The 127,500-nt window shown below is 43.9% G+C and overlaps 2 protein-coding genes and 1 long non-coding RNA gene across 3 annotated transcripts; 2 read left to right on the top strand and 1 right to left on the bottom strand.

Annotated features, from left to right (window-relative positions):
• The first annotated feature begins 13,408 nt into the window (after nt 1-13,408).
• Nucleotides 13,409-93,853, top strand: LOC311223481 (proline-serine-threonine phosphatase-interacting protein 1-like). Its single transcript, XM_084308267.1, has 15 exons — nt 13,409-13,454; nt 15,419-15,519; nt 16,192-16,266; nt 19,918-19,952; nt 20,048-20,154; nt 22,664-22,726; nt 43,954-44,049; nt 55,070-55,115; nt 56,607-56,686; nt 59,339-59,437; nt 59,992-60,088; nt 61,454-61,547; nt 69,921-70,132; nt 83,984-84,105; nt 93,631-93,853. The coding sequence occupies exons 1-15, from the start codon at nt 13,422-13,424 to the stop codon at nt 93,790-93,792; spliced, it is 1,422 nt and encodes a 473-aa protein (XP_084164393.1). The 5' UTR covers nt 13,409-13,421; the 3' UTR covers nt 93,793-93,853.
• On the top strand, nt 41,172-42,217 carry LOC311224243. The gene is made up of 4 exons (XR_014619425.1): nt 41,172-41,313; nt 41,429-41,547; nt 41,667-41,879; nt 41,985-42,217. It is a non-coding gene; the product is annotated as an uncharacterized lncRNA (long non-coding RNA).
• Nucleotides 93,854-97,369: 3,516 nt separating the features above from the next.
• Nucleotides 97,370-108,471, bottom strand: LOC311222690 (tetraspanin-3-like). The gene is made up of 7 exons (XM_084307295.1): nt 108,347-108,471; nt 107,079-107,270; nt 102,316-102,390; nt 101,706-101,807; nt 100,362-100,514; nt 98,248-98,331; nt 97,370-97,608 (listed from the first exon to the last, which is right to left on the bottom strand). Exons 1-7 carry the CDS (start codon nt 108,407-108,409, stop codon nt 97,516-97,518), a joined length of 762 nt encoding a protein of 253 aa, XP_084163421.1. The 5' UTR covers nt 108,410-108,471; the 3' UTR covers nt 97,370-97,515.
• Between the last annotated feature and the right edge of the window lie 19,029 nt (nt 108,472-127,500).

Genomic DNA, 127,500 nt, shown 5'->3' with positions numbered 1-127,500 from the left:
TTGTACCTTGCGCCAGTGGTCTATTGGAGGGGGCAGGGGGAGCATTGAGCTAATAAAATTTATCCTAGGCAGGATGTTGATTTTGATTATGGAAGCCCGGGCTTGTAAGGAGTTAGGAAGGGACGACCACCTGTCTAGATCCTGGCGTATTCTATCATAAGTACCCGTGAAGTTGTACTTAGTAGTTTGGTTCAGCGTGGGGAATATCTCTATGCCCAAGTATTTAAAATGTTCTACTATGGGGATATCAGCTGGTAGTCGTACCGCCTTGGCCAGATCATTAAGAGGTAGGCAGGCTGATTTGTTCCAGTTAATCTTAAAACCTGACAATTTACCAAAGTCGTCGATTATCCTCAATAATTTTGTGGCCGACCGGGAGGGGTCGTCCATGAAAATCAGCAGGTCATCCGCATAGAGAGCAATTTTGTGTGGAGTATTGTTGACCATTATGGGGACGATGTCCTCCGATTGCCTAATAAATTGGGCCAAAGGTTCGAGGGAAAGCGCGAACAGTCCCGGGCTCAGAGGGCAACCCTGTCTAGAAGATCTGGAGACTGGAAAGAGTGTGGAACAGTTTTTGCCTGTCAGTATCATCGCAGACGGCGAGGCATACAGGACTTTAATCATATGAATAAAACTCTTTCCAAGACCCATGACCTCAAGTACCTTCCACAGGTATGACCACTCAAGTCTGTCAAACGCCTTCATGGCATCCAAAGACAGAACTGTGGATGGAATTGTATTGTCTTTACTGTTATCGATTACATGCAACAGCCTCCTAAGATTATCTGCAGCCAGACGCCCCGGGATAAAACCAGTTTGATCGCAGTGTACCAATACAGACATAAATCTCTGCAGGCGACGGGCCAGCACCTTGGCAAACACCTTTAAATCGGCCCCGAGAAGACTCAAGGGTCTATAGCTACCACAATCACCGGGATCCCCGTCCCTCTTGAGAAGTAAAGAAACCAACGCCATATTGACATCTCTTGAGAACTCCCCTTGTTCGATAGCGTAATTGATCATATCGAGCATCAATGGACCCAGTTGGTCCCAGAAAGCTAAATACACTTCGGGTGGAATACCATCCCAGCCTGGTGCCTTACCCCTCTGCATTTCAACAATCGTCTCCCTCAATTCTACGAGAGTAATCGGTCTCCCCAGTTCCTTGGCCTCTTCCTCAGAAATGTGGGGTATCTCAAGCCCGCCAATGAACGATTCAAATTTAGAGTCATCAAGATTACCCTCTGAGCTATATAACTGTGAGTAAAACTCTTTAAAAGTGTCATTGATCTTTTTCGAATCAGTAGTGACTGCACCCTGGCTCGTCCTAATCGAGGGGATATCCGAGAAATGATCATTTGAGCGTATTTTCATTGCCAATAGATGGCTAGGTCTGGAGCCGTGAAAATAGTAATTTTGTCTTGTCCTATGTATCAAGAACTCAGACTGTTGTTTAAGTATGGAGTTTATTTCTTTTTTGACTATCTTACGTTGTGTGTTTAGTCGTTCATTATAGTTAGTTTGCAAGGATGCGTATAGGTCCGCATATAATGATTACAGTCCTTCTAGCTTTTTTGACCGGGATTTTCGCAAATTGGAGGCAAATAGTGTGACATGACCCCTGATAAATCCTTTCAATGCGTTCCACAGGACCCTAGGGTCTTCTACTGTGCCAACGTTGATCTGCAAAAATTCAGCTAGTTTACTCCTGAACTCAGAACAGAAGTCATCGTTCTTTAGCAAGGTCGAATTAAAACGCCATCTGGGAGCTCTTGCGGAGAGCCTGCCAAAGGTTGCCGTAAGGAAAATCCCCTTGTGGTCTGAGAGAGCCAAGGGAACCAATGAGACATCGAAACTATCAAACATATTAGGGGACGCGAATGCATAGTCAATTCGAGAGAAGCTTTTGTGTCTGGCTGACAGGTGAGAGTAATCTTTGAGGGTGGGGTTGCATAAGCGCCAAAGGTCTGTGAGCCCCGTGTCTTTGGCCCAAATCCTAAGGGCCTTAGAGGCCCGTTTTTGGTCGCTCGTTTCAGAGGGCCCGGACCTATCCATCTCCGCATCCCAGCACGCATTAAAATCGCCACCCACAATGAGAGCGTATCCACCTATCCATCTCCGCATCCCAGCACGCATTAAAATCGCCACCCACAATGAGAGCGTATCCATTAAGTTCCAACATATTCTTCGTGATTGTATTATAGAACGCTGAATCAAATGTGTTAGGAGCATACAATGCTATTATAGCCATCTTCCTATGCAAGAATTCAACTTTTGCTATAGTAATCCTTCCCTCCATGTCCGACCATACATCCAAGATTTTGATATCAAGGTTACGTCTTGTAACTATGACTACTCCTTTCGTCTTATCATCGGCTGAGGATGAGGAGATAACGTGATATTGCCGATTTGCCAGTCTTGACACGTCACCTACCAATAAATGCGTCTCACTAAGGAGAGCAAGGTCAATATTTCTCCTCTTCAATAGCTCAGAGGAGGAACAATTACACACATATAAGACAACAGTACATAAAACACATAAAAATACCACCCCAGCTACAACCCCCCCTCCTTCTACTCTAAACCCTACCCCCCCCCCGTCCTATTATAAGGCCCCCTATACCCACTCTCCAATCCCCACCCTATGCCCCATCCACTGAGGATGGTCATCTTCCTATCACTTCCCACTAGAGACATGGATCAATAAGACGCTCCCCACTCCAACCCCCCTCTAGATAAACCCCTGAGTAAACCCCCACTAGTCCAATAAACACAAATAATAATAAAAATAAAATTCAATAAAGATATCGGTCGAAACCCACCTGAGCCCTGGCCCCAACATGAGACAACCATAATGGTAAAAATAGCCATTATTAAATAATAACTCCACATCAACCTGTAGCCAACTATTTCCGACTCTGCGCTTCAACGTCGCATTGTTATAGCCTAAAAGGGTATAGGAAAATTCAAAACAAAATTAAATTAAAGCATCCCAGCCGATAGTCTAAGGCAGGATCGGGTCACAGGTTAATTGTGCAAAATTGTGTGAACAATGTCAATTAAACAATGACAAAAAAAGGAAGGGAAAAAAAAGGGTTATGGTCAAAGTGCACCCCTTTAGCTGTCCCTCTGATCAGGCACAACGGCTGAAATGACATAACCTATGTAAGAATAGAATTAAACACATTCATTAATTAATCCGGGGATGGTAATAAGCAACACCTGACACCACCTGTTATCATACATTGTTTCAATAAAGATATCGGTCGGAGCAGTTAGTCCAAGGTGGGATCGAATCACAGTTAAATTGCTCATTCAAATGCCATTAAAACAGCGACAATAATTATTATATAATTACTCAGCATCAACCCTGTAACCATCTACCTTGGAGTCTGCATATTAATGTCGCAACGTTATAGCATAAATGGATCACGGAAAATTCAAAACAAAATTGAGGCAAATCAGCAGTTAGTCCAAGGTAGAATCGGATCACATTTAAATCGCGCATACAGATGACATAAAAACAGCGACAATAAGAAAGAAAAAAGAAAGGAAAAGAGGGTAATGGCTAAAGTGCAGGCCATATAACCATATAGCCATGAAGTGCAAGCCATACCCGACCCAACCTGTTATCATATATTGTATATGCATATTCAACCGACCTTGGCTTCTACTATGGATCCCAAAGCCCAAAACAACCTGGATATAAAAATAAAAGCATACCAGAAGTTAGTTAGGGATTCGATCGCTCTTGAATTGTGCAAACCAATGTCCCTTTGAACAGCAACAGCAAACCAAAATACGTAACCATTAACGGGTCTCGAATGTCTCAGCGCAGACTATAGACGAAGCCCGCTGGCTAGCCCGAGGTTAGCGCGTAAGCTAGTGATGAATCCGGATAGCACGTTAGCCTATTATGTACATTGTTCAGCTAGCTTGTTAGCTTCCAACGAGGCGATACACAAGTATGACCATGAGGTCAGCTTTAGCAAGTAACAGAAGTCATTGGGAAGCCCCGCTAGTTGGATGGGCATTGGGCAGTTAGCATGTCTGGGCATGACAGCAAGTATTTGTGAATAGTCGGCCTAATCAATGTATATAGGCCCGAACCGCCCAGTCACTCACCCGCCATAGATATCAAGCAACAGACTCGGGTATCTCCGCGAGATATTCCTTCGCTTTAGCCAACGACCAAAACAAACGCTGACCACCGACCTTCTCCAACACAGATAATTTCGCTGGAGCGAATAACGTGGGCCTCAGGCCTAGTTTCCATAGCTTAGTCAGGACCACCTTGTATTCGCCTCTCTGTGCTTGAACCTCCGGTGTAAAGTCTTCGAAAATGGCCACTTTGTGATCGCCAAGCCTCAGATTACCCCTTCTGGTACGAGCCGACCGCATGATGAGTTCTCTCTGCTGGAGTCTGTTCAGCTTGACTATGATGGGCCTCGGCTCTTTGTTCACGCCGGGAGAAAACCTGCCCGCTCTGTAGGCCGATTCACAGATAGGAGGCGAAGGGAGGACGTCCGTCCCTAGTATTTTCTGCAGCAGTTCGGGTACGGTCTCAGAGAGACGGCCTTCACCGCTGGTCTCCGGTACTCCAACAATCCTGACGTTGTGGCGTCTATCCCGGGACTGCATCTCCTCCATTGCCGACTGTAGTTTGTTGACTTCAGCCTGCCTAGCCAGCAGGGCGGATTCGAGACCCGCCATCTTCTCGCACTGTAATGATACCTCCGTCGTTAGCATGGCTAGTTCGTTAGCATTAGCCGAGGAGACAGCGTGCATCGTCTCCATCTTGTCTGTCAGCGGTACTACCGCCAGCCGTATTTCTTCTGATATCTCACGACGGAGGCTGACACAAAAATCCGCCAACACTTTCTTCTGTGCTTCAGCGATGCGTGTCTCAGAGTCTGCGTGTAGCTTGGTCATGACCAAGAGCACAGCTTCGCTTAACTCCCCGACAACGGGCGACGGTGCGGCCAGGCCCGGCGGTGATGGTTTGCTGGTTGGGGCAGTCATGGCTCTGGTTTCCACCCCCGTCATCGTAGAAAGTCGAAAAAAGTCGATGAATGTATACTAAACACGACGACCTAGCAAACAGATAAAAAACAAATAAAAATAAAATAAAGACTAATGGGGAGAAACGTATATTCAGCACGGTAGAAGGGAGCTCATGTGAAACACGTCTACTCCATGATCGCTCAGCTCCGCCCCCCGAGTGATACGTATAGTCTATTGTCTATTGTTTCATGTACATTGTACTAATGTGAGTGATACGTATAGTCTATTGTCTATTGTTTGTATTTCCGGTCCCCGGCTATATACTGTACTGTATGTGACACTATGCTAGGCTAGCTACATATCACAGCCAGACAAATTAACATAGAGTGAAATTAACTTAAGATTCTTTGGTCGATGATATGTCATGAAATTGTACTTTTTCAGAACCACCCTATATTACCTACTGTAAAATCAAGGCTAAGAATTATTTGCTAAATACTATTTGACCCAAGTCTGTCATGAAGCTCCAGGTGGTCCGGAACAGGGCAGCACGGTTGGTACTGGGCTGCTCACTAAGGTCTAATGTGAGCCGTATGCATGCCCGCCTCTCTTGGCTTAACGTTGAAAATAGAGTGTCTTTTAATATACTTGTGCTGTTCAAGTTGGTCATGAGCAGTAAAACTCCTGTTTTTATACATAATCAGATTGCTTTTAGTAATACTGTGCACGAGCATTACACTAGAGGTTCCAGTTGTGGGCAGCTTGAATTGCCAGGTCCTAAAACCAACGCTTTAAGGAGATATTTTATTTTTAGAGCATTAACTCTTTGGAATAACCTGCCTCAAAACCTCTGCTGCATTTACAGTAGATTCACTTTTAAAAAGAATCTTAAATTGTTTTAAAATTGTTTTTAACACTGTAAATGCATTGTGTGTACTGACTTTTAATCATTTTCTTTTTGCAATAATAATTGTTTTTGTATGTTTTTTTGTGTGTGGACTCCAGGAAGACTAGCTGGTTGCTATGGCACCAGCTAATGGGGATCCCTAATAAAATCAAATCAAAATCAAATATGATTTATGTAGATAGTGAGTTGGTGCTTGAGGGGAACAAACATTTTAACCATCAGAATACTATAGACCTCCTTTATTTCTGATTACTACACACTGAGGCTATAGTAAGATATTGTGTCGGTCTCAGAGAAGAAGCAAGCATAAGAAATACATGAGGTATAGCCTATAATACCACACCCCATGTTCTTATGAGTTAGTCAATAATACCACAGTGAAGATTGATCTCATGTGTATACTGCCACCTAGAGGCTCTGATTTATTCTGTAAGGAGGTTACTGATCCCCATCACTCGTTCCACTAAGTGGCAGTAATGTAAAGTGTTTCAACCACCACTGAATCTCAGGTGGAGTTTTATGAATTTGGATCTGGAAGTATGTATCAAACACAGATGAATAATAGCACTTAAATCTGCCTAAAATATATACCCACTCCACCCCATATATACACACACACACGCACGCACGCACGCGCACACACACACACACACACACACACACACACACACACACACACACACACACACACACACACACACACACACACACACACACACACACACACACACACACACACACACACACACACACACACACACACACACACACACACACACACACACACACACACACACACACACACACACACCAGACAAAGCCCCATACGTCTCAGAGGAATGTATTGATTTGCAGTGGACCTCCCTTCAACCTGTCTTTAGGTGCGTAATGGAAAAGATCCGCTCCGGTTTGAGTGAGAAAGCCTTCAGATTTTCACATTATTGACCGATTGGTGTGAGAGACACTCATAATGCTCTGAAAATCCATATGCTTTCATGTGTTCATTCATGTGTCTTTCCCTGAGAGATGCCTTAGGCAGTCATAGAGACAATTGTGATCTGGATTTAGAGATTTGGCAGTTATTATTTTTTTTGTCAGAAAGTAAAATGTTTTATTCTTAAGTATATTTTCCGAAGGTTTATTATACTTTTTATGAATTCGGGAAGCATACTAAAGTTGTGTTTAAAGAGATATTTCACTGTTTAGTGCATGTATCTACTAGTCCCTGTCGTTCACTGTCAACAACACTGTTCCTCCCAGGTGTCCTCATTCACTTCCATTTATTTTAGGGATTGAGCAATATGATACTTCTGAAGTATAAACAGTATACAGACAAGTCTGTTGTGTGCTTTGAATTAGTACATGAAAAGTACCGACATCACATTACAAGATACACTCTCAGAGAAGTACATTTGGGTAGGAGTATACATTTAACACACGTAAAACTAAAAATATAATTTCAGTAAGGAAAAATATACAACTTTTTTACTTGGGAGTGGGACCACATAGAGACTTGGAGACAGGGGAGTTGTTGTAATAAGGCCTGTGTCTCCCTCTACTGGTCAACATGTTAAAGCTCTAATCTAAAATGTATTTGATCATGTTGTACACATAGGCTATAGGGTTAGGGTATAGTTAAAGATTTAGGGTTAGGTTATAGTTAAAGGATTAGGCTATAAAGGGTTAGGGTATAGTTAAAGGATTAGGCTATAGATAAAGGATTAGGACCTAGGTTATACTGTAGTTCAAAGGTTAGGGTATAGTTAAAGGATTAGGGATTAGGATTAGATTAATTCCAACATTTAAAAATGGAGATAAACATCAAATGGACAATTATAGACCAGTGTCTCTACTTCCTTAATTTTCAAAAATATTAGAGAAATTATTTGTGAAACAACTGGATCTTAAAATAGAACTACTACATATGCAGTGATGGAGATGGTAGAAGAAATAACAAAAGCAGTTGAAAATGACGAGTGGTCTATTGGTATTTATATTGACCTACAGAAGGCTTTTGATAGTATGGGATACGAGGTATAGCTAACTCTTGGCTGAAGAGCTACTTGGAAAACAGACAGCAATGTGTGCAAATTAATGACACTGTGTCGATCAGGATTTAGGAAGGTCACCTGTGGAGTACCCAGGATCTGTGATCGGTCCAAAACTGTTTATACTTTATATTAATGATATGTGCAATGTTGCTGAACTGTTAAAGTTTGTTATTTTTGCAGACAATACAAATTTATATTGCTCAGGAAGTCATTTAAAGGAACGTTTGTTTGATATTGAAAGAGAGCTTGAACTTCTCAAAACTTGGTTTGATGTTAATAAATTGTCTCTCAATATTAAGAAAACTAAATGTATGGTTTTTGCTGGTAATCGAAAAGAAATAGAGGGGGATATCGAGTAAAAAATATCTGATGTAAAAATAGAAAGAGTTTCTGAGATACAATTTCTAGGGGTAGTTATTGACCAGAAATTAACATGGAAACAACATGTTAACTATATTCAAGGGAACATCTAAGTCAGTAGCAATATTGTATAAATGTAAGGATATATTAAACTACAAAGCCTTGTACATAATTGACTGCTCACTTGTACTTCCTTACATATCTTACTGTGTGAAAGTATGGGGGTCGACATTTAAAAAGACAGTAAATCCGGGCGGCCGGGTAGCACAGCGGACTAAGCGTCTGTCTACCACCGTAGAGGGGTTTGGGTAGGCGGGGTGGGTGGCGGTTAACTGTACATTGGATTATCGACGAAACCTTACTTGGTCCCAAGAAGAGGGTCTTGTGTATTATTGGGTTAGGACATTTACTGTACATTGGAGGGGGTTGGGTTAGGACATTTACCGGGGCCAGTTTCGACTTGCCGCCACCCGTAGGTGCTCTTTGAGAGCAGTTTTGAAGGAGGGTAGGGATTCACATTCCTTCACGGTTTTGGGTAGGGCGTTCCACATTGTTGTTGCATAATTACGAAATGTGTTTAGTCCCTTGTTTGAGCCGAATCTGGGTTGAACATGATTTGTGGAACTCCCTCTGGTGTTGTGGTCGTGGAATTCACTGACCTTTGGGAAGTATTTCGACATGTACATGGGTATCTTAGTGGTGTAGTGTATCTTATAGACCAGGCCCATTGCATGTTGCTGTCCTCTGTCAAGCAGTAGTCTGACCGCAGTTTGTTTTGTGATGTGTGTAGTCTTGTTTTTAGGGCCTTTGATTTTCTGTTCTGAAATATAATCAAGATGTGTTTGAATCTGAAAAATAACCATTGTACTGAATTCCTTGGGTCAAACTAATTTGGCTATGTTGTTTTATTTGTCTATGTTGTTAACTTCAAAAGTTGTGTTTTTTTTCCTTTCTTCTTTTTCAGGTTCTGGTTCAGGATAGGTGTAATAAAGGGTTAAAAATAAACCTGTTACCTGGCAGAATCTTAAAATACACACTTCAAGGATTAAGAAAAACTGGTGGTGAACAAAAATCCACCCTATGCTGGTGGTCCTATGTTTCCATCTGGACTAATTAGCATAGTTACTCAGTATTACTCATTTATACTCAGTCCAGTTTAATCACTTGTACATTTTATATTGCTATTGCACTTTAATGTTATATTTGCACTCTGGTTAGATGCCAATTTATTTTCGTTGTACTGTACATGTGCTGTATGATGACGATACATTTTAATCTAATCTAATCTAATGAGGCTTCATGGCCTTTCCGATGTAGAGGAGCGTATGCAGCCACGAGGACAAAATGGCATCCAATGTAATAAAAAAAGTCAACCAACAAACTAGATTCTTGTACCGGATCTCCTCTCTGGTAAACAAGAATACCCTGAAGACTCTGGCAGGAGCACTCATTCAAGGGTACTACGACTATGCTTGCACCTCATGGTACCAAAGCACCTCAAAGGCACTAAAAACAAGATTACAAACATCACAAAACAAACTGGTCAGACTACTACTTGACCTTACCCCTAGAACCCACCTCACCCCTGCCCACTTTGACAACCTAGGATGGCTTAGAGTAGACGACAGAGTACAGCAACTTGCAATGGGCCTGGTCTACAAGATACACTATACGACTAAGGTACCCATGTACATGTCAAAATACTTCCCAAAGGTCAGTGAATACCACGACCACAACACCAGAGGAAGCTCAACAAATCATGTTAAACCCAGATTCGGCTCAAACAAGGGACTAAACACGTTTCGCAATTATGCCACATCAATGTGGAACGCCCTACCCAAAGCTGTAAAGGAATGTGAATCCCTACCCACATTCAAAACCGCTCTTAAAGAGCACCTACGGGAGGCTGCAATTCGAAACTGGCCCCCGTAAATGTCCAAACCCCCCACTCCCTCCTAATAGACAGTATCCTCCCCACCGCATGTATATATTCTCTCCCCGCCGTATGTATATTTCTCTCCCACCCACCCACCCCCTCCAAAATCCAAATGTACAGTCTCCTCCCCACCGTATGTATATTTCTCTCCCGCCCACCCACCCCCACCTAGTGTACAGTCCCCTCCCCATCATATACTCTGTCAGGATCTATGGGTAACAGTACTGTATATTTGAATACCGTTTATGTCACAAGTGTATCAGTACTAAATACCTGTATGTCCCTATGCCATAAATGTCATGTATGTTGTGTATGTCATAAATGTCAATATGAATTGAAAATGGGGGACCCTGATGTAAACAAGACAAACGTCTTTCTCTGGTCTGCATCCCCTTAACAATTGTGTGTATTGACTCCGTACTGTATTGTACCCATTCTGCAATCTGTTAAATAAAGTTTGCATTCATTCATTCATTCATTCATTCATTCATTCATTCATTCATTCATTCATTCATTCAGGTACTTGATTGATTGATTGATTGATTGATTGATTGATTGATTGATTGATTGATTGATTGATTGATTGATTGATTGATTGAAAAGTGTATTAACAGATTGCAGAATGGGTACAGTACAGTACAGCTCAATACATACAACTGTTAAGGGGATGCAGACCAGAGAAAGACTTTCGTCTTGTTTACATCAGGGTCCCCCATTTTCAATTCATCATAACATATATGACACACACGACATACAGATAGACAGTACTGCTACATCTATACATTTATGACATACCAGATTTGCAAATACAGTACTGTTTGTGATACAAAAAGTGTCCAGAAAAAGAGTGTATATACATTTGACGTAGACACTGTACATTGGAGGAGGTTGGGTAGGTGGGGTGGGGTTGGGGGGGGGGGGGGGGGGGGGGGGGGGCTGTACATTGGAGGTGGGGGGGGGGGTTGGGTAGGGGGGGGGACACTGGAATACTGACGAAGCCATACTTGGTCATTTACTGTACAACTGGGTTAGGACATTTGTAGGGGCCAGTTTTGAAATGCAGTCTCCCGTAGGTGTTCTTTGAGAGTGTTTTTGAAAGTGGGTAGTGATTCAAATTCCTTTACAGCTTTGGGTAGGGTGTTCCACATTGATGTGGCATAATTGCGAAACGTGTTTAGTCCCTTGTTTGAGCCGAATCTGGGTTTAACATGATTTGTGGAGCTCCCTCTGGTGTTGTGATCGTGGTATTCACTGACCTTTGGGAAGTATTTTGACATGTACATGGGTACCTTGGTCGTGTAGTGTATCTTGTAGACCAGGCCCATTGCAAGTTGCTGTACTCTGTCGTCTACTCTATGCCATCCTAGGTTGTCAAAGTGGGCAGGGGTGAGGTGGGTTCTAGGAGTCAGGTCAAGCAGTAGTCTGACTAGTTTGTTTTGAGATGTTTGTAATTTGGTTTTTAGTGCCTTTGAGGTGCTTTGGTACCATGAGGTGCAAGCATAGTCGTAGTACCCTTGAATGAGTGCTCCTGCATACGCTACTCTATTTTGGAAATGAATTTAATGCAGCCGTGCTACTAGATTTGACGGAAAGGGGCCATAGAAGTTATATCCGGACATTCAATAAAATATTGTAATTACAAACTCAACCACAAGATGGGAGCCATGCTCCAGTGGTGTCCTCATTGATATTTTTGTGAGGACTGAAAAGTAACTGAGTGGGGGAAACGTTTGAATCCATTAGAGTCTATGGATTCAAACGTTTCCCCCACTCAGTTACTTTAGACACATTAGTTTACAACAGGAGTATACCGTAATCTGGAATAACTAAAGGTGCAATATGTAATCCAAATGTCGTCTTGTTTACATCGGGGTCCCCCATTTTCAATTCATCATGACATTTATGACATACAGGACAAACAGATATACAGAACTGTGTAGTAAAAAGAGATCATAAAAAATATATACATCCGAAGGGGAAGAAACTGTACATTGGTGGGGGGGGGGGGGGATTTGGACATTTACAGGGGCCAGTTTCGAATTGCAGCCACCCGTAGGTGCGGTTTTGAAGGAGGGTAGGGATTCACGTTCCTTCACGGTTGTGGGTAGGGCGTTCCACATTATTGTTGCATAATTGCGAAACGTGTTTAGTCCCTTGTTTGAGCCGAATCTGGGTTGAACATGATGTGTGGAACTCCCTCTGGTGTTGTGTGCGTGGAATCTACTGACCTTTGGGAAGTATTTCGACAGGTACATGGGTATCCTTGTGGTGTAGTGTATCTTGTAGACCAGGCCCATTGCAAGTTGCTGTACTTTGTCGTCTACTCTAAGCCATCCTAGGTTGTCAAAATGTGTATGAGTAATGTGGGTTTTGTGAGTCAGGTCAAGCAGTAGTCTGACCAGTTTGTTTTGTGATGTTTGTAGCCTTGTTTTAAGGGCCTTTGAGGTGCTTTGAATGAGTGTTCCTGTTAGAGTCTTCAAGGTATGGTTGCCATTTTGTCACATGAAATATTTGCCTCTAGGATGGAACCCAGGTAGGTAATTTCATCGTAAACCAATGGTGTCATTCATCCGTGGCGTTTTGGGGGTGGGAGTGTGGAGTTTGCTGGTTTCCTCGTGGTGGCGAGGTCCCCGGGACCGCGGGAGATGGGGTGGCCCGCAGGGGTGTCACTCCCATCGCTGTTTTCCTTCGGTCGTGTCATGCTTTATCAGGGGGTAGGTGTGATTGATATAATCATTACATCCTTTCAGAGCGCTTTTAGACCAGTCCTTCAGGCTTATCTGTCATTCAAATTATAGAATAGGTAGACAAACCTCTGTTTATAATTTGAATGACAGATAAGCCTGAAGGTCTGGTCTAAAAGCGCTCTGAAATGATTTAATGATTATATCACCCCCTCCCTGATAAACTCTAGACTCTACATCAATAAGGAGGGCTGAACTGATTGTGGTCAGTGACATCATGGACTAAACAGTTCTTCCTTATCCTCAACATGAGTCTATTTGACAGTTGAGGAGTAGCCTACTACTCACAGTATTCAACTAGAAGTTAACTTGGCTAGTCATCTCTGAACTTCACTCCTTTCCTATTGTTGACAGGAATGTGGTTGAAGACAGAAGAAGCAAATTGTGTGACATTCTAAGGAAGTAACCAGCAAAACATGTCACCCTTGTTGTTCAAAGATGCTTTTTGGGTAAGTCTTATTTTTCTCAACTTTTTTCGTTTCTTTTCTTTTTCCTTTGATGTTATTTATGTAAGCCTGGGGGGTGTAATGGAATTGAGGACCAGGGGTGATGGGTGGTTGGTACTTACTGGAGTGTAGCAATATGATTTTATGTTATAATTTCTTGTGACATTTTTATGAAATGAAGAAATTATTATTTGATGAAATGCATCTACTGTATCTGCACCCCTTTTTTAAAAGACCTTTTTTAAATAAACGTTTTTTTTTAAGTCTTATTTTTTTGCCTGCTGCTTTCATGATCCATTGTTTTGGTTGGAAAGTGAAAAGTAGGCCTACAGATATCATGATCAGTAGCTCGCAGTCAATCGAACACACGCTATTACAGAGGATGTGGATATGAAAAGTATTGGTCAAATTGACTGGTAAGACACAACGAGGTATATCACACATACCTGACACATATGAGCTGTTTGATTGCACTGGGATGTTTACATTGAAATGTTTAGATGATCTATTCACTCCAGCAGATAAAGATAATTTCTTTAGGTTGTGTTGTGGGTCCTCCCTTCTACACCGCTTTTACTTATATCTGGCTGACCGTCTTTGCATCTCCGGCATTGTTTACGCTCTTCTTCACACATGAGAATGAGAATGAGAATGAGGATATGAAGGGTTTCAAAATACTATATATCAAGTGAAGAAAATTTGAGTATGTCAATATTACCACGTGTTTTGGATTTCTTTTCTCAGAATTCTATCTTGAGAATTCTATATATGCTTTCAAAGTGACAGTAACATTCTAAAAGGATCCAATTTAACTTCCTGTTGCAATGTTTCTTAATGCAACAGTTGACAGGAAATACACTTGGGTCCAAACTGTTCCCTAGCAACAGAATTCCAGTGAAACCGTCTACAACTTTCAATGGACAGTAGCCATTGTAACATTTTCATTCAAATTTCTATTTATCATTTGTGTCAATTCTTGGATAGACCTTGTTTGAAAATGTCTACATATGAGAGTGTACACCTGAAGTACACAGGGCTATGCCAGTATGTCAGTTTTGAAAAAGGTATTTAAAAAAAAAATATTTAACCTTTATTTAACCAGGAAGTCCCATTGAGATACAAGATCTCTTTTGCAAGGGAGACCTGGTCAAGATAACAGCAATAAAATGTGCAATACATCACACAGCAATAAAATGTGCAATACATCACACAAGAACACAATAAAGGTGCATTTATACAATATACAATAAATCACATAAAACACAAAAACAGAAAACACAAAAGTAATTTTGCAGTGGGGACCCGGTATACAGAAAGCAGTGACATTCTTCTCGTAAGAAGTTATGTAACAGAGATTTAAATTCACCAAGAGAGACCAGGGTATCTAAGTGGATATTGTCTTGTAGCCCATTCCATGCCCAAGGTGTGAAGTGAGTCTTTCCTATAGTTCAGATTCTGGGAGTTTTTAAAAGTTGCCATCTTGTGGACCTGTTATGGTAGCTGCTAGAGGCAAAGCAAATGAGACTAGAAATTCTCATTACATACATACATTGCTTAAAATGTATTTAAAGCTATTACTTTATTCATAGTGTTTGATTATAACACCCTACTAGCAGACATCTTGGTAAGCAAACAACAGGTGATTGTAATCAAAACAAGTGATCATCATTAAAATTATAACTGTGGCCAATGAGCTGCATTACTGGTATTGTGCCATATTGGTCGGAAATGCGTCACTTATCCTGAGAATACTAGGGTTATGTTGCCATATCATGTCGTGCCCACGTTACTATGGCAACATCCAGAAAGCAAGTTCTGCATTTTGACTCTTGATTGTATGTGTTATGGAATGTGAAAACTAGTATGTTTTAGACTAGAATCAATCACATGTTGTAATAGTTATTTTGGGCAATGTTGTTGGTTACAATCTTTCTCTACAGGGTGTTGTTTTCTTCTCTCTTTCACAGGGAACTGCTTTCACTAATCATGCAGGATACAAGGCTTTGGTACAAAGACTACATGATGGAAGGCACATGTGCAAATATGTGGAGGAACTGCTAAAGATGAGGCATGTTGGTTAAAAGAGATATGAAGGGATTCATTCCAAAAAGCTATAGGCCTATGTGACCTGGTCTATCAGTATATAAGTGACACTGATCCGGGGATATATTTTGTGTGTTGGAACTGCTGGAATGAGAAGAATGACAGTTCTCTAACTAATTATCTAATCTAACCTTTGTGATTCATCTACCCCTAATATCAATCCAGCCATTATGCTCTGCTGAAAACATGTTTTTGACTAAATCAGCTTGTTACACAGGTGCATACGCTGAAATACAACCACAGTAAAGTAACATTTTACCAATTCATATTCTGGGTTTTTCAATAAGACACATAGATTATGAAAAGCCAGACATTGTTTCATCGAAATATGGCAACAGACAACAGACCAACAAACCCGCTCGACGTAACGTCTCTACGATGCAACATTCCAGTATAAGTATCTCTGACATAATCCTCTCCAGGCTGCCTTCGTAAATATGAAATATGACCATGATGTAACAATGTTCTATCCAAAATGGATATAGACTGTATAGCTTTTTGGAAATCCCAGTGTGCCTTTATTTCATGATTTATTTACATGAAAGTTCATAATGCCTTCCAATGTGAGCGAGGGAATATCTGAAACTACTAATGTCTGACTCTGAATCTTTGTTGTTTCTGTCCATGATGTACCCAGAGCCCTGGCAGAGGAAAGGTATGGGAGGGACCTGGTGGCTATAGCTCAAAAAGTCAGCGGACTCACAGAGATCAGGTAAACACATGACTTTTATTTCGATTATATACTGTATTTATCTGAATATAGAAACATGTTGCCTATTCGGGACAATGTTTAGGATGCCAATGATGTCCGCCTTGTTTTAATATCATACATACATTGCCGGACAGGATTATGATAACTGCCGGCTGTGTCGTTGCCCTTGAGGTTAGAAAGAAATTCTAATTGACTTTATTGATGACCATTTCCCAGCAAGTTATTTGTTTATTTCTCAATGTGCCTGTGGCTTCCCAATTTGACCGGCTGCCCAATATGATCAATATGACCAATTTCAGTTGTCAATTTCTGTACGTCATCACGCTGTACGTCATCACGCTGTACGTCATCACGCTGTACGTGGTTTCACGGCGATCGCATCAATTATGTACAATGTGTACGTATTACAAATAGGTACATATATTACATATTCAAACAATGTAAACTAATTACGTTTTCAGCTCATGCAGAACATGTAATATCTCATGACAGCCCAAGTCTTATGTACAATGACCAGCATGTTCAGCGCCATGGACAGCAGCCCTCCAACAGAGTTCAACTGTTCGCCCCTCCTCACCTGCTCCATTCTTCTCCTGTAATGCCACACCCTTCATAGTTGGAGAAATTAATAGATTGGTGCCTGACTATTTAACCCTCAGGTTCTTCCCACTAATATGACATGTCATGGTATTAGTAATAATAACATGAGGTTGACTGTAGCTAAGGGATTTCTTTGTCACCCATCACAATTGTACACATTGTACATAAGACTTGGGCTGTCATGATGTATACAATGTTCTGCATGAGCTGAAAACATAAATAGTTTACATTGTTTGAATATGTAATATGTACCTATTTGTAATATGTACACATTGTACATAATTGATGCTATCGACGCGAAGCCATGTACAGCATGATGACGTACAACGTGAACGAGCCAACTAAAAAAAGGACCCTGGTCATATCGGGCAGCCGGTCAAATTGGGTGTCCACTTTTCAGAGCGAATGGAGAGCTAGCTTGCGTACGTTCCATGGGTGTGACGTGTCAGGCTAGGCCTGTATCAGAGGTTATCTATGAATGTGATTAATTTAGATTAAATGATCAGAAAGCATATAATTCATTTGATTTATTTTGTATCGCTTGACAGCCCTAGTTTATGTTCACTATTCATTAGAAGTTAGACCCCAATGAGAAAATGTATTAGAAGGACTATTCTGACCATAGGTTTCTCTCTCCCCACCTACAAGTTCAAGTTCAAGTTTCTTTATTATTTGTCATACAGAAATACAGAATACTTTGCATGAAATGTTTCTGTTTCGCTCCTGAGAGTGTGCTAGATAATAATAAGATAGTATAAATAAGTATAATAAGTAAAAAAAAAAAAAAAAATTAAAAAATCAAGAAGTCAAGTAAACACAAGTGTAAACAACAATTGTTCAGTATACCTCTATATACAGTATGTACATCTGGTACAAAAATTGTGAGGTATAGCTTAGCTTGTGGTGCCACCTTGTGGTGGTGAGGTGCAATATCCTAAGGAAGAGATGTGCAATTCTCTTACCAATAATATAAATATAAAGTGTAAAGTGTAAAAGTGTAAAGTGTGGTAAAGTGGGTGCTACAGTGTGTTGTTTATTTAAAGTGAGTGTGTGTGTGCTGTGGGTGTGTTGATGGTCTGTTATTGTTCATTGTTCATTGAGCATCCTGATGGCCTGGGGATAGAAGCTCCTTCTGAGTCTCTCTGTGCTTGCCATGAGACTCCGGTATCGCTTGCCTGACCGTAGCAGTTCAAAGAGGCAGTTGTTTGGGTGGCTGGAGTCTTTGATTATTCACTTAGCCTTGCCCATGCTTGTTGTAAATGCCTTGGAGAGTGGGAAGCCCCCCTCCAATTGTGTGTTCGGCAGAACGGGCCACTCTCTGTAGTCTGCTGCGGTCTTGTGCAGTGCTATTCCCAAACCAGGAGGTGATATTTCCAGTCAGGATGCTCTCTATTGTGCATGAGTAGAAGTTCTTAAGGATCTTCTGACTCACGTTGAACTTCCTTAAGCGCCTAAGGAAGTAGAGGCGTTGTCGTGCCTTCTTGATAACACTGTCAATGTGTGTGGTCCATGTCAAGTCCTCGGATATGTGGACTCCGACGTACTTAAAACTGTTCACTCTCTCAACCGGTGCCCCGTCGATGCTGAGGGGGCTGTAGTCCCTGACCCCCGACCTCCTAAAGTCCACAATCATCTCCTTTGTTTTGCTGACGTTCACCATCCCGCTAGAACCTTAACCTCCTCCAGGTAGGCCCTCTCGTCGTTTGCAGAGATCAGGCCCACCACTACTGTGTCGTCAGCAAATTTGATGATTGTGTTGTTGTTCCGCTGTGCCACACAGTCATGTGTGTACAGGGAGTAGAGGAGGGACTCAGGACACAGCCCTGGGGGACCCCTATGTTGAGAGTGATGGATGAGGAGGTGCAGTTGCCTGCTCTCACCACCTGGGGTCTGCCTGTCAGGAAGTCCAAGACCCACTGACAGAGGTCATAGTTCAAGCCCAGGTCCCTGAGCTTGGCTATGAGTTTGGGGGGGACTATGGTATTGAATGCTGAGCTGTAGTCGATGAATAGCATTCTCACATAGTTCCCCTGCCTGTGATGCTGCTGTGTGCAGCACATGGGCTATGGTGTCCTCCGTGGACCTGTTGGGGCGATATGCAAATTGCAGGGGGTCCATGTTGATGGGGAGGGAGGAGCAGATGTAGCCCTTCACTAACTTCTCAAAGCACTTCACGGCTATGGAGGTGAGAGCTACAGGGCGGTAGTCGTTGAGGCAAGCGTGCTTGGATTTTTTGGGTACAGGGATAATGGTGGACTTCTTCAGACAGGTGGGGATGACAGTAGACCTATAGATTGTTACAGAATTCTGGACTAAATCACATCTAACAAATCTGCTTAATGAGGGTGCCCTTGTGAAATGGGTGTCCACAAAGTTACATTTGGGGGCTTCTTAACCCTGAAAAAAGGTGGAGGACCACTCAAGTTCAAGTTCAAGTTTCTTTATTAGTTGACATGCAAAGATACAGAATACCTTCACATGGAATGCTTTTTTCTGTTATGCTCCTATGAGGATCATAGGACGCTTGGATCATACACATACAGCTCATTACAGTAATATTCCACAATTATTACATTTTAGATAGTAATAATGGTACAGAGCCTTGAGACAAACATATGCATATTCACCACCGCAAACAGACTGGCAGCCGTCATAGGCAGCGCCATTTACGGAAGGAGGGGGGAGTGGGTTGGGGTTGTTACAGGGCTGTAGGGGGGGGGGGGGGGGGGGGGGAGTGGGAGGGGGGGGGAGGTGGGGGGGAGTGCACAAGCCAAGTCCTGGGTGGGGGAGGTCTCCCTCACACGAGGCAGCCGACAGTGCAGCGCCAATGCAGAGGAAGGGGGGGGGGGGGGGACTAGGGATTGGGGTTGTGGGACGCCGCTCGCCACTCTTATCTCCCAGAGAGCCTTCGACTCCAGAGCTCTCGGTGAATGAATGTTTTGTTTTTTATTTTAGAATGTTTTAGTCCTTGGCCCATGGCTTCATGTCATTCACACAAAGATAAGTCAACAATATTTCCCATTTTGATCATATGTAATATCTCCTCATCAGCACCTTGAGAGCGTCGTTTGATCAACTAAAAGCACGTAAGTTCATTCAGTTTATCGCATGGATCTAACCTTTGCACTTAAGTTCACCTCACCTCAGCCACTCCACTATAGCTGCTGCTTCTCTGCCACAGAAATGGAAAACATTGGGAATCTTCATGTGCAGCTGTCTGGAGTGCTGAGCGAGGAGGTGATGAGGATGGAGACATTCAGTGAGCGGCAGAAAGTTCAGAGGAAAAAGGTACTGCTGTTTTACTACATGGACCAGGTTGGATATGTATTAAGTTAAGGGTAAACATAGGAAAACATGGACAATTCCCGGGAAATGTGGACATTTGAATAAAGCAGAAGGCTATGGTACAATCATTACATGGACAATAATACCTACATGTGTGTTTTCCTATTAATATCCAGATTTGAAGTCAATGGTGGTCCTTGACTGGGGTGTTACATTATGATAGCCTACATTGTATCTTTTAACCTGTTAACAGGCACCCAGAAAAAAGTGGCAATTTATTTTACTTGAACTTGACGACTGCATTTTCTTTTGCAAAGCTTAGCTTTATACTTTATACTTATACCACATGCATGAGCCTGGTCTATTTTGAAAGATAACATTCTGAAGTTACTAATGCAAAAAAGGAAAATCACTTTTAGTGCTAATTAAATAGAGTAACAGAGGTCGGAACTTGAGTTGAACTTGAACTTGTGTACTCACATTTTTCTGTAGCGGTTGCAAGATTCCATATGCCAATATTCCAGCATAGATGTATAAGCTGTAAAACACTGTGGTTCAATAGCCTGAAGTCTTATGTAGTAGGATACAGGTCCAAATTTGATTGAAATCCGGTAAGGGAGAACGGGGGACGTTGTCACACGGGTAGGTTGTCACATTCATTATATTTCACCACCAGAGGATCCAGTCTCCCATACTTTGGTATTTAAATGTCCAGAATTGGGTTCACCTACATTGTCATATTTGGAGTGAAACAACTGAATTTGAGGTGAGAGGACTTTTTGTGTTTTTCATGTCCATTTGTAAATATTCCGCTCCTCAGTATTTTTCTTCTAGGCTTTTACACAATTGGTTTATAATGAAACAATTATTACCCTTAAAAAGTGTGAAGGGATAGCTATAGTTTAGATTGTTGTTAGCTAGCTAACTAGTTGTTAGATGGCTGTTAGCCTTGATGCTATCAAGACATTCCAGTTGGGGTTGGTCGTCACATTTGTTTTGGGGTTGGTTGTCACATGTTGTGTAGGCTATTATTGTTAGGCCGATTTATTGTGTTCTTATTTTGTTATATAGGATGGCATAAAGATGTGTTTTCTGTTTATGTTCATTAAGATGCACTAAGTTATGTATTTGTCAACTTGTCAACGCAATTAAACATTCAAATTGAGTTCTGCCTTCTTGTCTATTCTCAGTCCTTGCCCCACAATGGTGGAATGAACTACCCACCCCAGTTAGGACAGCCGAAACCCGTCCAATCTTTCGCCGTCGACTAAAGACGCACTTCTTCAATCATTATCTGAAATCTAAATCTTGTCTTTTTTTTAAGATTTTCCCATTAAATGTTTTAAAACACATGGTGACAACCAACCCCATAGTGTGTGACAACCATCCCCATGATGGGGTTGGTTGTCACAATGTGTCAGAGTGTCTTTGATAGGTGATTAACTCTTTGTTACAATACGTTGGAAAATGAGAGGGATACACATTTCAAGCCAACATCTTAAGCTATTGAAAGATGTTTTGATTATGAGCAATTCACACTAGAGTAAAAAGTGTGACAACGTCCCCCGTTCTCCCCTATTTGAGAGACTTACGTCCGAGTAAAACCGACACAAAAGAAAAGCTCTCGAAAATCCATTTCCTCATCCACCGCTGTTCATTTTGAAGTGTGATTCACTTCTCGTTTTCGCTCGTCAACTTTCACCTACCAAGTGGGGTATCGTTGGAAACCTACACTCGTTGGCTACAACACTGACCAATAACTTTTGCCATCAGCGGATGATTGGCAGTTCTGGAGTGTCTGGAGTCCGGGGTGGTCATCTGACGCGTGGCACGTAAAAAGACGCTTGTGTGACATATCGTCATGTAACTTGAGAACCGAGGCACGGGTTTGGTTGAGTGAGGTGGCGTTCGAACGGCAACAAATAGATCTTTCGAACAGTATATTATATGTTTGGCGTGCACGGTACCCCACCTGTATTACTGTGTATTTATGATATACCCTATGTATGATATGATGCTGCTTCCACTAATGGTATCTCATAACTCGGTGGTCCAGAACCAATAAATATTAGAGATGCTCGATATTGGCTTTTTTACCGATATACCGATATTGTCCAACTCTTAATTTCCGATACCGATATCAACCGATACCGATATATGCAGGGTTTCCCCCCCCAAAAAACGGAATAATTTCAGGTAATTAACATTACATATCTCTTGTTGTGGAATTAACATTATGCATACTTTTGACAATAAATAAAATCAGAATTTGTTCTTACTTGCTTTCCTGGGTAAATAAAGGTTATAGAAATGTAAAGAAAATAAATAAATAAAAATATTGAAAACCGATACTGATATTTTCCGATATCATATTTTAATGCCAATATCGGCCGATAATATCGGACATCCCTAATAAATATAGAGATAGAGATAGAGATAGAGATAGAAATAGATAGATATTGTACGGAGTGACTCATGAACATGTCTTTACTCTCAACTCTTTCTCCTGCAGTTCGAGGGGATTATGGAGAAGGTCCAGAAGACAAAGGTGTCTCTCTTCAAAAAAACTATGGCGGTAAGCAAACAACTATACAATCTCCTGGTTGGACTGAAATGAGACTTTAACTATTATTCTTGTTTAGAACATGATGTGTTCATACAATTTGGGGAGATACAGAGATATGTGGGATTCATTTAACTACCAGTACATTATCGTTGGTCGCTAGAAGTAGCTACATGATCTGTGCATACGCACTACTAAAACGTCCCTACTAAAATGTCCAGACTAAAACATCCCTACTAAAACATCCCTACTAAAACATCACTACTAAAACGTCTGGACTAAAACATTGCTACTAAAACATCCCTACTAAAACGTCCAGACTAAAACATCCCTACTAAAACATCCCTACTAAAACGTCCAGACTAAAACATTGCTACTAAAACATCCAGACTAAAACATCCCTACTAAAACATCCATACTAAAACGTCCAGACTAAAACATCCCTACTAAAACATCCATACTAAAACGTCCAGACTAAAACATCCCTACTAAAACATCCATACTAAAACGTCCAGACTAAAACATTGCTACTAAAACATCCCTACTAAAACGTCCAGACTAAAACATCCCTACTAAAACATTGCTACTAAAACGTCCAGACTAAAACATCCCTACTAAAACATCCATACTAAAACGTCCAGACTAAAACATCCCTACTAAAACATCCATACTAAAACGTCCAGACTAAAACATCCCTACTAAAACATCCATACTAAAACGACCAGACTAAAAAACATCCCTACTAAAACATCCATACTAAAACGTCCAGACTAAAACATTGCTACTAAAACATCCCTACTAAAACTTCCAGACTAAAACATTGCTACTAAAACATCCCTACTAAAACATCCCTACTAAAACATTGCTACTAAAACATCCCTACTAAAACGTCCAGACTAAAACATCCCTACTAAAACATCCCTACTAAAACATCCCTACTAAAACATTGCTACTAAAACATCCCTACTAAAACATTGCTACTAAAACATCCCTACTAAAACGTCCAGACTAAAACATTGCTACTAAAACATCCCTACTAAAACATCCCTACTAAAACATCCCTACTAAAACATCCCTACTAAAACATTGCTACTAAAACATCCCTACTAAAACATTGCTACTAAAACATCCCTACTAAAACGTCCAGACTAAAACATTGCTACTAAAACATCCCTACTAAAACGTCCAGACTAAAACATCCCTACTAAAACATCCCTACTAAAACGTCCAGACTAAAACATTGCTACTAAAACATCCATACTAAAACGTCCAGACTAAAACATCCCTACTAAAACATCCATACTAAAACGTCCAGACTAAAACATCCCTACTAAAACATCCCTACTAAAACATCCAGACTAAAACATCCCTACTAAAACATCCATACTAAAACGTCCAGACTAAAACATCCCTACTAAAACATCCATACTAAAACGTCCAGACTAAAACATCCCTACTAAAACATCCATACTAAAACGTCCAGACTAAAACATTGCTACTAAAACATCCCTACTAAAACGTCCAGACTAAAACATCCCTACTAAAACATTGCTACTAAACGTCCAGACTAAAACATCCCTACTAAAACATCCATACTAAAACGTCCAGACTAAAACATCCCAACTAAAACATCCATACTAAAACGTCCAGACTAAAACATCCCTACTAAAACATCCATACTAAAACGTCCAGACTAAAACATTGCTACTAAAACATCCCTACTAAAACTTCCAGACTAAAACATTGCTACTAAAACATCCCTACTAAAACATCCCTACTAAAACATTGCTACTAAAACATCCCTACTAAAACGTCCAGACTAAAACATCCCTACTAAAACATCCCTACTGTTGTGAAGGATCAGATTAAACCGAATATATATATTTATTTATGGATATATATTTAATAGTATTTGTATATCGTTTGATATCCCTTGTATATTCCTTGTACATATACACTGAATATCCCTTTAGTCTACTAACAGCCCATAATAGTTTCATTCTCTCATTGGACAAGAACTTGGCGCCAGCAGCCAAGCCCCTTGGTTCAAGTTCAATCGTGCCGACGAACATGTCGTTACTAGCCCGGTTCCGCGTAGGAATACGTCTGGCGAAATACGAATGGTACTATGTGTTCACAGCGCATATATATATGGCGCAAGTAAAGTAGAACTTTCTTTTAGTCCCTTAGCCCTTAGTTCTTTACCCTCCAACCTAGTGGCAAGACGTTAAGCCTCACCCACGATACACGTGTGGTGCAGTATGGTCAACTTGGCCTCAGAATGGCATTGAGACATCGTGTGGATTAATAGTTGAATTGTCATAGTTTGGCACTATACCGTCGAGTGGGACGTATTTCTATTAAGTTAATAATAGTCTATTATGTATGGTGCATCGTTCGGTTAGAGTTATAAAGTGAGCAGTACCCCCATCGTTTCCTCGCGTTATCTAGAGTCTTAACCAGGCTGGGCAGACCACGTGTGGTGCTTTCATCCGAGGAGTTCTGGGCCAGGACGAGTGGACCTGCACATTGGATTACCTTACCCGGGCGACGGCGAGCCCTACACGGCTTGGATTATCTACTTGCTTTGGGTGCTTTGATTATGCCATGGATAACAGCCAACACTGGTAAGTGTTGGAACTACCCCCGAGAGGAGTCCAGGTGAGACGGCGCTCTACCCCGAGTGAGGTCGCCTCACGTCTCTTCGTTGTGGACCGGCAGCTACCGTCTACAAGAGGGCCCAGCTGTATTCATCTGTGGACCAAGGTTCTGTGGGCACCGTGTTCAGCACTCTGAATTCTCCCAAGAAATTGTTGGCCAGATGGGATATCGCCAGCGGCTCTCCTAACCCCCCCCCCCTACTGACTTACAACCAGCGGGACCCCCTTTAGTGTATCCAGCTATAATCATTTAAGTACCATCGCTATAGTTCCCTAAAGAACCAGGTTGTATACTTGCTTCCTGCGTAACCAGAGATTGGACATTCAATGTTGATTTGCCTACGAATACTTATTTGCCTTACAAGTGCATTCAAATCATAAATGTCATTAAGTGAACGTTGTATATACCCTTTGCTATATAAAATATTCGATTTATACATTTGTGTGGACTTGGTTTCATGGTGGGAAAGTGTTCATCATATCTATATCATGTACTGTGTGGCCAGTAGTTAAAGTACATAAAGCGGTAGTGGTTTAATGATACCATACTTATCAATACAGTCAGGGAATTGTACCCCTCAGTTACAATTGGTCCTTCGAGCCGGATGGTAACTAGTGTAATATTAATATAGTGTTATTAATATTGAAATGGCCTATGATGAACACTCCACGAAACGGTCCTCCTAACGTAGAACGCCCGCGGCGCAGACGACAGACACCTCAGTACTTAGAGGATTACGCTGTCAGTCAACTACCTAGCCTTCTACAAACGGTAAACGCGGTAAAAGTAGAAAGTAAAATTATGTCTGACCTTAACGACCAGGTTACCCCGACCACAGAGGCCCTAGTGGGTTCTAATGTAACTGACCAAGCTCACGGTGGGGACCAGGAGGGAGCTGACATGCCTTTACCCCCCGCCAATACCGAAGAAGTAGTCCCCGACCAGCCCCGGGAGGAAGACAACCCTACAGAGAGAGAACTCTGCATGGAACAAGATGAGGAGAGCGCCGAGGAGATAGAGCTCCAGGACTCCCCAACGAGTACAGCCAGGAGCGGCTCACCTCTACAACCGTCTTCCCCCAGCGAAGCGGAGAGGATGCTATCACAGGCGTTCCTCGTCAGCCTGACAGCCTCTACCGAACGCGATCGACTCCAGGGTGAACGCGATCGACTTCAGGGTGAACGCGATCGACTCCAGACACAGCAACGGAGCGAAGAAGAGCGCATACGCCTGGAGATGAGACGCCTTCAGACGGAAGAGAATATGGCAAGAGACCGAGCAGACACCCAGCGTGCCGCTGCCCAAAGAGAAACAGAGCGCGACCTCGCTCTCATCCAGCGCGAAACAGAGCGCGACCTCGCTTTCATCCAGCGCGAAACCGAGCGCGACAGACTACAAGCCGAGCGCGACAAACTACAAGCGCAACTAATGGAGCAGCTGATCCTCAAGGCAACACCCTCTCCCTCCGCCAAGGGTTCAAGGAACTCGTCGAGACAACAGTCAAGGGCAGCGTCTCCTAACCGAGCAAGCGACCCTGAACTTGACCAACAGACCAAGCCTATACCCCCCGCAGACCCCCTTCCCCGACCGGTCCAAGCGAGACCCAGTTACAAGGAAGGAGCAGCATACACTGCGGAGAAGCTAAATAAACGACTACAGGATCTAGAGGACCTGATAGAAGAAGAAGAGGGAGAGGAGGAGAACCAAGCCCGACGACAGCACAGTACTCCACCGGACCAGGAGGTCCAGTACAGCCCAGGCTATACCCCCGCGGCGCTGCGCTACAGACCCCCGACTCTATTCACGGGTGAGCACGACGCACGACCAGCCCCGAGGAATAGCACCTGGACCAGCGGGCCATGGTACCCTGCCGGTACCAGCCCACAGAGAGGCGCATGAGGAGACTCGCCTAGGAGGCCTCTCCCCCAACGCTCGCCGATGTATCAGCCATCCACGGCGTCATACATTGGCACACCGACGTTTCCAGACTTCACCTATGAGAACCGAGCACAGTACACGGAGCTCCGGATGTGCTTAGAGACAATGATGGTGGATGTCGCTGATGAACGCCACAAGTATGCAATATTACTGAAGCACCTGAAAGTACCCCGAGCGCACAATATAGCGCTAGCCTATGCCACCTCTACGACCCCATACACCGCGGCTCTAGCAGCGCTGGACCAGAGATATGGACGTATATGGGATTACGTAATCCAAGAGATAAGGCATATTGATCGCCTACCCCCAGCAACAGACAATCGCTCATTAGACGACCTGTCTATAAAAGTGCAGTCCCTGGTAGGGATGCTGGGAGCGCAACGAGAAAAGGGTATGCACGAGCTATACGCCAACTCTAACGTCGAGAGGATTTTAGAGAAGCTGCCACCCGCCAGACAAGAGCGCTTTAGGCGGCAGAGAGACCACCGTGATCCTAACGGTCCCGAACCATCCCTCCTCGATCTAGCCGACTTCCTGGCGAGAGAAGTCAGCAGCTTACGACTGGATACGTTCGTGCGGAGCACACCAAGCTCCAGAGAGGGACCCAGGAGAATAAACGATGGAAGAAGATCGGTGACTGTCATGCACCAATCAGAATCAGTACCGAGCAGTAAGAACCACAGTACCCCCTCGAGAAAAGAGAAGTGGAAGATGGTGTGCCCGTACTGCGAGAAGGAACACTGGCTGTCACAATGTGACCTGTTCACAAAGATGAATGCAGAAGAAGTGAGTCAATGGATAAAGTCCAACAGGCGCTGTTACCGATGTGCGCGCAGTCACATGGCAGCCGAGTGCCGCCTAAAGAAGAGGTGCAGTCGGTGTGACGGAGCCCACCTAGATGTCCTACACGACAGTAACAGAAGAAAGCCTGCACCTGCACCATCGAGCAGCACCAAGGCAAGTGTCATGTACATTGACCCCGCCAGCAGCAGCGGCGCCCAAGTGCTCTTAAAGGTAGTCCGTGTAACATTGAGCTACCAAGATAAAGTCATGGACACTTACGCCGTCCTTGATGACGGGTCAGAGAAGACCCTTCTGCTCGCGTCCGCTGCGGCCCAGCTGGGACTGCGGGGGAGCGAGAACCAAATGACGATTCGGACAATAAGAAGAGATTTAAAGACGATAAAAGGCGAGAATGTCTCCTTCACTATCGCAGCAAGCGGGCAGCCAGAGCGACGGTATAGGATTACAAATGCTTTCACCAGCCAAGAAATAGGACTATCACAGTACACCTACCCCATCGCCAAACTGATGGATAAATATGTGCACCTGCGTCAACTACCTATCCCGCTCATAGACGGCGCCACCCCGACCCTGCTGATAGGCTCCGACCATGCAGACCTCATAGTCCCGATGGACCGGGTCCATACAGGACCCAGAGGCCGTCCTGCAGCAGTCGAGACCCGCCTAGGATGGACACTACAAGGCCCCCTCGCTAAATCTCTCAACCGAACAGCAGCCACTAGCTGCCTCCACTCCAGAGTGACAGAAGAAGACACCACTCTCCTGCAGCATGTCGAGAGGCTATGGACACTAGAGACAATGCCCTTTAAGAACGAAAAGAAAGACATTCGTTCTAAAGAAGACATTTACGCCATAAACCTCCTCGAGCAAGGGACAAAGAGAGTCACAGTCGGCGGAGTGATGAGATACGCAACTCCACTCCTGAGGCGAGAGGGAATGCCCACCTTTCACGCAAAGAAAGACGCTACGGAGCGGTATCTATTGAACACAGAGCGGCGCCTAGCCAAAGACCCCGCTCAAGAGAGTGTGTACCGCGCTGAGATTGAGAAGCTAATCACAGCGGGACACGTGACAAAGATTGACATTAAAGAGGCCGATCAGACGACCGAATCATGGTACGTGCCGCACCACAAGGTCCACCACAACGGCAAGGATCGCATTGTGTTTAACTGCAGCTACCAGATCGGATCCCAAAATCTGAATAAAGAGCTCTTGCCCGGCCCCACACTCGGCCCCTCTCTACTAGGCGTGCTACTACGCTTCCGCCAGGACAAGGTGGCTATCAGCGGGGATATCAAAGGGATGTTCCTGCAGGTGAGACTAGTGGAGGAGGACAAGCCCCTGCTGCGGTTCCTATGGAGAGAGAGGATCGGAGATGAGCACCCAGCCATCTACCAGTGGGAAGTCCTCCCCTTCGGAACCACATGCAGCCCGTGCTGTGCTACATTTGCACTACAGAAACACGTCGCAGAGGACCCAGCAGCAGATGAAGAGGTCCGACACAGTGTGAAGAACAGTTTCTACGTGGACAACTGTTTACAAAGCGTTTCGACTCAAGAAGAAGCCGAGGTTCTCCTACTCAAGCTACGCGCCTCCCTGATCAAAGGCGGCTTTGATCTCAGGCAGTGGGCCAGCAGCGACCCGCACGTATTGCGCAGCCTCTCCCCCGCGGACAAGGCTGCCAGCAGCGAGACCTGGATGGCGACCATCCCAGGAGAAGCCCAAGAAATGACACTAGGATTAGTCTGGCGCTTCAAAACAGACTCGCTCCACTATAGACACAAACCCCTGACCACGGAGCAGGGAAGGTCGACGGCGATACCGACCACCAGACGGAGTGTGTACAGAACACTCGCCAGACAATCTGACCCGTTGGGATGTATTCTACCTTACACCACCAGGGCAAAGATGATTGTACGAGCACTATGGGACAAGGACCAGGGCTGGGACGACCCAATACCCGCACCCCTTGCCTCCACATGGAGAGAGTGGGAGACGGAACTCCGCTCACTCCCAGGCGTCAATATACGCCGCAGCTACTTCCCACCCACAGTGAGGCCAGAGACATGCAAGATGGATCTACACGTCTTCAGTGACGCCTCCGAAGTAGCCTATGGATCGGTGGCCTACTTGCGTGCCCAAGAGAAGGGAGGAGAGATACACACCGCTTTCATCCTGGCTCGCTCAAGAATAGCCCCACGAAAGCAACAATCTATCCCGCGTCTAGAGCTCTGCGCAGCCCTAGCAGGAGCGCATCTAGCCACGTTAATCCAACGTGAACTCACCATTCCGGTGCACAGAACAATCTTGTGGTCAGATTCCACGACAGTACTCACATGGATCAAGTCTGATTCATGCAGATACAAAGTCTTCGTGGGAGTCAGAGTCACCGAGATTCAAGAGTTAACAGAAACAGCGAGCTGGCGGTATGTGGACACCAAACACAACCCAGCTGACGTCATCACCCGGGGAATGTCCCTAGATGACCTCACCCGTCGCAACATCTACAGTGACGGACCAGAGTTCCTCAAGCTCCTGGAAGAAGAGTGGCCTACGCCCACCCCACGGGAAGCGAGTAAAGAGGAGGCTGAGAACAAGAAACCTATGTTCTGTGGACTGAGCACAGTCGCCTCCACAGACCCCAACATAGATGATTGCATTACCCTACAGAGTGCGCAGCTAAAGACATTCCTGTGGCACCACCCAGAGATTCAGCCCACCACTGACATTTCAGCAGCTGACTACGAAGAAGCAGAACTTCTTCTACTACAACGAGCCCAGAGAGACTCGTTCCCCGATGAGCTAGACTGTCTACCGGGAGGAAAGCCCGTCCCATCAGACAGCAGACTGCTCCACCTGGCACCCGAGAGTGACGCCCATAATCTCATCAGAGTGGGTGGTCGTCTGCGGAGAGCCCCCGATCTACCGGATGACGTTAAGTACCCGATAGTCTTGAACAGCCGACACAAGGTCACCGAGCTGATCATAAAGAAATACGACGAGGATGTGCACCACGCAGGAGCAGAGAGAGTCTTCGCGGAGATCAGACGTCGCTATTGGATACTTCAAGGAAGAGAAGCGGTGCGACGCTTCCAGCGAACCTGTCTAGACTGCCGAAAGTGGCGCGCGCAGCCCAGCATACCCCGGATGGCTGACCTACCCCCCTGTCGCCTCCGACTCGGTGACAAGCCCTTTCACTCCACAGGCATGGACTGTTTTGGCCCGTTGTATATAAAGAAAGGAAGAGGAACCGAGAAGCGGTGGGGTATTGTATTCAAATGCATGACCACCAGAGCGATACATATCGAACTCCTTCCAACCATGAGCACAGACTCATTCCTTATGGCCTTCCGAAGATTCACATCACGGAAAGGAAAACCGTCTACATTGTTGTCTGATCACGGGACAAACTTCAAAGGCGGAGAAAGAGAGCTGAGAGAGAGCTTCCAAGCTATGGGCCCAGAACTTAAGACCCACCTCGCTCCATCCCAGATTGACTTCCAGTTTAATCCCCCGAACGCACCCCACTTCGGTGGAACCTGGGAACGAGAAGTACGTTCTATAAAGACAGCCCTGTACGCCGTGCTTGGGGCCCAGACTGTAGCGGAAGAAGTCCTAATGACAGTCCTCACGGAGATCGAGGGAGTATTGAACTCCAAGCCCCTCGGCTACGTCTCCAGTGATATAGCAGATGTCGACCCAGTCACCCCCAACACACTCTTGATGGGGCGGCTGGACCCCGCGCTACCCCAGACAATGTACAGGCCTGAAGAAGCGAACGGCCGAAGAATGTGGAGGTACAGTCAAGTACTAGCTGACAAGTTTTGGAACAGCTTTCTACTCCACTACCTACCGTCTCCACAGACCCGCCAGAAGTGGGTAAAAGAGAGAGACAATTTGACAGAAGGAACAGTCGTCATGATTATCGACCAGTCACTACCCAGAGCTATGTGGCCGGCTGGCCGCGTAAGCAAAGTGATCACCGGTGCCGATGGCAAGGTCCGAGCAGCTGAGGTGCTCGTCCAAGGGCGAACTTACACACGACCCGTGGCGAGGCTAATAGAACTGCCCAGACTCCCAGACACTATCGATGACGACCATGACCCCACGACTTTGTGAGTTGACGGACCCTTACAGCGGACCTTGAGTGGTAGACAGTGCGGTTAATCTGTCTCTGCTTAGCTAATTAGGTGGGACTAATTAGGGGGCGGCTGTTGTGAAGGATCAGATTAAACCGAATATATATATTTATTTATGGATATATATTTAATAGTATTTGTATATCGTTTGATATCCCTTGTATATTCCTTGTACATATACACTGAATATCCCTTTAGTCTACTAACAGCCCATAATAGTTTCATTCTCTCATTGGACAAGAACTTGGCGCCAGCAGCCAAGCCCCTTGGTTCAAGTTCAATCGTGCCGCGTAGGAATACGTCTGGCGAAATACGAATGGTACTATTTGTTCACAGCGCATATATATATGGCGCAAGTAAAATAGAACTTTCTTTTAGTCCCTTAGCCCTTAGTTCTTTACCCTCCAACCTAGTGGCAAGACGTTAAGCCTCACCCACGATACACGTGTGGTGCAGTATGGTCAACTTGGCCTCAGAATGGCATTGAGACATCGTGTGGATTAATAGTTGAATTGTCATAGTTTGGCACTATACCGTCGAGTGGGACGTATTTCTATTAAGTTAATAATAGTCTATTATGTATGGTGCATTGTTCGGTTAGAGTTATAAAGTGAGCAGTACCCCCATCGTTTCCTCGCGTTATCTAGAGTCTTAACCAGGCTGGGCAGACCACGTGTGGTGCTTTCATCCGAGGAGTTCTGGGCCAGGACGAGTGGACCTGCACATTGGATTACCTTACCCGGGCGACGGCGAGCCCTACACGGCTTGGATTATCTACTTGCTTTGGGTGCTTTGATTATGCCATGGATAACAGCCAACACTGGTAAGTGTTGGAACTACCCCCGAGAGGAGTCCAGGTGAGACGGCGCTCTACCCCGAGTGAGGTCGCCTCACGTCTCTTCGTTGTGGACCGGCAGCTACCGTCTACAAGAGGGCCCAGCTGTATTCATCTGTGGACCAAGGTTCTGTGGGCACCGTGTTCAGCACTCTGAATTCTCCCAAGAAATTGTTGGCCAGATGGGATATCGCCAGCGGCTCTCCTAACCCCCCCCCCTACTGACTTACGACCAGCGGGACCCCCTTTAGTGTATCCAGCTATAATCATTTAAGTACCATCGCTATAGTTCCCTAAAGAACCAGGTTGTATACTTGCTTCCTGCGTAACCAGAGATTGGACATTCAATGTTGATTTGCCTACGAATACTCATTTGCCTTACAAGTGCATTCAAATCATAAATGTCATTAAGTGAACGTTGTATATACCCTTTGCTATATAAAATATTCGATTTATACATTTGTGTGGACTTGGTTTCATGGTGGGAAAGTGTTCATCATATCTATATCATGTACTGTGTGGCCAGTAGTTAAAGTACATAAAGCGGTAGTGGTTTAATGATACCATACTTATCAATACAGTCAGGGAATTGTACCCCTCAGTTACACCTACTAAAACATCCCTACTAAAACATTGCTACTAAAACATCCCTACTAAAACATTGCTACTAAAACATCCCTACTAAAACGTCCAGACTAAAACATTGCTACTAAAACATCCCTACTAAAACATTGCTACTAAAACGTCTGGACTAAAACATTGCTACTAAAACATCCCTACTAAAACGTCCAGACTAAAACATCCCTACTAAAACATCCCTACTAAAACGTCCAGACTAAAACATTGCTACTAAAACATCCATACTAAAACGTCCAGACTAAAACATCCCTACTAAAACATCCATAGTAAAACGTCCAGACTAAAACATCCCTACTAAAACATCCAGACTAAAACATCCCTACTAAAACATCCATACTAAAATGTCCAGAATAAAACATCCCTACTAAAACATCCATACTAAAACGTCCAGACTAAAACATCCCTACTAAAACATCCATACTAAAAACGTCCAGACTAAAACATTGCTACTAAAACATCCCTACTAAAACGTCCAGATTAAAACATCCCTACTAAAACATTGCTGCTAAAACGTCCAGACTAAAACATCCCTACTAAAACATCCATACTAAAACGTCCAGACTAAAACATCGCTACTAAAACATCCATACTAAAACGTCCAGACTAAAACATCCCTACTAAAACATCCATACTAAAACGTCCAGACTAAAACATTGCTACTAAAACATCCCTACTAAAACGTCCAGACTAAAACATTCCTACTAAAACATCCCTACTAAAACATCCCTACTAAAACATTGCTACTAAAACATCCCTACTAAAACGTCCAGACTAAAACATCCCTACTAAAACATCCCTACTAAAACATCCCTACTAAAACATTGCTACTAAAACATCCCTACTAAAACATTGCTACTAAAACATCCCTACTAAAACGTCCAGACTAAAACATTGCTACTAAAACATCCCTACTAAAACATCGCTACTAAAACGTCTGGACTAAAACATTGCTACTAAAACATCCCTACTAAAACGTCCAGACTAAAACATCCCTACTAAATCATCCCTACTAAAACGTCCAGACTAAAACATTGCTACTAAAACATCCAGACTAAAACATCCCTACTAAAACATCCATACTAAAACGTCCAGACTAAAACATCCCTACTAAAACATCCATACTAAAATGTCCAGACTAAAACATCCCTACTAAAACGTCCAGACTAAAACATTGCTACTAAAACATCCCTACTAAAACGTCCAGACTAAAACATCCCTACTAAAACATTGCTACTAAAACGTCCAGACTAAAACATCCCTACTAAAACATAAAACGTCCAGACTAAAACATCCCTACTAAAACATCCATACTAAAACGTCCAGACTAAAACATCCCTACTAAAACATCCCTACTAAAATGTCCAGACTAAAACATTGCTACTAAAACATCCCTACTAAAACGTCCAGACTAAAACATTGCTACTAAAACATCCCTACTAAAACATCCCTACTAAAACATTGCTACTAAAACATCCCTACTAAAACGTCCAGACTAAAACATCCCTACTAAAACATCCCTACTAAAACATCCCTACTAAAACATTGCTACTAAAACATCCCTACTAAAACATTGCTACTAAAACATCCCTACTAAAACGTCCAGACTAAAACATTGCTACTAAAACATCCCTACTAAAACATCGCTACTAAAACGTCTGGACTAAAACATTGCTACTAAAACATCCCTACTAAAACGTCCAGACTAAAACATCCCTACTAAAACATCCCTACTAAAACGTCCAGACTAAAACAAATGCTACTAAAACATCCAGACTAAAACATCCCTACTAAAACATCCATACTAAAACGTCCAGACTAAAACATCCCTACTAAAACATCCATACTAAAACGTCCAGACTAAAACATCCCTACTAAAACATCCATACTAAAACGTCCAGACTAAAACATTGCTACTAAAACATCCCTACTAAAACGTCCAGACTAAAACATCCCTACTAAAACATTGCTACTAAAACATCCCTACTAAAACGTCCAGACTAATACATCCCTACTAAAACATTGCTACTAAAACATCCCTACTAAAACGTCCAGACTAAAACATCCCTACTAAAACATCCCTACTAAAACATCCCTACTAAAACATCCCTACTAAAACATTGCTACTAAAACATCCCTACTAAAACATTGCTACTAAAACATCCCTACTAAAACGTCCAGACTAAAACATTGCTACTAAAACATCCCTACTAAAACATCCAGACTAAAACATCCCTACTAAAACATTGCTACTAAAACATCCCTACTAAAACGTCCAGACTAAAACATCCCTACTAAAACATCCCTACTAAAACATCCCTACTAAAACGTCCAGACTAAAACATCCCTACTAAAACATCCATACTAAAACATCCAGACTAAAACATCCCTACTAAAACATCCATACTAAAACGTCCAGACTAAAACATTGCTACTAAAACATTGCTACTAAAACGTCCAGACTAAAACATCCCTACTAAAACATCCATACTAAAACGTCCAGACTAAAACATCGCTACTAAAACATCCATACTAAAACGTCCAGACTAAAACATCCCTACTAAAACATCCATACTAAAACGTCCAGACTAAAACATTGCTACTAAAACATCCCTACTAAAACATCCCTACTAAAACATTGCTACTAAAACATCCCTACTAAAACATCCCTACTAAAACATTGCTACTAAAACATCCCTACTAAAACATTGCTACTAAAACATCCCTACTAAAACGTCCAGACTAAAACATTGCTACTAAAACATCCCTACTAAAACATCGCTACTAAAACGTCTGGACTAAAACATTGCTACTAAAACATCCCTACTAAAACGTCCAGACTAAAACATCCCTACTAAATCATCCCTACTAAAACGTCCAGACTAAAACATTGCTACTAAAACATCCAGACTAAAACATCCCTACTAAAACATCCATACTAAAACGTCCAGACTAAAACATCCCTACTAAAACATCCATACTAAAACGTCCAGACTAAAACATCCCTACTAAAACATCCATACTAAAACGTCCAGACTAAAACATTGCTACTAAAACATCCCTACTAAAACGTCCAGACTAAAACATCCCTACTAAAACATTGCTACTAAAACGTCCAGACTAAAACATCCCTACTAAAACATCCATACTAAAACGTCCAGACTAAAACATCCCTACTAAAACATAAAACGTCCAGACTAAAACATTGCTACTAAAACGTCCAGACTAAAACATCCCTACTAAAACATTGCTACTAAAACATCCCTACTAAAACATCCATACTAAAACGTCCAGACTAAAACATCCCTACTAAAACATCCCTACTAAAACGTCCAGACTAAAACATTGCTACTAAAACATCCCTACTAAAACATCCCTACTAAAACATCCCTACTAAAACATCCCTACTAAAACGTCCAGACTAAAACATCCCTACTAAAACATCCCTACTAAAACATCCCTACTAAAACATTGCTACTAAAACATCCCTACTAAAACGTCCAGACTAAAACATTGCTACTAAAACATCCCTAATAAAACGTCCAGACTAAAACATCCCTACTAAAATGTCCAGACTAAAACATCCCTACTAAAACATCCCTACTAAAACATTGCTACTAAAACATCCATACTAAAACATCCCTACTAAAACATTGCTACTAAAACATCCTTAATAAAACGTCCAGACTAAAACATTGCTACTAAAACATCCCTACTAAAACGTCCCTACTATACATCCCAATTAAAACACCCCTCCAAAAACGTCCCCACTAAAACGTCCAGACTAAAACATTGCTACTAAAACATCCAGACTAAAACATCCCTACTAAAACATCCCAACTAAAACATCCCAACTAAAACATCAGGATAAATGCCCACACGAAAACATCCCAACTAAAACATCCCTACTAAATGCCCATACTAAAACGTCCCGACTAAAACATCCCCACTAAATGCCCATACTAAAACGTCCTGACTAAAACATCCCCACTAAATGCCCATACTGAAACGTCCTGACTAAAACATCCCCACTAAATGCCCATACTGAAACGTCCTGACTAAAACATCCCCACTAAATGCCCATACTGAAACGTCCCGACTAAAACATCCCCACTAAATGCCCATACTGAAACGTCCTGACTAAAACATCCCCACTAAATGCCCATACTGAAACGTCCTGACTAAAACATCCCCACTAAATGCCCATACTAAAACGTCCTGACTAAAACATCCTGACCTGTGAGTGACCACAATTTGCCAGTTGTAGCCCACAGCGGCAATGGAGTAAAAATAGTATGTCAAAGTTACTTCAGGGACAATCAAAGACATTGGATTGAATGATGCTTCCTTTGGGTGTAGAGGGACAGGGTGGAGATGGAGACCTGCCAGAGACCTGCACAACAAATATTTGGCTGCCTGACATGTCAGACGTGTCAGACACAAACTAGCTCTCGGCCAACAGCACTGTCCCAAGTGCCTTATAACAGCAACCAAATGTACTGACCTTTGTTAGAAAAAAGAGTGGCAAGAACTTTGAATTTCATGTATAAATAAATAGTATCACAAATAACCAAATATTAAGCTTGTCTCAACATTTGTGAGCTACGCAGTGATGTATTTATCTTTTAAGTAGGCTCAAAAAATAGAATAGTATTTATTCAATATGTTAAGAAAATATCGAATGAGTGTAGGCTAAGTAGGCCTACCGGCAGTTTGTTTATATTTGACAGTGGAATGTTATTCAACCCACATAGGAGAGTGACAGAAAATTACATTGCTTCTGTTTTATTTTATTATTGTATTAGGATCTGTGAAGCCCCATTGATAACTTTATCATCTTTGATAACATTAGCTGCAATGCTAACGTTTGGTAGCTAACATTTGAAAACATTAGCTCTAATGTTTGTAGCTTATGTTAGTGCTGGCCCTAAAACTGAATGTTAGACGCTTTCCACTCTGGGACCAGGATGATGTAAAATATGTGGAAGGACAGTGACTCGCCGTGACCAAACCCGATTTGATCCGCAAAGGGGGAGGTGCTCTGAAATGAAGAAAATGTCTTGCTGTTTAGAAAATCCTAAAAATCGATATCTTGATTTTTTTTACATATTTGAATTGTCATTGATGTGTTCCCTTATTTGCCCTTAGTTGCAAACTTAAATACAACTTGTAAATGAGGTAATTATTGTTATAATAGTTCCACAAATTTTCTTCCAAGTGAGGAGAAAAAACTACACGCGCGGGCTGTGGGGCCTGTCCACAGGGGTTAAGTACTGTACTTAATAGGTGTTAACACACAGACGTCATTAGCTTTAGAATAACACACTATTAATACACTATCTTAATGTTATAAGTTCAGATGATTTATAAGCAACGTAACGCAGTGTCTAAAAAAAAGATTAAAAAAAAGAGGCCTTTACGGCCTTTATAAAACGTGTGTTTTAACTTAATTAAAAACCATTAAAACACAGTTCGAATTTTATGAGCGAACGAATTTCGGTAGGGTGCATTTTTTCCAACCTAATGGCTAAAAGTAAATTAATTTAATACGGAAACGGAGTGATAAAAAATGGCTTTTTCATCGGCTTTTTCATTATTGTGGGGGCCCTGATGTAAACTGCGCTGCGGCGCGATGAGGGCGCGTTAACCCTTTCACTGCCACACTACAGAAGCTTAGTAATGCTTCGCCTCAACTCCGTTTCTGGTAGAACTAGTGAGCGAATCTTTAATATTTTTTTTTGATTCATATTCAGAGGTAATTCGTCGAGATATTTATAATTGGTATTTAGCCAAAATAAATATTAGAAATATGGTGAAAAAAACTATTTATCCGTTTTTTTATCCGTCACTACCACACTACAGAAGGTTAACCTTTCACTACCACACTACAGAAGGTTAACCTAGTTGTTGTGTCTTTCACTACCACACTACATGTATTTACATCTAAATGCTTATTGGTCAGGCGGTGACGTCATTAAGTTGATGCCATTGATCGGTGAGTATTAAACAGAGAGCAGGGCAGTGCATGTTTGCCAGTCACCATGGAACCCAGTCAGCAACCCACAGCGAGGGCACTTGCCGAGGCATTAAACCGGTTTGCTCACTTCGGAGCACACTGTGTTGAAGACGAACGCGCTTTAGGAACATTCATCACGGATTTCTTTCCGCAGAAGAAAAATCCAAAAAGAAACTCAGATTCTGGTTCAGAAGAAGAAGACAGTTGTGACGAGTTAGAGGCAGATGATGATGATGGTGACAACACTATTGAAGACGAGGCAGAGCCAGAAAATGATGGTGATGGTGGTGATGGTGACAAAACTAACGGATTTGAAGACGAGGCAGAGCCAGAATCTGATGATGGTGACAACACACCTAACGGATTTGGAGACAAGGTAGAACACGTAATGTGCGTTGTGGAAGTTGAATCTGACGAGAACCACGAACGCCAAATGGAAAGACTTTTGCGATTTACTTGTAAATGCGTCCAGGTTGATAAAGAAAATGACATTCTTAATCGGCGGTCATGTATCACAAAATTGGACCGTGATGAAGTTTACACAAGGCGTTTTGAGATAGCGGCTCTCGAAGAGGATCATAAAGACTTGATTATTATGGCGCAGCTCCAGGCTTTTGGTCGAAAGTCAGAATGGACTATCGGAAATAAATCGTTTTCCAAAAAAAGACAACGTGCTTACACAAACTATTTCTTCGGGGCGATACAAATCTGCCGTGAAGCTTTCCTCTTCATCCACGGGTAAGTTATTATTATTGTCTATTTAAAACTAATATAGTACATCATGCCTATTTTTTTTTAAATGATAATAAAATCTTGAAACTTGATTAGTCTTGTTTATTATCAGGGTCCCCCATTTTATTAAAACTAATTATAGTACATTATAGTAGAGTATAGTAGCATAGTATAGTATAAAGTACCGGTACTTGACAGGTACCGGTACTTGTGATGATGATGATGATTGATGATGATGATCTAACTATCTCTCTCTGTCTCCACAATCATGTAGACTGGGTGTGGTACAGACAGGTACCGGTACTTGTGATGATGATGATGATTGATGATGATGATCTAACTATCTCTCTCTGTCTCCACAATCATGTAGACTGGGTGTGGTACAGACAGGTACCGGTACTTGTGATGATGATGATTGATGATGATGATGATCTAACTTCTCTGTCTCTGTCTCCACAATCATGTAGACTGGGTGTGGTACAGACAGGTACCGGTACTTGTGATGATGATGATCTAACTATCTCTCTCTCTGTCTCCCCCCCCCCCCCCTCTTCTCTCCCAAGAATAGGTAAGGATCGCTTGATTGCAATAAGCAAACACATGTCAGAAAATGGCATGTGTCTTCGCACAAAAAAGCGATCACCACACAACAACAAGCATTGCATAAAATATGAAGATATCGAAAAAGTAGTTCAATTTGTGTTGAATTATGCAGAAGATCATGCTGTTCACCTCCCTGGACGCCAGGCACACCAAAAGAACTTTACCGGTCAGCTGTTACCATCTTGCGTCACGAAGGCATCTGTGTGGCGTTTATATACCAAGGCAATGCCAGTTGGTAGGTGTAAGCAAATCTTTGTCAAAGAAATAGGTCAAATAGGTCTTTGTCAAATAAAAACAAAGCTTGAAAATGAATGACATTGTGCTAACATGTGTTCTTATTAATCTTTCAGACCAGCGAGCAGTGGGCCTGTCCACATTTAAGTCCCTCTGGAGGCAATTACTGAGTCATATCAGAGCAATCAAACCAATGTCTGATCTTTGCTGGGTGTGTCAGAAGAACAATTATCTGGTTAGTGAACATCACAGTGTTATGAACTTTGAACTGCAACTTCTGTATGAAAAGTGTTATACAAATACAGTTTATTATTATTAATATTAATCATCATTTACTTAACTTTTTTTTTTCAGATTTTCAAAAGTGCCAATCTGCCAGAGGCTGAGAAGTCTGCAAAGCTGAAGCAGCAGGAACAACATCTGGCGCATGTAACCTCAGAGCGGGCTGCCTACAAGGGCATGCTTAAAGCCGCCAAGGAGATCGGTGATGGTCTTTCTCTGGGTGGTCATGTGCCACCGGCAAGCAAGCCCTTGACAATGCATTACAGTTTCGACTACGCTCAAAAGGTGACTACATACCAAGCCCTCTTTCACAACATCATGTTATAATTGTTATAACTACTGCATTGCTCCCTTTTTTTTCTTTCTAAAATCCTTATTCATTTATTGCAGGTGCACTACCCATCAGACCCCCTTCAACCAGGGCCCATGTACTTCTTGGCTCCACGCAAGTGCAGCATATTCGGTGTTTGCTGTGAGGCGATTCCACGGCAAGTCAACTATTTGGTGGATGAGGGGATGGAGTCCAGCAAAGGTAGCAACGCCGTCATAAGCTACCTGCACCACTTCTTCAAAGACCATGGTCTTGGGGAGACAGATGTTGACCTTCACTGTGACAACTGCAGTGGCCAAAACAAGAACAAGTACATGTTGTGGTACTTAGCGTGGCGAGCGCTACATGGTCTTCACCATCGTGTCAATCTCCACCTGCTGATTGTAGGCCACACAAAGTTTTCCCCGGACAGTTTCTTTGGGCTTCTCAAGCAGCGTTTCAGAAAGACCAAGGTGAACACTCTTGATGAGATTGCAGCAGTCGTAAGGGACAGCTCAGTGGCTGGAATCAACATACCACAGCTAGTGGGAAAGGAAGATGGCACTGTAATCGTGCAGTCCTACAACTGGCAGGAACATCTGGGGCCTTACTTCAAGCCACTGCCACAGATCAAGCAGTACCAGCACTTTAGGTGGGTGTGGTCACTGTGTGTTGTGTATTTACTGTAATTAATTATTCACACTTTAGTGCAAAGAATGTCATTGGTAAATGATACAAATGCATTGATATTGTTATGTGCCCTGTACTAACGTTTCACTTTATTATTGCAGCTTTGATTCCAAGGAACCTGGTGTGGTTGTGGCAAAGATGTCTATTGATGGCGCTGAAACCAGATTCCAGCTGCTCCGTGACGTCCGTGTCCTGCCGCCTATAGATGGACTTCCTGTGCTGCCACCACCGGGACTGGACTCTGCAAGACAACACTATCTGTTCCACAAGATCAGAGAGTTCTGTGATGAGGAAGCCCAGGACGTAACATGCCCGGCACCACCAGCCAAAATATCCAGCGGCGGTTCAAAAAGACCACGGTGATCATCTGGAGAGGCCATCAGAACATTGAACATTGACTTTAGCATGTCTATTTTTATCTCGTGTTATTTTAAATGCTAATAAAATCTTGAAACTTGATTTTGTCTCTTGTTTATTATCAGGGTCCCTTTCACTACCACACTACAGAAGGTTAACCCTTTCACTACCACACTACAGAAGGTTAACCTTTCACTACCACACTACAGAAGGTTAACCTTTCACTACCACACTACAGAAGGTTAACCCTTTCACTACCACACTACAGAAGGTTAACCTTTCACTACCAGACTACAGAAGGTTAACCTAGTTGTTGTGTCTTTCACTACCACACTACATGTATTTACATCTAAATGCTTCTGGAGAGGCCATCAGAACATTGAACATTGACTTTAGCATGTCTATTTTTATCTCGTGTTATTTTAAATGCTAATAAAATCTTGAAACTTGATTTTGTCTCTTGTTTATTATCAGGGTCCCTTTCACTACCACACTACCACTACCAGTCACCAGACTCATTTTAATAACAAAGAGCCTCAGACTGGAAAGCTGCCAGGTGTTAATTGCCCTAGAGAGAGGGGGGCCATGGATTACAATGACTTCTGGGTAGTGTTGTAGTTGTTTCACTATTGTCACTGAATAGCCTGCTCGTCTCTTGAAGGCTATTATCTCTGAATACGTTTTGTGATAATCACCATGAATCATAGGAAGTAGCTTGCAAAGTATCCCACCAAAATGTTCAAGTGATGGCTTATTTTGAAGGTATGAATCTGTACTTTCATAATATGTAAAAAAAAAAAAAATGAAGATCCCTCAACATGACCCTGAAGTCCATACCTGGGCACTATTTGCCGTATGTACCTCGCTGGCGCTGCCATCTTTTCAATGAGCTGATAACCAATCCACTTCCATGTATTTCAAAACACGAAAACTATGGCTGAAAAACAATCGCAGTCAGGTAATCACGTTGACAGTAACTAATCTTAGCCTACACCCCTCCAGTCTAAGAAGACCTACAAGCAGAGGAGTAGAGAAGCAGATGAGGCGGAGCTGGAGGCAGAGAGGACCACCACCACTACATCCAAACACTCAGAGAAGGTATGCCAGAGACCTTTCAAAGGGTTTTACTAATACATTTTGAATATAGTGGGTAACACTTAACAATAGCCATATTCACTCTGTATTAAGCCCACATCAATCTGGTTTTAGAGCAAAACATAGCACAATCTCAGGCACTACTTTAATTGTGAATGATTTAGAATAGACTTTTAATTGTCCTTGCACACAAAGTATACAACGGAATTTCACGGGAGCCCCCACATGACCGTAGTACAACCATACATGTAACATATAACATAACACTGTACATACATATAACATAAATATTTTAAAGTGCATGATGAGCGGTAAACATAATAGTTATCAAGTCCAGGTAAGGTGCATGGTGCACGTGAGGGGGCAGTCAATGAGAGTATAGCAGTCTGTATGCTTGGGGGAAAAAGCTGTTCATAAATCTTGAGCTCTTAGCATTTATGGACCGGTATCTCCTCCCTGAGGGAAGGAGCTGAAAAAGGTGATGTGCTGGGTGAGACTGGTCCTTGATGATACACTTGGAGCGGTGGAGGCAGCGGGAGGTGAAAACGGAGGTGATGTTTGGTAGAGGAGTCCCGACGATCCTGCCTGCCGCCTTCACCACCCTCTGTAGAGCCTCTCCACAAGTACACCAGGGGTTTCCCTCCTAAATTTGAAAGAAAAACCTTCTCCTGATTGTGGAGAAAATACTCAGTTTCAGTGACTTAAAATGTAGTTTGTGTGTGTGTTATCAAGAACTTTCGCAGACCACCTCATATGCAAGCAGTAAAAACAAATAAACATCAAACGTATAAAGAGGTAGTGATAAAATGCAGATATTTTAATAGTTCATTATGGACACTCAAAAGTAAATTGTACTCATTACCGCATACACTCAAACTCCTCTGACCTCATCTGGTCTTTCCAAAGACCAGAGATGGGACGGGCACTCGCGCAAGCATACACACACACACACACACACACACACACACACACACACACACACACACACACACACACACACACACACACACACACACACACACACACACACACACACACACACACACACACACACACACACACACACACACACACACACACACACACACACACACACACACACACACACACACACACACACACACACACACACACACACACACACACACATATTTAAGCTTATAGCAGACTTAATGATGTTATAATATTTTAGCTAATGAAGTTAAATCAACTATCCAGTTTGTTTGTATAGTGTAACGTTTGGCTACTAGAGAGAGAGAGAGAGAGAGAGAGAGAGAGAGAGAGAGAGAGAGAGAGAGAGAGAGAGAGAGAGAGAACAGGGCAAGTACATAACAAAGCAGAGGGGATAGGGAGCAGGGGCGTAATTAACGGGGGGGACACGGGGAGGTGTCCCCTGCACATTTTCAGAAGGTAGTTATTATCCCCTGCACTTTTTTACCGTCCAAAACAATGTTACACGATAATAAACGGATAATAAACGGAGACGTGACGCGGCACTAGGACCACACGGAAAACGACTGCTATAGTTCCCTCTCTCTATTGTTATGCAAAGACAAGTAGCCAGGTGGGTACTTGGTGAGGGACAAGTCGCATTTTTGTGTGCACACGTCCAGTACCCACTTGGCTACTTGTCTTTGCATAACAATAGCTTGTCTGTATTATCAAGAAGTCGGTAGGATCAAGAAAGGGTTGATGAGGGCGGTTAGGTGGCCGAGCGGAGATTGCGTTCGTCACCAACCCCGGAGCTGTGAGCTGGATTCGCCTGTTCGAATCCAGCTCACAGCTCCGGGGTTGTCACCAGCTTGGCTGGCCGTCTGCACTAATACAATTGGCTGTATTAGAGGGTGGGAGAAGCTGGCGGGGTGGGTCCGGGTCGTTGTAAACAGCGACTCCTACAGTTCGGTCGGGGCGCCTGCTAAGCGCGGATAGGACTCGAGGGGGATAGTGTGGTCCTCCCACACGCTACGCCCTCTCGATGAGAATCCGCGCTGCCAGGTGAAAAGAAGCGGTGATTGGCTGGACGTGTGTCGGAGGAAGCACGTGGTAGCCTCCACTCTCCCAGATGATCTGACTGTGGGGGGTAAGTGCGCAGCGACCAGGAAGGGACTGGGAATTGGCATACGACTAACATTGAGATGGGAGAAAATCGGAGGAAAATGGAGGGGGGAAAAACCAAAAAAAAAAAAAAAAAGGGTTGATGCCTTTGATATGAGAAAACTCTGTGAGGAATTCATCTCTGCTCATGATCGGAGACAACATGTGTTTGGAAGCATTGGATGAGTTTAAATGTCAAAATGTCACTTTAAATAATGGAAAAGTCACTTTAAAGGAATGAGGTGTATACAAAGTCACTTTAAGGAAATAACGATAGGTTATGTAGATAACCTAGTTATATTAGTATTGGCTGAGCGTCCCGCTCTGAGCCTTATGAGATACCCCTTATCTCCTATGATACCTACTGTATCTCCCACGAACAACTACATGCACCCCACCTGTATGGGGCCCCGCCCCCATGGTGGCACCGCCCATATAACCGTGACTCTGGTCACCAAAACACCCTTCCTCGCCAAATCCCGTCCCAGGAAAAGATCCCTCAAGAGGGAACTCAGGGCCGCGCAGAGCGGGACGCTCAGCCAATACTAATATAACTAGGTTATCTACATAACCTATCGTTATATATCGTATTGGCCATCGCATCCCGCTCTGAGCCTTATGAGATACGGGGAAGAGCGGACGCGAGGCCCGACAGATGTACCCCCTGAGGACCCGTAAGCCCACATCAAGGGGTGCGGGGAGCCCTGTCACCCCATCCTTCCTAATGAAGGGGGGGCGCAGTCAACTCCACCTGAATGCGAACAAGAGGGAACTAGAACCCCTTGAACACACCGTACAGGCGGAACCACGTGTGACTCAACACACTGTGGCCCATACCCATACACTCCTGCTACCCGACCAAAGGACGGGAAGCAGGAAAGGCCACAGACCCCAGAACCGCCTGGGAGACAGAACCCCCGGTCATGTCCATGAGGTAAAACCTTACAAAGGGGCCCGGGGAGGACCATGAAGCCGCAGCACAGATGTCCTCCACCGAGGCCCCACCCAGGAGAGCGGCAGAGGCAGCCACCCCACGAGTGGAGTGCGCCCTGATGCCCCCAGGGGGATTCCGCCCAGCCAACGTGTAGCAGAGGGTAATACCCTCGCACAACCAATGGGACAGGCGCTGCTTCGACAGTGCCTTACCAACACGAGCCCCACCGTAACAGACAAAAAGCTGGTCGGTAACCCTGAAGTCCTGAGTACGGCTGAGGTAAATCCCCAAAGCACGGACTGGACATGACAGGTGAAGGCCCGCATCTAACTCACTAGTGTGAGGAGGAGGACGAAAAGCCTGAACCACAATATCCCGGGAGCGGAAGGAACTCTGGATATTCTTAGGCACGAAAGCAGGATTAGGTCGCAGAGTGGCACCGCAATCGGTCCGAAAAGACAGGCACTCTGGACGTACCGAGAGAGCACAGAGCTCACCTACGCGTTTAGCGGAAGTGACAGCCAGTAGGAACGCGGTCTTGAAGGACAGCTGTCCCAAAGGCGCCTGCTCGAGAGGCTCAAACGGGGCCAAGGACAACTGACCAAGGACCAACTGAAGATCCCAAGTCGGAGCCAAGGAGCGTTGCACCGGCTTAACGCGTCGAGCGCCAAGCAGGAAACGCTTCACAAGAGGGTGGCTGAACAAAACAGTCCCCTCAAAACCCTCATGATAGGAGGATATAGCTGCCGCATATACCCTCACCGTCGAAGCCGACAGCCTACCAAGAAGAGACTGGAGATAACTCAGAACAGCATCCAGGGGGCAGGAGACTGGGTCCCAGCCCCCCCCCTTACACCACTCTTGGAACGCACGCCACCTGCCCGCGTAAACCGCGACAGTGGAGGGAGCATGCGCACACCAGATGGTATCAACCACAGAGGGATCCATCCTCTCCAGACTCACCCTCCCACCAGCCACACCACCAGGCGTTGACCCAACACCGGAGGCTGGAAAAACACTCAGTTGTGCTGTGAGAGGGCCGTCGCTGACCACGGAATGACCCAAGGAGGAGCGACCAGAAGCTGAATTAAGACCGGGAACCACACTGACGTGCCCCGGTCTGGCGCAACCAGGATCACCGTCCTGCGCTCCCTCCGTATCCGCTCCAACAGCTGACTCAACAGCTGTACCGGAGGGAAGGCGTACAGAAGACCGGGCGGCCACGGAAAGGTCGAGAAGGCATCCACCCCCAAGGGGGGATGATCTGCTCGACTGAGCGAGAACCACAAGGGGCACTTGTGAGAACGTCGGCACGCAAACAGATCCACCGAGGCCTCCCCGAACCGATCCCAGATCTGTCTGACTATGTCGGGGCGGAGTTCCCACTCGTCGCGACGAAGACCGCCCCGAGACATTATATCCACCCCCACGTTCTCCGTACCAGGAACGTGGAGCGCCCTCAGACTGAGCAGCCTGCGGGATGCCCATAGCAACAGTTCGCGCGCCGCCCGGAGCAGGCGGGCGGAACGAGTCCCACCCTGCCTGTTGATATACGCCGCCGCCGTCACATTGTCCGTCCTGACCAAAACGTGCCTGCCTACCACCAGGTGGTGGAGCCGTTTGAGGACCAGAGAACCGCCTTCAACTCCAACACATTGATATGCAGGGTAGCCGGGCCAGCATGACCTGTCCAGCTGCCCCCCACTGCATGGGTCCGACACATCCCTCCCCAACCTGTGAGAGAGGCGTCGGTGAAGACCGTGACGTGTGAGCCCCTGCTGCCCATGGGGACCTCAATGGTGAGGATACCCAGCCTCTTCCAATGGGCGAGATCTCCCCATATCGAAAAAGGAACCGTCAACCATTTCCCTTTGCCCCTCACCGGATCTATTCTCAAAGAGAGAAACCACCTCTGTATCCTCCTCATAAAGAGGAGGCCAAGAGGAACCACCGCGTGAGCAGCTGACATAAGGCCCAGCAGACGCATCACCTGCAGCGCCGTAACCGTCCCTCCCAGACGGAGACCCTCGAGCGCGCGACGGAGATCCTCCCGACGCCGCTCCGAGAGGGTCGCAAGCATGGGTCTCGACCTCAATGTCAAGCCCAAGTACTCCACCTGTTGACTGGGAAGAGGTGTACTCTTCTTCCAATTCACAGCAAAACCCAGGCTGGTGAGCAATTCCACCACTAGCCGAGTATGAGACCTGGCAACATCCTCTGAAAGGACTCGTATCCCCCGACGACGTAAAGGCCCCAGAGCAGCCGCCACGCACTTGGTGAATGTGCGGGGAGCCAGAGAATAACCGAACGGCATTCTGTGGTACTCGTACGCTATGCCCTGAAACAGGAACCGTAGGAACTTCCTGTGAGGAGGGAAAATAGGAATGTGAAAATACGCATCCTTCAGGTCTATGGAGGTGAACCAGTCCCCCCTCCTGACAGCAAGCAGAAGGAGTCGGACGGTCAACATCCTGAACGGTCTCGCTACAATCAACCGATTGAACGCGGACAGATCCAGTATAGGTCTGACCCCCCCTGTTTTCTTGGGCACCAGAAAATAACGGGAGTAGACGCCTGACATTGCGTCCTCGCTCAGGACCACAACGACGGCCTGCTTCGCCAACAGAGATCGGATCTCGTCGGCCAGGGCTGTCACTGCGTCTGACCCTAATAATAGGGTCGGCACCAAACCTGAGAACGGAGGATGGGGCCGTGTGAACTGCAAAACCAGCCCCGCCTCTAACGTTGTCTGCATCCACTGACTCACAGGGCATTCCCGTCGCCATATGTGAATATAATCCCACAGCGCCCCCGCCGTCAACTGACGCTGGGCCGCAAGGAACAGTAGATAGTTGGCCCGGTCCCCCCCGTCGTGCAAAGCACCCAAGGGGGGACCCCGACAGAAAGGGCCGGTTTGATACGGGAGGAGCTGTCATCAAACTTGTGGACACACACTCGCCCCCTGAACACCCCTCCAGCGCATGCTGAGGAGTTGTTCCGCAGCTAGACACGCAAGGCATGAGGACCCCATGGGCTCCTACACGCCGAAGCCCTGCAGTGATATTGCTACCACTCAAATCACGCTCGCCTCTCCTTTGCAGACCACTGCCGGTTTGACGGGAGTGGGAGGCAACAGCGCGATACCCCGCCTGGCGAGGGCGAAGCCGGGGTAACCCCTGCTGAGCATTCAACAGAAGAGGCACCGAGTCCCCCTGCTGACCACTGGAGATAGTGGCAGCTGTAACACCAGGTTCCACCCACCCACAACCTGCGGTGTAGGAACCACGCGACGACGGAACATTCTCACGGACAGACCCAGGCTCAGCCATCAACTGGGTGTCAGCCCCTGCCCCCATGAGAAGCGAAGAATGGGGCCACATACGCTTCAATGAAGGTTCGCGGCCCGCAGCCAAAGGACCGGCAGTGACATCTCCTTAGCAAATGACCTCAATACCTTCTATGCGAGGTTTGCTGCTGGTAATAACAACACCAGCCCACAAGCCACGGCAATGGGGGGGGGGGGGGTCTGCTGCTGATGGAGACTCAGTGTTCAGGGTAACAGAGCATGAGGTGAGGCGGACCTTTAAAAAAGTGAATATCAGGAAGGCAGCAGGTCCGGACGGCATCCCCGGCCGCGTCCTAAAAGTCTGTGCCGACCAACTGGCCCCGGTATTCACTGACATATTTAACCTGTCCTTAGAACAGGCTGTCATCCCCACCTGCCTGAAGAAGTCCACTATTATCCCTGTACCCAAAAAATCCAAGCCTGCTTGCCTCAACGACTACCGCCCTGTAGCTCTCACCTCCATAGCCATGAAGTGCTTTGAGAAGCTAGTAAAGGGCTACATCTGCTCCTCCCTCCCCATCAACATGGACCCCCTGCAATTTGCATACCGCCCCAACAGGTCCACGGAGGACGCCATAGCCCATGTGCTGCACACAGCAGCATCACACCTGGACAAGAGGCAGGGGAACTATGTGAGAATGCTATTCATCGACTACAGCTCGGCATTCAATACCATAGTCCCCTCCATACTCATAGCCAAGCTCAGGGACCTGGGCTTGAACTATGACCTCTGCCAGTGGGTCTTGGACTTCCTGACGGCCAGACCCCAGGTGGTGAGAGCAGGCAACTGCACCTCCTCATCCATCACCCTCAACATAGGGGCCCCCCAGGGCTGTGTTCTGAGTCCCCTCCTCTACTCCCTGTACACACACGACTGTGTGGCTCAGCGGAGTAGCAATACAATCATCAAATTTGCTGACGACACAGTGGTGGTGGGCCTGATCTCTGCCAACGACGAGAGGGCCTACCTGGAAGAGGTCAAGGTCCTGGCGGGATGGTGCCAGGAAAACAGCCTCTCCCTGAACGTCAGCAAAACAAAGGAGATGATTGTGGACTTCAGGAGGTCGGGGGTCAAGGACTACAGCCCCCTCAGCATCGACGGGGCACCGGTTGAGAGAGTCAACAGCTTTAAGTACCTCGGAGCCTACATATCCGAGGACTTGACATGGACCACACACATTGACAGTGTTGTGAAGAAGGCACGACAACGCCTCTACTTCCTCAGGCGCCTAAGGAAGTTCCAAGTCAGTCAGAAGATCCTTAAGAACTTCTACTCATGTACAATAGAGAGCATCCTGACTGGCAACATCACCTCCTGGTTTGGGAATAGCACTGCACAAGACCGAAGCAGACTACAAAGAGTGACACGTTCAGCCGAACGCACAATTGGAGGGGGGCTCCCCACCCTCCAGAACATTTACAACAAGCGTTGCAGGGGCAAGGCTAAGAGAATCATTAAAGACTCCAGTCACCCGAACAACTGCCTCTTTGAACTGCTGCGGTCAGGCAAGCGATACTGGAGTCTCAAGGCGAGCACAGAAAGACTCAGAAGAAGCTTCTATCCCCAGGCCATCAGGCTGCTAAACGAACAATGAACACTACACAACAACAACCATCAAACGCACATAGCACACACATCCACACGCACACACTCACTTTAAACAAACACACTGTAGCACCCACTCCACACACTTTATAGCACACACCCACTTTAAACAAACACACTGTAGCACCCACTCCCCACACTTTATATTTATTGATGAAGGACTGCACTACAACTCGTACACCTTACTGTAAATTGTACCTAAATTGTACCTCATCCCATTTCTGCTTTGCACTATATAGTACTGTACATTAGTACACTGCATAGTATTGTATATTATATGGTAACTCAGTTACGTCTATTCTGCATCGAACATTGTACATATGTCTATACTGAACACTGTGACCTCATTTTCTACTTCTAAATTACATGCTATACTATGTTATTTGATACTATCTTGTCTAGCACAGTCTCTGGAGTGTAACAGTAAGAAGCATTTTGTATGAAAGTATTCTGTACTTCTGTATGACAACTATTAAAGAAACTTGAACTTGAAACTTGAGAACGCTCAGAGCCCCGCTTCTGAGGGTAACAGAGAGCGGATTGAACGGGGAGCGGGCTGCTCGCGGCAAAATGACGACGGGTTGGTTTACCAAACCCGAAATCACCCAAAATGGCCGATCCCTCGGCCGCCAAGGCTGTCGGCCTCGCGATACCCTGTTGACTCTCCAACCAGGGCACCACTGGCGGGGGAAACATGGCCGCCTGTCGAGGATCTCGCCACAGTCGTTGACGAGACCGTGCTCCCACCTCTGGCTGCACAGCGTGAGGCGGTGTAGGACCCAGATCAATAACCGCCTGCGCCTCCACAGAACGCCCAAAAAGACTATCTGTGGAAAAAGGAGTCGTGAGGAGAGAAAACCTATCCTCTTCCCCAAGAGGAGACTGCTCCAACCAAGCATGCCTAACAACCAAAGTCGATAGCATCCGAATCCTCGCCGCAGTTATAGCTTGCGACTGAGTCAAGATCTCTAGAACACCACAAACATGAATCACGTTTACAATGTCGGTCGGACCCAAAGACCTACAACCCGACGCCATCTTGGATAGGAAAGTAGCCAGCTGAGCCATAACACTGGCCGCCCGCTAAATGCCATCCTGCAGCAGTATACCACTCATTCGTCCATACTGCCACCCTCCGAGCCGATATGCTATCAATGAACGTCGTTCATCCCCGCCTGGGCACAGAAAAAAAGCGACCTGGCTGCTTAGCCAAGGTACCCCCGGCCTGCACCCCGTTGTCAGCCCCTTCACCCATAAAAAAGGTAAATAGAGCTCAGCGAACCCCCCCACATCCACCACCGACTGACCTTCATTAATGAAGCTGGCAAGAGGAGGGAAAAACGGAATCCTGCAGCGGGGATTATTAGACATTCCAGCGTCAACATCAGTGTCAGCAGAAAAAGCAGTAGTAGCATTAGCGTTAACAGCATGTTCCAGGATCGCCAGGACATCGCCCACTACAGTGGAACGATCGCCAAGCCGCCCCGGCCCTGGTGCCGAAACATACTCCATAGCACGACCAACACCGACATCGATGCCTACTGACACAGACCTCACCTTTGTACAAGCCGACCCGTTAGTCAAACCTTGTACGCTGCCCCTCGGTCCGTCGCCGTCAGCCGAGGAACCACCAGCATAGGTCTCATGCGTCGTCGAAACAAGCTCCGGAGAATCCAGGGAAAAACAATCCTCCGGTAAGCCCTCAACATTACGAACCTTCCTTAATCTTTTTCATCCTGCTAGTTATCGTATGGTGCACGCAGCCATTACGCTGGGACGAAAATAGAGGAAGGGTGTTTTGGTGACCAGAGTCACGGTTATATGGGCGGTGCCACCATGGGGGCGGGGCCCCATACAGGTGGGGTGCATGTAGTTGTTCGTGGGAGATACAGTAGGTATCATAGGAGATAAGGGGTATCTCATAAGGCTCAGAGCGGGACGCGATGGCCAATACGATATATAACAGATGTGGCTCTTGTATAATATAGTTTAGATACATTAAGTATAATAATGACGGAGTTAAACGCCCATTAAAACACAGTGCAACTAGGTATGCAATCACCAACGCACCACTGACCACGCCCCCAAATGTGTCCCCCCCACCATTGAAAACAAAATGACGCCCTTGATAGGGAGAGAGAGAGAGAGAGAGAGAGAGAGAGAGAGTAGACAAAACACGGAGAGACTCCGTTATGCGCCATTCAGTCTGACTTGGAGTGTGCACTGGACTTAATCTATGCGCACTGCCAACCAGGCTTTTATGCTATACGGATTGTATATCCGTGTCTTGGGGGGGGGGGAAGGGGGACCCTGCATATATCGGTATAGTTGATATCGGTTGATATCGGTATCGGAAATTAAGAGTTGGACAATATCGGTATATCGGTATCGGTAAAAAAGCCAATATCGAACATCCCTAATTCTAAGCCTTGTTTAGTATTGTTTAGTTTTGCCACTTTCTGTTTTGATTTGTTCTTTGGGGGGTTTTGAACACCATCATGCATATGTTTTCTTTAAGTATATATTATTGTTAAAAGTTCCCATCTAAAAGAGAACAGAGTAGTATTTATTCGTGGTCAGAGAAGATCTCAAGTGGTTGCATTTTGATTCAGCTTGTGTCACTTCTCTCCTACATCAAATCAAATCCAATGTAATTGTAAAGCCTGCAATCACAAGTTCACGTCCCCATGGACTGGACAAGTCTTCTTTAAACAAGTCAAGAAGAAACAACACAATAAATCAAGAACAAAAAACCCATCATGAAATCCAAAAAAAACACTCCCAGACATACCCCAGCAAAGGTGAGGAAAAACTCACTAAAAACCTAGCAATAGAGAAAAAGCACCACAGGCAATGCGGAGGAGAGAAACCTTAGAAGGGCCGTTCAAGGGGGGATCCCCCTTCTTGGATGTCGGTGATAGTACTGTTGCTATGGATGATCGATGGGTGGAGAATAAAACAGGCGAAATAGTTGGTATGTATGAACATATATACGTGTAATGTGTAATATAACGTGTACTCCTCTGCTTGTTCTGCTTCCCAGTTGCATCACAAGGCCAAGCAGTGCAGGCAGGAGGCCATTGGAGCAGGTCAGACCCAAACACAACTCTCTACACCATAATGTATAATTTCTTGATCTAAGTTTCATTAACGGATAAGTTCAGAAGTCTCGACTCCTACTCTTTTCTAAATAAAATCCATACTGTGCTTGATCATCCTTAGTTAGAAAATGGGGCCACCGTAAAAACCACTTAAAGGTGAAATAATTATGTAACATTTCTGCATTCAAATCTATAAAAGTTAATACTAGATCTATGTTATCTATGTTATATATTTTGGGATAGAATTGTGTACTTTATCCCAAATGTTTCCAACAATGTTTAAACCCTCAGGAATGACTCATTTCAATCAAGAAAACATACTGTTACGTTTCATATGGTCACCTGTCAATGGGGTCATATCACCTTTACCCCCTTCCTTCCTAACTAGGGTTGGGCACAGAGAACCGGTTCTAATAGGAACCGGTTCCTAACTTCCGGTTCTGGAACATATAACATATATGTTTTTGTTTTTGTAACATATTTGCATTTCGATTCTTAATTTCGATTCATTAAAAAAAAAAAAAAAAATTACTTTGTTAATTAATACCCTAGTTACAGTACAGCAACCAAATTAAACTGTATCAAGTCAACTAACAATGTGAATAGTATGATTTTATTTTTAAATAAATAAAAAAATTCAATTCTCCTGCGAAATAATCTGTGTCCTGTTTTGACCTGCACCTCAAAGAATCGGAATCGAGAATAGTTTAGAACAGGAATCGAAATGGAGAATCGGAATCGGAACCGGAATCGTTCAAATCCAAACGATGCCCAACCCTATTCCTAACTCACCCCATAGCATGACGAACCGCCTTGCCTCTGACACTACACTGTGATTGGCTGATCTTTAGGGGCGTGATCAGATCATGCTTGATTGACAGCTCCCTTTTAGGTGAATAGCTACCATTTTACGTGCGACAAGCTGTATTTACGACTTCCGAGCTGGGAAGCAGGAGCTTCCCAGGAGGACTTGTCTCACCACAACAACTCCCCTCTTTCTCTTTCTCTCTCTCTCTCTCTCTCTCTCTCTCTCTCTCTCTCTCTCTCTCTCTCTCTCTCTCTCTCTCTCTCTCTCTCTTCTCTCTCTCTCTCTCTCTCTCTCTCTCTCTCTCTCTCTCTCTCTCTCTCTCTCTCTCGCTTGCTCGCTCGCTCTCTCTCTCTCTCTCTCTCTCTCTCTCTCTCTCTCTCTCTCTCTCTCTCTCTCTCTCTCTCTCTAATGTGATGAAGTCTGCACCTTCATCACATTATTATTCTGTGTTCAATCTACACATGTCGATTCTGTGCTTTCATTGTTTTTTATTATCTGTTCAATCTACACTTGTCATTCAACAGTGGTTGGTTGGAATGATCATTGCACTTGTTTATCTCTCGGCTGCATGTGTCTGACAGGACTTTCCTGTAAATGAGAGCTTCCTCTCAGCTTGCTAACCTCTTGTGTAAAGGTTCCTTATGAAACTGAATTGAACTGCACTTCCACAGAAATGCTCTACATTGCCAGCATCGACCGGCTCGAAAGAGGTCGGCAGGACTGGGAAGATACCCACAAGAGCACATGCGAGGTACATTAAAATAAATTATATTTTTACTAAAAGTGGTATGCAATACTTACCAGTAGTGTAATCGATGCATAGCTATTAGCTGACTTACTGGGTCCACTTACCTGTGGTTAAAGTTCTGGCCGTGTTCTGAGCGAGCCAGGCAGCTTCAGACATGCAGCGTAAAGGACCAGTAAGTAAAGGTTTATTCTACACGACAACATGGTAGATACCCAAGTAGATGGGAGATTGCTCCACTTCTACAAGGTCCATTGGCATGTTCTTGGTATCTAGGGACATCTACAGTATGGACCTCAGGGAATGACTGAGGTCAGGGAGTGTCAGAAATATTGTGTCTGTTACTATGCTTGAGTAAATTGTAATGAACCAAAGGAGAATATAAATTATTATAATTTTGTTCTCCCATCTTTGGGTTACAAGCAGATAATAGGGACTCTTTAAGTTATCCGTGTATGAATAACCACTAAACTGCTTACGCAGACATTAAAGGGGAACTATTTTACTATTTCTTTCACTATTTGGGCACTTTTACACCTCTGTAAGTTTCTTTTTTTTTAATCATTGTTTTGTATTTCTAATCAAGTACTCAAAAACAGAATTTTTCGACCTCAAGATCTTAAGCCGTTTTGAGGCTGGGCTCCAACCACTGTGTGTCCTGGTGGCAACTGCCACATTATTATGCAGCTGAGAAACCTCTGACATCACAGATATGCACATTTTCAAATGACTCAGTTCAGTGAGGGCGAATATTGTGAGAGGAGAATTGGAAGAATGCGCCAATATGAGAATTAGAGACATAGATCCTATTAATATAAGTCCACATAGCTAGGAATCAATGCTAAACACTGAAAAAGGCCATTTATAAGATAGTTCCCCTTTAAGGAGAAGGGGGAAAATAATCAACAAAAAACAACATTTACAGGTGGAAGCCTCAAAGTTAGTGAGTATTTAGGAAAATAAGTCAAGTCCAAAAAACAGGACGGCACTCAATAAAGAGGTATTGTAGACAAATAAATAAGCCACAAAGGCAACTCCTAAAAACAGTGCAAGGCTGTTTCTATGCAACATACACACTAACAACTAGCTGGTATTCTTTTTTTTCATAGTCGGGCAGATATGCAGACTATTTACCAAGGCGGAACGCTGTTTTAACATACGACCTAGGACCATTATTATACAGTTTTTAATATTTTTTTCAGGCGAGAATGTACCCATTTAGATTCAAAATATGTAGTTAGTTTGTCCAAATAACGCCTGTTATATATGGGATATATACTGTATTACTCTACTACAAGCCATTCAAATCCGTGCAGCAACCGAGAGCACTCAGGAGATAAGTGTTACCCAAGTAAATGTGGAAGTTTGACGTGCGAGGCTTGTTCAAGTTCAAGTTCAAGTCCCACTCTCCAAGACATTTACAACAAGCGCTGTATGGGTAAGGCTAAGAGAATAATCAAAGACCCCAGCCACCCAAACAACTGCCTCTTTGAACTGCTGCGGTCAGGCAAGCGATACCGGAGTCTCATGGCAAGCACAGAGAGACTCAGAAGGAGCTTCTATCCCCAGGCCATCAGGATGCTCAATGAACAATAAACAATAACAGAACATCAAATACACACATCCACACGCACACACTCACTTTAAATAAACAACACACTGTACCACCCACTTTAGACACTAACACACACTTTATATTTATTGGCATCAATCCCATGCACCTCATTGCACCTCACCACCACAAGGTGGCACCACAAGCTAAGCTATACCTCACCATTCTACACTGTACTTGTGGGTGGTCACAATAGTGGACTGTATAGTAGCTGACTGTATAGACTGTACAGAAGTATAGACTGTACATATACTGTATATATGTATACTGAACATTTTTGTTTTGTTTACACTTGTTTACATACTTGACTTTCTATTTTATACTTATATTATACTATTTTACACTATCTTGTTATTTTATCTAGCACACTCTCAGGAGCAAAACAGAAAGAAGCATTTCATGCAAAAGTATTCTGTATTTCTGTATGACAACTAATAAAGAAACTTGAACTTGAACTTGAACTATTTAGTTCCCCAATAGTTATATATATTTTTTTAGATGTGAATCACCTCTATGACCGGCAATGTCATTAACTCACTCCCTCATCCATTCCAGTCATTCACTCACACTTAGCCACTCTGCCCCATAGTGCTGTCCCACAAGCATTAGCTTGACATCAACCACAATCATACTTCTATGTACAACACTTACAGACCACGCAGACACAGGGGACCCAGAGCTAACCATTCCAAGACCACGGTATGAACGCTCCAGGTAGAAAACCATTACATTCTGAGCCGTGTTTATAGGTTAGTATAAGTATTTAACTTCACTATTGCCTATCTGGTGATACAAGTGGAGGAGAGAGAGAGAAGGCCAATACCAGAGTTGATGCATGCTGTTCCATCACGTGTGTGTGTGTGTGTGTGTGTGTGTGTGTGTGTGTGTGTGTGTGTGTGTGTGTGTGTGTGTGTGTGTGTGTGTGTGTGTGTGTGTGTGTGTGTGTGTGTGTGTGTGTGTGTGTGTGTGCGTGCGTGCGTGCGTGCGTGCGTGTGTGCGTGCGTGCGTGCGTGCGTGCGTGTGTGTCTGTGTGTGTACTGATGCAGGTGTTCCAGCAGCTGGAGACAGACAGAATCAGCATCGTAAGGTGTGCTCTCTGGGACCACTGCAACGAAATCTCTATGCAGTGTGTCAGAGATGACGAGGTGAGTCACACCACCCTGCTTCAGCCAGAGATGAGATGAGATTAGGTGGGATGAGTTGAGGTGAGGTGAGGTGAGGTGAGGTGAGGTGAGGTGAGGTGAGGTGAGGTGAGGTGAGGTGAGGTGACATTAGGTAGGATATAATTATATGAAGTGAGGTGAGATTAGATGAGATGAGATTAGATGAAATTTGATGACATTTGATGAAATTAGATTATATGAGGTGATGTGAGATTAAATGAGCTGAGATGAGATTAGGTGAGAATGACAGATTATACGGGGGATTACAGTAATACGATAACAAATGTATGAATCAATAATAATAATTATGATTATTATTATTATGATTATTGTCATTTTAAAAAACAAAACCAAAGTCTGAATGAATCTGGGCAAGTAAATCTGTCTCCATAAGGAAATGGCTGAGAGTGAAAGCTACTCAGTGTGAAGAACACACGCAGATGCTGTGGGACAGGATTGAGAATGTGATGTTGGGGCATGAGACAGGGTTGCCCTTTGATGCCACTTGATGTGGAATGTCTGCATCTTCTTATCAGCATTATGAGGAGGTGAGGAAGATTCTAGAGACGTGTGACATCTCTGCGGAGAACAACCGTTTCATAGAGCTGAGAGGAACAGGCTCCAGTCCATCCGGTAAGCACTCCTATATTTTACGAGTTTACTTTGTATACTTTATGTATTCAGAAAGTATACTAAAGTTGTGTTAAATTGAAACCACTTATGTTGTACTCCCTTTCCCATGTTGTTTATACTACTATCTATTGTACTACACTATACTACTGTGTCTATCCTATACTACCCTCTATAGGGAGGTGTAGTCTGATGTCAATATAGTTTCCCACACAGTCCACCCATATAGGGATTTATCACTGGGAAAATGTATTATCGGCTATTGTAATAATTCTGCCTCATGAACATTAGCAAGCTTTCCATTTTTGCACCAAATTAGTTCCCTTCTATCACTAACATTATTGTTTCAGCATTTTGGGTTGAAATAAAGTTAGTTATAAGGCTGTTTAATTTGTAGTTAAAAAATAACTACATTAGGGCGGCTAGGTGGCGCAGTGGGCAAGGCACTCGCCACCAACGCAGGAGATGCTGGGTTCGAGCCCAGCTCTCGGCGTTGCTACCAGCTTGGCTGGTCGTTCATACTAATACAATTGGCAGTATTTACTATTAGGGGGTGGGAAGCTGGTGGGTGGGGATCGGACGTTGTGGACAGCGACTCCTACAGGTCGGTTGGTGCGCCTGCGCAGTAGAATCAGGAAGCGACGAGGGCGGCGTGTCCCTCCCACGCAGACCCTCGCTGCTGAGAGATCGCGCTGTGCAGGTGAAAAGATGCGACGGCTGCCTCCTCGAGTACCGGAGGGGACACGTGATGCAAGGCTTCGTCCACATTGCAGCCGGCTTGTGGGAGGCATGGCTTAACAACGTTCGAGACAGGGGAGGGGAGAATTGGACAATGCGAAATTGGGGACGGGAGAAAAAATAGAAAAATGGGGAGAAAAAATGTATCAAAAAAAATAATAATAACTACATTTACCAGTAGTTCAGTGCTGTCGCGCCAGAGTGAAGTGTAGTTTCTCAGTGAACGAAAACATAAACATTGTTATTTTGCTACCTTTATGATTAATTGCAATTTTTTTCATGTTGAGCTATATATTGTGGATGAATATACACAGAAAGGTACACCATGCCAATGTTTATGCTTTATTTTTTTTAAACGAGACGATTTAAAAATGTGTCCATTGGAAATACATTGAAATTTCAAGAGGGGTGGACCGCGCGGGAAACAACAATGACGTAACCACTACACCTCCCTATACTACTATGCACTCAGAGTGTAACACTCAAGTTCAACACTGTTTGACAAACAATACCTCTTACCCTTAGCTGCCAGAGTTGTACTCTTCCTGCTGACTTGTTGTACACAATTTGTAAGTCGCTTTGGATAAAAGTGTCAGCTAAATGACTAAATGTAAAATGTAAAATGTTTAGACCCCATCGTTTTTGAGAACTATCGGCAGAGAGCGCCGTCTGAGGACAGCATCAACAGCCATCACCATGGAGGTGGAGGACGCGTCCTGAAAAGGTCAGAGGCGACAAAATCCACAAGCAAGATGTACAGTATAGCCTACTGCTATTAGAGCAGCACATTATACACTGATCACATGACTTTTTCCTATAAGTAAATCAAATCAAATCAAATCAAATTTATTTGTAAGGCCCGACAACACACGTTAATGCCTCCCCAAAGTCAAGAAGAAACATCACAATAAGTCAAGAACAAAACAAGAACACCATAAAGTCCAAAAAATGCAAAATAAATAAATGCAACACTCCCAGACATACCCGACGCAAAAGTAAGGAAAAACTCACTAAAACCTGGCAATAGGAAAAAATGCACCACAGGCAATGTGGAGGAGAGAAACCTTAGAAGGGCCATTCAACGGGGGGATCTCCCTTCTTAGATGTCGGTGATAGTAGTGTTGCAATAAAACAGGTGAACAGTTGGTAGGCATCATGTGTGTAGTGAAACACAGATGAGTGCATGCGATACCAACTGAACATTTTGAAAGATTAAAGATAGAGCTGAATGACAATCAAAACATGTCAATACGTCTGCACCTCCTCATCCATCACGCTCAACATAGGGGCCCCCCAGGGCTGTGTTCTGAGCCCCCTCCTCTACTCCCTGTACACACATGACTGCGTAGCACAGCGGAACAACAACACCATCATCAAATTTGCTGATGACACAGTAGTGGTGGGCCTGATCTCTGCCAACGACGAAAGGGCCTACCTGGAAGAGGTAGAGAACCTGTCACAGTGGTGTCAGGAGAACTGCCTCTCCCTGAACGTCAGCAAAACAAAAGAGATGATTGTGGACTTCAGGAGGTCGGGGGTCAAGGACTACAGCCCCCTCAGCATCGACGGGGCACCGGTTGAGAGAGTGAACAGTTTCAAGTACCTCGGAGCCCACATATCCGAGGACTTGACATGGACCACACACATTGACAGTGTTGTGAAGAAGGCACGACAACGCCTCTACTTCCTCAGGCGCCTAAGGAAGTTCCAAGTCAGTCAGAAGATCCTTAGGAACTTCTACTCATGTACAATAGAGAGCATCCTGACCGGCAACATCACCTCCTGGTTTGGGAATAGCACTGCACAAGACCGTAGCAGACTACAAAGAGTGACACGTTCAGCCGAACGCACAATTGGAGGGGGGCTTCCCACCCTCCAGAACATTTACAACAAGCGGTGCAAGGGGAAGGCTAAGAGAATTATTAAGGACTCGAGCCACCCGAACAACTGCCTCTTTGAACTGCTGCGGTCAGGCAAGCGATACCGGAGTCTTAAGGCGAGCACAGAAAGACTCAGAAGAAGCTTCTATCCCCAGGCCATCAGGCTGCTAAACGAACAATAATCGCTAAACGAACAATAATCACTAGGCAACAACCATCAAATGCACACAGCACACACACCCACACGCACACACTCACTCAAACAAACAACACACTGCAGCACCCACTCTCCACACTTTAGATCACACAAACACACTTACACTTTATATTTATTGATAAAGGATTTGCACTACAACTCGTACACCTACTGTGAATTGTACCTAAATTGCACCTCGTCCCATTTCTCCATTTCTGCCTTGCACTATATAGTATTGTATATTAGTACACTGCACAGTATTGTATATTGTATGGTAACTACGTCTATTCTGCATCGAACATTGTACATATGTCTAAACTGAACACTGTGACCTCTTTTTTTTACTTCTAATTTTACTATGTTTTTATTTCATACTTATCTTGTCTTGCACAGTCTCTGGAGCGCAACAGTAAGAAGCATTTTGTACAAAAGTATTCTGTACTTCTGTATGACAACTATTAAAGAAACTTGAACTTGAAACTTGTCTCTAAGACCCTAAATACAAATCTGTTACTCCTTTACTTTTACTGGTATAAGCAATTTTACGTCTCACTCCATTTATTACGGAGCTCTCAGGTCTGCATATTTTTCCTGTCTTAGGGAGAGAGACACAGTAAGGACACTTCTTCCTGTCTTAAGGAGAGATACACAGTAACATCACTTCTGATTTTAGTGTTTTTTCCTAAAGGTATGCATATGTTTTAGGGTGTCTATTTATTTTAGATTTTTTTTATTAAATAGTCTTCATACTTCATATAAGATAAATATATCTTTTTTATTCATTTTAGTTATTTAAATGAAATACAAAGTGAATTAAATTGTAACCTACTGGTAGGCCTATTAGGCCTACTAACATATTTTTGACATCACAAAGAAAAATAGAACTGTAGGCTATATTTCACACTGCCTCATTGATCACCATGATCTTAAAATTGGAATAACTCCTCCTCAGTCCTGGCCTATACTTTCATTCAACATTAACATTACTGTCTTTTGGAGCTAGTGCAAAGCCAGTTGTATCATATGAAATGTCATTGAGATCCCAAGGAATCGATACCAAATATCACAAAATTGTACTTAATTTACAGCAACACCTACAATCTTTAAACCCCAAATATAAGACAATCTCACTTTTTCAGGTGTCATTTGCGCTGTCAAAACACTCTGTAACAATATAGTCTGTAGCACATTATCTTTCTTGACTCACAACCCCAACACTGAGTATAAGGTTGTCGATGGGTCAGACATGGGAACAACATTCTACAGCACCAGTGTTCCCACTTGGTCCAAATAGAATTGTGTTCCCAATGGTGGCCGAACGGTTGCTGAAAAGGAACCTTGATTCTTTTATAAAGGCCTTGTCCAGAGAGAGAGAGAGAGAGAGAGAGAGAGGTATATAAACCTACAAGATGTATAATATGGATCCCAATGTAAAATTCTGTACTATCTTTCATGCTTGAATGTTTTTTGATACAGTACACTATAGCGTTAGTTCTGAGCATCAGTCCTGAAAGGGAAAATGTCCCCTTGTCCTCTTCTCTGGGCTCGTTCACAGTCCCAGTTCATTCTCTGCGGAAAAAAAAACACTCTGGACTTTACCTCTTAAATCTTAAATGCTCTCAAAACTGTTTCAGTTCCTCTAAAACGTTCACACTTCCAGGGGTTGTGAAAATGGGGTTGTGAAATGTGACCTACCCAGGGTGCGTGGGTGTGGGTGTGTACAGTGAACTGTATGTTATTATTTATTAAGGTGAATCACTCCACTATATTGTAGTAAATATGCAGAAAGCTTCATATCAATAGCAGTTCACATCTACCTCGTTGACAACATTATTATGGCTGTTGTCGTCAATGACAACATTCTATACAGTCTCATGATGAGTGTTATGATGGTTTTCATTATGTACATCCACCTTAAATGCAAGACTTGACACTTGACAAGTAATAAAGCTCTAATACTGCACATTTAAACACTGCACACCGTCATCGGGACATACAAGGTTATGTAAGATTGAAAGCTGTTATGTTAGTTGTTTCCAGTATTCCTAACTAGGAATAAACAGGCTAGGGTTTCTTTACTGGCTTTTATTCACGTTGTCTATCCGTACATCAAGGCACTCTCTCTCCTGTGCATCCGTACATCAAGCACTGTCCCTCTACCCCGGTCCCTCGGTCCGGGTACTACAACAACAGGGCGGAACCAATATTATGTATTATAATAACAACACATCTTCCCTTCTTTTAAACAGAAACAACTTGTTCTTTTCCTGTAGTCGTCTATAACAAAACGTTAGTTTCCGACTGTTCTTAAACCTGTTCATTCCAATAATAAACATTAATTTCAAACATGAACGTATGCATTCAAACAATAAGCATATGCATCAAATCTTTCTTTACAATCCTTTTTTTTTTTTTTTTTTTACATTTTCTTTTTCATTTAACCTTCATCATCAAGTGTCCTCTTTTCTTTACCCTATCCACGTCCACAGTCCACATGCCTTGCAGCACTGTGCAATAAGTCTCTCAGGAGGTTTAACAGTCCTTTTAGGCCTGCAGCAGGTCTCAGAGGGCGTGCTGCCCCCTTTTGGCATGACAGAGTCACTGCGGTCTGGGGAACTCTGACAAAACTGCTCACTCCTGGGAGCATCTAACACCTCTGCAGTGCTTCGTTGTTGAGAGTCTGTCTCTGGGACTGCCACCTGTGGTCTCAAATCCACACGGTTTCGTCTCAGAGAAGCACCATGGTCTGTCTGGATCTGGTATGAGCGTGGTGAAACTTCTCTTTGCACGCGTCCTCCTTGTCTCCATGTGCCTGTTGTGTGATCCAGGATACGGACTGTATCGCCTGGCTTGAGGCTTGGTAAGTGTTTTGCCTTCTTGTCATGTTGCAATTTGTGTTTCTCTTTTTGTTCTTGTTTCCTTGAGCTGATTTTGTGTGCTCCTTCTGGTGTCAACAGGTTCTCATGGATAGGAAGGTTAGTGCGTAAGCGCCTTCCCATCAGCATCTGGGCTGGGGACAAACCATTTTCCAATGGGGCACTCCTGTATATCATCAGACTCCTCTGGAACTCCTCCTGTCCATCTTGAGCCTTCTTCATGAGGGCCTTGACGATCTTGACTGAACTCTCTGCGAGCCCATTGGATCTCGGGTAGTTCGGGCTTGAGGTGGCGTGGTGAAAACCCCAGTCCTCTGCAAACGAAGCAAACTCGCTGCTGGAAAACTGTGGCCCATTATCTGAAAACAGCTCACAGGGAACTCCATGTCTCGCGAAGACTGTTTTCAGGTAGGCTATGACTGTTTTGCTGGATGTTGACTGCAGTGTTACAACTTCCGGGTAGTTGGAGTAGTAATCTATGACTACAATGTTGCTTTTACCGTTACAGTCAAACAAATCGACTCCGACCTTCTGGTACAGGCGATCAGGTACAGGGTGGGGCATGAGCGGCTCTGCTTGTTGTTTAGACCTGTAGGTGAGACATATTTCACATGCAGCTGTGGTGTGGCTGATGTCTTGGTTGAGTCTTGGCCAGTACATTACTTCATGTGCTCTACGTTTACATTTTTCCTCACCCAAATGTCCCTCATGCACTTTCTGCAGCATTTCCTTGCGCATGGATGCCGGGATGACAAACTTGCTTCCTTTGAAAACAATGTATTAGCAACTGAGAGCTCTGATCTGCATGCCCAGTAATCTTGGATCTGACCCGGGCATTCACGTTTTTGCTCAGGCCACCCTTTCAGTATGGTCTTCTTGAGCTCTTTCATTGTGTCATCTAGTTCAGTTGCTTTCCTGATTTTCTCTGTTCGCTCAGCAGACACAGGAAGTGATGTGACAATCATGTCAACATAGGCTTGTATTTCTATGCTTTTCTGTTCATTTGGACTTTCCATTTTGTTGACTGCGCGTGAGAGTGTGTCAGCAGCAAACATGAATTTTCCTGGTGTATAGACCATGTTCACATCATATTTCTGCAGTCTGATTGACAGTCGCTGAATCCTCAGAGGACAATCATTGAGGGGCTTGGCCATTATTGATACTAGGGGCTTGTGGTCTGTTTCCACTTCAAAAGCCTTTATTATGTACTGATGGAAACGTTCACATGCATATGTGCTGGCTAAAAGTTCCTTTTCTATTTGTGCATATCTAACTTCAGCACTTGTCAATGCACGAGATGCGTAGGCTACGGGCTGCCAGCTGTTGTCATACATCTGTAGCAGTACTGCTCCTAGGCCGTACTGAGAAGCATCTGCCGATATCCTAGTGCTCCGTTCTGGGTCATAAAACTTGAGCACTGGTTCCTTGGTTAAGATCTCTTTCAGCATTTTGAAGCATTCTTCCTGCTCATGAGACCATTCCCACTCGTTCTTCTGCTCTAGAAGCCCTCTGAGTGGTGCTGACTGGGCAGACAACTGGGGGATAAACTTAGCCAAGTATGTGACCATTCCCAGAAATCTCCTCACATCTTCTTTGCTCTGTGGACGTTCCATGTTCACTATGGCTGACGTCTTCCTTGGATCCGGCTTGACACCTTGCTCTGAAATCACATCTCCCACAAAGTTAAGGCTTTTCACTGCAAACTCACACTTGTCTCGGTTTAATTTCAGATTGGACTTGCGTGTCAGATCCAGTACTTCCCTCAGCCGTGCATCATGTTCTTCTCTTGTGGATCCCCACACGATGATGTCATCCATCATGGTCTCCACTCCCTCTATGTGCTCATAGATCATATGGATTGTCTTGTGGTAAACTTCGGGCGCAGACAGAATACCGTAAGGTAAACGCAGAAAGCGAAACCTTCCTTCTGGTGTATTGAACGTGCACAGTTTTGAGCTTGCCTCATCCAGCTTCATCTGCCAGAAGCCTGTTGACGCATCCAGCTTGCTAAACCATTTAGCACCGGCAAACTGTGACATGATCTCTTCTCTTGTTGGAAGCTTGAAATGCTCACGCTTTATAGCCCTGTTTAGATCCCGTGGATCGAGACAGGTGCGTAGAGACCCATTTGTCTTCGTCAATACTACTAGTGAGCTCTACTACACTGTGACCTCATTTTCTTCTTCTAAATTCATGCTATATTATGTTATTATGTTATTTGATACTATCTTGTCTAGCACAGTCTCTGGAGCGTAACAGTAAGAAGCATTTTGTATGAAAGTATTCTGTACTTCTGTATGACAACTATTAAAGAACTTGAACTTGAACTTGAGCTCACCCAATCTGTTGGCTCATCTATTTTCTTTATGACGCCCATCTTCTCCATGCGGGCTAGCTCCTTTTTGAGTTTGTCTCTCAGTGCAAATGGAATCTTTCTGCACGCATGCACTACAGGAGTCACTGTGTCATCCACACATATCTTGTGCTCACCAGGCAAGCATCCTAGTCCTTCAAAGACATCGCTGTACTCCTGCATGACTGCTTTGTGGTCTGTGCTAGTCTGGGAATTCACTACAAACACCCTCCTCACTAAGTCAAGCTTTTCACAGGTACTCAGACCTAGGATTGGCTGTACGCTCTTCTCTACTATGAGCACCTGTGCCCTTAACTGCTGTCCCTTGTGCTTTAGAGTCACTACACAACACCCCTTAACTGGAACAGTCACTCCTGTATAACCAGTCACTTTTACTTTCACAGGGTGTATTTTGCTCTTAACTGTGAGGGTCCTGTAATCGTCTATGGACAACAGGTTGACCTGTGCACCAGTGTCTATCTTAAATGGAATTATGGTCTCATTCACAGTTAATGGGACTATCCATTCTGCCGCCTCTGCCGTGCTAGACTGTACTACTGAGTCCACAAAGAACTCCTCTGGCTCTTCCACTGTGTTCACTTTCATCCCTGAAGCCTCAGCTCTGCAATACTTCGCAAAGTGGTTATCCTTCCCACACTTGTGGCAGACTTTCCCATAAGCAGGGCATGCCCTAGACATATGCTTGCCTCCACATCTTCCACATCTACTGTTTGGACTCCTGGGACTTTGCTCTGTAGGCTTTTGTTTTACAAACTGTTTTGGGCGCTGTCCCTCTCTTTTCACGGCATGCACTGCTGCCGACTCATCCGTGCGCAGCTCCTTTGCTTGTGCACGAGTGGTTTCTGCTGCTCTGCACATGTGAACTGTTTTCTCTAGCGTTAAATCATGTTCACGTAGTAATCTTTCTCTGGTCTTTCCAGTCCAATATGGTCTTGTACAGAGGTTGTATTATATACCTCCATTTTTTATTCCTTGTAACAATTCTGTCTATTTCTCCTTCTTTCCATACACCCCCCCCACACACACACACACACACACACACACACACACACACACACACACACACACACACACACACACACACACACACACACACACACACACACACACACACACACACACACACACACACACACACACACACACACACACACACACAAATAAACTAAATAAAATAAATGACTAAAGTTTGGTATAATTATCTTGTTGTAGACGGCATCTGTTGATCAGGCCCTCACTGATCACTGAATACAATGCCTCTGTTGCTCTAATCAAGACCCATTTGTTCATTAATCAGACATTTAATGACACTGGCTCAATCCTAGCAAGCAATCTCATCTTCCTAATGTATCACAACATAGGTACTCAAAAAACTGAGCGCCCTCCAACCTAACAAGGCCACTGGCCATGACAACACCCCCTCCAAATTCCCAACCTCCTACAATGTGCAGTTTTTACGCCAAATGTATATACTCTCTTTTCTGGACTCTTTTTTGTATCACAAACAGTACTGTATTTGCAATAAATGTATATATGTAGCAGTACTGTTTATCTGTATGTCATGTATGTCATATGTCCTGATGAATTGAACATGGGGGACCCTGATGTAAACAAGACGAAAGTCTTTCTCTGGTCTGCATCCCCTTAACAATTGTGTGTATTGAGCTGTACTGTATTGTACCCATTCTGCAATCTGTTAATAAAGTTTTCAATCAATCAATCAATCAATCAATCAATCAATCAATCATGTCATCTAACCACTGGCATACAGGTTATCCAATCTTCTACATGGGGGCTCCTGGGACTCCAAGATCAACCTCGATGACAGTCCTCACCGCTCCCGGCTGGCAGTGTCCTGGGACTCCAAGATCAACCTCGATGACAGTCCTCACCGCTCCCGGCTGGCAGTGTCCTGGGACTCCAAGATCAACCTCGATGACAGTCCTCACCGCTCCCGGCTGGCAGTGTCGTCTAGTGACCAATGTAGGTATCGCCTTCACATTATTGTCACGTCGTCAGACCAAAGGGGATAATTAGCCTGATATGTAATTCTGTAGAGAGGTAAAATATGTATATATTTGGATCTGGCTTGAAAACATTTAAAAAACCATACCAATCTAATTTTGACCTCAGATTCAGCTTATTTATTTGTCACAGCATCGATACCTTTGCAAGCATAAATGAGTGACATTTATTTGTCTTGGTTCCTTGGCCTTGCAACAGCGACATCAATAAAATAGGATAAAAATAGAAGCAATAGAAATAGATTAAAATAGCAGCAGAAAGAACGATCAAATTGATCTAAATTATAATACAATAATCACAGTCCAGATGTAGTGTCTGCAAAGTAGCAGCAGACACATCCATAAAGTAGCTCTAACGTATACTATAATAATCACCACAGTATGGGTGTAGTCAGGGCCGCCTCAGGGGGTGTGCGAGCAGTGCGGTCGCACAGGGCCTCGCGGGAAGGGGGGCCTCGCAAAATAAAAAATAAAAAAAAATAAAAAAAATATATTTTTTATTTATTATTTTTTTTATTTTTTATTTTTTATTTTTTTTATTTTTTTTTGTGAGGCCCCCCTTCCCGCGAGGCCCTTTTTCATCACAGACATAAATCTAGTTTTGCTTATATGCTTATATATTTCACATTAGACACGTTTGTAGAATGTGTCTGACTTGTTCCTGGGTCTGCAGACATACTCACTATTGGAGCTCAGCCTCTGGGGTTCTGCAGCAGACATACTATTGGTTTCAACGAGGGGGGTGGTTTTACTTACATCATCATGTGTAGTACGCCGGCGTGAGTCAGCTGCGTTCGACTATTTCGCGCATGCAGCTTTTGACTATTATGCTTAGTTATGCCAGCCAAGACGAAGAAAGAGGTCGGTCATTATCAGTCGGTCGGTCACCAAGGAACGTTGACGAAAGGCCTCTCGCTAGCGGGACAAATGGCCGGAGCCTTGTCATGGTATAGCCATGATGATGTCGGCTAGTAGCTAGCTTAGCTAAAGGCTACATAGCGTTAGCTAACCTAGAGACAGCGCATACAGCCAAGATGAAGAGGATGGTCGTTTGGCAGATGAACTTCGTCAACTCCACGCGGTTGTCTCCATCCTCTTGGACGTTTGGTGAGTTTTTAACCTATTCTATTAACTCTATTCTATTCCCGCCGTGGACATCTCTCTCTCTCTCTCTGGAGCTAAACTGGCCGACTAGCTGTTGTAGTACTACTAGTAGCTAACGGTGTGTGGCCTGTCAGCACCTGTATGTAGCCACATAGCTTGCTTCTGCGTTAGCTAATGGTTAGCGATAGCCTGGTTGAGCTAACTGTTAGTCAGTTAGCTGTTTAGCTACGACGTTAGCTGCCGGCTGCGCTCGGCTGGGAACGTTCGTTTGATGCTATCAGTTAGCCTTGAGTTAGCTGTTAGCTTGTGCTACGACCATTGACATTAGCCGTGAGAATAGCAGGGGGTTATTTTTGTCCCGCCAGCAAGAGGCCTTTCGTCAACGTGGAGACCTGTGTTGCGGCCTTTCGCCCTGCGTTCCTTGGTGCAGGTAAGATTAATGAAAATCATGACATTACCCCACTCTTCCTTCCTTCCCCTCCCGAATGTTTTGTTAACACTTTGAGTGCCGTGACCCGTCTTTAGACGTCTTTGCTGGCCATGCTAAAGTTGCCGGGGGACGCTGTACAGCGTCCTTATATCAATATTTCAAAAATCTGCGATCGGATTCATAATGTCCCTCCGCTGGCCTGAGATCCACCAGCAGGACCCACTGAGCTCTCTGGCGGTTCAGGAGCGCCATCTGGTGGCCGATCGGCGCAACCGCTTAACAGGAAGCGCAGTAGAGGTTTTGCTGGTCGGCCATATTACTTCCGGGCACTCGGTATAGGTTCCGGCACTCTAGCTCGTCACACTACATAGCGATCGATTGCCAATAACTCGATAAACAACATGATTTGGACGTATATACCATTATACAAGCTGGAGATGGACCGGGTAATAATATATCCCATAATGATAAAAATTTCTACTCGACGATGATCGCCCAACGGCGCGCGGAGACTGGGGTGAGTTTCAGCGTGTAACGTTACCGTCTTCGATAATAACTGATATTATCAACATTTGACCCACATTAGATGATTGGTATAACGCTGCCCACGGAATTATAAACGCCCCCTCGCCCATCCGGTCAACATCAGATGACGTGTAGTAACTTCTAGAAGTACGTCTAGTTGGAATTTTTTATATCGCGCTGATTGCCATCAAACTGTATTTCATCATCAATATAATGCATTTGGGGCTATATATCACGTTCTGGAGAAAGCTGCAGAAAGAGATGAAAACATACTTATACATTAGACCATACTTTACTATGAATATGTGAATGAACAACAACCACCAAACGCACATAGCACACACATCCACACGCACACACTCACTTTAAACAAACACACTGTAGCACCCACTCCACACACTTATAGCACACACCCACTTTAAACAAACACACTGTAGCACCCACTCCCCACACTTTATATTTATGGATGAAGGATTGCACTACAACTCGTACACCTTACTGTAAATTGTACCTAAAATTGTACCTCATCCCATTTCTGCTTTGCACTAGATAGTACTGTACATTAGTACACTGCATAGTATTGTGTATTGTATATTATATGGTAACTCAGAACATTGTACATATGTCTATACCGAACACTGTGACCTCATTTTCTTCTTCTAAATTCATGCTATATTATGTTATTATGTTATTTGATACTATCTTGTCTAGCACAGTCTCTGGAGCGTAACAGTAAGAAGCATTTTGTATGAAAGTATTCTGTACTTCTGTATGACAACTATTAAAGAACTTGAACTTGAACTTGAAAAAGTTTAACGTTGCTACACAATGAACAATACATATAGGACTTTGAATGGGCCCTAATAATGGCAATGTAGCAATAGAATTTAAAAAGTTATAGCCCTGCAAAGAAGGGGACTTTCTCCATAGACAAATAGCGCTGGCAATCTATGGTATATCATTAATTTAACCTTAGGCAACCAAAGTGTTAATAACGATGTTTTTTTCCAGGCAAAACATATGTTACTTCACAACATTTGGAGATACGACATGTGCTGTGTGTGAATTCATTGTCTTGGTCGTTTGTGTAGCTTGGGTAGCGTTGGGCCGTTGGCCAAAGCTGTGTGTGGCCTGGTGTCAGTAGCCTACCTGGCTAGCCTTTAGCTGTCGGCCATTGGCTCCTTGCTGCTTTGTTTTATCTGGTATAGACCCTCTTCTCTTTGGATTTAAGTGTTGATCTTTGTCCTTTTGGATCTATGTATATTCATGTTGCCTTTGTGAAGTTATCTTTTCCTTCTGTTTTGTTCTTTCATTAAAAGTTGAATATCCTTTAGGGGGTCATCTTTGCTTATCTCTCTCATACATGCTCTCTCTCTAACACACATGCTCTCTCTCTCTCTCTCTCTTTCTAACACACACAGTCTGCCTATGGCGGCCTTTCTCGATGGCTAGGCTGTGCTCGCTGAGTCTGTACCTAGTCAAGGATCTTCAGTCACAGTGCTCAGGTATTCTGCCACTGTGTACTCTCTGTTTAGGGCCAAATAGCATTTCAATTTCTTTCCAATGTGTCTCTCTCTCTGTACACTGGATATTGACTGTAGAACGGGAGCTCTCTCTCGCTCTCTCTCTTGCTATATGTTGACTGTATCATGCCCAGCCTCGGGCAGCGCTATTATTTACGAATATGTTGACTGTATGAAAAAAAAATAATAATAATAATAATAATAATAATACTTTATTATTTTTTTTTTACCTTTTGGGGGGGGGGGGGGGGGGGGGGGGGGGGGGGTTTAAATCTCGCACAGGGCCTCGCATTTCTCCCAGGCGGCCCTGGGTGTAGTGTGTGCAAAGTGGCAGTAAAAAAATAAATATAAAAAAAGCTCTAGATTATAATATAATAATCATAGTATTGTGACTCACTACAGTGTAGTGGGCAGACAAGCAGCAGGCCGGTTATTTGTTCATGAGCCGTACTGTCTGGGGGGGAAAACTGTCCCGGAGCCTGCTGGTCCGGCCGCTAAGACTCCGCTGACAAGAACAAGTTGCAGGTTGAAAAACCCTCAGCTCGGAACTAGGCAAAATCTGCATATGGCTCGCTGATAACAAACTATCATTACACATGGGCAAAACAGAGTCCATTCTCTTCGGTTCAAATAACAAACTCAGCAAGACCGACGGCTTCTCAGTTACAGTGGGTGACAATATTGTCACAAGGAAAGACGAAATTACCTACCTGGGTACCATCCTAGAGGCAAATCTTTCCTGTGACAAAATGGCATCCAATGTAATAAAAAAAGTCAACCAACGAACTAGATTCTTGTACCGGATCTCCTCTCTGGTAAACAAGAATACCCTGAAGACTCTGGCAGGAGCACTCATTCAAGGGTACTACGACTATGCTTGCACCTCATGGTACCAAAGCACCTCAAAGGCGCTAAAAACAAGATTACAAACATCACAAAACAAACTGGTCAGACTACTACTTGACCTTACCCCCAGAACCCACCTCACCCCTGCCCACTTTGACAACCTAGGATGGCTTAGAGTAGACGACAGAGTACAGCAACTTGCAATGGGCCTGGTCTACAAAATACACTATACGACTAAGGTACCCATGTACATGTCAAAATACTTCCCAAAGGTCAGTGAATACCACAACCACTACACCAGAGGAAGCTCAACAAATCATGTTAAACCCAGATTCGGCTCAAACAAGGGACTAAACACGTTTAGCAATTATGCCACATCAATGTGGAACGCTCTACCCAAAGCTGTAAAGGAATGTGAATCCCTACCCACATTCAAAACCGCTCTTAAAGAGCACCTACGGGAGGCTGCAATTCTAAACTGGCCACCGTAAATGCCCAAACCCCCCACCACTTCCTAATAGACAGTCTCCTTCCCACCGCATGTATATATTCCCTCCCCGCCTTATGTATATTTCTCTCCCACCCACCCACCCCCTCCAAATGTACAGTCTCCACCCCACCGTATGTATATTTCTCTCCCACCCGCCCACCCCCTCCTAATGTACAGTCCCCTCCCCATCATATGTATATACTCTGTCAGGATCTAGGGGTAACAGTACTGTATATTTGAATACCGTTTATGTCACAAATGTATCAGTACTAAATACCTATATGTCCCTATGCCATAAATGTCATGTATGTTGTGTATGTCATAAATGTCTATATGAATTGAAAATGGGGGACCCTGATGTAAACAATTAAGACAAACGTCTTTCTCAGGTCTGCAAACTCTGCATCCCCTTAACAACTGTGTGTAACAGTATTGAGCCGTACTGTATTGTACCCATTCTGCAATATGTTAAATAAAGTTTTCATTCATTCATTCATTCATTCACTCTTGACTGTTCGTACAACCATTTAGCGTTTTGTGATCGAGGGCAGAGCAGATCCTATACCACGTGGCGGTGATGCTTCCAGTCAGGATGCTCTCATGTGTGCCTGTGTAGGAGGATCTGGGGCCCCATGTCGAATGTATTCATGCCACCTGAGGTGAAAGAGGCGTAGCTGTGTCTCCTCCACCACCTGGCTGGTGTGCTTGTCCCAGGTGAGGTCCTTGGTGAACACTGAGGAACTTGAACCTGCTAACTCTCTCCACAGCAGACCCATTGATGTTGATGGGGTCCGGACTCTCTCCCTCCCCCTCCTGTAATCCATGTCCAGCTCCTTGGTCTTATCGACATTGAGAGAGAAGTTGTTCACTTGGTTATCGATCTCACTCCTGTAGGCCGCTTTGTCCATGTTGTTCAACTGGTTATCGATCTTGATTGATTGATTGAAAAGTTTATTAACAGATTGCAGAATGGGTACAGTACAGTACAGCTCAATACATACAATTGTTAAGGGGATGCAGACCAGAGAAAGACTTTCGTCTTGTTTACATCAGGGTCATTAATACTGCTGGAGCATTGGTTCATTTTTTTTTTCAAGCAGTCACCATGTACACTACAGTATGGCTCGGCGGCCAGTCAAACTTTCTTTTTATTTATTTAACAGATTGCAGAATGGGTACAATACAGTACGGCTCAATACACACAATTGTATAAGGGGATGCAGACCAGAGAAAGACGTTTGTCTTGTTTACATCAGGGTCATTAATACTGCTGGAGCATTGGTTCATTTTTGGTCCGATTCTTCCTTGCACGATTTTGCGCGCCGCGTGGGAGCAAATTCGAGACACATAGTCGGTTGCAGAAAGGTGTCCCACGGTGTCCTCTATGGCCGTGAATACTTTCACGCGGATCGGAATCACGGCGCGCCCGTGGGACACTTTTCCGTTTCGGCGAGTTTATTCCACGCTTGCGGCTTTCCTTTTCTAAGCATTTTCGGGGCTACATGTGAATGAGTAAAAGTTGCGGGACGCCCAGATGTTCCCACGATAGAAGCTCGCGTGGATCCCATAATAGGCTCACTTAATACAGCGTTTTTAAAATCACGCGACATTTTCAGGGTCGCGAGCCGACCTTTTCCCCTCGTTTTCGATGATGGAAGTGATTTAGGAAAAGCTTCGGCACGCCGAGAGGTACCCGTGGATTTGATCTTGCGAGGATCGGGGCAATATTCGGCCCGTGGGAGCAGTCACGGGTTAATACAATTTTCAGAGTGCAGAGGGGAGGTGTGCAGAGGGGATGCCACACTCATGATTCTGCTCACAGCCCCGTTTTTTTTTTATTTTTTTTTTGGTATTTTTCCCCCTCCATTTTTCCTCCGATTTTCTCCCATCCCAATGTTAGTCGTATGCCAATTCCCAGTCCCTTCCTGGTCGCTGCGCTTTACCCCCCACAGTCAGATCATTTGGGAGAGTGGAGGCTACCACGTGCTTCCTCCGACACACGTCCAGCCAATCACGGCTTCTTTTCACCTGGCAGCGCGGATTCTCATTGAGAGGGCGTAGCGTGTGGGAGGACCACACTATCCCCCTCACGTCCAATCCGCGCTTAGCAGGCGCCCCGACCGAACTGTAGGAGTCGCTGTTTACAACGACCCGGACCCACCCCGCCAGCTTCTCCCACCCTCTGATACAGCCAATTGTATCAGTGCAGACGGCCAGCCAAGCTGGTGACAACCCCGGAGCTGTGAGCTGGATTCGAACAGGCGAACCAAGCTCACAGCTCCGGGGCTGGTGACGAACGCAATCTCCGCTCGACCACCTAACCGCCCTCACAGCCCCGTTTTAAACTTTTAAGGTGTGGCAGTCAGCTCGAATCTGATTGGCTTGTATCGGTTTTGGACTCTACATACATGAATCACATGGTTGAGGCTGGAGAAAGAGACCTACCCCCTGCCTCCTCTCCTCTATAGCTGCAGTGAGCACAGTGAGTCTGACAGTGTGTTAGAGGGAGTGAGAAGGAGAAGAGGGAGACATTAAAAAAAAATAAAAAATTATAACACAGATGCACAGATGAAAAAGAATGTAAACTAAAAAAAATTATATATATATATATATATATATATTTTTTTCTTCATATTTCATATTTGATATTAATTCATATTTTAATAGGGAGGCCTGGCTTCCGTTGGCTTCCATAAGGATTCGCCACTGCACACGACATACAGATAGACAGTACTGCTACATCTATACATTTATGACATACCAGATTTGCAAATACAGTACTGTTTGTGATACAAAGAAATCCAGAAAAAGAGTGTATATACATTTGACATAGAAACTGTACATTGGAGGAGGTTGGGTAGGTGGGGTGGGGTTGGGTGGGGCTATACATTGGAGGTGGGGGGGGGGGGGTAGGGGGGGGACACTGTACACTGTACATTGGAATACTGACATACATTTGACATAGAAACTGTACATTGGAGGAGGTTGGGTATGTGGGGTGGGGTTGGGTGGGGCTGTACATTGGAGGTGGGGGGGGGGTTGGGTAGGGGGGGGGGACACACTGTACATTGGAATACTGACAAAGCCATACTTGGTCTTTACTGTACAACTGGGTTAGGACCAGGGGCGGAGCTAGGGGGTGGCTACCTGGGCTCAAGCCCCGGATGTATTCTGAAAAGCCCTGAATCTATTTAAAAGAAAAGATTTTTCTTTTTTCTTTTCTTTTTTTTTTTTACAATTGATCATTGTTACATGAAAATATGCTTGCACCAGATTTAGCAGAAGCTAATTTCCATCTGTGGTCTATCCAGCTGCTAACTGTATTTGAGTGAGTTAAGTCTTGGTGTTATGGTAGACTCAGACCTAAGCTTTAAATCACAATCAACAAGTTGACAAAAACTTAATTCTTCCACCTTAGAAACATAGCTAAAGTACGGCCATTTATAAATCAAAAGGACGCTGAAAACCAGATCCATGCCTTTATCTCAAGCCAACTCGACTACTGTAATGCACTCCTTACCGGCCTCCCGAAAAAATACGATGATAACTATTTTATTGCAATGCACTATTGCATTATTTTATTCTATTTTACTAACTATTTTATTGCACTGCACTATTTTACTTTGTATCAGTGAATCATAGACGCCTGGCCATAAGAGCATTCGGAGCATCTCTGCTCTCCCACCATTGAACTTGGGGGAGCAAAGGTATGATCTTGCTCCACCACTTTTTGATTATATGAAAAATATGATATATCCCCCCCAATATATAAATCTAACCATAACTATGTTATGGTTAACTGAGTTTTATAGTGAAAAGAGCAGCTTTATTGGTCAAGATTGAAGGCTCTATATTGCAGGAAATTGCACGTACAGGTTCATTAAATTCAAAAAAATTCTGTCGTGGAGGGGGTCGTGCCTGAGCCCCTCCAAACCACCCATTGCCTGCAAAAAAAAAAAAAATAAATAAAAAAAGATTTTAAGAAAAAAAAAAAAAAAAAAAGGGGGGGCCCATCTGGGCTAAGCCCCGGATCTCCTACAATCCTAAATCCGCCCCTGGTTAGGACATTTGTAGGGGCCAGTTTCGAATTGCAGTCTCCCATAGGTGTTCTTTGAGAGTGTAAGCTGCTTTGTCCATGTTGGTGATTAGGCCTATACTGTATCACTGTTGTGTCATCAGCTAACTTATTCACCATGTTTGGAGTTCCTGAACAACATGGGGAGTCTACCTCATTGTATGTAGAGGTCTTTTGTAAGACGATGTGTTGACCAAGGTCTGTGTCTGAGTTTTAATTTGCTGTGCAGTAGCTTATTCTGGACCTTAATTCAGGACTTTACTGCGAGTAAAATGGTTGCATATGAAATCTTGTGAAGTGCATGTTCATGTTTGACTCGATGCCACTAGTGCGAGTGGGGAACTTGCATGTGGCGACTGGCGACACAGCTGTACGTCAGATCTATTTACCGAGGTGTCCCAAGATTTAACTAGACACTCGCCCATAGTTTTGACTGTTTGGGTGCGTGATTTATTTTTTAAATGGTACTTCAAACTAATTAATTAACTGCCTGATGCACAAATGGAATCATGCAGTGTAGGCTACTTCAATAATTATTCAATGATAAATCAAATCCATGTCTATAAATCCATAAATATAATGAACTGGATAACAGTTACAGTATGTGCACCTACTTTGGATATATATTTTTTCCATGCTGAGGTGAAGCAGATTGATTTGTTGTTTGCACTGAAAATGCATTCAACACCTTCCTGTATTGATTTTACTACCAAAATAAATGACTGCTACCCACTATTGAGACCCACGTGTAAGTCTGTACTCTTGGTTATAAACCCAGCTCTCACATTTGTAAACCCTGCTCTCAGATTACGGATCCATTTGTAAATCTGAGGGAACAGTTTACTAATAATCCATGGGAATTTTTTTCCCAATGGACAGATTTCGGCACATGTAAAATGTGCTTGATAAATGAAGATATTAATTGATTGGTTGATAATCCGAGCAGATTTCTAAACAGATTTGCACATGGATGTTTTTATTTCCTCAGCTGACCTCAGGGGGGGGGCTCTGTATAAACCTAGTGGTTTTGTGTGAAATGAATGATGTTTAGGAAGGTCAGCTGAGATCTACGGAAGGTACACTGTATACACCTACGAACACATGGTTGCTTTCACATATAGTTTTGGTGGACTCTGTGCGGTTCTGGGGGTGAAGTTGCAACATTGTTGCATTCTTCATTTGGTTCGCCTGCGTTCACATAGAGAAATCTGTGAGGCGGACCGAGACCTTCTGAACAATGTCACGCGGTCGAAAAGGGCGCTTGTCTATTGGACAGTGGAAATGTGTGTGTGGCTGCAAGCCTGTGTGCGCGCGCGCGTGTGTGTGTCTGTGTGTGGACTGTCTGCGAGCCCTCCAGATCAGCGGAGCGAGTTTTGACATGGCATTGATCCATTGTTCTATTGAAGCACATTACCACCATCCTCTCGCTAAACAACTTGTAGACCAATAATAATAATATAATAATAATAATAATAATAATAATAATAATAATAATAATAATAATAATAATAATAATAATAATAATAATAATAATAATAATAATAATAATAATAATAATAATAATAATAATAATAATAATAATAATAATAATAATAATAATAATAATAATAATAATAATAATAATAATAATAATAATAATAATAATAATAATAATAATAATAATAATAATAATCATCATCATCATAATCATAATAATAATAATAATAATAATAATAATAATAATAATAATAATAATAATAATAATAATAATAATAATAATAATAATAATAATAATAATAATAATAATAATAATAATAATAATAATAATATTGACGTGGCATTGATCCATTATTAATGCCGTGCGCCTCGGTAATAATAATAAGCCGCGTTTTTCTTCCTTCTTCCCAAGATGCACAGTTAGATAGATAGATAGATAGATAGATAGTTTCAAGTTTCTTTAATAGTTGTCATACAGAAGTACAGAATACTTTTGTACAAAATGCTTCTTACTGTTGCGCTCCAGAGACTGTGCATGACAAGATAAGTATGAAATAAAAACATAGTAAAAATTAGAAGAAAAAAAAAAAAAAAAAAAAAAAAAAAAAAGAGGTCACAGTGTTCAGTTTAGACATATGTACAATGTTCGTAGACGTAGTTACCATACAATATACAATACTGTGCAGTGTGCTAATATACAATACTATATAGTGCAAGGCATAAATGGACGAGGTGCAGTTTAGGTACAATTCACAGTAGGTGTACGAGTTGTAGTGCAAATCCTTTATCAATAAATAAATATAAAGTGTAAGTGTGTTTGTGTGATCTAAAGTGTGGAGAGTGGGTGCTGCAGTGTGTTGTTTGTTTGAGTGAGTGTGTGTGTGCGTGTGGGTGTGTGTGCTGTGTGCATTTGATGGTTGTTGCATAGTGATTATTGTTCGTTTAGCGATTATTGTTCGTTTAGCAGCCTGATGGCCTGGGGATAGAAGCTCCTTCTGAGTCTTTCTGTGCTCGCCATAAGACTCCGGTATCGCTTGCCTGACGGCAGCAGTTCAAAGAGGCAGTTGTTCGGGTGGCTCGAGTCCTTAATAATTCTCTTAGCCTTCCCCTTGCACCGCTTGTTGTAAATGTTCTGGAGGGTGGGAAGCCCCCCTCTAATTGTGCGTTCGGCTGAACGTGTCACTCTTTGTAGTCTGCTACGGTCTTGTGCAGTGCTATTCCCAAACCAGGAGGTGATGTTGCCGGTCAGGATGCTCTCTATTGTACATGAGTAGAAGTTCCTAAGGATCTTCTGACTGACTTGGAACTTCCTTAGGCGCCTGAGGAAGTAGAGGCGTTGTCGTGCCTTCTTCACAACACTGTCAATGTGTGTGGTCCATGTCAAGTCCTCGGATATGTGGGCTCCGAGGTACTTGAAACTGTTCACTCTCTCAACTGGTGCCCCGTCGATGCTGAGGGGGCTGTAGTCCTTGACCCCCGACCTCCTGAAGTCCACAATCATCTCTTTTGTTTTGCTGACGTTCAGGGAGAGGCAGTTCTCCTGACACCACTGTGACAGGTTCTCTACCTCTTCCAGGTAGGCCCTTTCGTCGTTGGCAGAGATCAGGCCCACCACTACTGTGTCATCAGCAAATTTGATGATGGTGTTGTTGTTCCGCTGTGCTACGCAGTCATGTGTGTACAGGGAGTAGAGGAGGGGGCTCAGAACACAGCCCTGGGGGGCCCCTATGTTGAGCGTGATGGATGAGGAGGTGCAGTTGCCGGCTCTTACCACCTGGGGTCTGCCCGTCAGGAAGTCCAGGACCCACTGGCACAGGTCATAGTTCAAGCCCAGGTCCCTGAGCTTGGCTATGAGTTTGGAGGGGACTATGGTATTGAATGCTGAGCTGTAGTCGATGAACAGCATTCTCACATAGTTCCCCTTCCTCTTGTCCAGATGTGATGCTGCTGTGTGCAGCACATGGGCTATGGCGTCCTCCGTGGACCTGTTGGGGCGATATGCAAATTGCAGAGGGTCCAGGTTGATGGGGAGGGAGGAACAGATGTAGCCCTTCACTAGCTTCTCAAAGCACTTCATGGCTATGGAGGTGAGGGCTACAGGGCGGTAGTCGTTGAGGCAAGCGGGCGTAGATTTTTTGGGTACAGGGATGATGGTGGACTTCTTCAGACAGGTGGGGATGACGGCCTGTTCCAAGGACAGGTTGAAGATGTCAGTGAATACCGGGGCCAGTTGGTCGGCACAGACTTTTAGGACGCGGCCGGGGATGCCGTCCGGTCCTGCTGCCTTCCTGATATCCACTTTTTTAAAGATCCGTCTCACCTCATGCTCTGTTACCCTGAACACTGAGTCTCCATCAGCAGACCCCCCCCCCCCATTGCCGTGGTTTGTAGGCTGGTGTTGTTATTCACAGCCTCAAACCTCGCATAGAAGGAGTTGAGATCATTTGCTAAGGAGATGTCACTGTTCAGTTTGAGGGGGGTTCTATCTATCTATCTATCTATAGATAGATAGATAGATAGATAGATAGATAGATAGATAGATAGATAGATAGATAGATAGATAGATAGATAGATAGATAGATAGATAGATAGATAGATAGATAGATAGATAGATAGATAGAGAGATAGAGAGATAGAGAGATAGAGAGATAGAGAGATAGAGAGATAGATAGAGAGATTAGATGCAGTATGCTTGTTTTGCAGTGAGTGCTGCAAGCAGTGGTAATAATAATCACTTCCTATATTTGGTTCGCGTTTGGTCCGCTGAAGCCGAACCGAGACCTACGTTTTCAGGCGGACTAGAGTTTGCCTGCTTGGTCCACGGACCGAGTTCGAAGCGCATTCACACAGACCCGAAAAACCGGACTATCGAATTCTGGTCCGAAAGTCCGGACCAAACAGCCCCTGTGTGAAAGCGACCACTGTTAAAGATAGGGGTAATCTTTGGTAATATTGAAAAGTCAACATTAGACTGGTATGGTTCTTGCTAGACACCTACTGTAAAAAGCCTCAGAGGTGGACCCATTAGAAGCATAAGATCAATCATAAGCCCCCCCCCATCCCAAGTATTCAAAATGTATTTCACTAATGATACTTCATCATCATCATCCTCATCAAATATCAAGTGCATTACACATAATTGCGCGTATGCACTTTACACAGACATTGAGAACAATATATAAAAATAAAATAGTAGGGCCATCAAAGAATAAATACCAATCAAAGACCACACACAAAGAAAATAATAATAATAATTGATTGTTGTCATGTCTGTATACTGAATAGAAATGACTTTTAGCAATATATCACATTTCATATTATACACTGATCTGTTTCTATAGCTGAAAATGCAGACGATGATTTCGCCTCTGTATCAAGCAACCAGCAGCAAGCAGCCTCGGTGGCCACTGTTGCATCAAGCGGTGAGGAGAGCTACATGGCTGCTTATGACTACCTCGCACGGGTGAGTGTGAAAACGCCATTCAATCACTGATTTACCCAAGTATACTTAGGTATATTTTTTTTAAGTATATTTTGTATACTTATTATGTATTCAGAAAGTATACTTAATAGAAACCATTGCATTTGTACTTACTATTGTGTTAAAAGTTGTACTTAAGATGTGCTTAAATATATATATATATTTTTTTTAATAATTTTTGTATGATGTATTTTTGGTTACTTTTGCTTATCAAAATAGTACACTTTTAACAGGTTTACTCAAGTACAACTTTGGGAAATAAGTATAATTAGTCTTAGTATTTTAAGTATACTTATACTTAGTATTTTAGTCAGATGTGGTGACTTTCATGGGTTTTTGTGGTGTGACACATTTTCAGATACAGTATGAATCGGCAGAAAATAACTTACAAATGTTTCAGTAATGGTAAATGATTATGAAAAAGAAGGGCATCTTGATTGTTGCATCAAGACAAGACTTGAAACTAGGGATGTCCGATATTGTCGGCCTACCGATATTATCGGCCGGTATTGGCATTAAAATGTAATATCGGAAATTATCGGTATCGGTTTTCAAATTATTATAATTTTTTTTTTCATTTATTTAACCTTTATTTACCCAGGCAAGTAAGTAAGAACAAATTCTTATTTTATTTATTGTGAAAAGTATGCATAATGTTGTGTTTTGGGGGGGGGGACAACACCGCATATATCGGTATCGGTTGATATCGGTATCGGAAATTAAGAGTTGGACAATATCGGTATATCGGTAAAAAATCCAATATCGAACATCCCTACTTGAAACCCACATGTCAAAGAGACTGATATAGTCCCTCGAGTAGAATGGTCTGTGTTGGGGAGCTCCAGTAGCTCACCACGTACCTCGAGCGCTATTTCGGCGCCGGGGACAACCGTGCTCGTCACGGATCTGGGGTTTAGCGAGTTCGAATCCCGGACTGCAGCCGTGCCTTTCCCAGAGTGTCTTCCCCCCCATCTGTACCCCTTCAGCCTGTTTCTGTCGGTCATTCTTGACCAGAGTAAATGCGATAAACGCAAAAAAGAGCCAGGGGAATGGCCAAAGTTTTAAAAGAATGGTCTGTGTTACAAAGGGTCAGATTAAACCGAATATATATATTTATTACTTGAGATATATTGTATAGTATTTGTATATCGTCTGATATCCCTTGTATATTCTTTGTACATATACACGGAATATCCCTTTACCTAGTACAGGCCAGACCATAATATTCGTTCTCCTATTGGACAGCGACCCCCTAGGCGCCACGGCCATACCCCCCAATGTCTAGTTCAAAGTCACCGCTAAGACATGTCTCAACATGCCCAGGTTTGCGCAGTAATACGAGACAGAAATAAGGCTGGTACTAGATTATTCACCTTACGTATAAATACGGCGCAGGTGGATACAGATGCACTTAGTAACTAAAAGCAGAAGCCTTCACCACGATACAACGTGCGGTGAAGTGGGCCCGTTTTGCCCCAAAATAGAGCCTTGAGACCGCGTGCGAATTGATAGCTAGTGTCAGAGTTTAACGCTGTATCGTCGAGTTCGACCTATTCTATTATTAAGTAATAGTCTATTATGTATAGTGTATCGTACGGCTACCGTTCTACAGTGACCAGCATTACCAACGTTTCATCGTACCGAGCTAGTGTGCTTATCCAGGCTGGGCGGCCTAACCTTGTGCCGCCATCCGAGGAGCCCTAGACGAGAACCGGGTGGATATGTACACTGGATAACCTACCCCGACGAATGCAGAGCCCTTTTCGGCTGGATTATATTGCTTTGGTCCTGTGGCTGCTGGAGCAGAGAACCGTCTACCCCCACTACCGTGTGGGATTTACCCTGTGAGGAGCCCCGTCGAGCCCGCCTCCAGGACTCAGAGGCTGGCTAGCTTTCATCCATGCTGCAGTGCATACCGGAGAATAGCTGTTGCTTTGTCTACGGACCAAGGGATTATTGCACCGTCTCCTGTACCTGGAGTCTCTTTATTCCTCGTTGATCCAGACTTTTCCTTACGACAAATCCTCTCCCCTGCTGGCTTGCAACCGGAGGGAACCCCCCTAGTATCTCCAGCTGACCTACGAGTGTACCTTATATAATTCTTATGCTACAGGTGGTATTAATTATCCCCTTCGTAATATGCTCATGGACTTACGCTCTTGACCTATTCATGCACATTCTTCGCCTTACAAGCGCGACTCTAATTCTCAATACTGTAAGATAATATTGATGCTCTTCTAATAAATATTCCAAACAGGACTTTCTTTGTTAAGCCGTGTTATTGTGTGGGTGTTCATCACATATACCTGTGTACTGTATGGCCAGTAGTAAAGTACATAACTCAGTAGTGGTTTAATGATACCATACTTATTCAATACAGTCAGGGAATTGTACCCCTCAGTTACAATTGGTCCTTCGAGCCGGATGGTAATTAGCGTAATATTAGTATAATATTGATGTAGACATGGCCAGCGATGAACACTCCACAAACGGTTCTCCTAAGCTAGATCGCCCGCAGCGCAGACGGCAGCCACCTCCTTACCTAGTATGTCAAACCCTACCGACCAGGCGACCCTGCCAGTAGAGACCCTAGTGGGTTCTAGCGTAGCTGACCAAGCTCACGGGGGGGACCAGGAGGGACATGACATGACTTTACCCCCCGACAACGTCAACGGGACAGTCCCCGGAGAGCTCCAGGATAAAGAAAGCGCTCCAGGGACGGAACCCGACCCACTACCAGAAGAGACGCGCACCCAGGAGATGGACCTCCTCGGAGCGCGACAGGAGAGCGGATCTCCAGCGAGCGCTGCCAGAAGCCGATCACCTCCATCAGTGTCTTCCCCCAGCGAGGCGGACAAGATGCTGGCGCAGGCATTTATCGCCACCCTGGCAGCCTCCACTGAACGCGATCGACTCCAAGCACAGACGCTTAGCGAGCGCGAACATTCTTCCATGGAACAAGAGCGCCTCCGAGCGCAACACCAAAGTGAGCGCGAACACTCTACCATGGAAAGAGACCGCCTGCAGGCTCAACAATTGAGTGAGCGCGAACAATCTGCAGACCAAAGAGAACGCTTCCACGCGCAACTCCAAGCGCAAGCCCTTAGTGAACGCGAACACTCTGCGACCCAGCGAGAGCGCTTCCAGGCGCAGCAAAGGAGTGAAGACGACCGCATACGCCTGGAGACCAGACGCCTCCAGACGGAAGAGAATATTGAAAGAGACCGCGCCAATGCCCAGCGCGCCGCCGCCGATGCACAGCGCGAAGCCGCCAATGCACAGCGCGACGCAGCCCAAGCCCAGCGCGAAGCAGAGCGCGACCTCGCTCACATCAAGCGCGAAGCCAAGCGCGACCGATTACAAGCGCAGATAATGGAGCAACTGATTGCCAGGGCGACTCCAGGGCCCTCATGCATCAACGTGGACTTTGAACTTGACCTACTTCCACACGTAAGCACGGAATGTAGAACTAGCGTACGCACAGGGAAGTCGGCATTCATCACACGTGCGTACGCAGGCTCTATGGTCCTCCGTGTTGATGAATACCACTTTGTTCTACCGTCAATGCTCGTGCATGATTATCCATATATGGTCATGAAAATGAGGAAACACCCCCCATGGGATGTGAAATAATGGACCGACCCGAGCGGGACTCCGAGAAACTCCACGGAGAATTCACTGCTGTCGAACCAAGAAGACACTATCGCGTATTGTGGGATAAATAAAAGGCGGATTTGTAAACGGTGATGTCAGATATCAACGGCTCCCTAAGACCATTGCTGCAATTCTGCCTGGACAGCTCAAAATACTAATAAAGACCGTTCGTTGACCACTGTTTGGCGTTGGTTGTGTGTCATATTATAACCGTGCTTGTAATATGAATGCCTTTATTAGTTGTGTTCGATTGGCTATATGATTTTTAGATGCATCTATTTTGTTGTCGGCTAATAAAGACCGCGCTGGAATATGACTGCCTTTTCCCGTGTTGTTTGATTAATACCCCATGGATTAAAGTTCTCCTCAATTTTATTCCAAATCGCGATGGATCTCCCGTCAATTTTCTACCTGCTGCATATGATTTCTAGAGGCATACTACAATCTATTTTGACGTCAGTATTGGGTAGCCTATATAAACAATATAATACGAGAGCATATACAAGAACAATGAATCTCACTGCATGTATGATAGCCTGCCTTTCAATACATGAACTTGAATCCCATCATATACATAGTCTGTCCACTATAGTGTCATTGCAATGCGTTTTCTATTCTTTCTTATACAGTAAAAAGGGGGAAGAACACTATATTAATATGACTTGTATTCTGCTTACAGCTTCGAAGTTCCACTTGTTTCGTTTAACGTAAAGCCTTTTAAATATAATCAAAACGTTCCCGTGTTTCTGCGGTCTGCGCAGAATAATAACGAGTTGAGCTTTATGATTTATGATGAATTGAAAATGGGGGACCCTGATGTAAACAAGACGAAAGTTGGTCTGCATCCCCAATTAACAATTGTATGTACTGAGCTGTACTGTACTGTACCCATTCTGCAATCTGTTAATAAACTTTTCAATCAATCAATCAATCAAGCTACGCGGAGCGCAGTCAGTCAGTAGCCTACACCCCGTATATTCCGATAACGCTATATAAACCATGCTGCATTCATTCTGAGAGAAAGATCTATTATTCCAAATGCTATTTATAGGGTTTTGACCATAATTACACTACTGTTGCTATTTTACAATGAACTATAATGAACTACGGTTCGTACAGAACGTGCCAGTGTTATTATGCACAGAAGCTCATTTCCTTGTTGTAATAATATATTCTACCACTGGGCGCTAGGTACGCCAGGTCTGAAAAGTGCGTAGATGTACGCACAAAGTCAAGTTCAAGTTGAAGTTGATGAATCCCACTCTTTGCTTAGAAATGATCGTACGCACGGGGTAAGCACAGATCTGTGCGTAGAACACGTTGATGCATGAGGGCCCAGGTCCACAAGGTCCACCACAACGGCAAGGATCGTATTGTGTTTAACTGCAGCTACCAGATCGGATCACAAAATCTGAATAAAGAGCTCTTGCCCGGCCCAACACTCGGCCCCTCTCTACTAGGCGTGTTGCTACGTTTCCGCCAGAACAAGGTGGCCATCAGCGGCGACATCAAAGGGATGTTCCTGCAGGTGCGACTAGTGGAAGAGGACAAGCCCCTGCTGCGGTTCTTATGGAGAGAGAGGATCGGGGATGAGCAACCATCCATCTATCAATGGGAAGTCCTCCCTTTCGGAACCACATGCAGCCCATGCTGTGCTACGTTCGCACTGCAAAAACATGTCGCAGAGGACCCAGCAGCTGACGAGGAGGTCCGACAAAGTGTAGAAAAGAGTTTCTTCGTGGACAACTGTCTGCAAAGCGTCTCGACGCCAGAAGAGGCCGAGGCCCTCCTACTCAAGCTCCGCGCCTCCCTGATCAAAGGCGGCTTTGATCTCCGGCAGTGGGCCAGCAGCGACCCTCAAGTACTGCGCAGCCTCTCCCCAGAGGACAAGGCAGCAAGCAGCGAGACCTGGATGGCGACCATCCCAGGTGAAGCCCAAGAAATGACATTGGGACTGGTCTGGCGCTTCAAAACAGACTCGCTCCATTATAGACACACACCCCTGACCAAGGAGCAGGGAAGGTCGATTTCACTACCGACCACCAGACGGAGTGTATACAGAACACTCGCCAGACAATATGACCCGTTGGGATGTATTCTACCTTACACCACCAGGGCAAAGATGATTGTACGAGCGCTATGGGACAAGGACCAGGGCTGGGACGACCCCATACCCGACCACCTTGCTTCCACATGGAGAGAGTGGGAAACAGAACTCAGCTCGCTCCCAGGTGTCAACATACGCCGCAGCTACTTCCCACCCACAGTGCGGCTGGAGACGTGTCAGATGGACCTGCACGTCTTCAGCGACGCCTCCGAAGTAGCCTACGGTTCGGTGGCCTACTTGCGGGCCCGAGAGGAGGGAGGAGAAATACATACCGCCTTCATCCTGGCTCGTTCAAGAATAGCCCCCCGCAAGCAACAATCGATCCCGCGTCTAGAGCTCTGCGCAGCCCTAGTAGGAGCGCAACTCGCCACGTTAATCCAACGTGAACTCACCATCCCGGTGCAAAGAACAATCCTGTGGTCAGACTCCATGACCGTACTCACATGGATCCAGTCCGATTCGTGTAGATACAAGGTCTTCGTGGGAGTCAGAATCACAGAGATCCAAGATTTAACAGAAGCAGCATGCTGGAGGTACGTGGACACAAAACAGAACCCAGCAGACGTCATCACACGGGGAATGTCCCTGGATGACCTCACACGTCACAATCTCTATAGTGACGGTCCCGAGTTCCTCAAGCTCCCGGAAGAAGAGTGGCCTACACCCACCCCACGGGAGGCTAGTAAAGAGGAGGCAGAGATGAAGAAATCTATGTTCTGTGGGTTGACGCACACACCAGTCCCCACAGATCCCAACATAGACGACTGCCCTACCCTTGAGAGTGCGCAGCTAAAGACATTCCTGTGGCACCACCCTGAGGTTCCCTCCACTACTGACATTAATGCAGCTAACTACGAAGAAGCAGAACTCCTTCTGCTACAGCGAGCCCAAAGAGACTTGTTCCCCGACGAGCTAGACTGTCTGCAGGGATCAAAGCCAGTCCCGTCAGACAGCAGACTGCTCCACTTGGTCCCCGAGAGCGACGCCCATAATCTCATCAGAGTGGGTGGTCGTCTGAGAAGGGCCCCAGACTTAACGGATGACGTCAAGTTCCCGATAGTCCTCAACAGCCGACACAAGGTCACAGAGCTCATCATAAAGAAATACGACGAGGACGTGCACCACGCCGGGGCAGAGAGAGTCTTCGCTGAGATCAGACGTCGCTATTGGATACTGCAAGGAAGAGAAGCAGTACGACGCTTCCAGCGGACCTGTCTAGACTGTCGCAAGTGGCGAGCACAGCCCAGTATACCCCGGATGGCTGACCTACCCCCCTGTCGCCTCCGACTCGGCGACAAGCCCTTTCACTCCACCGGTATGGACTGTTTCGGCCCGCTGTATGTGAAGAAAGGAAGAGGGACGGAGAAGCGGTGGGGTATTGTATTCAAATGCATGACCACCCGAGCGATACACATAGAACTCTTTCCAACCATGAGTACGGACTCATTCCTTATGGCTTTCCGGAGATTCACAGCGCGGAAAGGAAAACCGTCTATATTGTTGTCTGATCACGGGACAAACTTCAAAGGCGGAGAAAGAGAGCTGAGAGAGAGCTTCCAAGCTATGGGCCCAGAACTTAAGACCCACCTCGCTCCCTCTCAGATTGATTTCCAGTTTAACCCCCCGAATGCCCCTCACTTCGGGGGAACTTGGGAACGAGAAGTACGTTCAATAAAGACAGCCCTGTACGCCGTGCTTGGGGCCCAGACCGTGGCGGAAGAAGTCCTCACGACAGTCCTCACGGAGATCGAGGGAGTATTGAACTCAAAGCCCCTCGGTTACGTCTCAAGTGATGTAGCAGATGTCGACCCAGTCACCCCCAACACTCTCTTGATGGGGCGGCTGGACCCCGCGCTCCCACAGACAGTGTACAGACCTGAGGAAGCGAACGGCCGAAGAATGTGGAGGTACAGTCAAGTATTGGCTGACAAGTTTTGGAACAGTTTCCTCCTCCACTATCTACCGTCTCTACAGACCCGCCAGAAATGGGTAAAAGAAAGAGACAATTTGACGGAGGGCACAGTCGTCATGATTATCGACCAGTCACTACCCCGAGCTATGTGGCCGGCCGGCCGCGTAAGCAAAGTGATTACTGGTGCCGACGGAAAGGTCAGAGCGGCAGAAGTGCTCGTCCAGGGGCGGACATACACCCGACCCGTGGCGAGGCTGATAGAGTTGCCAAGGCTCCCCGACTCTCTTAATGACGACCATGACCCCCTGACTTTGTGAATTGCCCTACTCCTCACAATGGACATTGAGTAGTGGACAAGGCGGTTAATCTGTCTCTGCTTATCTAATTAGGTGCGGACTAATTAGGAGGCGGCTGTTACAAAGGGTCAGATTAAACCGAATATATATATTTATTACTTGAGATATATTGTATAGTATTTGTATATCGTCTGATATCCCTTGTATATTCTTTGTACATATACACGGAATATCCCTTTACCTAGTACAGGCCAGACCATAATATTCGTTCTCCTATTGGACAGCGACCCCCTAGGCGCCACGGCCATACCCCCCAATGTCTAGTTCAAAGTCACCGCTAAGACATGTCTCAACATGCCCAGGTTTGCGCAGTAATACGAGACAGAAATAAGGCTGGTACTAGATTATTCACCTTACGTATAAATACGGCGCAGGTGGATACAGATGCACTTAGTAACTAAAAGCAGAAGCCTTCACCACGATACAACGTGCGGTGAAGTGGGCCCGTTTTGCCCCAAAATAGAGCATTGAGACCGCGTGCAAATTGATAGCTGAAGTGTCAGAGTTTAACGCTGTATCGTCGAGTTCGACCTATTCTATTATTAAGTAATAGTCTATTATGTATAGTGTATCGTGCGGCTACCGTTCTACAGTGACCAGCATTACCAACGTTTCATCGTACCGAGCTAGTGTGCTTATCCAGGCTGGGCGGCCTAACCTTGTGCCGCCATCCGAGGAGCCCTAGACGAGAACCGGGTGGATATGTACACTGGATAACCTACCCCGACGAATGCAGAGCCCTTTTCGGCTGGATTATATTGCTTTGGTCCTGTGGCTGCTGGAGCAGAGAACCGTCTACCCCCACTACCGTGTGGGATTTACCCTGTGAGGAGCCCCGTCGAGCCCACCTCCAGGACTCAGAGGCTGGCTAGCTTTCATCCATGCTGCAGTGCATACCGGAGAATAGCTGTTGCTTTGTCTACGGACCAAGGGATTATTGCACCGTCTCCTGTACCTGGAGTCTCTTTATTCCTCGTTGATCCAGACTTTTGCTTCCGACAAATCCTCTCCCCTGCTGGCTTGCAACCGGAGGGAACCCCCCTAGTATCTCCAGCTGACCTACGAGTGTACCTTATATAATTCTTATGCTACAGGTGGTATTAATTATCCCCTTCGTAATATGCTCATGGACTTACGCTCTTGACCTATTCATGCACATTCTTCGCCTTACAAGCGCGACTCTAATTCTCAATACTGTAAGATAATATTGATGCTCTTCTAATAAATATTCCAAACAGGACTTTCTTTGTTAAGCCGTGTTATTGTGTGGGTGTTCATCACATATACCTGTGTACTGTATGGCCAGTAGTAAAGTACATAACTCAGTAGTGGTTTAATGATACCATACTTATTCAATACAGTCAGGGAATTGTACCCCTCAGTTACAGTCTGATTGGCCCTTTCTTATCGCGTGTTGTCAGACCAGTCCAGTTTATTACTGCTGTGACTCTTCTGTTGGCTCCCCTGTGCTGCTACAGGACCCAGCGGAGCTGTCTGTGAGCAGGGGCGATGTGATGCTGCTGCTGGAGCAGGGTGCTGATGGCTGGTGGACTGTGGAGAAGAATGGACTGACTGGCCTGGTGCCAGGAAACTACCTGGAAAAATCTGAACACACAATAATACGAGGAACCCAAGTCTAAACTACTATATTTGTCCACACTGAAAGTATGTTTTTTCTGTATATTAAGTGTTACAAGTAAATTTTTACTTGCAATGTATTTTTGGTACTTCTTGTGCTTTCATGCACTAATCCAAAGCGCATGTTACAGGTAATCTATGTAGTAAAAGTGTGTCAAAAAAGTTAACTTAAAATAACACGCCAACATTTGGGGAAATTAGCTTATCGTCTTCTCCAGAGAGAGACAAAAAGATAGATACCAGTTTCCCTCTCTGTGCTTTGAGTAGAAAGCTATCTGGCTGCACATTAGCCTAGCTTAGCACAATGAATGGAAGCGGACAGTGACGGGTAGCCTAGGCATTGTCCAACTAACACCTCTCCCGAAGGCTACCCGTCACTGTCCGCTTCCATTCATTGTGCTAAGCTATAGGCTAACGTGCAGCCAGATATACTGAACGCACAGAGGAAACTGGTATATATCTTCTTGTCTCTCTCTGGAGAAGACGGTAAGCTAATTTCCCCACATGTTGGCGTGTTCCTTTAAAACATGTGGTGGACGTGAGTTGTCCATTCGTCTGGTCTCCCCCTGTTATCCTGTTACTACCACCATCACAGCTCTACAGACCAAAAGGGTTACAAGGTGTGGATTAAAAATTTGTTTTTATTTTTTTCGAGACCCCATTTCACATGTTAAACTATTGATTCTCTACTCAATTTTCTCAACAAAAAAAAAGATTTGGGATCTCTGAGACCGGGAACCGTTTGTCATTTGTCTCTGGGATTGCCAAGTTGCATATATCCATTCACATGGCAACAAATACTAGAAATGTATGCCAGCTTGTCAACAATTGGATTTGACTTCCTTGAATCTGTGGAACATGTTTTCTTTACAAAAAATCTAATTTGAATATGTTTGAGCACCGTATTCCCTTGTATTGAAAACACTGTTTTTGGCTTAACACACAGATTTCTTGTTAATTATGTCCTTTCCTGCCTGGCTACCCCACACCCAAGAGTAAAACACGTTTACATACTGGGCAGTACATCAGGTAAGCAGTGTCCCTGGCTCCAAAAAGCACAGCTAATTGATTAATGAAAGCAAATTGGTGAAAGTAAACACATAATTGCAGGGAAGCAATTCTGAACTGCTTGTTTAGGCTTGTAAACAAACCTGGTCAAAGAGCAAGGAGTCATCATTTCCCCAGCACCTAAATAACATTTCAGACTGTCAAATCCATACAATAACTAGGAAACCCCCATTTTCTATAATATGTACGCTACCCTTTAAACAACATTCTAGGGACTTGCCCTGGTCCACTGGCCAATGTTTGATATAAACTGAACCAAAATTACTGAGTTTAAATGATGTGCCCAGTTCATATATATATATATATATAGTATACACATGAGCAATGTACTTTATATATAATAAAAACACATTGAAATAAATACTGATCCTCATCAAGTTGAAATGTAGACGTTTATTTCAATCAGTCTTCCTTTATGTTCCTTGGTCTATATGTGATTCTTGTTTCACGTACTTGTTTTTCTTTCCTACGGCGCTAGCTAAATTATCTCATGGGTTAAATGAACATCTCCAAAAATATTTAAAATGGAAACACAATGCCACAAAAAAAGGACAAAATAATACAGTGACTCAAAGCCTCTACTGTAGCGAATGTACAACTCCCAAGGAAGTGGCCCAACCTTCACACCTCTAATAGGAGGACTTGTCTGGCTGGAAACACATCTGTACAAACTGTATCTACACACACAAGGTGTCTGAAGGGAACACTGATAGCATTTCTATGACAATGGGGTTGACTTGATTCAGTCATAGTATAGTAGTAGTACATATTGGTGAAGTCATGTACATCAAATTGTACATAATAGAGTTAATGCAAAGAAAATACTATTTAATAAAAGATTCCACCCTTCAGAATTCACATGACCATTCTGGTTGATCTTAGACAAATCAAATTGAAAAAGGAGGTATATCCCAAAGCTAGAGACTGAATGACTATTTGGAATAATTGTCTTTAAACCTCTAATGTATCTAAGAAATACAATCTAAAGAAAATGATCACAGAGCCTACTAGACACACACAAGTCTACTCCAGACTTTTCCCAACCAACAGGGTCCCAACACTGATCAGCTTCTATGGTTGATCTGGAACTCTTTGGGGCAGTTGAACTGACTGTATTGAGCCTAGTCCTACAGTAGATTAGAAGTCACTTTCAGGGGTAAACTCCATTAGGAGAAATCCTTCAGTACTAGCCGCAATCCGCATCTGTGAAACCAGAACATTCAAAATGACACTGCTTCCTTGTCATCAAGTTCTACTTCCTATAACATACTGAAACTAGGGATGCACCGATCCTACTTTTTCAGTCCAGATACCTGGCTTTGGATATCTGCTGAAACCAATCAAATATTTTTGTTATTTAATAACAAATGTAAATGATTTGCATGTCTAATCTTTTGAAATAATAAAACAGCAGCTATTTATTACTTTTCAATATATACATTGGCAACAGCCAATACTTATTGTGTAACCAGGTTTATGGCATCTGTGGTGCCTTTAAGCCTGGCCAGTTCAAGATGTTAGTCCCTCCCCAATGACTAATCAAGGTGAAATGGATCTATAGCAGCTCCTGGTGAAGTTTTAGTTGAAGAGCCACAATGGCACGTCTATTTTACCTTACAATCTATGTTAGATAGTTAGAAATCAAGCTAATGTTTTAGCTAAAAGCTCAATAGACAGGCACATGAGTTGGAGGGAGAGAGATGTAACTTGTTGCTAAACACAGTCTTCTCATTCACGCACTGCTGTGCCATTAGTGAAGCATGACAAGTTTGTAATGGATCGGTCATGGATCCGGACCATCTGTAGCCGATACCCGAACCAGCTATTAGAGTAAAAGTTGGGATCAGTATGCGATCAGTGCATCCCTAATACAAACACCACACTGATGGTTCTAACTTTTCTTGTATACATTTATTTTAAAATTAAAAAACGTTTAAAATAAAATACGTTTATTTCATAGTAGTGGCAACACTTCTGGAGCTGAGATTGTGTGCATATCCTTGCAAAATCACCCTGGGGTGCCGTCACTGTGTCCACAAACTTGGGGAGTATCCCATTCATGGGCAAATTAGGTCAATTCAAGTCTCCTGGCATCTCATCTCTTGTTTCTAGCTTTGAGCAAGAGCTGATCTGAGGAACAACATTATTATGCCTTCTGCTTTAGTGCACATTTCCCATTTAGAAATATCTCCAGATGTAGTGCAAACAGACAAGTGGATAAAATCCCATACTATACGCTCAAACAGTAGCTTCTTCAGTACAAGCTCCAAACGATCCCTTACGATTCCCAAAAGGAGCATGCCTGGTTTTAATGACCAAAACAATAAAAAAAAATTAAGAAAACTTGGCCCTTTTTCAAAGCATTCAAATAACAGTAACTTAGAAAAGCATGTCAATAAATAAATGTCCCCTTGCCCCCCCCCCCCCCCCCCCCCTTATATCTCTCTCTCTCTCTCACACACACACACACACACACACACACACCCCCCCCCCCACCCCCATCATCATCAGTGTTCGCTATTAGTTTGTCATGAATTGTGCAAGGTGTGCTTGAGCTTATATAACTACAGCTGAAAACTACAGTGGACACGTCTGGTGAGGCTCTGCTGACTGGCTGAGTGCTGGCTTGGTGCTGGCTGGGCTGGGCTGCGTCCTCTTCATGCGTAGGTGTTGGTGGTGACCAGGAGCTGGTAGGCCGGGTCGTGGCTCTTCCTGCAGAGCACCACGCAGGCACACAGCATTCCCAGCATCTGCAGGTACACAGGAAAGGAATGCTTCTCATTAACCGGCTGTCGTGTGGCAGTGAAAGGGTTAGTAAAAGACCCTGTGAATGCTTTCACAAAATCACAAACAAAAGCATCATCACAGTGCAAGGAGTCAATCTGAGCTGTGCTCTTGATCAAGCCTGTAGTAGTAGTCTGTTACTATCAAACTTCTTTGTGCGTTGCGCCCTGCACCTTGCTAGATTTCAAGGCAGTGCGTACCGCGTCCGGTGTTCAATTCTGTGCTCACAGCGTCCGTTTTGAAAACCCTGACGTGATCATTCACACAGAGGGGCACAGGTGAAGGAGCCGATGTTGTACAGAATTTTGAAGGTAAGAAAGGAAGCAATTGCCAATTCTGGGGGGGTGTAATGAAACAAGTAATGTAACAAATCCCTGCTCCCAGGGAGCAATAAGTAATATTATTTTTGAAATGAGTAACGAGTAATAAGTACATTTCTTTGAGTAATAAATCCAACACTGCTGTTCAATATGTCTCATAACTTCCCTAGTTCTTTGGTATACAATTCCCAGACTTCACCCGTGTTAAATGCACACACTTCAGCCCCCTATGCTGGGGAAAATGTTACCGTTGAGGTTATTATAGGTCTACACAGTTAAGGTTACCTGTATGGAGGCGAAGGTCAATGCAGCCCAGATGACGTACATCATGATCTCCTTCAGTTTCTTCACCACGAGAGCCTCACAACCCTAGTGCGGGGGGGGGGGGGGGGGGGCAGACGGCTAATCAAAGACGTTGAAGATGATCGTTTGCATCATACACAGTCTGCATCTGAGCAAATAACATTGATAAATTTGCATAATGTAATTTTGAAGTGAGTGTTCGGTGTGCTTGTGTGTGTGTAGAGCCAACCCATCCTTCAGCTAATCAAGCCCTGTACCCCCCCCCCCCTCTAGGTGGACCACATTGATGAGAAAAGGGGGAAAAGGTGATCTCTGTAAATGCCTTACAAAAAATTGTTTTCAAGCAATGTGGGGTTGTACCAACACTGACAAAATCTGTACCAAATCCCATTTCTGCAGTTCAGCTGAGACAAAACAGCGACTGAGACATTTTCTTAAATACTATTGCTACTATGTATGTATACGTGTTTATATTACATGTATACACATACCAATTATTAGCTTGTTCTATTTTCCATCCATCTATCATCCATAGCAACACCCTGATGGGGGATCCCATTTGAATTGCCCATCTGAGGTTTCTCCCCCTTTTCTTATTGCTAGGTTACAGGGAGTTGTTCCTCATCTTCATTGGGGAAAGTCTGGGGGTGTAAAATTGTGGATTTTATTGTGGACCTATTGTGATGTTACTTGTTGATCTGTGAAGCCCATGGATGCAATTCGTTGTGATTTATATAGAAATACATTTGATTTGATTCAGAGTAAACAAGTACATTTCAATGAGCAGTCTGACGCACACAAGCTTCTGGAGATAACGTCGATAGCGATGTGTCTCGTAATATAATAATCCAATCTATCTGTGATAAGGGATTCTCTCCTTTTATGAAATGTAGATGTTGTATTAAATAGAAGACGTAGCAAAGAAGGCTTTTAACTAAACCTTCTGGCTTTAGCTAATGCTAACCACTACATGTAAAGTGAATGATGTTGCTCATTTAATGCTAAACAAAATTGATAAACGAACCATAAATGCCAATTTGAGTGGCCTAAACTAGCCAGCTATTATGTATTAGTTCATTTCCAAACAAAGTAGATTTCATTTCATAGCAATTTATGAAATGTATTAAATTGACAATTTATTCAACAGTCCAAACATTTTAAGTAACTCCATAGTGTCTCTATTGTAATGCTGTTAACCCTCTAAAGCCATTTTACAAAACATAAAATATCTTTGGAATCATTTATGATAAAGCTTTGCGTGGATGTTCGGCTTAGAATATCTATATTGGTCTTTTTCTGTCTTCCGAATGCAGACTAGTAAATCCACTGCATCCATCTATCTCTCACTTAGGCCTTTCACACCGGCCAGGCTCCGTGACGGAGCCGGTTCCCGAACGTAATCTCGAACCGGCCGGCGCGTTCACGCCGGGAATAATTAGTTCGGAACATGAAAAATCGGTGCCCAGTGTTTTCTTAGAGGGCCGAACTAAAGCCTCAGTCATGTTCCGAACCAATTATTCCCGGTGTGAACGCGCCGGCCGTTCGAGATTACGTTCGGGAACCGGCTCCGGCACAGAGCCCAGCCGGTGTGAAAGACCTCACTGAGGTTTTAGCCTATAGCCAATGGAAATGCTAGAAATTGGCACGTGAGCTGGGAGGACCAATGAAAAATTCCTATCGTTTCTCCATTCTCCAATGCACTCTCGACGGCTCAATCTGCAAGAGCACAGACCGACACGTGGTCTTATGTGTAACAGAGAGAGGAGCTTGTCCCTGGTTTTATAATAAAATGGCAAAAAGACATGAAAAGAGGTATAATGTTCAACAAGCATTGGAACTTGTGGATGTTGAGGATGATCCAGATTATAGAAATGAAGGATGTTGACAATCAGTGAAGGATTTGATGCGTTTAAAGCTATGGTTTGAAGTAGCCTACGCTTGAATGAAAAACACCCGTTGATGATTCATGTGTGTAATTCTGCAGATAGGGACATTGATAGGAGCCCATTGATAGGAGCCCATAACAGAAAAGGGGGAGAGCTATATGATGGAGGGGCCTTTTGTGTGTGTGTGTGTGTGTGTGTGTGTGGCCCTACCTCTTGGTAGAGGTCTCCTGGCCTGGCCAGCGTGCCGGTGCAGTTGCTGATGTTGGGCTGACAGCAGCTGACTGGGACGCTGTCGTTCTTGGACTCTTTGAACCAGTGTGTGTTCCTCCAATCAGAGTAGTTGTGGATACCACAGCAGTGGAGCTTGGAGTGAGAAGGAAATACGTTAATATATTAGGGATGAGTCATAAAAAACAAATAACCGATTGGGGATTAAAGTATTTTGTAACATGGTTGTTTTTTATTTTATACGCAGGTTATTGAGAATTTCATTGGTGGAACCATGTTGACTAAAAGCTATTTCCAGTTGCAGCCACCAGGAGGGAGCGTTGAGTCATTAACTTGAGCTTGGAGCACTGTTCCGGCCTGTATGCACTGCGGTTATTCTTCTTTCTTGGTTCAGTAGCTGGCTGCCATGTAGCCCTGTGGCAAACTTCAAGAAGAAGAGTTGTCCTACCGTGACACCATGTCCACAGGGCTGACTCATCAACAGAAAAAGTATCCGTTTATGCAACAAGTAAGGATGACAGACCTAGCTTGTCAAATTAGCGAAGAATCTTGGCAAGGTGACATACTGCGATCTTGTAATTTTGCAATACAACAAACTCATTGTCCATCCTGCCTTCCAATGTCAGAGGAGTGAGAAACAAGCCCACACCTAATGTTTTTGCTCTCCCGCTGATGGGTTTATTTAGATTTTTCAGCCTAATGATGGCTTGCTTCACTGATAGTGACAGCTCTTTGGACCTCATATTGACAGTTGACAGCAACAGATTCCAAATGCAAATACCACACTTGAAATTAACTCTAGACCTTTTATCTGCTACTTGTAAATGAAAGAATGATGGAATAACACTTTTTTACATAATCTACATAATATGTGGTAACTTGAAAGTTGAAACCTTTAACTTCAGCATACACAGAAAGTTTAATAGGTATTTGATACGTCAATGAGGGTAAAGGTGTAAAGATGCTGCTACTGTAAGCCATTTTCAGTAGTTCATAGCACATTTAGGTGGAAAACCCATATTTATACAAATTGCTTATCAATATAGAACACATCTAAGGGGTTTAAAATACATATTAATGTTACCGTTTTGTTCTGTGGTTCAATGATGAGTCGAGTCCTTGATAATGAACACTAGTACATGCATTTACTCCAGCAGATCAAGGTTACATGTTATTGATGCAGGTTCCAAGATAGTCGTTCTTACTTGTTCTTGCTCTACCTCTACTAATCAGAACCTACCATACTGACACCTAGTGGTGCAAAGGAATAATAACATCCCTAATCATCACAGTTACTATGAATGCTTTGCATCCTGAGTCTCTTACCTGCCTCTGCACATAGTCAATGGCACGGCTGGGAGCGTCAGTGTTGGTGCCGTTGTATTCATCGTAAACCTTCTGGATGGAATGGTTGACCTCATGTTCCACCTGGAACAAACAGTAGTAGGTATTACCATCCATGCACCAATAGCTCCGACCTTCATTTACATTCCATAGTTATTCTATACAGTATTTTCAGGTATAAAATTATGACTTCACATAGAATGATGCCTTTTTAACAATATCGTCAACAGTTATATTTTGTTTTCTTTTTAGATCAAATACATATAAAGATTGGATTATTAAAATATGCAACGGAAATGGAATGAGTAGACCATGTTGATGCAAGCCGCATGTGACAATTTTGTGTAACCCTTTCACTGCCACACTACCAAATGGTTAACCCTTTCACTGTGACAATACAGCATGTTAACCCTTTCACTACCAGTTTGGCAGTGAAAGGGCTAAGAAAAAAAGGAGACTGGCGTCACAGACACCATCACTGATGGGTTCAAATGAACACAGCAATCTTTAATAGCTACCGTTTGGGTAGCTGCACTGCACGTGCATCCCTGGTTAGTGAAACACTGGTAGGGGCCGTTGAGATAGTGCTTACCTTAGCCCTGTATATGTAGCCTAGTACCACCACCACACACTCTGTTGCAAACACCAGCAGCAGGATGGCTGCAAACTGTACAAGAAGAGAAAGAGAGGTTCAGATATCCATGAAATAGGCTACTTTAACGTCATCTAGGCTTACGTTTTTCTTCAAAATGTCCACCGAATTCCCATAATGCAAGCTTCCAAACTTAAGTTCCATGAAAAACTTAAAAGGGATAGTTCTAATTTTTGGAACCCTAGCCCTATTTCTAACTTACAATGATGCTATTGGTCGGTAGAATCCTTCATCAGCACAAGCCATGCTGTTCCTCATGCTAACTCCGGATAGTTAGCCACAAACCAATGCAAAGTCAATTGGGTCAAGCCGTCTGAACACACATTGGAATTTACTTCACAATGCACACAAAGTAGATTTCAGTGGGTTTGAGGGAAAACTATCCCTTTTAGATAGATACACACAGAGAGACAGGGCAAAGTGGGAAAAACGTGCGTCACGCACATTACTCTGCCACCCTAAGCGTCATCCAAGTCACGTAGGCTATATTAATGGGGCACTTCGTCGAAAAATAATGCCGATTTATTTTGCACAGTCTCACACATATCCCAAGTCTCTAAAGCTTCTGACCATGTGTTGGGACAGGGCTAGGCTGTGATAGGGCTGGGCTGGGATATATCTCTCATACATTCTGTACTCTCACGCCTGCCCTACAATAATAACCTCATATCTGTACAAAGTACCCACTTAAGTTTTGTCTACTGTATAAATACTTTGTTAGCTCGCCATTCCAAGGAGATCCAAGGTTGTGGATTATTTGCCGTCCTCTGCATCTCTCCATGCTGCAACATGACACTTACTGTAAAAGCATTCTTCCTATATACACCAACCAATCACATGTTGACTGATGAATATTATAAACCTGATGAGAATATGGTGTTTGTATGCTGGTGTAAAAAGTAAATAAAATACAATTTAATAAAATAAATATATAATAAAAAAATAGTGTGCATATATATATATATATATATATATATATATACACACGTAGAGCTGCCGCGATAACCGCATTACCGCGGTATCGCTGTTGCATCACGCTCACCGCAGAGTTAGGCTGAATACCGCGTCACCGCTGTTTTTTATCATAATAATAAAGTTGGCTTGCGGCTCTGCAGATATACCCTACTCGGTTCCAAGCGACCCTATTGGTCCAGCCTGGCTCTGCGGCTCTGCAGATACCCCCTACTCGACGCCTCTGAACGAAAACAGAACGCCGCCATCTTTACTGCCTCGCTAAGGATGCATTTCATTCAGGATTTGTTTGCGACAGAACCAAGTGCAATAAACAAAAAAGAATGGATTCACTGTGTATTCTGCCTTATTTATTGATGAAACAAAACCGACATCAACCCAATTTACCACCGAGCGGAGAGTTTAGTGTCACAACAAGATCGCTGATGTGTTAAGTTTGTTGTTGTTATCCGATATACACGAGAGGTAACGTTAAACCCGGGTTTGCTTGGTAGAATACACAATGAGAGGTAACGTTAGCTTTGGCAGAATAGACGCAACGAGAGTCTGGTTAATGTTGTTATTGATTGATTGATTGAAACTGTGTTAAACTCTGGCTTGCTGCAAGCCCTCGGACATCTATGCCCACGGAGCTTTCAGTGTACACAAGCGAGCGGCGGCGGCCCCGCCTGCATCCCCATTCCCCAAACGGAGTAGTACCTGGCTGCAGTGGAAAAGGAACGAAGTACCAGGTGCCTAAAGCGGGTCGAGTCGAGTAGGTAATATGCAGTGGAAAAGCGCCATTAGACTAGAGGCAGGCTATAAGAGTAGACTACTAAAAAAAAAAAAATGCATTCAAACTTTTTTTTTTTTTTGTGCGCACTGTGCGGTAATTACCGCGGCGGTAGGAAATATTGCGCAAATTCGTGCGGTAAGGAAAATATCAATACCGCGGCAGCTCTATACACACGCATCGTTTCATTTATTTTCAGGTCATACCGCCTAGCCCTAATTTGGGATGTATGGTGATATGCCCATGTGCCAGTAGCGGCCGCTGCTGCCTTGTAGGTCGCAGTTCTCGTTAATAGGTCGAGTTGAAAATGTAATGTTCAAGTTTCAAGTTTCAAGTTTCTTTAATAGTTGTCATACAGAAGTACAGAATACTTTTGTACAAAATGCTTCTTACTGTTGCGCTCCAGAGACTGTGCATGACAAGATAAGTATGAAATAAAAACATAGTAAAAATTAGAAGAAAAAAAAGAGGTCACAGTGTTCATGCTCTGAGATGCTCTGGAGCAATCTCTCTCGGTCTCTCGGATCAATCAAATCAAATAATTAACACATGTATGTTGTCATTTTAAACAACTCACCATTCATTCATTATGCATCAGCAGCAACACAAACACGCACAGCTCTCTCTCTCTCTCTCTCTCGCTCTCTCTCTCTCTCGCTCTCTCTCAGATGATGTCAGATCCATTCAATAATAAACACATTTGTAAAGCTCGTTATTTTAAACAAGTTACCATTCATTGTCTGAGTGGTTATGTCCCACATGCAGCGAAATTAGAGAGAGAGAGAGAGAGAGAGAGCGAGAGAGAGAGAGCGAGAGAGAGAGAGCGAGAGAGAGAGAGCATTTTACTAGTAAAGTTACATTTTCAACAAGATTGCTGCTATTTAAACACTTAATGGAAACGGGGTAACGTTAACCTTATGTCGACTGTAGTATTGTATGACCTCGACATAACGTTTAAACGTTAACGTTACTCCGTTTCCATGCAGTAATTATAAAAGTGGCCGGCTAACGGAGCTAACAGCTAGCAGTAGCTAACGTTACAACGTTATGCGGCATCAGTAGACAACGTATCATGTATTAAACTAGAGTTAAGATCGCTAATCTACCTTGTTGTTGGCTTGTTGTTGTTGATAAAGTATATCCACTCCATGGCATTGTCCATCCAGCCTGTGTTGATGTCCATCCATTGTCCATACATGTCCCTCCACACTGCATCCATAGCTTGCAAGCTGTGTGAGTGAAGAGCTGTGTCTTTGTCCATTTCCGCCTCGAACAGCCTGCAAACTACCTGGCGTTCTATCGCCATGCTCTAAGACAAACTCTAACCTTAACCAACTTTGAAAGAGTGCCTAAGCTCAGTGTAGTTGCTGTTGTTGTTGACGAGTCGACTGAACTGCTGTTAAGCCAACCCGAGAAATGCGGCTATGGAAAATAACTGGCATCGCGTCGGCCAATCAGAGAGCGTCTCCACGAAATGCGGCTATGGAAAATTCTTCACGGAAGTTCATTCGGCTGCCTAGACCGCTTCAAATCGCGCTCGGATTCCAACATAATAGTCATATTTCAACGCACAACGCCGTATGCACTGATTGGCTGTGACGGAGACAGCGATCAAACTGTGACGCGCACGCAGAGCGCTATCGCTTCTTGCCCGGGCGAGAAATACGAAAAAATAAAAAAAAACGTCACTTCCTGCCCATGAAAACGATGTTTTTTTAATTTAGATAATAACGTTATATTGTGCATTGGAAATACAAACACTTAAAATGAGTAAATATTATTAATTTTAAACATGTTTATATTATTTATAGGGCTATAAAACAAAAAAACTAAAAACGTATTTGTCTTGTTCTCTCATATAACCAGGGTAGGAGCTGAGGGGGGGCGGCGCCCGAGCGCCCCTAGTGGTAGAGCCACCACTGCCATGTGCGTGACTTGGTTTAATGAACTAAAGCTCACTGAAATCTACGTTGTGTGCACTGTAAGTTTCAGTGAGCCTCAGTCAGCTTGTACAGACAAGAGCTCAACCCAATAGACCTCTTACGTTTTTCCGGCTGCTACCGGCGTCTCTGCAGAATCTCCTGTAGCTGCGTATATGAAAAGGACTATAAATAGTTCGCTCCTAGCTTCTGTGGTTCATGCAGGCTGGTTCCAGTGACCAAGGCTTTCTAATATACATTTCTCTCTCTGATAAGGCAGTGGATTTAGAATTTCAAATCGGCCTGCTTACCTCTTTAACACCCTTCCCTCTGGTAGAAGACTCCACAGGTGTAGGACATCTCGTTTTAAGAATAGTACATATCCCGACGTTGTCCGTCACCTGAACTCAAGCCCTAATGCACTGGCACTGTCTTTGTACTAGAAGGGCTAGCACTAGACGACGGGCACTTTTAAGGCAATAATGCACTTTAAAATGGAACACTGAGCTCTTTTATGCACTGCAGCACTTCGTCTACTTCAGGGATTGCATTGCATGTATGTAGTATGTTTTTTATACTGTATGTATTTTCCACTGTTTTATGCTGAAATGAGCATTGCACCGAGACAAATCCCAATCAACCTTGTGTTGAAATGGCAATAAAGTATCCATCTATCTGGTCACCCGATCACCAGCGGGTATTCTGTGCATCTGGTCATTTAGGGTTAGGCCGGTTAGCAATTTGGAATGTTAACAAAACATAAAATCCTTTGGTAAAACACAATTCCCCTATTGACATTGCATCGGTTTGTGGCTAACTTGGCTATCAAGCCTGAGCTAGTATGAGGAACAGCATGGATTGTGCTGAGAAAAGTCTCTACCAATCATCATCATTGAAAGGTTAAAGAAATAAGGTTGAGGTTCCAAAAAAACGTAACTATCCCTGTAACCCTGGGTCATCAGTGTGTGCGGGGAATTTCAAAGATGCAGATTCTGCAGAATGGGGCCGTGAAAGCAGTCGAGTCCATATAGCCTACTTACAGTTGCCAGACCACAGGAGCTTTCCCGTATGGTGGCACAGCAGCCAATCAGACCGATGAGGAAGAGAAGGGTCCCCACAGCTATTATTATGACAGCAGGGATGAAGGTATACACATCTTCAAAGAAGTGGTCATAGTCATCGTATGTGATAAACACATAGGCTCCGATGTAACAAAGAATTCCAGCTGCAGCCTAGAGGGGGGGGGGGGGGGGGGGGAGATAGACAAGACATGGGTATGAATACAAAATAAATAAATACATGCACTTATTTTCACTTCTTGTTAACTATACCCAAAGACGCATACGACTGAAAGGCAGGTGCAGCAGATGCAATGATGATGTCTTGCCTTTTTACTAAATAAATTCCTATTCAACTACTTTGAAGTGAGGTGCATGGATTATTTGTGTCACTGACCTAGACATGGTTTATTAATAACCAAGACATTTCACTATTGTAATAGTTGTCATCAGTCACTGTGCAACTGACTTTAATAAAGGCCGATGATATTAAAGAGAATGGATCTACAGTAACGTAACCTCTGCTACTTCTTCAGCAGCAGGTGTGGTTGGGCTACTATCAGTAATGTATCCACCCTTCCAGACTCCGGTTAGGCTCGCCTTATTGATCGATTGATTGAAAACTTTATTAACATAGTGCAGAATGGGTACAATACAGTACGGCTCAATACAAACAATTGTTAAGGGGATGCAGACCAGAGAAAGACTTTAGTCTTGTTTACAACATTATCTGGCAACATTGTGCACTAACCACACTGCATTGATTGATTGATTGAAAACCTTATTAACAAATTGCAGAATGGGTACAATACAGTACAGCTCAATACACACACTTGTTAATGGGATGCAGACCAGAGAAAGAATTTCGTCTTGTTTACATCAAATGCTTTCCGTTTTAATGATTACACCAAGTACAGTGCTGTGAATGCCACAGCTCACTTGCAGCTTATATTTAGCTAATAGAGCTACAGTCTGGCTCTACATGGCTGCTGGCTGGCCAACAATGCCAGCCTTCTTCAGCAAGTTGGCATCACGTAGTAAACTAGCGGCAATAATAAACCACTTTCTAGGCTCGTTTGTCTCCAAGCAGCAATTACAAAGGCGAGACCGTTGCTATCTTAAGGATAATGTGTTGATAAGTGCTGCCATCATCATCTCTATGGCGCAGTTTACCAGCTAGTTAGTAACATCATGTCACCATCCTTGGCCTCACCACCGCATTGGAAGGAACAACATGTATATTTGCTCACCCAAAATATGAGATTAAGAAAAACCAAGACGGTTTTGGATGAAGTAATCCCACACTGTCCCATGGTTACGTTAAACGTTATTAAAATGTAGCGGAAACCTGTCTTGTTATGATAATAAAAATGGCTTCGACTGCTCCAATTATTCTATGCCTGGACCAATCACCGCACTCCAAAGCGAGTCAAAAGTCACGTGCACGGTGCACTGTTGAGCTCGTCATTCAAAACACACACAGCCTGACAATAGGGTATATCTGCAGAGCCACAGAGCCCAACGTCTGGGCGGGGCTTCGTGGCGTGGACGGGTTTGAGGCGGGGCTTCTTGGCCTGGACAAGTATTGTGGCCTGGACAAGTATTTGTTGGAGTGCGCATGCGGATGAGGGGGGGGGGGGGGCTCTCTTGCTCGCTCTCTCTCTCGTTTTATACACAACTTTCGTCTTGTTTACATCTTCTTCACATGATCAAAAGGTACATCACGCAGTTGTATTGCGACTATATCATTTATTATATAACGTTACGTTCTCAAAATATTCCCCTTCCGGTATAAATATTTAGTATTTCCTTTCCCCCATTTTCAATTCATCATAACATGACATACAGATACATAATGTTACATCTAGACATTTATGACATACCAGATCTACAAATATACTAGACATTTATGACATACCAGATCTACAAATATACAGCACTGTTTGTGATACAAAAATAGTAGAGTATCTATAGTAATAATAGATGTTTGAGGGGGAATAAACTGTACATTGGAAGAGGTCTACAAATATACAGCACTGTTTGTGATACAAAAATAGTAGAGTACATTAACCTGGCACACAACATACTTGTTCACATGTCATTTTTCTTTCACTCTAAAGGAAATATGTCTCACATACAGTAGACCCCCCAGTAGCTTTGTGGAGACGAAGATGATGAGTACCAGTCTTCTCCCCAGACATATAAAATCAGTTTTTCAATACAAGTACGACTCAAGACACAGAACATTAGTATGCAAAATAAAAAATTAACACAGATTTGAGTGTGAATGAAAACTTTATTTTAACAGATTGCAGAATGGGTACAATACAGTACGGGTTAAGGGGATGCAGACCAGAGAAAGACGTTTGTCTTGTTTACATCAGGGTCCCCCATTTTCAATTCATATCGACATACAGGTATTTAGTACCGATACATGTTAGTCTTAGACAAAGTTAAATGATGCCCTTCGCATATCTTTTCTGGATACACATTTTAAATAGAACGCGATAGAACGCCAGGTAGTTTGCAGGCTGTTTGATGTGGAAATGGAAAAAAGACACAGCTCGTCACGGATTGGGCAAACGCGTCAGTGGCCAATCAGAGAGCGTCAGTCAGTGCCAATCAGAGAGCGTCTCCGAGAAATGCGGCTTGGTTTGGTAATCACGCTGGATGCTGTGATTGAACCCTGGCCTGTGGAGATGCTACTAGTATAGTACACAAATGTAATATATATAGTTTTTTACCAATACGCCATCATTTATTCAAAAGTAATTGCACTCAGTGGGCCTGTTTGGACTTGGTGCAGCATTAGTGCTAAATGCACATTATCTTTGCTATCGCATGATATCCTATTTTACCACACATTCCATCAAACAAATGTCCACAAAAAAAAGTATAATTGCCTTTCCAGAATTCCAACTAAGTGTGAGAATCCATTTAATGATAGGTATGCCTGACACAGGACGCTATCAGAGTTAGACAGGGTCAATTTTCAGAAAATCATAACCCTGAAGGCATTTCGTGTTTATTTTTGGTACACAACATTTCTAGGGGTATTAAGGGGTGCTGAATCCAAATCTGCTGTATACCAAGCTCAAAAATGTCAAATAAGGCCTCAAAATTGAGAAATCCAACATGGCCGCCAACGCAGGCTGAAATCTATTTAAGTGCATATCTTTTTTACTAAACAAGGTAGAAACATGAATGAAATGTGTTTTTATATGTTTGCATACATGAGGAATTTAAAATCATATCCTGATTTTAGATCAGTTGTGAAAATGTTGCTTGAAACTCATATTTATAGCAGAAACTGTGGTTGTTATTGATGCATAACTCATCAACCAAATAAGAAAGAAAAGCAGGATGATCCCAGGCCATGGATTTATTCATCAAACTCTTTTCTCTTGAATTTTTTTAATCAACATGCCATTTATGCAAATTAGATAGTCCTTAATATGCGTACAGTAGCTTAGGTACAGTAATTTATTGTCAGTCATCAATCGTATTTAGGCAGGTGTCACAGGTGTCTTGCAGTTGCATGATTCATCCAATGCCACTTTTCCTAAATAGAATAGAATAGATTATAATATAATATAATAAAATAAAAATATTATTTTACCATATCAATATAAGTGAATGTTCAAGTTTCTTTATTAGTTGTCATACAGAATACTTTGCATAAAATGTTTCTTTCTGTGTTGCTCCTGAGAGTGTGCTAGATAATAACAAGATAGTATAAAATAAGTATAATAAGTATAAAATAGAAAGTCAAGTATGTAAACAAGTGTAAACAACAAAATTGTTCAGTGTATCTATATATACAGTACAGCTGGTACAAGAATGGTGAAGTATAGTTTAGCTTGTGGTGCCACCTTGTAGTGGTGAGGTGCAATAAGGAATGAGAATGATGTGCAATTTCCTTACCAATAATATAAATATAAAGTGTAAAGTGTGTCTAAAGTGGTAAAGTGGGTGCTACAGTGTGTTGTTTATTTAAGTGAGTGTATGTGCGCTGTGGGTGTGGTGATGGTTTGCTTATTGTTCATTGTTCATTCATTGAGCATCCTGATGGCCTGGGGATAGAAGCTCCTTCTGAGTCTCTCTGTGCTTGCCATGAGACTCCGGTATCGCTTGCCTGACCGCAGCAGTTCAAAGAGGCAGTTGTTTGAGTGGCTGGAGTCTTTGATTATTCTCTTAGCCTTGCCCATGCACCGCTTGTTGTAAATGTCTTGGAGAGTGGGAAGCCCACCTTCAATTGTGCGTTCGGCTGAACGGGCCACTCTCTGTAGTCTGCTGCGGTCTTGTGCAGTGCCCAAGTTCCCAAACCAGGAGGTGATATTGCCAGTCAGGATGCTTTCTATTGTGCATGAGTGGAAGTTCTTGAGGATCTTCTGACTCACGTTGAACTTCCTTAAGCACCTAAGGAAGTAGAGGCGTTGTCGTGCCTTCTTGATAACACTGTCAATGTGTGTGGTCCATGTCAAGTCCTCGGATATGTGGACTCCGAGGTACTTAAAACTGTTCACTCTCTCAACCGGTGCCCCGTCGATGCTGAGGGGGCTGTAGTCCTCGACCCCGACCTCCTAAAGTCCACAATCATCTCCTTTGTTTTGCTGACGTTCAGGGAGAGGCTGTTCTCTTGACACCATCCCGCTAGAACCTTAACCTCTTCCAGGTAGGCCCTCTCGTCGTTTGCAGAGATCAGGCCCACCACTACTGTGTCGTCAGCAAATTTTATGATTGTGTTGTTGTTCCGCTGTGCCACACAGTCATGTGTGTACAGGGAGTGGAGGAGGGGACTCAGTCAGGACACAGCCCTGGGGGGCCCCTATGTTGAGAGTGATGGATGAGGAGGTGCAGTTGCCTGCTCTCACCACCTGGCGTCTGCCCGTCAGGAAGTCCAAGACCCACTGGCAGAGGTCATAGTTCAAGCCTGGGTCCCTGAGCTTGGCTATGAGTTTGGAGGGGACTATGGTATTGAATGCTGAGCTGTAGTCGATGAATAGCATTCTCACATAGTTCCCCTGCCTCTTGTCCAGGTGTGATGCTGCTGTGTGCAGCACATGGGCTATGGCGTCCTCCGTGGACCTGTTGGGGCGGTATGCAAATTGCAGGGGGTCCAGGTTGATGGGGAGGGAGGAACAGATGTAGCATCCGAGGTTGGTGGCAGAGTCTCTTGTGGACGGCCTTTGCAGAATAACTCAGGCACACCATAGATCTTGCAGATGAATCTCTCTGTTGATGTCACAAGATCTTCTGTGAAAGGGCCCTTCCCAAGACCAGCAAGATCAGTGTGATGGTGCTTGAACACCTGCCAGGCTGTTTTCTTTCCGTGACCACTGAACTGGGACACACTGTCACATCCGGTGAGGGCATGGAAGGCAAGGATTGTGTCCAGTTGATCATCAGATAGTAGCTTTCTAATGTCATGTACTGGAAAATATTTTGGATCCTTCGATGTCCCAGCTTTCATGTAGAGATGCGTACATCGGATTCTGTCATAGTGAGCCAAGAGTAGAAGCAGCACATCTGTGTCACGCGCTGACACAACGATTGTTTCCACTGGAGCCTGGATGAGAAAATCAGACGTGTATCAGCTTCCTCATGGTCAGCACTCAGAGAGGAGACTTCAAGATCTGGATCTGTTGACTTGACAGTTGTCCCTTCAGCAAACCTCTCTGATACTACAACTACAGGTTCATCATCCGGGCTGTGCTCTATCAGGTGGTTTGAGAGTAGTTGAGCGATATCTGATTTGTTGTCTTCAAGGGCCATGAAGCTCGACCAATCGGCAGGAAGTGGAACAGACTTGTTTTTGATTTCATGACGTACTGGCCTGTGGCGCTGTTTGCGTTTCACCCTTGTGCCTGTTTTGATGGATTGGTCATGGTATCTGTCAAAGACGACATCTACCCTCTGGTATTTTGCTCCCATCTTCAACACGGTGTCAGTGAACTTGTTGGCATAGTCACCAAATGTTGTAGTGTCAGGTGGCTTTCCGAGTGCCATTACCAGAGCTTGGCCATCAATGACCAGGCAGCTGGGTCCCTGAAGGGTAAGATCTGCAGGGGTTTTAACTTGTTTCGTCAGTATATTTGCGAACACAGACTTGTTGGTGGAATGTAGACTCCCGTTAGTTGTGGCCAGAGATGGCGGGATGGGCATGAGCTCATGCTGGAGGATATTGTCAAGGTCTACCTTACGACCTGCTCTGTAAGCTGTGATGAGCATTTGTAGAATCTGCCTGTCCACTTTGATGGTGTTTTGCTTGTTCTTGGAAAGTTGCACAACTTCATACAAAGAGGCAAATGTCTTTGGCTTTGTTCTTTCGAATGGGTGATTTCAGGTTCAGGTGCTGGTCACTATCTGGAGGTTCACACAAACGTTTGTCCACAAACATGTTCAGTTGTGCCTGTCCAAGGTGTTCTGCGCCAAGTATGGATTCTTGAATCTCCGGTGTGACTACGTCCTTGTTGATGTATGTAAGAAAACTTACAAAAGCACATTTAATTCAGGTTTGTACCTTGTGTAGTCACACTTAACTCATTAAGCCCCACCATTTATTTTTTGAAAATTCGCCTAAAACAGCATGCTTACATTAAAATGCTTATATATCCAGATTTATAAGAGCTACTTGCATAAACTTGGTACCCGAAGAAAGCTAAGACTTGGGGGATTCTAATGTTGGTGTCGAACACTGTACAGTTATTACCAAATTGCTGTAGTATTCCTGCAAACACTGAAGAAATGTCATTTTTTGTATCCTCACCTATACAAAGATTACAGTTAGACAGTCAAAAACACCCTGTTACTCATGGTTACACCCCAGCTATATTCCTACTTTCTTCCTCCATAGGTGCAGATGTTCTGTGCAAACTTTCATGTCAGTAGAATAAAAACTGTGGGTTTAGCACCTGTTTTTGTGGAGAGGGGCCTGGTGCTGGCGGCCATGTTGGATTTCTCAATTTGAGGCCTTATTTGACATTTTTGAGCTTGGTATACAGCAGATTTGGATTCAGCACCCCTTAATACCCTAGAAATGTTGTGTACCAAAAATAAACACGAAATGCCTTCAGCACTTTATACAAGCACATTTTCTGAAATTCTGCCTAGTCTAAGTGTGATAAGTGCCAGAAGGTGGCAGTATGTAGCTGTAACTTGCAATATGTAAAACAAGCTGCAAAAGCTATAGCCTACCGCATAGGATAGGAGAGATTTTATTTTATTTTATTTTATTTTATTAGACATTTTTAAAGATACAAGATTCCAGAAAAACGCCAAGGATGCTACACAAAAAAGTCAAGACTTATTTCCATTGTGGTCCTTGGTCTCAGACAGACAAGCAATACAAAACAGGACCATAAATAACAATTTGACAAACTACATAGACATGAACATTTTAAAAGCAGTACAAACGTAGCCACAGGCAACAATGTACCTAGTATCAGACACCATTTTCATGCATTTTAAAATCTAGTTTTGGACATTGTCGAGGAGCCAAGATTTTACTTTTTTCTTAAAGTTGTGCCGGCTATAATGCATTTTAGCTGTGAAGGTAGCAAATTCCAATTTGTGGCTCCCCAGAATTTAAAAGAACATTTGCCCATAATTAGTTTTGAACCTTGGAATACGCAGGTCAGCAATGCTGGCTCTGGTGTTATGGGTATGCATGTCCCTGTTCCACTGAAAATAATTTGTAAGATAAGAGGGGGCCCTATTATTATAAATGTTGTGAACTATGTTGAGCTGAAGTTGAACGGACCTGGCTTCCAGAGGGAGCCAGCCCAGCAACTGGAAGTGTTGTTTGCCCACATGTGCTCTGGAGGCTAGTCCTAGAGTTAATCGGATGAGTTTGTTCTGGGAAACCTGTAACTTATCTTTTAAAACTTTGGTCAGACCTCCGTACCAAGAACAGTTAGCATAGTCGAAGCAACAAGAAACAAGAGAATTTGCCAGAATGTGAAGACTTTCAGGGTCTAGTAAATGTGCTTTCCTGGTCAGAAATGTAGTTCTGCCATTCACCTTGCTCATAGAGATGCAGCCTAATAATGTATTGTGTGTGGAGGAGGCCTTGGGACTACTCCCAGGTGGAGGTCACTGAGTTGATACCAGAAAATAAATACTTGTAATGGATTCAGTGAATCAGTGTTCTTCAATGACAGGTTTAAAAACTGCATCCTACCATAATCCCTTGGCAAAAATGTCTATAGGGTATTTTACCCTATGTTATTTTACCCTATGTTACAGCGTGTTCCGCACAACTGTAAAATCCCTGCACTCTTTACGTTCAACAGACCAATTATTTAGCCCCTTAGAAGGGAAGATGGATCACACCACGCAAAATAAGTACCTGTGGGGTTTTGCAATCAATAATGACTTGGACTCCTGCCCAAAGCCTTACCTTTATTGAGTTCAAATTCACAACATTTGTTTCTGTCAGCTTTTGGTATTGCAGCTAGCCTCTAAGATGGATGACACTGACATCCAGAAACAATATAGGCTAGTAGTATTGTCAATAACAACAATCAGCAACACAACTACATAACTACATGTCTACATAAAACTGGTTTAGACAGGCTGTAGAGTGGTTTTCAAATGACCTGACAGGTAGATTGCAGTGTGTACAATCTGCTGGTTTTTCATCCTCTTTCCTCCCTGTACTTAAGGGTGTACCGGTCCACAAGGTTCCGTACTGGGACCTCAACTGTTCTCAATATATGTTAATGATCTTTGTATCAACCTGTCTAATGCTGCTTACAATTTCTATGCTGATGACACAGTAATTGATTGCTCATCTCCCAATGTTGTGCAAACGATGGAGTTCTTGCAATCTGCCTTTGACATTGTTCAGTCACATCTTACCCAGCTTAAACTTGTGTTAAATGCTGGCAAATCAAAGTTTATGCTCTTCTCAAATGGGAAGAGACTCCCAGCTGATCTTCCCACACTTGTTACTGCTGGAGGGACTGACATCGAAAGGGTTGCTTCCTACAAATATCTAGGCATTATAGTGGACGATAACCTTACGTTTAAATCTCACATAGATAAACTTGTGTCGAAGCTGAAGCTTAAAACTCTGCTTCTTTTTCAGAAACAGGTCCTGTTTTTTGAGAAGTCACCTGATCTTGACCACCTTCTTACCACTACTCGATTATGGTGACTTACTTTACATGTATGCACCTGATCAGTACCTTAGAAAGCTGGATACTGTGTACCATTCTGCCTTACGCTTTGTCACGGGATGTGGCAATCGAGTGCACCATTGCACCCTATATGCCATTACAAGTTACCCATCTCTACAAGTACGGCGATTTTATCGATGGCTCTCTCTTGTGCACAAAGCTCTGCTTAAGCTGGTTCCCTCGTACCTAAGTGTGCTTCTGTGCACTAAGCAATACAAATATGCCCTTTGTTCTCAAGCTGCTCTAAAACAGGATGTTCCCTATATGATAACTTAATTGGGAAAAAGGGCTTTTAAATATGCTGCTCCTTCATCCTGGAACAAGATACAGGAGGACCTAAAATTACCAGGACTGGTCACCCTCGGAGAATCTAAAGCCATTTTAAAATCCTACGAATTCAGTTCCCTCGAACAGTGCAACTGTGTTTGATAACTTGCCTGAAATTGGAGCTTGCTGTGAATGTTTTATCTGTATTTTATTGTGATTTTTTATGTTGAAACTTTCTGCTGCCTTGCTTGGCCAATAAAGGATTTGATTGATTCATTGTAAGGCTGATGTGCAATGCAATTGTTTTTTGTAACTGATGGAGTGTAATTGTGTATTGTATGTGGTGCATAAATATAGTGATGAGTGCAGTGAATTGTCAGAACTCTGTGGCTCATGGTATGCCCTTTATTGAACACGGATTGGATCCTATAGTGTTGTATGATTGTGGTGCAAGGTGAGCTTATTTACTGCAATTGTTAACTTGTATTTTTTATTTGCTTGCCTTGTTTGTTTGTTTTTGTTGCAGACTGTTTTTGTATAGTCTTGTACTTTTTCTTTTTAATTTCATTTATTTATTTATTTGTTATTGGTGTGTTTGTTTCTGTTTCACTGGAGATAATAGTTTCAATGAAAATACTGATTATAAAAAAAGAAACTGTAATTGTTGGCCAGTTATCCAGGACAGAACAAAATGATAAATGTCATTCAGTTCAATAGCTCTGCTGTGCGCAATTGTTTGGCAAATAAATGCACAAGCTGGGAACAAATATGTAAGTATATTCATGTATAGTCATATTGTGTTGAAGAGATCACAAAGGATCACCATGCATTCGCTTGCAAATGTAAATATGGTTGACCATTAGATTAAGGTGCCACCAACTGAATTCATTTGAATGGTAATTTGAGCCATTGCATAGCCTTGTTTAAATGAAAATATCTGTGTGTTGCTGCACATTGTCTCCATTTACAGCTGAACCCTAACCTGTGACAAATAAGTGTCACGTATAGCAGATACAAAAAAAACAAACAGATTATGTTAAATTAATTGACAAGATTCTATGGTTTGTACATTGCTGAGGACCTGTCAGTTACTCTCCAAATTGACATTAATCCTTGCCCTATAACGTGTATATTGGGTGTAAAAATGGACACTGCTCAAGCAAAGATTGTAAATAATATTGTAGCACTGGCTTTTCTAGCATGCAAACGGATTATTTTAATGAACTGGAAAGAACGCAAACCTAACTGCTTCAGTTTGGAGAACTGGTGCAAGGACTTCATGGACTTGTTATCAATGGAACAGGCTGCTCTCTCTCTTCAAGAGAGTGATAGGCCCGATGGCCTTCAAGGTCCCCTGAACTTTATTAGATCACTATCTGGAATATGTTTGTGTACTGAATCTTTGTAACACTCTGCAACCCCCCCTCACCCCCTTGTTGTTATTATTATTATTATTATTATTATTATTATTATTATTATTATTATTATTATTATTATTATTATTATTATTATTATTATTATTATTATTATTATTATTTTTTTTTTTTTTTTTTTTTTTTTTTTATTATTATTATTATTATTATTATTATTATTATTATTATTATTATTATTATTATTATTATTATTATTATTATTATTATTATTATTATTATTATTATTATTATTATTATTATTATTATTATTATTATTATTATTATTATTATTATTATTATTATTATTATTATTATTATTATTATTATTATTATTATTATTATTATTATTATTATTATTATTTTTGTCTTAGTTTGTCTTGTCATGTATGTATTGTCCTGCTTGTGAAAAATTAAAAACTTTAAATATGAAAAAAAAAAAAGATTCTATGGATATTATTTGACTTAAGAGTTTGGTAAAAACAATCATGGAGGCAAAAGGACCTGAATTGTGTTGCTTTTGCACTGAAATAATACCAGATAGTTTACTGATCCCCAGGGGGAAATTAACTTGTCCCACAGCAGTGACCTAGAACAACAGGACACAATGTGGATGAAGTCCAACAAATAAAAAAGGGCCAGCTGGATAATTATAGTCTACTGAATATCACAATTAACGTTAGGTTATGACTATAACCAAGTTCTGTTAGTATAGCGACGCTCGGCATCGCTCTCTGCACTATCTCGCATATGTGCACGCGCACTGAATAAAGACCACAAATGTACCTTTAATCCCAATATTCGTCTGACCACACCCCTATCAGCTTACCCATATAAGCAGGGGTGGGGCCACCCACTCGCCTCCTTCCCAAGCTTTTGCCACAAGGCGAGGTCAAAGGCTGCAGCGGCGTCGGATGCCGAGCGTCGCTATACTAACAGAACTTGGTTATAGTCATAACCTAACGTTCTGTTTCGTATTCGCTCTCGCTCGGAATCGCTCTCTGCACAAGGGAGGCCGAGCGAGAGCCCACGGCCGACAAATACACCCCGCTGACAGCCCCCCACAACCATCAGAACAGGGAGGGCCGAGCCCCCCCGACCCACCCTAATGGAGGGCACCCCCCCTATTAGGGGCTTCACGGGAGGGCGACGGACCCGACCGTGCGAAGAGGCACTCAAGCAACTCAACGCACAGGGTGAGCAGACCGTGGCTTGACCCCACGACTACACACACGCACAACCCGCATGCCACCCGGGAACGAACGGAGGAACAACCTCGTTACTGCCCCCAGAATCACGGGGTCAAGGGCAAACCCAACCCCGTGGCAAGGCCGTAGCAGCGGAGCGCGAAGGAAGACCCAGACCCACCAAAAGGACTGGACTCCCTGGAATGGGGGCCCGGAGAAGTCCATGATGCCAGCATCAAGACCCCACCAGGTGGGCATGTAGTGCCCCGCCCCCCACATCGCCAGCGTATTTGGACAAAGGCCCCTCAGCCGAGCGGGCCCCGTCCCCCCAATAGTACACCGCCTGGCACACTGACCCTGCAACAGGCAGTCAGCATGGCCGTAAGCACACAAAAAAGGTTAACCAACGGAAGCAGGCAGCGCACCGGGGAAAAACCAGGCAACAGGCTATTAACCCTAGCCTGGAGACTGCGGACGAGACAGGCGCCAGAGGGGACAGCTGAACACAGCCGCCCCGGCAGAAGGAGCGTAAGCTGGCGGTGTTGCATGACCAAGCCTCCATTTAAAAAACCCCACCCAGAGGGGTCGAGGCAGAGAAGGCTGACACGATTGGCAGACGTCATGAACGTGCAGGGGCACCCTCAAACGGTGAACCCGGGAGTTGACACTGCTCCAACACACCAGGGAATCAACCACCTTGGTGTTACCCAATGCGGCGGTTGTTCCTATAACCCCTCAAGAAAAAACCCCAAAACACACCTGCGGGTATACACCGGCTATACCGCAGTACAAGTGTTTCAGTTTCCAAAAAAGGGTTAACCCAGGCCTACGGGTCGACGAAACATTACTTCGGACCGGGCCTGGCGGTACTGGAAGCACAGGGTCACCAGAGGAGGTCAAAAACCACCCCCACAGGCCCCTCTTCGCCATGCGTGAGAGAGGAGCGAAAAAGAATGGAGAACCAGCCCCTAAGCACACCGTACTTGGTATTCCCAGGCGGTCTCCCAACCAAGTACTAACCAGGACCAACCTGTGTAGCGGCCGAGATCCGACGAGATCGAGCGTGTACAGAATGGCATGGCCGTAAGCCATTACGACAGTGCTGAGTAAAAATGTACCCAACCAGGGTCTCCATAGCGCTTAACCCTGTGACACCCGGACCGACCTGGCATTTTTCCCCCTGAAAAAAGCCCAAGTCCCTCAGGGTACCAGAACAGCAGATCTGCATCCCCGGCGGACAACGGGTTCAACTGATCCGGACCAGCGTGACCAGAACCAGTCCCGTGCCCTAACCACGCCGACATGCCTACTCCAGGAGAAAGGGCAGATATGCGTGTCGATCTTAACATGAAAAGAAGGTGCCACCCAGACGTTCGGGCGAACCGCGCCTGGTGGCCCACCCCAAGGGCGTGAGACCCCTCTACATATGTTCAGATCCATTCCGTCATCATCCCCCAGACATGAACGAGAATCCGTCGAAAACCAACCCAGGTCGTGGGATTTGGTCGTCGGAAGAGGAAAAACCCCCATCTCAGTTGCTTTATAAAAACGCCGTTTTAACCACAAGCAACCAAGGCGTGCCAGTCAGTCGCCTGTTTACAGCGAGCTAGCACTATACGTGCGTCGGGACACACCCCCATCAATGAACAGGCTATTTAGACCTGTCATTGAATCCCCAAGGCGCCCAGGGGAACGACAAGAGGGGTGTGACACTTCCTAACTCCAACACTTTTTGAATAGAAAAGGAGGAAGCATCAACAGTATGTATCCCAGTCTACACAGCCGGGGGTAAAAATGTTTCACATTTTTACATCCCACCACCCTCCCATAGGAAGGAGACGGGGATCCCCAGAGAGACTTCCCACGCGAGCTGTACAGATTGAAAAGAATATATTGCACCTTGAGCCATGTAAAAAATTGGTTTTAGGGCTCTCCGGGGAAGAGGCACTGAACCCATACACACTCAATAATCGAATTGAATCGAATACATATACAATAGAATAGGACACCTTCTAGAGGGTCCACTCACTTTGACAATCTGAGGAGGAAGGCTCTGTACTCTGATGGAGGCTCCCTCACATGGAAGGAGTCCGAACTCACAGAAGGCCCGAAAAAGGCGCTTGGTGAGGAGGAGCCCTGACCACCCCCCTGAAACAGATCCATCACATGGACCTGAACAGCACACGGAAGTCCTACCAACAGAGACGCGCACGGTGACGTACTCTATGGCGGGGGAATTCCTGCGGTGCACACGCCCAATATACCAGGCCGTGGGACCAGGAAACTCCCCCCCCCCCCCCCCCCCCGTAACGTGCCGAACCGCCACGTGACGGGAACCTTGAAGGACAGGGGGTGTACCCCTGACCGACAGAAACAAGGAGGAGAGGAAAGGTTACCAGTTCACCCCTTTACGACCCCACACCCATGATACGATGTAATGACAAAAAATGAAGCGTTTGACAGCTCCACACAGCGCATGAGCTAACCTGCTATCTGATTTTTACTAAGGAAAAAACACAGAATAGAGAGGGCTCTAAGAGCCCCGGTCCAACATACACATGTGCTTCTGTGGCCAGTCCAACCCAGTTGTAGGTCACATGACACACACAACCCATCATCACCTACAAAAAATGGCAAAAACACTCTACAGAGGAACGCCGTTTTTCATAATGAGAGAATACATAATTCTCGATTAGTATCGGCCACAGGCCTTGCTAAGCACACACGACAGCGACCAAACAATCTTTTCTTTTAGGAAAATAAAGTTTCTCCAGCAGTTTTAGCACAACCTCAGCAATCAAGCTAAGGGTTACATCGCATCCCTACCACACAAAAGACACAATGTAGTGCAACATGTCTGATAGGAGGATGAAAAAGTCCCCAGGGAACCGGGGGGAAACACAATCCTCTTATTTTACCCTTAATACGGCCAGTTAAAACAGGAAAACCTGTTAATATGTGAACACTGTTCATTGTCATCACAGGCTGAGAAAAGAACATTCTTTTACTCACTTGTCACTAAGCATAGCTTCATAGGTTAGTTACCTTAGTTGTGAGTACACGGTACATATAAACACACATGATGTTTCTCACACAACAACCAGATCATTTTCTGTAACAACCCGATTTGCACGGAGAAGCTAACTGCCAGTGACAAAGACAGTTCACACATAACTCGCATCGTATCCTAAATGCATTGCAGCAACACACGTTTTGGGAAAACATCGTTATTCACAAAACATTCAGAAAGGTAAAACCAGAAGACGTGTTATAAGGTCTGGTCAAACCTTGTCCTACCCGGAACGTAGATCAGCGAAGTGCAGTCACAAGACACCGTAGGAACACAGCCGCTCCTGTGTTGTTCGAACTGGGCAGCGTCGCCGCTCCAACCCGCACTACAGTCCTCTTTGTTGACGCAACCTTGCCGTCCTGGCTCAGGGCAGGGTCGACGAACATCTCCTGTCAAAGACGACGTCGTAGTCCAGAGTGTTTAAAAACATGTTATAATCAAAGCACGTTCAACAGAGTAGCATTAAGCTAACGGCCGCTCCAACCGTTCGGGCGCTACTGCCCCTGCTCGCGAGACGCCGAGCTAACGGCGCACGCGACCAGAAGCGAGCTCGCGGCGGCGCGCGAGGAGCTGAAGCTACCCCGCGCCAGGCCTTGGCCTATAGCAGCAAGCTAACGTTACCTAGTGATCACGACATGCTAGCGCCGCAGCTAACAGCTGACTGGCTAACAGTAGGCCCAACCTAAGTAGGCCATGCAGCGATCCCAGCAGGCTAACGCAGCAGCTAACAGCTGACTGGCTAACCGTAAGCTAAGCAGCTATCACCTGAACTTGTATACAATGACATAACTCACCCAGACAGGCCGCCGTTCTGAACCTCTCCTCACTTTTTAAGAGAAAAGAGAAACAAGATGTCAACACTGCTTTACAACGGTGATTTTACCAACACCCGACGGAATCAGCACAATACCAAACTGGCCTGTGTAGCTGACTTGAACATGGATCTGCCGCTATCGCACATCCATGCACATATCTCCTCGTGAAGGAATACTCTCATTTGGATATGAAAGAAGGGGCTTAACACGGGACAGAGAGATATCCACTCGTCCAGAACACACAGGGATCACCAGTGTTAATGGTCGCGGCCCACTAGTTAAACTAAAATGGCTTCAGACCAAGGTCTTCTGTCGTCCAGGAAACTGAACAAAGGACCCTAGCCTGGGGCCGGTTTTCATAAACATTGTCAAGTAGCCCCCATAGCACTAATGGCGCTTTTCCACTGCATGGTACCTACTCTACTCTACTCTACTCTACTCTACTCGCTTTAGGTACCTGGTACTTCGTTCCTTTTCCACTGCAGGTACTAAAATAAAGTACTCAGTTTGTCTCCGTGTGGGGAGGCGGGGCTGCTGGTGTACAGCTGAGAGCTCCATAGCTCTGTGAGAGGCGAGCTCCACCAGCATAGCTATGTGCCTATGTCCGTGTCATGAGCTAGTAGGCGCAAGCCAGACTAAAACACAGTTTTCAATCAATCAATCAATAACAACATTAACGAGACTCTCGTTGTGTCTATTCTGATAACGCTAACGTTACCTCTCATTGTGTCTATTCTACAAGCGTTAACGTTAGCTAGGCTGTCTATGCTAACGTTAGCATTAGGCTAACAAGCTGTAACGTTACCAGTCGCGTCTATTTGCTAACGTTAGCATTAGGTAATAACCGGTTTAAAATGGATGGTGATTACCTCACGTTGTGTCTATTCTATTAGCATTAACGTTACTCATACAAACAATCAATAGCGAGTTATATTGATCGTGCTATGTACGATAGCCATGCTAAAACGCTAGCACAACATAAGCTTAAGCCTTAACAAGTCAGCGATCTTTTTGCGAGACTAAACTCTCCGCTCGGTGGCAAATTGTGTTGACGTCGGTTTTGTTTAATCAATAAATGAGGCAGAATACACAGTGACTGTATTGTTTGTTTATTGAACTTGTGCCTGCTGCAACCATAATGAAATCCTATGCGAGACATTCAAGATGGCGGCTCTCTGTTTTCGTTCAGACTCTCCAAACAGTGACGCGTCTCTCTTCTGACCAATCAGTGGTCTGCAGTTTTTCACGTGACATTTATGGTACCAGTTCTACCCGCTTGGCTCGCGCTTGGAACCAGAGTCGAGCAGGGACTAAAAAAGTACCCGAAAAAGTACCTGGTACCAGGTAGTACCAGGTACTTTGGTAATGGAAAACCGAAAATACCGAGTAGAGTAGAGTAGAGTAGAGTAGGTACCATGCAGTGGAAAAGCGCCATAACAGACAAGTGAAGCCTGCCAGCAAACATAACTCACCAGAACCAGGAACCCACCGCGTCTCACAACCGCGGCGCGTCCTACAGCCCAGCTGTGCCTTTACCGCAACCAGCACACAGCAAGGACTGCAGTTGGAAAAGCATGTAGCGGCACGAACTCCCAATACGAAAACCGGTGGAGGATTTTTAGAATGATCATCATCTTCCAGACACGCCAGTACGAAGACAATATCGCCGTATTTTCTCGAAAATAGTGAGAGAGAAAATAAAGATATGATGTCAACGTATCCTTGTTTCCCAAAGCTGCTCCTAATCCTTTCTTCCAGCATGGTGTCAAGTGTGGGGATCTATCGAGGCACTTCTTCCTTGTGGTGAAAGCGAGAAGGAGGCGAGTGGGTGGCCCCACCCCTGCTTATATGGGTAAGCTGATAGGGGTGTGGTCAGACGAATATTGGGATTAAAGGTACATTTGTGGTCTTTATTCAGTGCGCGTGCACATATGCGAGATAGTGCAGAGAGCAATGCCGAGCGAGAGCGAATACGAAACAGAACAATCATTCCCCAAAAATGAAAAAGCCTTCATGATCTCAACATGAGGGGATTCATGAGCATGTAGCCAGCCTACAACTAGGTTGTTGATGATATAATTAATAATATATCATTAAATGTATTTTTTGGGGTTTTAATTTAGATCACCATATATCACACGGTGGAGTTAGGAAATGTTATCTCTCTAAGGCACACATATATAGGCATTTCCAATTTGGGGATCAGGGCTTCTTTTTAAAAAAAATATATATATATATTTTGATATTGTTATATTGTTATAAACATGTTATATTGCTATACACTTTGCTGTACGTCTCTTTGGATAGCCAAATAAAAAAAGAAATATACATACAAAAAAAGAAAAATGATGTAAAAGAAACATCTGTGTTTTCCTTTAAAGACATTTACATTTTGTCATTTAGCTGCCGCTTTTATCCAAAGCGACTTACAAGTTTTGTACGACAAGTCAGTAAGGGTACAACTCTATCAGCTGAGTAACAATGTTCATCAAAGTGTTAAGACTTGAGTGCTGAGTGTATGTTAGTAGTATATTAGGAAGAGTGCATGACAGATTTTTTTTTAATTTCAGATATTGACTGAAGAAGTGTGTCTTCAGTTGACGGCGAAAGATTGGTCGGGTTTCGGCTGTCCTAACTGTGGTGGGAAGTTCGCAGGGGTGTAAAGTTGAGTAATTGTACTTCGTAACCTGTTAAGCCTTAAGGTCCCCTGCTTTTCTTTATCATAAATCGATCATATTAGATCCCCAATTATCATATCATGGGGTATCATTGGAAAGCCACACTCATTGGCTACAACCCTGTGCAAAGATCTTCGAGATCGCCAAATGATTGACGGAGCTAGAGCCCCGGGAGTCGGGGGTGGTAATGTGTACTTTTGCATACTTTGGGGCACGCCTCACATATCGGCATGTAACTCGAGAACCGCTGAACGGTCACCTGAAAGGGAAATCGACAGGCAACAAATAGGGCTTTAATTCTATCTATATATTAATAGTATTAAAAGAAATGCACACCCGAGCCACTAGAGGTCGGCAAAGAATCGTCCACATGTGGGCCCTTGGATGTTAAGAGGTCAATGTTTTTAAATATTCTTTTTGTAGCCAAGAGTAAAGACCATAACCCTATCAAAAACAGTAGTCAAAGTGTATATTTAAATTTTTACCGATGTTTTATATGTTTTATCGGAAATACAAATTTATCAGAAAATGCTAATTATCGTAAAAACCGCAAGAAATGACTAAATCCAGATTCAACCCTGCCATTGGAAAGAGGAGCATTTTCCCTATCCATAGATGTATGATTTGGCCATAATAAGGTCAAGGTCAAGTTCAAGGTCAAATATGAATTTATAATTAAAGTCGATTATCATTAATTACTGTATCTACAAATCCTTCTGTTTAATCATCTTCCCGCGGTTCATTTGCTTATATTTTTTGTACACATGATCTCAATAAGGTGGTGAATGAGCTCAGTGAGCATTTTCTCGTGCCCCGCAAAAATTTTTGATCATCATCATCAAAATCATAAATCATAATTAATCATAATTAATTTATTCATTACAATTTACTCAGCCTAGTAACAGACACAATATTTCTGACACTGGAAATACATACCCCCAGGGCCCTAGATGTTCCTAGATACCAAGAACATGCAAATTGACCTTGTAGAAGTGGAGCAATCTTCCATTTACTTAGGCATGTACCTTTTAGGCGAAAACGGTCTACAAACCCTTTCCCCGCCAAAAACGTCGTACAGCGGGTTTCAAGTTCATGCGAATTCTGCCAATAACGGCGTACGACGTGATTCTAATCATAATTTCATATTTTCGCCATGGTATTCATATTTCACTCACGGAGCCTTGTCAGATGCTGCGGGACTCAGCACAACTCTGCAACGCTTCAATACTGCCACCTGGTGGCTGATCGGCGAGTTGCCAAACCGGAAATGCCCGTTGCAGTTCGGTCCGTCCCCTAATTCCGTCCGGCCACTCGTTTATCGTCGCGGGACTCAATACACACACCGTGGATATGGATCTTTGCCATAACTCAATAATCTACATGATTTGGGCGTGTATTAGTAATATACAAACCGGAAATGGATCGCCTAGATCCCCACCACATAACTGGGATCTGTTTGCTCCACTCTCATCGCCCAACGGTACGAGGAGACTGACGTGAGTTTCAGCGTTTTTGTTTATCATTTTCGATACAAACTGCTCTGATCAATATATCACCCATACTACATGAAGCATCTAACGACTATCACGGAATTATAAACAACCCCCCCCCCCCCTCCGTTCACCCGCGCATGATCAGTCATAACCCTTAGGACCATGTACAGTTGACATTTTTAATATAGCGTCGATTGGTATCAAACTGCATTTGATGATCTATGCATTTGTGCCTATATCTCACGTTCTGGGAAATACTGCAGAAAACGATAAAAACATATTTATACTCTAGACGGTATTTTC

This window comes from Notolepis coatsorum (assembly GCF_963971535.1).
Source record: "Notolepis coatsorum genome assembly, chromosome: 2".
Classification (NCBI taxonomy): domain Eukaryota; kingdom Metazoa; phylum Chordata; class Actinopteri; order Aulopiformes; family Paralepididae; genus Notolepis; species Notolepis coatsorum.
This window is presented reverse-complemented; position numbering and strand designations above follow the sequence as displayed.

Bases quoted from the DNA above. Each gene is read 5' to 3' on its own strand.
- LOC311223481 (XM_084308267.1), top strand. From the start codon at position 13,422: ATGTCACCCTTGTTGTTCAAAGATGCTTTTTGG. The intron at 44,050-55,069 runs GTATGCCAGAGA...TCTGCTTCCCAG, and splicing joins CATCCAAACACTCAGAGAAG to TTGCATCACAAGGCCAAGCA. The intron at 59,438-59,991 runs GTGAGTCACACC...TCTTCTTATCAG, and splicing joins AGTGTGTCAGAGATGACGAG to CATTATGAGGAGGTGAGGAA.
- LOC311222690 (XM_084307295.1), bottom strand. From the start codon at position 108,409: ATGGGACAGTGTGGGATTACTTCATCCAAAACCGTCTTGGTTTTTCTT. The intron at 100,515-101,705 runs GTAAGAGACTCA...TCTCACTCCAAG, and splicing joins TTGACTATGTGCAGAGGCAG to CTCCACTGCTGTGGTATCCA. The intron at 98,332-100,361 runs GTAGGGCCACAC...CCCCCGCACTAG, and splicing joins CAGGAGACCTCTACCAAGAG to GGTTGTGAGGCTCTCGTGGT.